A 144,179-nucleotide genomic window follows, 5' to 3' on the forward strand; every position below is an offset into this window, starting at 1 on the left:
TGAGGAGCGCTGTACTGTCAGAGGGTCAGAATTGAGGATCGCTGCATTGTCGGAGGGTCAGTACTGAGAGAGTGCTGCAGTGTTGGAGCGGGGATCAGTACAGAGGGAGTACTGCCTCTTAGAGGGTTAGCACCGAAGGCAAGATGTACTGACGGTGTGCTGCACTGTTAGGGGTGGGGAGGTTGAGTACTGAGGCAGCGCCGCCCTGTCGGAGGGTCAGTACTGAGGGAGTGCTGCACTGTCGGAGGATCAATGCTGAGAGAGTGCTGCACTGTTGGACGGTCAGTACTGAGGGAGTGCTGCACTGTCAGAGGGTGAGTACTGAAGGAATGCTAGACTGTTGGAGGGTCAGTACTGAGGGAGTGCTGCCCTGTCGGAGGGTCAGTACTGAGGGAGCGATGACTGGTCAAAGGGTCAGTACTGAGGGAGCGCTGCACTGACGGAGGGTCAGTACTGAGGGAGTGCTGCACAGTGAGAGGATGAGTACTGAGGGAATGCTGCACTGTCGGAGGGTCAGTATTGAGGGAGCGCAGTACTGTTGGAGGGTCAGTACTGAGCGAGTGCAGCACTGTCAGAGGGTAAGTACAGAGGGAGCGCTGCACTGTTGGAGGGTCAGTACTGAGGGAGCGCTGCCCTGTCGGAGGGTCAGTACTGAGGGAGTGCTGCCCTGTCGGAGGGTCAGTACTGAGGGAGTGCTGCCCTGTCGGAGAGTCAGTACTGAGGGAGTGCTGCCCTGTCGGAGGGTCAGTACTGAGGGGGTGCTGCCCTGTCGGAGGGTCAGTACTGAGGGAGTGCTGCCCTGCCGGAGGGTCAGTACTGAGGGAGTGCTGCCCTGTCGGAGGGTCAGTACTGAGGGAGCGATGCCCGGTCAGAGGGTCAGTACTGAGGGAGCGCTGCACTGACGGAGAGTCAGTATTGAGGGAGTGCTGCACTGTCAGAGGATGAGTCCTGAGGGAATGCTGCACTGTCGGAGGGATGACATTCGGATGACACATTAAACTGAGGCCCTGTCTTCTCCAGTTGGCATTTAGCAGCTAATTCTCTTCAACTGAATTGCTTGTTACCTTTGATGTGCTCCATGCAACACACCTTCCTGTGGAACTAAGAAATTATTGGGATGATCAATGATTACTGGCCATCTTCTAGTTGTCTCTATCAATGTATGACATTTCATACCCCCATCCTCTAGACATGCTTACACAGGGCTAGGAATTGGTATGGTTAAAATTAAAAACTTTTTTTTAAAACTTAAAGATAGTTTGTCCTGTTGTAAAATTGTTTTTTCATTCTTTCATTTATTGCCCATTCCTAATTGCCCCTTGAGAAGGTGGTGGTGAGCTGCCTTCTTGAACAGCTGCAGTCCCTGTGTTGTAGGTACACCCACAGTGCTGTTAGGGAGGGAGTTCCAGCCATAGTGAAGGAATGGCGATATACTTCCAAGTCAGGATAGTATGTGACGTGGAGGAGAACTTCCAGGTGGTGGTGTTCCCATTTATCTGCTGCCCTTGTCCTTCATGGCGATGTAGGTTGCAGGTTTTGGACGTACTGTCAAAGGATCCTTGGTGAGTTGCTGCAGTGTATCTTGTAGATGGGGCACACTGCTGCCATTGTGCGTCGGTGGTGGAGGGAGTGAATGTTTGTGGATGTGGTGCCAATTAAGCGGGCTGCTTTGTACTGGATTGTGTCGAGCTTCTTGTGTGTTGTGGGAGCTACACTCATATAGGCAAGTGAAGAGTATTCCATCACACTCCTGACTTGTGCCTTGTAGATGGTGGACAGGCTTTGGGAAGTCAGGAGGTGAGTTACTCACCTCAGAATTCCCAGTCTGTAGCTCTTGTAGCGATAGTATTTTATATGGCTCGTCCAGTTCAGTTTCTGGCCAATGGTATCCTCCCAGGGTGTTGACAGTGGGGGTTTCAGTGATGGTAATGTCATTGAACATCAAGGGGAGATGTTTAGATTCTCTCTTGTTGGCAATTGTCATTGCCGGGCACTTAATGATTCACGAATGTTACTTAAGGAAATGGTTCAAATTGTTCATCCCCCAAGATGCTCCTGAGTTTAGTGTGTCACTGTACAATTTAGCTGAGTGCACTGCTAAGGTTATACTGAATGGCGAAGTTTAATCAGTCAGACAATAGATTATTAGGCAAGAAGGGGCCATCATGGAGCAGAAGGGCCTGCTCCGCCATTCAATAAGATCGTAGCTGATCTTCTACCTCACTCCACTTCCTCGCCTGACATATCCCCATATCCCTTAATATCCAAAAACATATCAATCTCAGTCTTGAATATACTCAACGTCTGAGCATCCACAATTTTTTAAGGCAGGGAATTCCAAAGGTTCACAATGCTCTGAGCGAAGAAGTTTCTCCTCATCTCAGTCCAAAATTGCCAACCCTTTATCCTGAGGCTGCGCCGGCCCGCCCACCCACCACCCCACCACCCTACCACCCACCCACCACCCACCACCCACCACCCCCCCCCCCCCGCCCCCGCCCCCGTTCTGCCTCTCCAGCCAAGGTGGAAATCCGGACTTGGAAATATATCGCCGTTCCTTCACTGTCGCTGGGTCAAAATCCTGGAACTCCCTCCCTAACAGCACCGTGGGTGTACCTACACCACATGGACTGCAGCGGTTCAAGAAGGCAGCTCAACACCACCTTCTCAAGGGGCGATTAGGGATGGACAATAAATGCTGGCCCAGCCAACGAAGCCCACATCCTGTGAACGGTTTTTTTTTAAAACAGTGATCGCTTATTGCCTCAAATTCTAACTTGATGGTGGACAGATTGGCATATGGCATTTTTTTCAGGCACCATCTCGTTTCTGGGACAGCTTTGCTGAATCATCTAGCACAGTGTGCCTGACTAGAGATCTATAAAGATTTGAGCTTTCCATCACAATCTGTAAAGTGAGACAAGGACAGAGGTCACATCTCTACCCAAACGGGAATCAGGATAATTGCGTATATTTCTCAGTATATTCACTGCTTCGAGGCATTATGTCTGTCAAAGAGTGGATTAAGGAGAAGAAAAGGCTTGTGTTGCCATTAAATTAGAGCACAGAAGATGGCCATTTGGCCCATTGTGACTGTGCTGGCTCTCTGAAAGGACAGTCATGCAAGTTCTGGTACAATCACATTGCTTTTATATTCTGTGCCTCCATTTCTAAACTCAAGGAACCCATATGCTTTTATTAGCACCTTATCAACTCTATTGCGTTGAACAGTAGCCTTGTGGTCATGTTACTGGACTAATAATCAGGAGACGTGAGCTCAAATCCCACCGTGGCCGGAAGGAATTTAAATTAGGTTCATTAAATAAATTTGGAATTAAAAGTGAGTAACAGTGATCATGATTCTTGTTGTAAAAACCCATCTGGTTCACTAATGCCCTTTAGGGAAGGAAATCTGCCATCCTTACCCGGTCTGGCCTGCATGTGATTCCAGAACCACAGCAATGTGGTTGACTCCTAGCTGCCCTCGGCAATGGCCCAGCAAGCCACTCAGTGGTATTCAAGAAGGCAAATCTGCATCGTCTTCTCAAGGGGAAATGAGGGAAGGGCAATAAATGCCAGCCATGAATGAACGGAAAATAAGGGACCTGCCACCTTTAGGATTGGCCTAATGCCTCTCTGCTCATCTCCACATGACCCATACGTTACATTTCGTGGTGGCACAATGATCAAGGGTTGCATTAAATTCAGAGGATATTAGCTTGGGTGCCAGGAAGTGGGAACTTCAGTAAGGAACGCAACAACTAAACTCAGAGCAGGTGGCGATGGAAGGTGTTTAGGTGTAGAGAGACTGTATGTAAACTACATAAAATTGTGGTGTGAGCACTCATCCTTTTATTGTCGTGTTCAGAAGGTGCCAGTGTGTGGTACACTCATGTTCCTCCATCTTTGGCAGGTAGGGATCATTCTGGCTTCCTGTTATGGTGTGGTGAAGACAGCAGAGACAATGTGTTTATAGTCTGGGATCCTTAAAAGCCTGTGTCTCTCGTGTGGAGACATCAGTTGCAAGTTTCATGGTCTGGTCCGCTTGGCTCTCAGTTGCCAGCGACTGTGCTTCATTCCCTGTTCCAGGGTCAGTCCCTGTTCCAGAGTCAGCAATGCAAGGTCTTCATGAAGGCTTTGCGGAACACCATGTTGAAGGTCGTGTAGATGATGGGGTTGATGACGTAACCCAGCCAGGCGCAGGCGCTGTAGAGCGCCGGTGGGATGTAGCACCTCTGGCAGTGGACGTTCAGGATGTGAGTGATGAAAAATAGCAGCCAGAAGATGATGAAGACGCCTGCTAATCCGACAGAGAGCGAGAGAGAGGAAAAGAGTCGTCAATGCATGTGTGGGCCATTTGTCATCGCAACGCAGTGACTCGCGAAAGGGTTCCTACCCCACTCAGCTCCTCAACCATATGGCAACAGGGCTCCATTAATTACTTGCAGTTACTACTTCTTTGATAAAATTCACATTACATTCCTGGCACACATCATCAGTATAGAATACAATCCGAGAACATAACAATTCCATACAACTTAGCCTATTGGTCCGGATCATTGTAACACTATAGGACTCAGACTAATCTACTGGGAGTATGATAACACCATACACAGCCAATTAGTCTAGATAATTACATTTCCGTGCAGCTTGGCCTATTGCTCTAGAACGTTGTGGTCTGGTGGAATGCAGCCTATTGTTCTAGATCACAGCAAAACCCATAGAACTTGGACTGATGATCTAAATCATTGTGCTACAATGCAACTTAACCTATGGTTCTAGATCATTGTGCCACAAGGCAACTTTGCCTATTTTCTAGATCATTTCAAGACTATTGAAGTTAGTCCACAGTTATAGAGCTTGTAATTTAGCCTACAGTCCAAGATCCATGGAATCTATCCTGTTCTTCTAAATCAATGAGACACAGTGGAACCTCGTCTATTGTTCTAGATAGTTGTAATTACATAGAAATCGGTCTGTTGTTCTAGATCATTGTAAGAACCGGTAGACGTTTGCCTATTCTCGATCATTGTGGCACAACAGCACCTAACCAATTGTTCTAGACCACTGAGACTGTGGATCTTGGGCTATTGTTCTAGATCATTGTGACTCAGTGAAACATAACCTATTGTTCTAGTTTGTTCTCGACTCACCTCAGACAACCGCCAACATTTGTTGCTTTCTTCTCCTTCTGGTGGGACAGATTTCTTTCCCTGCTGATTTGGCCACTGGCACCCTCCGCACCTCAAAAGCGGTCTGCTTGAAGAACCTTGCTTGGCCATCGCACTCGGGGTCCGCGGATACCTCGATGGAGGAAGGGGCCTTCCATTTACCAGCCATCAGGCAGGATCCGGAAGTGGCCCCGAGTTGGAAAGCCTGCGGAGTTCCTGTTGGCCTTGACCTCTCGGGAGGCCCCACAAAGCGGGCTCCCTCAGATTCTTCAGAGTAAGGGATTGCTTCTCGTACCAGTGTCTAGGATGCCAAAAAGAAGAGAAAATGGGTGTTACCAACAGCCAACAGCACAGACCAGAGCACACTCAAATCACAGGAGAGGACAAGGAAGGGAATGACAAAGGGCCCTTGTCTCCAAGTCACCATTTTGTACATGGGGTGTGGGCAGTTAACTTGTTCACAGATCATACTGCACAGGAGAAGGCCATTAAGCCCATCGAGCCTCTGCTGGCTCTTTGAAAGAGCTTTTTAATTAGTCCCACACTTCTGCCCTCTCTTTGCCCAACAGCCCAGCAAATCTTTCCCCTTCAACTAATTACCCAATTCCCCTTTTGAAAGTTCCTGCTGAATCTGCTTCCACCGCCCTTTCAGGCAGCACCTTCCAGATCACAGCAACTCACTGTGTAAAAAAGAAAAAAAAACTCCTCATCTATCCCCGTCTTTCTTTTACTGATTCTCTTCAATCTGTGTCCCTCTGGTTACTGACCCTCCTGATACAGGAAACAGTTTCTCCTTATTTACTCTATCCGAACCCCTCATGATTTCACCCACCTCGATTAAATCTCTCACTGAACCTTCTCTGCTCTCAGGAGAACAATCCCAATCTCTCCATGGAAGTGAAAGGAATCAGGGTTCTGTGCGATGGGAATGGATTGATCTACTGACATTCTGTGCAATAGGAGTGAAGGAGAAGGGGCTTGTTCCATTGGGATTGTGTACAATGGGAGTGAGTGGGAAGAGGTTTGGGTCCATTGAGATTCTGTGCAATGGCAGCGAATGGGAAGAGAGTTGATCAATGACCTTTGGAATGATTGGTGACCTTAGTGACAAGTGGAAATTTCGGCCACTCAAATTCAACTGGAAATTTGTCAATCAGCTCCGAGGATTCTGATGTCTCCAGATGAGGCCTCACCAATTTCTTTTTACTCACACTGGTGCTCCCGTTTGATTGGACCATTAAAGTGCAAAGTTTGACATCTTCCGGGTGTGTGCACTTATACTGAAATTAAATAAAACAAAAAATGGAATTATCGACCCTGGCAACAGTGTAGGCACGAACATGGATACAAATACTTCATATTGGCCATAAAGAAAATCCACTGTTTACAATTGGAATTCAGAGATTGTCCATTAAATAGGGCAAAAATCCTTTCAAAATTACTGACTTAAGTATTACATTTTTAAAAAAAATATTCGTTCATGGGATGTGGGCTTCGCCGGCTGGGCCAGCATTTGTTGCCCATCCCTAATTGCCCCTTAAGAAAGTGGGGGTGAGCTGCCTTCTTGAACTATTGCAGTCCACGTGGTGTAGGTACACCCACATTGCTGTTAGGGAGGGAGCTCCAGGATTTTGACCCAGCGACAGTGAAGGAACAGCCAATGTATTTCCAAGTCAGGATAGGAGTGACTTGGTGAGGAACTTCCAGGTGGTGGTGTTCCCACTTATCTGCTACCCTTGTCCTTCTAGATGGTCATGGTCATGGGTTTGGGAGGTGCTATCTAAGGAGGCTTGGTGAGTTGCTGCAGTGCGTCTTGTAGATGGTACACTCTGCTGCCACTGTGCATCAGTGGTGGAGGGAGTGAATGTTTCAGGTGGAATATGATTATGTGATACGCACAGTAATATTGCACAAGGAAATTTCACCCTGAAAAGCATTTTTTTATATAATAAACCATGATACTGTTCCTTCCAAACACTCCCAGGACAGGTACAGCACGGTGTTAGATACAGAGTAAAGCTCCCTCTACACTGTCCCCACCAAACACTCCCAGGACAGGTACAGCACGGAGTTAGATAAAGAGTAAAGCTGCTTCTACACTATCCCCATCAAACACTCTCAGGGCAGGTACACCATGGTGTTAGATACAGAGTAAAGCTCCCTCTACACTGTCCCCATCAAACACTCCCAGGACAGGTACAACATGGGGTTAGATGTACATTTCCCTCTATGCCTGCCAATCTGCAGCCTCCTACAAATGACCAACATCCTATACTTGTGGTGACACCACTTCCTCAGTCATCCTGTATCCTCCCTTAAATGGCAGGTTGAAAGCAACTCTGCATCATGGCAGCGTGTCTGATACAAAATGGATCGAAGCCACTCTAACCCATGTCGAATTGAACCCGTGCAGCCTCTACACAAAGCGAACTTGGGCAGGATTTAATTGCGGCGTCTAGAGTTTAAAGCTCAGTCATTTACACCATGCTCACTACGCACATCCCTTCATTTTAATATTTGAGCTTGTTATTTACTCTTTCGACCTTTATGGGCGGTTGGGTTTCATGCTCCATGGCAACGCTGATCCTCTTAGCTGCCACGTGCTTCCTTCTCCGTCTCAGCATGGCATATATCGGGACACAAACTAACAGCGTCACGATGAAGGGAACGTAGAAGGAGACAATAGAAGAATATAAGATGAAAGAAGGGTTCATGATGGCACAGATGGCTTGGTCCCTTTTATCTGGAAGAGGACAGAGCATATTCCTGGTCTCCATAATTGCAAAAACTGTCATTGAGTCACTGGGGAAGATGTAACTAAAGGTTCACAAAGATGGCACTCGAATTACGAACTTATTACTACCAGGCAAGACTGAACAGGCTGGGACTCTTTCCTCTAGAAAAGAGAAGGTTGAGGGGTGACCTGATAGAAGCCTTTAAAACTATGAAAGAGTTTTGACAGGATGAACCTAGAGAAGTTGTTTCCACTTTTGGGGTGGGGGAGGGTAAGGCTGATGGGAGACCAGAACTAGACGGCCATCAATATAAGATAGTCACTAGTGTTGTATGTGCCTGCATGCCACTGTAATGTAAAGGTGCACGGCAGAGTAAGGGTTAGAGAGGGACTGGAGAATAGCAGCACCCACGGTATGATGTATAAAGTCACATGGTAACAGGCTGAGAGAACAGTCCAGAGAGAACACTTTGGAACCAGCCTGCATGGAGGTAGCAGCGCCATGCATGACAGTAACCTGAGATCTGTAAATAGATAAAGAGTTCATGTTTAAATCTACAAGTCTCAAGGTCACATCGTTGAGACACCACCGTGCACCATAATACAACATGGTTGGCAGTGGTGGGATACCAGCACTATCAGCATAGTGCAACAACTAATAAATCCAATGGGGAATTCAGGAGAAACTTCTTCACCCAGAGAGTGGGGAGAATGTGGAACTCACTCCCACAGGAAGTGGTTGAGGTGAATATTATCGATGTATTTAATGGGGAAGCTGGATAAACACATGAGGGAGAAAGGAATAGAAGGAAATGGTGATGGGGGAGATAAAGAGGGGGTGGGAGTGGGCTCGTGTGGAGTATAAATTCTCCTCCTCCCCCCCTCTTTTTCTTTTCCCGATTCTCTTCAATCTGTGGTCCGCTGGTTACCGGCCCTCCTGCCACTGGAAACACTTTCTCCTTATTTACTCTGTCAAAACCTCTCATGATTTTACATGCCTCAATTAAATCTCCCCCTGAACCTTCTCTGCTCTAAGGAGAACAATCCCAGCTGATCCGGTCTCTCCATATAACTGAAGTCCCCAATCCATGGGATTGCTGTGAGAATTCTCATGCCCCTCACTTACCATAAAAGGAGACAATAGAGGAATAAAAGATGAAAGAAGGGTTCTTGATGGGCACAGTTTACCAGGGTTTTTTTTAGCCCGAAGATCAGCGGGCATGAGATGGCGAAGGACAGCATTCAGACCATGGTTATCATCAACGACTCTCTGCTTGGGGTTGCAGCGGGTATTGTATAGCATTGGCATGGCAACCGCAGTGTATCTGCAAGGGGTGGACAAGAAACAGGTTAGAGCTGTTGATGAACTGGACGGTCTTTAAAAAGCTCCAAAATAGGTGGTGAGTGAAGCAGGGAAGTAAGTTCAAAAGGCCAAATGGCCGATTCCTGTAGGCATGGCAACCAAGGGAGGTTGAGGATGAGGATCCATTGATCAAATCGGAAAAAGGTACACAGTATTCCCAAGATCTAGCAAACAACCAGACAAATAGGAGCAGGAGGAGGCCATTCGGCCTCTCGAGCCTGCCCCACCCATTCATTAAGATCATGGCTGATGTTCTACTTCAACTCCACTTTCCCACCTTCAGTGCCCAAAAATCTATCAATCTGAGTCTTGAGTATACCCAATGATGGAACATCCATTGCTCTCTGGAGTAGACAATTCCAAAGATTCACAACCCTCTGAGTGAAGAAATTTCTCCTCATCTCAGTCCAAAATGGCTGATCTCTTATCCTAAAACTGTGACCCCCACCATTGTTCCAGACTCCCCAGCCAGGGGAGGGGGTGGGGTTAACAGCCTCCCAGAATCGACTCTGTTAAACCCCCGAAGAATTTTGTATATTTCAATTAGATCACCTCTCATTCTTCTAAACTCCAGAGAATATGGGGCCATTCTACTCAATCTCCCCTCATAGGACATCCCTCTCATCCCAGGAATCAGTTTAGTTAGAGTTATGGATAGGGTTATGGAGTTAGGGTTATGAGTAGGGAGTTAAGGATGGGGTTAGTGTTAGGGGTAGTGAGTTAGGGGTGGGGTTTGAGGGGTTAGGGATGAGGTAGGGAGTTGGGGATGGGGTTATGGCTGGAGTTGGGAGTTAGGGATGGGGTTGGAGAGTTAGGGACGGGGTTAGGGAGTTAGGATTAGGGATAGGGAGTTAGGGATGGGGTTAGGGATTTAGGGTTGGGTTTGAAGTTAGGGGTAGGGTTAGGGATCCAGAACTGTGCACAATATTCGGGTGTAGTCTCACCAAAGATCTATATAATTATTTTAAGATTTCTTTACTTTTATATGCCAATCCATTTGCAATAAAAGCGAACATGCCATTTACCTTTCGAGTTCCTTGCTGTACCTACATGCTGACTTTCTGTGATTCGTGTACAAGGACACCCAGGTCACTCTGCACACCAATATTTCCCAGTTTCCCACCATTTCCAACCAGGATCACAAGCGGGACAGCCGCTCCCATGGGAGGGTCCCATTCTCTATCGAGCTGCAGGGAGGAGGGGGCGAACCTTGTCAATGCACATCTGGAGAACCTGGAGTCATGAAAGGGCCTCTCGCTGGCCGTTGGGTCTCGCTGGCCCCACTCCTCCCAAAACTAGGGAGCCCAGGGAAAGTAATGGAGGAAGGAGGGAGGGTGGTGGGTAAAGGCCTGAGGAGGGAGGTGGGGGCGGGGGGCGGTGAAGAGAGGGAGGAAGAGTCTAACTACACTTGTACAGCCCAGAGGGCACTCCACTGACAATGGCACACGTGTGTCATGTACCCCACTGGAGCCCTGATGTGTATGAATTCAGATGGACACATCACAAATTATGAATAAGGAGCACGAGTAGGCCACTCGGCCCCTTGAGCCTGTTCTGCCATTCAATAAGATCTTGGCTGACCTGATTGTAACCTCAACCCCACATTCCTGCCTACCCCCGATAACCTTTCAACCCCTTGTTAACGAAGAACCTATCGAGATCTGCCTTAGAAATATTCAAAGACTCTGCATCTACATCCTTTTGAGGAAGAGAGTTCCAAAGACTCACGACCCTCTGAGAGAAAATAGTTCTCCTCATCTCTGCCTTAAATGAGCGACCCCTTATTTTTAAACAGTGACCCCACGTTCTAGATTCTCCCACAAGAGGAAACATCCTCTCCACATCCACCCTGTCAAGACCTCTCGGGATCTTAAATGTTTCAATCAAGTCACCTCTTACTCATCTAAATTCCAGTGGATACGAGCCTAACCTGTCCAGCCTTTCCTCATAAGACAACCCACCCATTCCTGGTATTAGCCTGGTAAACATCCTCTGAACTGCTTCTAACGCATTGACACCTTTCCTTAAATAAGGTGACCAATACTGTACACAGTACTCCAGATACGGTCTCACCAGTGCCCCACAGAACTGAAGCATAACCTCCCTACAATCAACCCCCCTTGCAATAAACGATAACATTCTATTAGCCTTCCTAATTACTTGATGTACCTGCTATTAGCCTTTTGTGATTCATGCACTAGGACACCAAGATCCCTCTGCATCTCAGAGCTCTGCAATCTCTCACCATTTAGATAATATGACTCTTTTTTATTCTTCCTGTCACAGCCCCGCTACCCAGTGCCAAAAGGGCTGGAGAAGCAAGTTTCCCGCTACCATTTTAAGTCTGTTGCTGTGCAGTTTCCGCCAGGTGGAGTGAAATTAAACCCCTTTTCCCGATCTTCTCAGGACTTCAGAGCACCGAAGGAGGCTATTCTTCATTTATTCTGCATTTCCTACACTGCCAAAATCCGAGAGGTTATAACTCTCAGGAAAGACTGAACAGGCTGGGCCCTTTTCTCTAGAAATGAGGAGGCTGAGGGGTGACCTGATTAAGACAATGAAAGGGGTTTTTCGATAGGGTAGAGAAAGTCTTGCTATTTGTGTGGGGTGAGACCAGAACTACGGGGTATCAATATACGATTGTCACTAAAAGGTGAGATGGTGGCATCGCATTAATGTCTGGACTACTAATCCAGAGGCCTCGGTTAATGATCTGAGGGACATGGGTTCAATTCCCACCACAGTGGCAGGTGGAATTTAAATTCAGTTAATAAATCTGGAATTGAAAGCTAGTCTCAGTAATGGTGACCATCAATTGTCATAAAAACCCTGTTTGTTTCAATGATGTACTTTCGGGAAGGAAAGTGTGATAGAGTTGATTTTCTAGGCAGCTTTGCTTGGTGGAAACGTTGAACTTTATTTACAAGACGGCAGCAGCAGTTACATGTATACATCTAACTCTATAACGAAAGAAGAATTCTCTCCTCGAGGGTCCCCGTGCTTCTAACGCATTGGTTTATACAGTTCATGTGATCTTACAACACAGGCATACTCTTAAAGCTGCAGTCCTACGTTTATCAGAACTATAATTACTGCAGCCCCCACCCCCCCCCCCCCCCACCCTTAAACGTTTCTTTACCTTTTGTATTTAGGAGGAGATTTATCTCATTACATCACAATATTTACACAGGTCATCAAATTACAAGTTCAGTCTTTAAGATGGTTTCCCGATCCCTGTGGAACATCGCAGCTCCACGACTTCCGATTATTTTGCAGGAACCACATGCTCTGGAACCACATTAACATCAGGTACCTCATTAGGCACAGGCAGTTCAGTGTCTTCCACTCCAACAGAGACACCAGGCATGTCTGTCCTTGGTTGAGCAACTTCAACAGGAACCATAGGTTTAACAATGGTTACAGGTGGAATATCATATTGTTGGGAAATCTCTCTTCCTCAATGATCCACATGCTTATAGGTGGTCCGGCCCTCCATTTCCATGTGGTATGACAATGGTTCGGTCACAGAGCTTACTTTACCAGCTAGCCACTTCAGTCTTCCACCGACATTCCTTACACACACTGTTTCTCCAAGTAAATTGTTGCTCATGACTATACAAATCAGGAGTCGATTTTTGGTTCCCATGACTTTTTTCCACCTTCCCCTCCAAATTGGGATTGTTCTGTAGTAAAATAGGAAACGAGCAAGTTTAGTTTCCGATCATTCACCTGTTAACTTTTTCATTCCTGCCTTTTATTGTCTTTTCAGGATCTTCCTCCTTTTTGTCTTCTGCTTTCTACCACAGAGTTTATTTTTGGCCTTCATCTTGACTTCACTGTCGGCCAGACTTCTCTCAGGTGGTTTCTCAACTTGTCTTAGTTCAGTAATTGAGTTCCCCATGACTTCATTATCTACTTGCATCTTGGAAAGCTCTACGACCTTTCCTTTCAAGGTCTCTTTAGCTTCATTCAGCTGATTCTTCAGCTCTTCCGTCTCCTTCATGTATCTGTTGGCTTCCTTCTGGAACCTTGAACATTGCTGCGTCTTCTGTGCCAACTGGTTCTTCAGTTTGTTCAGAGTGACGTTAAATTCTTCCTGCTTCTCTTCATAATTTTCCAGAGGTACAAATTTTGACCTGAGGGATCCTTGTGGTGTGTGAGGGTCTTTCAACGGGGTTTTTCTTTTCTTTGCGAAACTCACTCGCTTCAACTTGAACTCTGTAATTCAGCAGAGTCGCCTTGAGTTTCTTCTGCTGTTCTTCCATGTCGTTGTTTAAAACAGTCTTCATTTCTTCAGGTTGCTGAATAGCTACACATTCCATTTGCATCCAGATGCGGTCCTTGGACTCTCTAGGCTCTTTCTGAAGGACCCTTACCTTGTTCCTTTTCCAACTCAGGAACTCTTCCTGCTTCCTTTTGAAATCTCACTGGCCAATCAAGGTTAGTTTCCCTCAACCAATTTCGACGTAGAAGGCTTGGTCCTGTACCTTCTAATACCATCATTGGTAGTTGTGCTGTTTGGTGTCTATAATAAGCAGGTACTCTGGTGATACCTTATACCTGGATTTCTTCGACTGTGTACGTTTTCAACTTGGTAGACGTTTGTTCCAAATTTAATTGTTGAGCACCTTTATTTAAATATTTGAAATTGTGTTCTCCTACTACAGTGGTAGAAGCACCTGTGCCTACTTCCATTATTAAGAGTTTCCCATTCACCTGTAAAGTGACAGTGACTGGCTCTGTCTTCCCAACTCTCATGTTGAATAAGGATTAAATGTCAGAATTGGTTGTTTCTGGCTCTTCCACACTATATACTTCATTGGGCTTTGTTTGTTGCCCGGAAGCCTGTTTTAATGTTGTGTTGCAATGTTTCAATATGTGTCCTTTTTTGTGACAAAAATAACACTCCACCTTTTAAATTGCCACTCGTTAGGAGTGTGATTGTTTCCACGTCGATAAAACTTAGTTTTCGAATTTGCTAATAAACTGGTTCCTCAATTTTCGGTTAGCGGGGGCTGTTTCCCGCTTCACGGTGGAGTCCTGGATTTTCGCGCCACTTTCAGTTGACCGTTCCCGCCCAACTAGGAAAATGGCGCCATTTTGTGCACCTTGAATCGCTTGTGAATCCCTTCCAGCGCTTTCCATCGCACGTACTATTTCTAATGCTTTCTTAAAATCAAGATCCACTTCAGTCAGCAATCTTCACTGAATAGCATCCTCTTGCACGCCAGAGACAAAAATGATCTCTGAGCATATCATTCAGGCTTTCACCAAAATCGCAATATTCCATGAGTTGTTTTAATTTCGCCACATAGATAGCAATGGTCTCTCTTGGGGCTGTATTCAGTGAATTGAACGTGAACCTCTTCATTGTGACTGAGGGTTTGGGTTGAAAATATTCCTTATTGTTACTAATTTACTGAGGGTCTTCAAGTCAGGGGCACTGGGGGTCGTCAAGCTTCAAATTAAACTTTAGGTTTTGCCCCCATAAATACTCAGGAGAATCGCTCTCCTCTTTTCCTCCCCTGTGGTTAAAGGTACAGTCCTATGTTTATCAGAACTATAATTACTACAGAAAACCCTTTTATAGACCCACAGAGATGTGGTTGACTCTAACCCTAACACTGACGGGTCATTCAGTTGAAGGGTGATATTGACCTTGCCAGCGGATGCCCACATTCCTAAAAATAAATCCAATGGTGAATTCAGGAGATACTTCTTTACCAAAGATTGGGGAGGATGTGGAACTCGCATCCAGGGAATGGTTGAGGTGAATAGCATCGATGAATTTAAGGGGGAAGCAGGATAAACACACGAGGGAGAAAGAAATAGAAGGATATGGTGAATGGGGTGAGGTGAAGAGGGAGTGGAAAGGGGCTCGTGTGGAGGAGAAAAACCGGCACGGAGCAAGATGGGCCGAATGGCCTGTTTCCGCACTGGCGAATGCCACTGAAAGCCCTCCGGTTACCGTGCTGATGGCACACAGGCTGAGGATGCTGGCTGTGCACATCATCACGTCCAGTGTCACAAAGATGTCACAGTGAACCCAGCTGAAACGCCACTCGCCAACCACCTTTAACCAGAGCAAAGTACAAACAGCATCAGCAACAGTTCACAACCAGGGTAGCATCCCTTCAAACAAACCCTTCCACAAGATCACAGAACACCTCCAGCCATCTGGACGTCTGTTCACTGACTGGAACTCTATATCCAGCCTTAAATCCAGATAAAAGATCTGCATTCCTACAGTGTCTTGCCCTTTGGTTCTGACCTGAAACGTTAACTCTTTTCCTCTCCGCAGATGCTGTCAGACCTGCTGAATTTTTCCAGGTATTTTTATTTTTATTTTTGTTTTGGATTTCCAGCATCCGCAGTTTTTTTGCTTTTACATTAATTCTGTTTCTCTCTCCACAGATGCTGCTTGTTTCCAGCATTTTCTGTTCTTATTTCGGATTTCCTGCGCCTTCAGTATTTTGTTCTTCTACGGCCTTTGGGCACAAGACACCTAAGAGCAGTGCTTCTAAAATACTTCCGTTAGTAGACCACTTTTGCAGGCGGTGTGGGAGGGGCGGGGAGGGGGAGGGGGTTGCTGCAGGGAACAGAGCCCAAGGGCCACCAACCGATCCTACCCCACTCACTTTCAATTGTCTCCCCCAAATAAGCTCATCAGAATTAACGGGAAGAATGGCTCCAAGTAATATGTTTATGGAAACTTAAGCTCATCCAAACTCAATTTTAGAATTCTCATCCCTGTTTTCAAATCTTTCCTTGTGCCCCATCCCTATCTCTGTAACTTCCTCCAGTCCCTACAACCCTCCCTATCTCTGTAACCTCCTCTAGTCCCTACAACCATCCCCATCTCTGTAACCCCCCTCCAGTCCCTACAACCCTCCGTATCTCTGTAACCTCCTCCAGTCCCTACAATCATCCCCATCTCTGTAACTCACTCCAGTCTCTACAACCCTCCCTATCTCTGGAACCTCCTCCAGCCCCTATCTCTCTCTTTCTTTCTATCTCTCTCTCTCTCTGGCTTTAAGACGTTCCTTAAAACCTCACTCTGTGACTGAGCTTTTGGTCACCGGTCCCTCGTATCTCCTGATGTGGCTCAGGGTCAAATATTGTTTGATAATCACTCCTGTGAGGCACCTTGGAGACACTTCATTAAATTGAAGGTGCTGTAGAATCATAAGTTGTTGTTGAAAGTATAAACTTTCTGCTGCTGTTTTGCTGTTGACAGTTTTGCACTTATTGACATTTTTATTAAATAACACATCAATTATTCAACCATGCCAGAGAAAAAGCATAGACATTTTCATATTCTAATCATAAATATGCCAAGAGAACGTGTTGATTTAAATCATTTGAATATGTGTTATAGCATCATCTTAACAATCTTCTGTTGAGAAACTAACACTTATTCTGCACCTACATTAATCAAACTTGGAGAACATTGGCTTAACACTTGGGTCATTTTATGCATTTGTCACTGATGTGGTGTCTTTCATGAACGGACCACAGGAGACTCAGGTACAGGTTACGATCGTTTATTCGAGCAATTGCAAGGAGGGCACCATCTCAATACAGCTTGAGACAGTACTCTGCTAAGCTACAAGTGTTCACCATATTTATACATTATTGGTCACATACAAGAACACCCTCCAGATTCCAATATTCTCAACATATAGGTTTACATTAAACAGACAAGTCTCCGGTACAAAGGTACATGCATCATCTGACCCTACTTTCACCCAGGCAGAGACCTGCCTTCCTATCTAAGCTGGGACCATCTGTCCTTCCTTTATCTGTTGAAGAGCACACTTAATATATGTTCTTGCCATCCTCTGACTCCAGTCTAACTCCCAGGACCTTGCTGGTGATTGCAAACCCTGAGGGTGTACAAAGTTTGAGAGTGTAAAAGGTTCATCTGGTTTAACTGTTTAATTGTTGATTTACTGATTTGCGCTGGCCTGCCTATAGATTCTAATTTAAGTAATTCATTCCCTTATCATGAATTCTCCCTTACCATAAATTCTCATTTACTTTCTTCCCCCTAAAAGTCACTGAGGTCCTTAGAGATATTACATCTCCATTGAAAAGAATATAAAAGGCGAAAATAGTAATTCGGGTAATTTCAAGATGAAGAATGTTCCAAGAGATTAAACGCTTGTGGACAATCTAGATAGTACGAAGTATAAATTAGTTTGACAAGCGCTGCAGCAAAGAATATTACAGTAATTCTTATTTCCTATAAAACTAATTTTGCTCCAGATTTAATTGTGTGAGAATAGTGCGATTAGATATCCAGCGGAGACATTATACAAAATGAATTATCTAGTAGTTGGATGATAATGAATGAATATTTTATCATTTGTGCACTGAATAGTTTCATTGCGCCGGCTGATCTTATGTTTGCTTTTTCTTTATTTGAAGTGGTAATGAAAGCGATTGAGAGATGGGATTGCGAGATTCGCTCTTTGGAGGATCACAACACTCAGAAGCGTGCCCGACGGCTGCAATACTAACCCCCATCCATGACGATCGTTCAGCGGGCGAGGGTTGGCCGCGACAACGGTTTTTGCTAAGGCGGATAAGCCTTCGGTGCAAGTGAGCGTCACCAGCAGGGGGCGAGGTGAGGAAGAGCGACTTTTAATCACACAGCGAGTTGTTCTGATCTGGAAGGCGCTGCCTGAAAGGGCGGTGGAAGCAGATTCAATAGGAACTTTCAAAAGGGAGGAATCGGATAAATACTGGAAGGGGAGAAATTTTCAGGGCGACGGGGGAAAAAGCAGCGGGGGGTGGGGACTAATTGGATTGATCTTTCAAAAAACTGCAGCAGACTCAATTTTCTTTTTATCTTTTTCATGGGATGTGGGCGTCGCTGGCAAGGCCAGCATTTGTTGCCCATCCCTAATTGCCCCTGAACTGAGTGGCTTGCTCGGCCATTTCAGAGGGCAATTAAAAGTCAACCACATTGCTGTGGGCCTGGAGTGACATGTAGGCCAGACCGGGTAAGGACGGCAGATTTCCTTCCCTAAAGGCCATTTTTAACCAAATGGGTTTTTACGACAATTGATGATAGTTTCATGGTCACCATGACTGAGACTGGCTTTCAGTTCCTGATTTATTAATTGAATTTAAATTCTACCAGCTGCCTTGTAGGGATTTGAACACATGTCTCCAGAGTGTTAGACTGGGCCTTCAGATTACTAGTCCAGTGACATTGCTATTACGCCACTGTCTCTCCATTTGATGGGCCAAATGGTCTCCTTCTGTGCTGGACCATTCCAATGATGACCCAATCGAATGGTGAAACAGGCTCGATGGACTGAATGGCCTGCTCCTGTCCCTATTGTGCACAGTTTTGGTCTCCTTACCTAAGAAAGGGTATAGTTGCCATAGAGGAAGTGCAATAAAGGTTCGCTAGGCTGATTCCTGGGGTGACAGGATTGTCATATGAGGAGAGATTGGGCCGGCTAGGCCTGTATTCACTGGAGTTTAGAAGAATGAGAGGGGATCTCATTGAAACGTATAAAATTCTGACAGGGCTGGACAGACTGGATGCAGGGATGACGTTTCCTCTGGCTGCTGGGGTGGTCTAGAACAAGGAGTCATAGTCTCAGGAAATGGGGTAGGCCATTTAGGGCTGAGATGAGGAGAAACGTCTTCACTCAGAGGGTGGTGAACCTGTGGAATTCTTCACCACAGAGGCTGTGGAGGCCAAGTCACTGAGTATATTTAAGAAGGTAATAGATGGATTTCTAGCCTCTAAAGGCATCAAGGGGTATGGGGAGAGCACGGGAGTGTGGCGTTGAGATAGAGGATCAGCAATGACCATATTGAATGGCGGAACAGACTCGAAGGGCCGAATGACCTACTCCTGCTCCTATTTTCTATAGCCAGGATTTTATGGCCCCACCGCGGCGTGTCTCTCCCCCAGCGGACGCGGCGAGCCATTTAAATCTCCATTTAGTTCGGCAGACCGTAATATTCCGCCGGGCAGGAGGGATCATAAAATCCTGGCCTACGTTTCTATATGGTCAAGTTCAGTCTTGTGTTGTTCACCAATCGCCTGGTATCTAAATTGATGACCAGAAGAGAGACCTTGTTCTGGCCGTGACTGATGCGCAAGTGACTGGCTCCAGGAAGGGAAGTGGGAAAAGGACTTAGGACCTCTTTGGCGTGGGGTCGCTGAGGAGTGATGTCGGTAGCTGCGAGGCCCAACGCCCTTCGGGGCCCCTCCCGCCTATCGATAAGCGGGACCAAACTAACGGTTTTACCTCCAGATAGACGACCCAGGGCATCACCAGCGTGGCCACCAGTAGGTCTGCCGCAGCCAGGCTGACGATGAGGTAGTTGGTGGTGGTCTGCAGTGCCCTCTCCCTGGACACTGCCATGCACATCAACACATTGCCAAACACCACCACGATGATCAGGATGCTGAGCAATGCCACGTAGTAATTGCAGCGATGCCTCCATTGCTCACCGGCCGAGTTGCTCCAGGGCCCCAGCTCCCTCATCTGCGAGTCATTCAGGGCGGCCATGTTTGGAGCAGCCATTGGCCGCGACCTCTGAACTCCAACCTCCTCAGTAGCCTGCAGAGGAAAGAAGGCAAAAAATTTAACTCCAACCAAGTGGGAAAATGGTGCAACAATACCGGCGATCCAGGCACCAAGGGTAAAAAGGAAGCAATAGCGGCAACAACAACTTATATTTATCTAGCGCCTTTAGCAAGGCAAAGCGTCCCAAGGTGCTTCATAGGAGCATTATTACATTTGACACCGAGCCACATAAGGAGATATTGTGGCCAATAATTCGGTCAAAGAGGTCAGTTTATAAGGGGTATCTTAAAGGAGGAGAGAGAGAGAGAGAGAGTCAGAGAGGTTTAGCGAAGGAATTCCAGAGCTTAGGGCCCCTGGCAGCTAAAGACACGGCTGCCAATGGTGGAGCAATGGGAATCGGAGGATGCTCAAGAGGGCAGGATTGAGGAACGCAAGGAGGATTAAATCAGATGATCTGGTCATTAGCCGCCTTGAAGTTGGCGGGATCTTGCTGTGTTCAATTTGGCACTCGCCTTTGATACTTCCGTCATTTGTTCAAAAAGGCTTTGGGACATGGGCAGGTCCAAAATGCGAACAATAGTTCTCTAAAATGTTCACATAAACACCCCTTAAACGGTGCCTCTTAATCCAATCTAGTTGGCTTTGACCAACAGTAAAGATTATGGTCGGCGAAGGTGTCATCTCCGGATGTTCAACTGTAACTTAATCTGATTCCATTAAAACTGCCTTATCAAAACATTTATTAAATCAATAAAACCTCTTGTATGTCAAGCATTGTGCACAGACCATTTATAAGCACTAATCAGTTCACATAAGGGATGTGTGTTCACAATACCTTGAGAAGATAATTATATGAAATCTATCAGCAGCCATGATATGAACTACACAATTGTGGTCCCCAAACTATTGCTAACTCATTCATTGTATGTCGACTGGTCTACACACAAAATTAAATTACTCAATAGATAATGATCTGCAGTGGTATGATTATACTCAGGGACAAAAACCCACCAGTCTGCTATGCCCCCTCCCCTCTCTCTCTCTAGATTCTTTCCCTACATAAATCCGCCTCGTCCTCTCTACTTACCTCTTTGAAGACTGCCCAATCCTCTCCTCTCTTCCTGCTAAGTGGACCTCCAATCCCAATGTAAACCACATGGGCCAATCTCACCGGATATCAACCAGCCAATCCTGTCCCTCAGGCCAACCCTCGGGTACCCTCCTCTCTCTTCCGAGGTTAAAAGCAGGTGAGAGAGGAAATGCGTGAGGAAGGAATGATGGAGAATGGAAGGGAAGGAAGGATGGAGGAATGGAAGGAATAAATTGGGGAAATTAGTTGTATGGGAGGAAGGAAGGAAGGGAGGGTGGGAGGAAAAAATATGAGGGAAGGAAATAATAAACCACTGGATTCCATCCGACCCTTTCTCCCTTGTATAACTCACTGGATTCCACCCTGACTCTCTCTCCTTTGTAAAAACAACTGGATATCATCCTGACCCTTTCTCCTCTGGAAAAACCACTGGGTTCCACCCTGACCCTCTCTCCTCTGTAAAAAATCACTGGATCCCATCCTGACCCTCTCTCCTCTCTATAACCCACTGGATTCCACCCTGACCCTCTCTCCTCTCTAATAACACACTGGATTTCATCCTGACACTCTCTCGTCTGTATAAACAGGGAGAGGGAGAGAAGGACTGGGAGACCAGGGGAACGGGAGAGATGGAGAGAGACTGGGAGAAATGGGAGATTGGGAGAGAAAGAAACAGAGTTGGGATTCAAACCTTCAATTTTCTAAAGGCGGGTGTGGAAGAGAGCGCAAAGGGAGAGAGCGGGTGGAAGGGGGGTGGGGTGAAGAGAGAGGTTGCGGTAGGGAGGAAGAACAGATTTGAGGAAAAGGAGGGAGAGAGAGAGAGCGAGAAAGGGAGATGATGAATGGGGATGGAAGAAAGGGAAAGGGAGAGAGACAGAGCGGGAGACGGGGGTAGTGGGAGAGGGAGAGAAGGAGAGGGGGACCAGGGGAAATGAGAGAGCAGGAGAGACGGAGAGGGAGACCGGGGGAGTGGGAGATTAGGAGAGAGAGAGACCTTGGGGAATGAGACAGCAGGAGAGAAGGAGAGAGAGACTTTTTAAAAAATTCATTCATGGGATTTGGGCTTCGCTGGCTGGACCAGCATTTATTGCCCATCCCTAATTGCCCTTGAGAAGGTGGTGGTGAGCTGCCTTCTTGAACAGCTGCAGTCCACATGGTGTAGGTACACCCAAAGTGCTGTTAGCGAGGGGGTTCCAGAATTTTGACCCAGTGACAGTGAAGGAACGGCCGATATATTTCCAAGTCAGGATGGTGAGTGACTTGGAGGGGAACTTCCAAGTGTTGGTGTTCCCATCTATCTGCTGCCCTTGTCCTTCTAGATGCTAGTGGTCGTGGGTTTGGAAGGTGCTGTCAAAGGAGTCTTGGTGAATTCCTGCTGTGTATCTTGTAGATGGTACACACTGCTGCTGCTGTGCGTCAGTAGTGGAGGGAGTGAATGTTTGTGGATGTGGTGCCAATCAAGAGGGGTTGCTTTGTCCTGGATGGTGTCCAGCTCCTTGAGTGTTGAGGGAGCTGCACTCATCCAGACAAGCGGGGATTATTCCATCACACTCCTGACTTGTGCCTTGTAGATGGTAGACATGCTTTGGGGAGTCAGGAGATGAGTTACTCGTCGCAGGATTCCTAGCCTTTGACCTGCTCTTGTAGCCACAGTATTTAAATGGCTCCTCCAACTGTTGGTAAGGAGGACTTAGGGTCTACGGGGCTGAGATTGCTGTTGTCGTTTCCGGTGCCTATGTCAATGCCAGATGGCCCATCCTGTTTCGTTCCTTTTTCGAGACTTTGTAGCGGTTTTGATACAACTGAGTGCCAGCTCGGCCATTTCAGAGGGCATTTAGGAGTCAACCACATTGCTGTGGGTCTGGGGTCACATGTAGGCCAGACCAGGTAAGGATGACCTTCCTAAATGGGCATTAGTGAACCAGATGGGTTTTTACAACAATCGACAATGGTTTCATGGTTATCGTATGACTTTTAATTCCAGATTTTTACTGAATTCAAATTCCACCATCTGAACCCACCACCGTTCGAACTCAGGCCCCCAGAGCATTACCCTGGGTCTCTGGACTACTAGTCCAGCGACAATACCACTACGCCATCGCCTCCCCTAACTGGGAAGTGGGAGAGCGGAAGAGAAGGAGAGAGAGAGACTGGAGAGAACGGGAGAGCAGGAGAGAAGGAGAGAGAAACCGGAGAGAATGGCAGAGCAGGAGAGAAGGAGAGAGACACCTGGGAGAATGGAAGGGTGGGAGAGAGACTGGGGGGAGTGGGAGAGGTGAAGAGAAGGAGAGAGAGACCGGAGAGAATGGGAGAGTGGTAGAAAGAGACCAGAGAGAACGGGAGAGCAGGAGAGAGAGATTGGAGAGAATGGGAGAGCGGGAGAGGAGAGAGAGACCATGGGGAGTGGGAGAGTGGGATAGAAGGAGAGACTGGGATGAGGGAGGGAAGGAGAGAGCGGGGAGAATGGGAGAGCGAGAGAGAGAGACCAGGGAAAATGGGAGAGCGGGAGAGAAGGAGACCCCGGGGGTATGGGAGACCCGGAAGACAGCGGAAGAGAAGGAGAGGGAGACTGGTGGAGTGGGACACTAGGAGGGAAGGAGAGGGAGACTAGGAGGGAAGGAGACAGAGACTAGGAGGAGTGGGAGAGAAGGCGACAGAGACTGGGGAGAGTGGGAGAGCGGGAGAGAAGGAGACAGAGACTGGGAGGAGTGGGAGAGCAGGCGAGGAGAGGAAGATCAGGGGGTGTGGGAGAGCAGGAAGGAAGGGGAGGGAGACCAGGGAGTGGGAGAGTGGGAGAGAACAAGAGAGAGAGACCGGTGAGAATGGGAGAGCGGGTGGGAAGGAGAGGGAAACCAGGAGGAGTGGGAGAGTGGGAGGGAAGGAGAGGGAGACCGGGGGAACTGGGAGAGCGGGACAGAAGGAGAGGGAGAGTGGGGAGAATTGGAGAGTCGGAGGGAAGGAGAGAGAGCCCGGGGAGAGTGGGAGAGCAGGAGAGGAGGAGAGGGAAAACGGAAGAGGGAGAGGAAGGCGGACATGACAGAGAACCAGAATAAAACAATGACAAAAACAAGCAAATGTGCTAGTTAGTGACTGTGGAGGGTGCATAATCCAGTGTGTGGGCAGAAAGAAATGAATCATAAAATCTTACAACACAGGAAGAGGCCATTCAGCCCATTGTGCTTGTGACGGCTCTCTGAAAGATCTATCCAATTAGTCCCACTTCCCCCACGTTGCTCTTTCCCCCAAAGCCCTGAAAACATTTCCCCTTCAAGTATTTATTCAATTCCCCTTTTGAAAGTTCCCGTTGAATCTGCTTCCACCACCCTTTCAGGCAGCGCCTCCCAGATGACAACAGATTACTCGCTGTGTAAAACAAAAATCCCCCTCATCTCCCCCTCTGGTTCTTTTCCCGATTCTCTTCAATCTGTGTCCCTCTGTTCACCGACCCTCCTGCCACTGGAAACAGTTTCTCCTTGTTTACCCCAGCGAAAACCCTGATGGTCGTAGGGAAGGTGTCACGATATCAATGCCCAATCATTTACAGCTCAAATAGCTGACTGTGAAGGTGCCAGGCTTTACCAGGTGTGGCAGGAGGGCACCAGCAGCCTTTTCCTGGCTCCGTACTGATTTCCCTGGAGCTGTGCCGAACCCATAAGACCATCAGACCACAAGACAGAGGAGCAGAAATTAGGCCATTCGGCCCATCGAGTCTGCTCCGCCATTCAATCATGGCTGATAAGTTTCTCAACCCCATTCTCCCGCCTTCGCCCCGTAACCTTTGATCCCCTTACCAATCAAGAACCTCTCTATCTCGGTCTTAAATACACTCAATGACCTGGCCTCCACAGCATTCTGTGGCAATGAATTCCATAGATTCACCAATCTCTGGCTAAAGAAGTTTCTCCTCATCTCTGTTCTGAAAGGCCTTCTCTTTACTCTGAGGCTGTGCCCTCGGGTCCTAGTCTCTCTTACTTATGGAAACATCTTCCCCACGTTCACTCTATCCAGGCCTTTCAGTATTCTGTAAGTTTCAATTAAATCCCCCCTCATCCTTCTAAACTCCATCGAGTATAAACCCAGAGTCCTCAAACGTTCCTCATATGTTAAGCCTTTCATTCCTTGGATCGTTCTCGTGTACATCCTCTGGACCCTCTCCAGGGCCAGAACATCCTACCTGAGGTTCGGGGCCCGAAATTGCTCACAATATTCTAAATGTGGTCTGACCAGAGCCTTATAAAGCCTCAGCAGCACATCCCTGCTTTTATATTCTAGTCCTCTCGAAATAAATGCCAACATTGCATTTGCCTTCCTAACTACCGATTCAACCTGCAAGTTAACCTTAAGAGAATCTTGGACTAGGACTCCCAAGTCCCATTGCACTCCGGATTGCTGAATTCGCTCCCCATTTAGAAAATAGTCTATGCCTCTATTCTTCCTACCAAAGTGCATGACCTCACATTTCCCCACGTTGTATTCCATCTGCCACTTATTCGCCCATTCTCCTAACCTGTCCAAATCCTTCTGCAGCCTCCCCGCCTCCTCAATACTACCTGTGCCTCCACCTATCTTTGTATCATCTGCAAACTTAGCCAGAATGCCCTCAATTCCTTCATCTCGATCATTAATGTATAAAGTGAAAAGTTGTGGTCCCAATACTGACCCCTGCAGAACTCCACTAATCACCAGCCGCCATTCTGAGAAGGACCCCCTTATCCCCACTCTCTGCCTCCTGCCAGACAGCCAATCTTCTATCCATGCTAGTACCTTGCCTCTAACACCATGGGCTCTTATCTTACTGAGCAGCCTCCTGTGCGGCACCTTGTCAAAGGCCTTCTGGAAGTCCAAGTAGATAACATCAATTGGCTCTCCTTTGTTTAACCTACTCGTTACCTCCTTAAAGAATTCTAACAGATTTGTCAGGCATGACCTCCCCTTGATGAAACCATGCTGACTTTGCCCTATTTTACCATGCACTTCCAAGTATTCTGAAATCTCATCCTTAATAATGGACTCTAAAATCTTACCAGCGACCGAGGTTGTTGAACCCACTGCCTGAGAAACAAACTTCCTGTGCTCCGGAGCTGTCCCCCATTCTCCGCGAGGGAGGCAGTGCAGCACCTTCGAGAGGGAGTGGGTTACCACAGGGCGGTACAAATATGTGTTGACAGGACTGAACCCAACCAGTTTGGATATAGAAAGAAAACTTGGCAGAAATTTTGCTCCCATTCACCAAATTTGTGCAGCACTGAAGGAGACCATCGAGCCTATTGAGTCCGTGCCAGCACTTCTGACGAGCGATCGGGTTAGTCTCACTACCACCACCACCACCCTAACTCTTTCCCTTAAATGCTATTCACCTCGACCACTCCCTATGGGAGCGAGTTCCACATTCTCCCCACTCTCTGGGTAAATTCTCCTGAATTCTCCATTGGATTTATTAATGACTATCTGATATTGATAACACTAACCACCCCTACCCCCACCGCCCAGTTCTGGTCTCCTCCACATCTTCTCTACGTCTACCCGCTCGGAACCCTTTCAACATTTTAAGGACCTCGATCAGGTCAACCTCTCAGCCTTCTCTTTTCTGGAGAAAAGAGCCCCAGCCTGTTCAGTCTTTCCTGATGGTTATAACCTCTCAGATCTGGAATCGTCCTTGTAAATCTTTTTTTGTTTTGCATCTTCTCCGGTGCCTCTATATCCTTTTTTATAATACGGAGGCCAGAACCGTGCACAGTGCTCCCATCGCTCGAGATAGGGTAGAACAAAACTTCTGTTTTTCAACGCTCACCCTCTAGAAATGAAACCAATTGCTTATTGCTCTTTTAAATGTCTCTATCATCCTTCATCACCAACTTTTCGCCACTGGCGTTACATTCCTGTTTGCTCCCCTTGATAATTTGGTGTTGAAAATTTGGTAGCACACTCACTTCTGCTCCGTCCCGAGACTCCTTGCGAGTCTCCTTCCGCTCTTCCTTCCCTGCAGCAACCACATATCGGAGAGTCTCACTCCGGCAGAGAGAGATGTTCTCGATCATTCAGGGCTGCACCGGTGCTGCCTGTACCGAACTCTCAGCACAACCTGTCTCTCCCTTACATACACATACACACACACACACGCACCATCAGAAACCTGCTCTCCTCAACATCATCCCTCTCCCTGACAGCTTGATGTTCTCTCACAATAAGCCAGACACCAAATCGGATTACAACTCAACATGCCAGAAATTAATTCCCCCAACTATATTCATTCTGACAGTTGGAGTTTGTTTCTGCTGATGTTAATAATTGAACCGAAGTTTAGTATTCTGGTTATATAGCAAATAAATCAGCATTGTTTTAAACACATTGTCGAAGATTTCTTTCTTTCCCACCTGAGTGTTTAACATCACTTGGCTGGAGCTCAGAAAGGACAATCTTGGGGAGGATCATACGGCAGGAACAGAACTTCAGCCTGGACACAGTCCAGGAGCATGATGACCATCCACATCTTGTCCCTGTTGGATAAAATCAAACACAGCGTTTATTCTCCATCTGGTTATCTGACATTTTCATTATATACAGTTCACACGGATCTTCATGATAACACAAATATTGCATTTCCATCCTTCATTTCCATTTCGCTAATATAAGATTTGTTTCCCACAAGTCTATCTAGAACATCATATGGACCTTCCCAATTAGCAACCCGACCCGACCCCTTTTCACAAGGTTTTTAACCTGACTTCATCTCCCATTGAACAGTTAATGTAACGGGTAGGGTTGTACTCTCAGGAGGTGTTGAGATGGGCAGCACCATCTTCTCCACTGCCTGTAGTCCCACTGAGGGAGGATGCTGAGGTTTGTTGGAGGTTCTGGAGAAACAGATCTTGAGTCTGTCGAGTAGCAATGGGGAGTGGGATCCCAGGGCGATGCACAATCTGCATTTTCTGCCCTGTCATGAGCTGAATTGGGCTGCAATTGGAGCAGTGCACAGGATGGGAGTGAATGGTCATTAACACACCAGGCAAGGCAGTTGACCTTGACCAGATCATCAGCTCCCTTCATGACAGCTTTTCTCAGTACTGTTTTTATAGAGAAGTAAAGCCCTCGACTATCCCTCTAAGTGCTCGGTGGTAGCTGATGTGGAAATGTTGTTCCACAACCCCAAGATGACGGAACTGCTGCATTAATTCAGCTGTGAAATGAGAAACAACATCACTCTCTATCCTTTTCAGAAAGTCCCATCTGATAAAGATCTGTTCCCACAAGATTTTAGCTGTAGTGGCTGCATCATTTTTTACAGGCAGGGAAAGATTCAATCCACCAGGTAAGCATAACTATAACTACCAGGATATACCGGTCCCTTCCTGTTACTGTGGGTAGTGGGCCTGTATAATCAATCTGCAATGTTTCCCACGGAACGTCATTCAGATGAGACATGTCCGTTCACGAGTCCGGGTTAATTTGGTCACAGGTTCAGGTAGTGATGGACATCCTGGTGCATCCTGTGTTGTCAATAGTAATTATGCAACATATCGAGGACTGGAAAAAGAGAAACATGTCCCAAATTTGATCCATGAACAAAAATAATTCTTTTCTGAGGCATCAAAGTGTGACCCAAGTCAAATTAGAGCCACCCTTGTTGGATGAATGAGTCCTTGCTGAGAAAGGATGAGGGAAAGTCTTTGCTATGGTGTACGGCCTCTTTGGCCACAGTCACATCAGGGTCATGGTCCTGACAAGTTTTTAAATCACGTTTAACTGGAGTCTGTCGTACCAGTGCCAGTGTTCTGGGTGGATCCCATGGAATTCCCTCTGGAGTAACTTTCCTGGTGAGTCAGTCTGCCTGGTTATTACCATCACCCTCTTCACTAACTCTTGCTGCTGATGTACATTCACATTACAAATAGAAAATTGTTCCCGTCACTTACCAGCAATATACCAAATCATTCGGCATTTGGAGTGGTGGGTGAGTGGTTTCCTTTCTGTTGTGGAGAAGTTGTGTTTTTTTTTTGCCAGAGAGGAAGGTTTTCCCTGAGGGAGTTACAACCAATGGATAGTTTCTGAATAGTTGGAGTTTCCATCAGTGGCAGTTTGAAGGGCTGTGATCACAATAAGCTCAGATTTCTGGGTTAAATATTATGTTGCGTATTTAATAAGGATATTACAGCTGTCATGAGGGACATAAGATGCAGCACCAGTCGGATACAGTCCTTGTTCATAAAGTTGAGATCCATCCACATGAACACCAGTGAAATTGGACCGTGGTGTGGCCCTAATATGTCCAATGGACACGGCCTCTTTCATTGGACAATTATGTGGGGTTCTTTCAAACTGCAACATCCCAGCTAATTGGCATTTGTGAGGTTACAGCATATTAATATCCTTGATTCGTAACTCTATAATTCATCTACTCTATCACATCAGGGATATTCCCTTCACTTGGCCCTTTATTAATAATGTCACTGTGGTATGTGGGGTGTGCAGAATTATCGAATTAAACTCGACCAAGTACTCTGTACTTAACTAACCAGTGAACCCTTAAATAAAAGCAATATACTGCGGATGCTGGAGATCTGAAAAAAAATCGGAAGGTGTTGGAAAAATTCAGCAGGTCTAACAGCATCTGTGGAAAGAGAAGCAGATTTAATGTTTCGACTGCAATGTGACTCTTCTTCAGAACTGAAGAGATGGAGAAATAGGCTGGGTTTTCTGGCATTGAAAAGTGGGGAGGGTCAGGTACAACAAAAGAGAAGGTCAGGAGGACGGGAGAGATTAAACAAGGATGTGATTGAACAAAAGGCAAAGGGAGTGGTCATGTTTGTAGTATAAAATAAAAAGCACGGTAAGTTTTAAAGTCAGAATACAGCAAAAATGGCTGTCCATTTCAGTTTCGAAGGAGGGGAGTAGACGGCAGAGCGGTAATTGCTAAACTAGTAATCCAGAGACCCAGGGCAATGCGCTGGATAATACCACCACAGTGTGAATAAAAATCTGGAATTAAAAGTCGAATGATGACTACCCATCTGGTTCACAAATGTCATTTAGTGAAATGGTAACTACATGTGACAGCAATGTGGTTAACTCTAAATGCCCTCTGAGCTAGGGCAACTGGGGAAAGGGCACCTACATCCCATGATTGAATAAAATAAAGAATCATATTGGAATCAAAACACTAACACTGTTCCTCTCTCCAGAGGAGTTGCCAGACCTGCTGAGTTTTTGTGGCACTTGCGGTTTTATTTCAGCTCAGAACACTGGTCAATCAATATTCCCAGAGTCTGGGAGATCCTTTCCCATTCACCTCCTGCATTACTACAGCAGATATGCATCATTTTGACTGTACCAGCCGGGCTGTGGAATTACTTGGATAGATCGTCCAAAAAGTCAGCACAGGCATGATGGGCTGAATAGTTTCCACCTGTGCTGTATCATTATATCAAAGAGTGAATATTCAGTAACATAAGATAGAGAGAGAAAGAGAGGAACCAGTGACTGTGGGATTGAACCCAGCCAGGGTCAGCACCTGCATGGGAGGAGAGAGAGGGGAACCATTGGAAAAAGCTTTAAAAACTCAGTGTATTCCGAATGGAGCAAAGATTTAAATCACGTTGGGAGATGGAACCTAGCAGCACACAAATTCACAAACATTTACGTGTCTTTATTTAAAATTAATTTATCCCAATTGGTTAACAGAAAGATTTTCTATTTTGTATTTCGAGTGTCAATGGCGCTGCTGTTACCCAACATTCCGTGCGGATGTGAATGTGCTCTAGTCACTGTACAGGAGCCCATTGCGCAGGCGCCGTGCTGATCAGTTGGGAGCATGCGCAATGTCACTTTGATCGGAGCCCAGAGAGTGCGGGAGAGGCTTTTGGAAATGGGTGAGGGAGGAATTTAGCCGGGAGGTGAGGGGAGGGAAAGGAGGCTTCATAAACACCCGATGTAGGCCGCAAGCCCAGAATCAGACTGTGCAGGAATGGGAATGGCGTTTGCAGCTCTGGGGAACAGTCCCTGGTTAAAAACAAAAAAACGGCGGATGCTGGAAATGCAAAACCGAAACAGAAACAGAAACACCTGCAAAAACTCAGCAGGTCCGGCAGCATCGGCGGAGAAGAGGATGTTCTGTTGAAGGGTCATGAGGACTCGAAACGTCAACTTTGTTCTTCTCCGCCGATGCTGCCAGACCTGCTGAGTTTTTCCAGGTGTTTCTATTTCTGTTAACAGACCCTGGTTAACGGCCGCCATCTTCCGAAGGGGCAATTTGCTGCAGGGCGCATGCGCGGTCTTCCCAAGCGCCGGAATAAGATCAGGAGACCATTCAGCCCATCGAGCCTGTTCTGCCATTCAATAAGGTCATAGCTGGTCTGCTTGTGGCCTTAACTCTACTCTCCTGTCTGCGCCCCCTCCCTCCCCCCCTCCCCCCACCCCCACCACCCCCAACATAACGCTTGTGTCCCTTGTAGATCAAAAATCTGCTTAACTCAACCTTGAATATATTCAATGACCCAGACTCCACTGCTCTCTGGATAAATGAATTCCACAGACTCATGACCCTCTGAGATAAGAAATTTCCCCTCCTCTGTGTAAAATGAGGGACCCCCTTATTTGTAAACTGTGCCTTCTACCCTTGTTCTAGATTCCCCCATGAGAGGAAACACCCTCTCAGAATCTGTCAAGAGCCCTCAGAATCTAACATGTTTCAATAAGATCACATCTCATTCTTATAAATTCCAATGAGTATAGTCCCAACTTGCTCAACCTTTCCTCATAAGACAACCCCCCTCACTCCAGGAATTGGCCTAGTAAACCTTCTCTGACCTGCTTCCAATGGAAATTGTCACTGCTTAAGTAATCCTAGGTCAGGAGGAGGGAATGTTGTGAATTTCTATCCTGGACAAACAGTGATGAATTTTGGAAACTCCTTTTACAGAGGGTTAGAAGGGGAGGATCAACACACAGGAAACTCGAACCAAGATAAACGTTTGTCTCTTCTGAATTTCAAACCTGGACTTTTGTAATATCCTTTTACAGGTGCTTTCACTGCTTGTAATATCTTTCCAGCTGCAGGCTCTGGCAGAAGATTTTAAATTTGAAAACAGTGAAATTGTTTCAGAGGTGAGTATTATTGAACATTCATCTACAATTTAGAGCTTTTAGTGCTGTGCTCTGGTTTCCATAGCTTTGGGGCTGGTGTGGCTTCTTTACTGTGGATCTGAATCTATGTCCATCCATTGCTCTGTTTCACCTCTGCCTCCCTGATCACCTCTCTTCCATTGTTTAACTTCCTCTCCCTCGAACAATGGGTGTATTTTAAACATGTTTGGTATTTCCCTGTTATTTCTGCCAGCTGTGTCTAAATGAGGTGTCCCCTGCTGCCCGTCTCCCGTCTTTCCACTGCTGATTTACCAGCTTTACCTTCCCGTGGTCAGGAATTGTTTTTCCTGCACTAGAGATCATTCTCTTCTGCTTCTGAGCTTATATTGACCATAAAATTCTGCTGAATTTTTATTCCCTGTAATTGATTCTGCACATCCTGAAATGTTAACTCTCTTTTTCTACAGTTACTGTCTGACCTGGAGCATTTCCAGCATTTGCTCTTTTTCTTTCAGATTTACAGCAAACACAGTATTTTGTATTTGTTTTATTGCAGCTGTTGCTCACAGAACTGAGTCTAGAAACAGAGATGGACCATTTAACAACTGATTTGTAATGGGCTGCGTGTTGGTTGCAGAAGTTGGTCCCTGGCCTCCGGTGTAGGTCCTTTTTCATTGAATCTGAGGATCATTGAGTGATTGCAATTCAGAAGGTGCCATTTCGCCGTCATGCTCGTGCTGGCTCTCCAGAACAGCAAATCAGCTTGTCCCACTCCCCTGCCCTTTCCTCATAGCCCAGCAATTTATCCAATTCCCTTTTGGAAGCCTTTGTTGCATCAGTTTGAGCTGGAGTGGAGATGGAGGAGAAGCTGCTGGGATTAACCCTGAGGACTTTGGAACCCAGTCGGGCCCAGCAATTTCCAATGTGAAATTGTCAAGGGAGGTAGATTCTAGGGGAGATCAGGTTGCTAAACGGACACTGTCCAGACAATGTAAAAGAATATTGTTTAAAGAACAATTATTTTTGTAGGTGTTTTTAATCTATTTTACATATCCATATTTACATACAAGTTTTTAAAATTTATTCTTGGGATTTGGGTGTCATTAACAAGACCTGCAGCATATATTGCCAATCCCCAGTGGAGAAGATGATGTTTGACCTTCTTGAACAGCTACAGTCCATGTGGTGAAGGTGCTCCCACAATGCTGTTAGTTAAGGAATTACACGATTTTCACCCAGTGATGATGTCGGAACAGTGATATATGTCCAAGTCAATGACACTTAATTTGTTTTTATATAACACCTTAATGTAATAAAACGTTCCAAAGCATTTCTGAGGAATGTTACAAAACAACATTTGACAACAAGCCACATAAGGAAATATTAGTGCAGGTGACCAAAAACTTGGGCAAAGGCGTAGCTTTTAAGGAGTATCTTGAAGAGGAAAGTGAGGTAGAGAGGCAGAGAGCTTCAGGGATGAAATTCCACATTCCAATTTAACATCCTGCAGCAAGAGCTGGTCGAAGGAGTTGACAATTTTCGAGTGCAGGCAAGTCAATGAAGCCGGTAGATGGGGAGGATTGGAGGCGGTGGAGTGGGCAGTGAGATGTTATAAAGGTCCACTGGAGGCTTCGACACCCGAGTAAATTGCAGTGGCCCCGCGGTCGCAGCGAACGGTCCTGGGAGCAGCTGCGGGCCGCGGTTCTCAGTAAAATGGCGGAGTCAACGGCCGCCATCTTGAGCGGGGTCAATGTGCAGCAGTACGCATGCGCAGACATCCCTGTCCCTGTCAGCAGGAGGAGAGAATATTGTGCATTTCTATAAAAACAAAAAACTGCAGATGCTGAAAATCCAATACAAAAACAGAAACACCTGGAAAAACTCAGCTGGTCCGGCAGCATCAATGGAGAGAAAGGCGGAGTTTACGTTTCGAGTCCGTATGACTTCTTCAGAACTCGAGAGTCATATGGACTCGAAACGTTAACTCTGTCTTTCTCTCCACAGATGCTGTCAGACCTGCTGAGTTTTTTTCCAGCAATTTTTGTTTTTGTTTCAGATTTCCAGCATCCGCAGTATTTTGCTTTTATCTAGGTCTTTAAAATCCTCATTAGGATGGGCAGGTCGATGCGGACAGAATGTTTCCACTTGTTGGTCTGTCCAATGCTGGAGGTCTTGTGTACACAATAGTTACAAATAAATCCAACAGGAAAACTGGAGATATTTCTTTCCTCAGGCAGTAATTAAAATGTGGAACTCGCTACTACAGTAAGTGGCTGAGAAAAATACCTGAGACTCTTTCAAAAAGAAATTAAATGAGAACATGAGAGAAAAGGGATTAGAAAGATTAGCTGAAAGGCTGAGATTAGGTTGGCAGAATGGGAGGAGATTTGTGTGGAGTAGAAACTCCAGTACAGACTAGATAAACCGAATGGCCTGTTTGTGTAATGTACACAGTGTAATTCTTTGTAAACTTATTTTACAGGGTAATAGAAGAGGAGGATCTGCAGACAGGAATATCAAATCAAACCTCACGTCTGACAGAGTCAGCTGGGTCATTGGGATCTGAAGATTTGTACATCTGAAGGGATTTAATCGACCGCCTCAGCTGGAAACTGGTGAGAGGCTGTTCACCTGCTCCTCCTGTGTGAAGGGATTGATACAGCTGGTAAACATGCTGACACGACAGCGAGCTCAAAATAGTGAGAGGCTGTTCACCTGCTCTGCGTGTGGGAAGAAATTCATGTGCTCATCCAACCTGCTGGCACACCAACTCGATCACTTTGATGAGAAGCCTCTTCAATGCTCTCACTCTGGGAAAAGTTTTGAAACCTCTGAGGAACTGGTCCAGCAGCAGCGAGTTCACACTGATGAGAGACCGTTCAGCTGCTCCCACTGCGGGAAGAGGTTCAGGCTGTCCTCCTGCCTCGCGGAGCACCAGCTCCTTCACACACACGAGAGGCCGTTCAGCTGCTCTCTCTGTGGGGAGTCGTTCAGTGAGTCAGGGCATCTCACTGAGCACCAGCGAGTTCACACCAAGGACAGGCCATTCTGCTGCTCCCAGTGTGGGAAGGCATTCACTCAGTTTTCAAGCTACACTAAGCACCAACTGGTTCACTCCGATGAGAGACCTTTTAAATGCTCCGAATGTGAGAAAACCTTTAAAAGAAGCATTGATCTGCTGAGGCACCAGTGCATTCACACTGGGGAGAGGCCGTTCCCCTGCTCTGTGTGTGGAAAAAGATTCATTCATTCTTTCCACCTTCTGACACATAAGCGTGGTCACACTGGGGAGAGACCATTCATCTGCTCCGTGTGTGGGAAGGGTTTCATTCGGTCATCCAGCCTTCTTATGCACCAACGGATTCACACCGGGGAGAGACCATTCACCTGCTCCATATGTGGCAAGGGATTCACTCGTTCAAACCAAGTTCTGATACACAAGCGAGTTCATACTGGAGAGAGACCTTTCACCTGCTCCGTGTGTGGGAAGAGATTCACTCAGTCAGCCAACTTGCGGACACATCAGTGGGTTCACACTGGGGAGAGGCCATTCATCTGCTCCGTATGTGGCAAGAGTTTCTCTCGTTTGTCCTACCTTGAGGTACATGAGCGATTTCACACCGGTGTGAGGCCGTTCACCTGCTCCACGTGTGGGAAGAGATTCGCTCATTCTTCCCATCTGGTGAGACACCAGCGCAGTCACACTGGAGAGAGGCCGTTCACCTGCACAGTGTGTGGGAAGGGATTCACTTGTTCATCTTATCTGGTGAGACATCAGCGCATTCACACTAGGGAGAAGCTGTTCACCTGCTCCTTGTGTGGGAAGGGATTCACTGGTTCAACCCACCTGCTGAGACACCACCGCATTCATATGGGGTTGAGGCCGTTCTCCTGTTCTGTGTGTGAGAAGGGATTCACTAATTCATCCAACCTGCTGAGACACCAACGAATTCACACTGGGGAGAGGCCGTTCACCTGCTCCATGTGTGAGAAGAGATTTACTCGGTCATCCGACCTGCTGAGACATAAGCGAGTTCATATGTTACCAGAAAAGTTGGATTCAGTTGTTGATGCTGAGAATCACATCCAGAACTGAACCTTTTCTCCTTTCTAACTCTAGATTATTTCAGTTTTCATACCTTCAGTTACTCTCATGGACAAGTCCCAGCTCCCCGTACCTCCCAGAGTGTCTCAACTTTTTACGATTTACATCAATGACTGAGATGAGGGGAGTGAAGACATGGTGGCTAAATTTGCAGAGGACACAAAGATAGATAGGAAAGTATGTTGTGAAGAGGGCATGAGGAGGTTGCAGATGGATATAGGTAGGTTGAGTGAGTGGACAAAGACCTGGCAAATGGAGTTTAATGTGGGAAAATGTGAAGTTCACTTTGGCAGGGAGAATGAAAAAGCAGAGTATTACTTAAATGGAGAACGGCTGCATAATTCTGAGGTGCAGAGGGATTTAGGTATTCTAGTACATGAGTCACAAAAAGTTATTAAGCAGGAACAGCAAGTAATTAAGAAGGCTAATGGAATGCAATCCTTTATTATGAGAGGGATTGAACATAAATGTAAGGATTTCACGCTTGAGTTATACAGGACATTGGTGAGATCGCACCTCGAATACTGTATACAGTTTTAGTCTCCTTATTTAAGGAAGGATAGAAATACATTGGAGGCGGTTCAAAGGAGGTTTACTAGATTGATACCTGGAATGAGTGGGTTGTCTTATGAGGAAAGGTTGGACAGACTGGTCTTGTTTCCACTGGAGTTTAGAAGAGTGACGGGTGATTTGATTGAAGTTTACAAGATCCTGAACGGCCTTGACAAGGTGGATGTCGAAAGGATGTTTCCTCTTGTGGGTGAGTCTAGGGGGCACTGTTTTAAAATCAGGGTCGCCCTTTTAGGACAGAAATGAAAATTTTATCTCTCTCAGAGCATTGTGCAACTTTGGAACTCTGCCTCAGAAGGCGGTGGAGGCGGGGTCACTGAATATTTTTAAGGCACAGGTAAATAGATTCTTGTTAGGTGAGGGAATCAAAGGTTATCAGGATTGAAACATAAGATCAGCCATGATCTTATTGAATGGTGGAGCAGGCTCAAGGGGCCGAATGGTCTACTCCAGTTCCTATTTCTTAAGTTATTATGTCTCTCCTAGCCTTGGCATCCAGGGAAGGATAACACACCCAGGATCATTATTGGTAAAATTTTGCTGAACATTTCTGAAAAAAGAGACATGCTGTTGAAGTTTTTCATCCTGCACTCATCAGGACAGATTTGTAAGAATACCAATTGTAAATGGAACAATGATTTATACTACATGAGAGGAGGGGCTGATTGGTTGGCAAGAGGACTCTGATTGGTAGAGGTGTTACCATGGAAAATGCACCAGGCAGTAGTTAACTGCCAAGCTTTTGTTTAAATTCAAACCAGGTAGGTCGACTCTGATTGGTCATGGGAAATGAACCAGGGAATGACTGTCCCTAAGCTTTTGTTTTTTTGAGAAAGCGCAGTGTGTGGACATGCTCTTTCTGTTTGCAAAGGACGGGACCCTGTGTGTGAATACATGAGTTTCTAGCATGTGTAAGTGAGCTATACCGTGAGCATGACTGATAATTTTAAATTGTTTGTCAGTGTCATTCTTAGCACAATCAGATTTGTTTAGTAAGCGCTGTCCAATTGCAGAGTCGCTTATCATGTTGGACACTTAGTTCTGAGATTTGCAAGCATGGGCTGGTTTATTATGGTCAGCACTTTGCCTGTTGTGAACAGCCGAAGGGACGCGCTGTTTGACAAGAATGATACCAGAAATGTTTGTGTTGACATATGAGGAAAGGATTGACAGGCTGGGTCTCTTCTCTCTTGGATAAAGGAGACTGAGAGGTGACCTAATCGAGGCCTTTAAATTGATGAAAGGTTTTGATAGAGAGGATACAGAGAGAATGCTTCCTCTTGTGGGGAAGAGAGACCATCAATATAAGATAGTCACCAAGAATCCAATAGGGAATTCAGAAGAAACTTCCTAACCCAGAGAGTGGTGAGAATGTGGAACTCACTATCACAGGGAGTGGGTGAAGTGTATAGTATGGATGTATTTAAGGGGAAACGAGATAAGCACAAGAGGGAGAAGGGAGTAGAGGGTTACAGTGATAGATTTAGATGAGGAAAGATGGGAGGAGGCTCGAGTGGATCATAAACACCAGCATGGACTGGTTAGGCTGAATGGCCTATTTCTGTGCCTTATATCCTCTGTAATCCTATGTAATCGAGCTCTGAATCCACTGTATTATTTCTGTTTGTGTCTGGAAGCAGCATGGCATTAACCTGAAGACTAAACTCAGACTCTCCCAGGCCATTGTCCTTACCACCCTGCTGTATGGAGCAGAATCCTGGGTCTGCTATCAGAGCCACGTCAAAGCTCTGGAACGCTTCCACCAAAGGCACCTGAGGTCCATCACGAGGATTCGATGGCAGGACAAAATCACAAAACAACGAGGTCTCCATCGTGCTGGACTCAACAGCACAGAGACCACCCTCCAGAAAATTCCACTTGGATGGCCAGGCCATATCCCCCACATGGACGATGACAGAATCCCCAAGCAGATCGTCAATGGGGAACTGTCTCAGGGTAAACAACATCAAGGTGGTCAGTACAAAGAGTACAAGGACACCCTCAAAAAAGAGCCTTACAAACTTGTGCATTGCAGACCACCTCTCTGGGGAAAACATTGCAGCCGACCGGCCCATGTGGAGGCAAACACTGAAATTTGGTTCAGCATGTTTCAAGGACCATCTACTCCAGACTCACAACATCCGATGTGCCCAGAGGAAGACCAGTGGTGGAGCAGCTGCAGAAGTTCCCCCGGTACCAACAACGACAACATGAACTGCCAGTCCATGGCAATCCCACATCAGACTCTTCAGTCATGAGAGGAGCCACAGAAAACGATGCAATCATTGACAGCTTGGACATACTCGAACAACGAGGCATCTACCCCAACATTACCCGTGTTCCCCGGATCAGGGAACGATACTCTGTCTGTATGATTGCAGTGTTGTTAATAAAGTCAGGAAAAGACAATCTATTGTTGTGAGTTTGATTATCACAAGAAATCACAAGATTCAACAGTTAGAGTCAACAAGATGAACAAGGAAACACATCACGGCCCAATATTCCAGCTCGATATTCCCAGGAGAACGTCTTATCTAACACCTCAAGTGGACAGAACAGAGAAAGATCCCATCTGTAAGAAACCCTTGAATCATTTGTAAATATCTTTCAAATGTTGACAGGTTCCAACTGTCAGTTTCTATTACATTGAAGTCAACGGAAGGTGAGAGCGTAGTTATTCTAGAACCATAAAGAACACTAGTTCGACCACAGCTAGAGTACTGAGTACAGGTCACCACATTACAGGAAGGATGTGATTGCACTGGAGAGGGTACAGAAGAGATTTATCTGGATGTTGCCCAGATTGGGGAACTTTAACTGTGAGGAAAGATCTGATAGACTGGGATTGTTTTCTGTGGAACAGAGGTGGCTGAGGGGAGATTTAATTGAGATATATAAAATTATGAGGGGCCCAGATAGAGCGGACAGGACCTATTTCATTAACAGAGAGATCAATAACCAAGGGGCAAATATTTAAACTAATTGATGGAGGATTAGAGAGGAGTTGAGTAATGTTTTCACCCAGAGGGTGGTTGGGGATCTGGAACTCACTGTCTGAAAGGGTGGTAGAGGCAGAAACTCTCATCACATTTAAGAAACACTCCAATATACAGCTGGAGGTGCTGTAACCTCCAGGGCTACAAGAGCTGGAAAGTGGGATTAGACTGGATAACTAATTTTCGGCCAGCACATGCATGATGGGCTCAATGGCCTCCTCTGTGCTGTAAATTTCTGTGATGACAAGTGGTCCTCGTGTTTTTATCCGAGACAGGCCTCAGCCCAGTCATTTGCTCCAAGTGTTGATGTGATGGTTGAAGCTAAGAGGTGTCAGATGTTGGGAGCAGCAGGAGCAGTAAATAAATGGAAATGTCAGAAAATACTGATGTAGTTTATCTGTATATAGTTCCATTTTAATAACTTCTGCTGAATGTGACCCTCACCCAGTGCCAGGATATCAGATCAGAGCCACCATGGAAAATGAGTTTGACACTCCTGAGACTCTGTAACTTCCTCCAGCTCCACAACCCTCTGTGTAAATACAAGGTGTTGTTGTTGGATTACACCCAGAGATAGACAATGTCAACCTGATTCTCCTCATCCACAAACACAACAACTTCTCCACAAAACACAAACAGGTTTGTAAATTGCGACCTCATTTTCCAGAAGCCGTGTTGAGGATCTCTAATGGCTCCTTCTCTTCCCCAGTGATCAGAAACAGCATCTCTTAGGATCCCTTCAAGCATCTTCCCTGTGATCGACATCACACTGATGGGCCTGGCTCTGCTTTGTCTCCAATTCAGAAAGTGGGAACTAAGTGAGCTGCCTTCCAATCTCAGGGAACAATCCCCAACTCTGTTGAGCTGTTGAAGATTCGGCCAAGGGGCTCAAAGAGCAGCCATCCCATCTCTTTAAGCTGCCTTGGGTGGGTATCATCTGGACCTGGAGCACCATCTAGTTTGAGATTTCCTATTTTATCCAGGATGACAATCACTTTCTACTTTAATATTGATGATGTTACTGTCAACAGCACATCCCACAGCTGGAATCTGAACATCATCCACAGGAGTGCAGACTGATGTGAAATAGTCATTTAACAGCTCTGTTATATCCTGGCAATCTGTTTCAATCTGTCCTGAGCTGACTTTCAAAACCATCTTTAACTATCTTCTCACTCCTGATGGAGCTGGAAAAGTTGTCACTATTATTCCTATATTGGTTCACCACCTTCCTTTCCAAAGATTGCTTCACTTCTCCAACAGCTGCTTGTGTCTCCCTCAATTGTGGGTGATATTTGTCCCTATTCTCCTGGACACTGAATCCATCTTGTTCTAAACTGGGTTCAATGTCAGACAGTTCAGGGAGTCGGGAATCATTCACCCCTAGACCTACACTGACAGGTAAAACCCCAGACAGCTCCTCAGTAAGGATTCCTTGGTTTTTCACCATGTATTAGTCAGGATACTGAAACCCACCTTTCTGACAGTCCAATCCTGGAGGCCCCACTCCCCGAGCCTACAACCTTCAGCAGGGTCAGTGGTGGAGTTCCACAGCGGGAGTGATCCCAGAGTAACTGTTGGGATTGCACCACCATGGATATCCTGAGTTGTCTATTTATAGTTATCCTGGTGTCTAACACACGCACATCAATAAAACAGGGAATTCCTGGAAACACGGTGCAGATCCTTCTTTATCTGGAGATCAAATGTCTGTGGTATAATTGTCCCAGCAGTTAACAGGCTCCTGTGAACTCCACTATCTGCTCTTTCAATGCAGATTTTAACAAATGTCTTTCAAATAAATTAACATTGTCCTGAAATGGTAGCTGTCGTATAATTACCACAGTCATTTTCAGGCTGGAAACTTAAACCTGCCATTTCTCTTTCAAGACAAGAACACATCACAGTTTTACACCAATCTCTGATTTGACAGCACATTTCCAGCATTCACTGTTGAAAAACAGAAATTGCTGCAAAATCTCAGCAGGTCTGGCAGCATCTGCAGAGAGAAAAACAGAGTTAACGTTTTAAGCCCAATATGGCTCTTCTTCGGTTCCAAAACATTAACTCTGTTTCTGTCTCCACAGATGCTGCCAGACCTGCTGAGATTTTCCAGCATTTTCTGTTTTTATTTTAGACATCCACAGTATTTTGCTTTATTTCACTGTTGTTCTTCCTGATTCTAAACACAATTGTAAAGGAGCCTTTTATCCCATCTGAACCATGGAAAAAAGCAGCTGACACACATTTCTTCCACACTTCAGGATTAACCCACACAAAATCTCTTCAGTGTCAGTGAAGAGATGAGAAAGACAAAAGTGCCATTTGTCCCTATCAGTGTGACCCTGAAGGACTGTGTCCAGGCTGAAGTTCTGTTCCTGCCGTATGACCCTCCCCCAGATTGTCCTTTCTGAGCTCCAGCCAGGTGATGTTAAACACTCAGGTGGGAAAGACAAAAATCTACAACAATATGTTCAAAACAAAGCTGATTTATTTGACATTTATCCAAATGTTAAACTCCAGCCCAGTTAGAGGGATAATGAACATCATCAGAAGCAAACTCCAGCTCTCAGGATGAACATGGTCCAGTCCTGGATGTGATTAACAGCTGCAAGAACAGCAGAATCCAACCCCTGCAGTCACTTGTAAACTGACTGGTGTCAGTAGGTGAGATGACCGAGTGAATCTCTTCCCACGCATGGAGCAGGTGAACCGCCTGTCACCAGTGTGAATGTGTTTGTGTGTCAGCAGGTCCATTTTGCTATTAAATCTCTGTTCACACAATTTAGAAAAGGTTTCTTATCAGTGTGAACAAGTTTATGTGTTTTAAGGTGGGATGACTGAGTGAATCTCTTCCCACACATGGAATAGGTGAACGGTGTCGCCCCAGTGCGAGTGCGCTGCTGGACACTTGAGTTCACATGATCAACAGTACCCGGTCCCAGTGAGAGCACCTGAATGATCTTGTCAGTGTGAACACGTTGTTGGTACGTGAGCTCCACAGGATTTCCATAGCACTTCCTACAATCCAGAGATTGAAAAGATCGTCCCAGTGTGAACTCACTGGTTTGTCAACAGGTTGAATGAATGAGGGAATCCTTCCCCACATGGAGCAGGTGAATGACCTCTTCCTGGTGTGAACTCGCTGGTGTTGCTGCAGGATGGACAATCGCCTGAACCTCTTCCCGTAGTGAGAGCAGATGAATGGAGCCGAACCAGAGTGAATGTTCTGGAGCATCATCAGTGAATGTAGGTTTTTAAACCTTGATCTAAGCATTTAAAGCCTCTCTCTGGGGTATGAACTTGCTGGTGTGTATGGAGGCTGGATGGAGAAAGAGGCGGACAAGGAGGAAATCCCAGTGGGGTAGTGGAAGAGAGGGAAGCAGCAGAGGCAGCTGATCGGATTGTCTCAATCTTAGTGACAAAGAAGCTCCATGAGATGCTCACACTTGTTGTTGGGGGTGAGGATGGAGGAGACAGGGGAGAGGGAGAGCACTTCAAAAGGAACTAACTTGTGTTAGAGATATTAAAAAGGCTTGACATACTGTAGGTTTAACACAAAGCTGATTTATTTGACTTTTATCCACAATATTAACCACAATAACTGGACTGGAGTTTATTAACATCAGCAGAAAAATACCCCATTGAACATGGTTCAGTCCTGGATGTGATTAACAGCAAAATCCATCACTGTAGTTATTCATGAACTCGCTGGTGTCTCACCAGGTGAGATGAGCGAGCAAATCTCTTATTACACACAAAGCAGGTGAAATGGCTTCTCCTCAGTGTGAACTCTCTGGTGTATCAGCAGGTGGGATGAGATAGTGAATCCCTGCCCGCACTCAGCAGGTGAATGGCCTCGACCCAGTGTGAACTCGCTGGTGTGTCAGCAGGTTGGTTAAGGTAGTGAATCCCTTCCCACACACAGAACAGGTGAATGGCCTCTCCCCAGTGTGAGTGCGCTGATGTATCAGCAGTTTGGATGACTGAATGAATCCTTTCCCACACTCAGTGCAGGTGAATGGCCTCTCTCCAGTGTGAATGCGCTGATGTATCAGCAGGTTGGATGAGGTAGTGAAACCCTTCCCACACTCGGGGCAGGTGAATGGTCTCTCTCCAGTGTGAACTCGCTCGTGTATCAGGAGGTTGGTTAACCGAGTGAATACCTTCCCACATTCAGTGCAAGTAAATGGCCTCTCCCCAGTGTGAATCCGCTGGTGTACAGTGAGCTGAGATGATTGTCTGAACCCCGTCTCGCAATGAGAGCACCTGAACGGTCTCTCGTCAGTGTGAACACGTTGATGGAGCATCAGTTCACTGGAACTTTTAAAGCATTTCCCACACTCTGGACAATTAAAAGGTTTCTCCCCAGTGTGAATTCGCTGGTGTCTCAGGAGGTGGGATGACCAACGGAATCCTTTGGCACACACGGAGCAGGTGAATGGCTTCTCCCCAGTGTGACTGTGTTGATGAGTTTCCAGCTCAGACGGGAATCTGAATCCCTCCTCACACTCCCCACGTTTCCACGGTTTCTCCCCAGTGTGGCTGCACTTGTGTTTCAACAGGTCAAATGATCGACTGAAGCCTCGTCCACAGACAGAACACGTGTACGGTTTCTCTCCACTGTGAACGGTGCTTTTTCCTTCCATGATCAAAATCCGATGGTATTCAGGTTATGATAAATTAGGCAACTTCATCAGATCCTGGTGTGATGATTGAGTTTCCCGACAGTGAATCCTCCCCTTCTAATACCCTGTGAAATTGATTTAAAACAGAAAAAAGGGAGTGAGAGAGAACCCACAAAAACACAAAGGCAGGTTGTGAAATTGAGCTGAATGAATCTGTTAATTTGTGAGGCCAGGACTAGGAAAAAGTGAATGTGAAAGCTGCTGGACTGTCATAAAAACCCAACTGGTTCACTCATGTCCTTCAGGGAAGGGAACCTTTCTGGGCCTACACAACAATCTGTTCTCTATGGGAGGGGACAGAGAGAGGTGGGGATGTGGGAGAAGTGGGGGGGATGAGGCAAGGAAGAGGGATTTTATATATCTTCAACTCAACCAGAACTTTGACATAATCTCCCAAATCCTGACACTCTACCACCGAGAAGGATCAGGATAGCAGGTCTCTGGGAACAGTATCACCTCCAAGTCACACACTGTCCTGACTTGTCTGACATCCAGAACTGGATGAGCACAAATTTCCTTCATTTAAATATTGAGAAGACTGAAGCCATTGTCTTCAGTCCCACAACAAACTCCACTCCCTGGCCACCGACTCCATCCCTCTCCCTGGCAACTGGGTGAGGTTGGAGCAGACTCTTCACAACGTCAGAATAATATTTGACTCCAAGAAGAGTTTATGGCCAGATATCCCCATCATCACCAAGATCGCCTACTTCCACCTCAGTAACATCACCCGACTCTGCTCATCTGCTGCTGAAACCCTCATTATTCCTTTGTTACCTCTAGACTTAACAATCCTAACACACTCCCAGCCGGCCTCCCATATTAAACCACCTCCCTCCATCCGGAGGTCATCCAAAACTCTGCTGCCCGTGTGCTTACTCACACCAAGTCTTGTTCACCCATCACCCCTGTGCTCGCTGACATACAAAGGTTTCTGTTCAAGAAGCATCTAAATTTTAAACTTCCCATCCTTATTTTCAATTATATCCATGGCCCCGCCCTACCTCTGTAATCTCCTCCAGCCTCACAACCCTCTGAGATCTTTGTGCTCATCTAATTCCTCAGCATTCCTGATTTTAACTGTTCCACTATTAATTGGCTGCACCTTCAGTTTCCCAAGGCCATAAACTGTGGAATATCATCCCTGAAGCTCTCTACCTCACTTTCCTCCTCAAGATATTCCTTAAAACCTACGCCTTTGCCCAACCTTTTGGTCACCTGCCCTAATATCTCCTTATGTGGCTCATTGTCAAATGTTGTTTTGTAACATTCCTCAGAAATGCTTTGGAACGTTTTATTACATTAAGGCGTTATATAAAAACAAATTAAGTGTCATTGACTTGGACATATATCACTGTTCTGACATCATCACTGGGTGAAAATCCTGTAATTCCTTATCTAACAGCATTGTGGGAGCACCTTCACCACATGGACTGCAGCTGTTCAAGAAGGTCAAACATCATCTTCTCCACAGGTAACTGGGGATTGGCAATATATGCTACAGGTCTTGTTAATGACACCCAAATCCCAAGAATAAATTTTAAAAACTTGTATGTAAATATGGATATGTAAAATACATTAAAAACACCTACAAAAATAATTGTTCTTGAAACAATATTCTTTTACATTGTCTGGACAGTGTCCGTTTAGCAACCTGATCCCCCCTAGAATCTACCTCCCTTGACAATTTCACATTGGAAATTTCTGGGCCTGACTGGGTTCCATAGTCCTCAGGGTTAAACCCAGCAGCTTCTCCTCCATCTCCACTCCAGCTCAAACTGATGCAACAAAGGCTTCCAAAAGGGAATTGGATAAATTGCTGGGCTATGAGGAAAGGACAGGGGAGTGGGACCAGCTGATTTGCTGTTCTGGAGAGCCAGCACGAGCATGACGGTGAAATGTCACCTTCTGAATTGCAATCACTCAATGATCCTCAGATTCAATGAAAAAGGACCAACACTGGAGGCCAGGGACCAACTTCTGCAACCAACACGCAGCCCATTACAAATCAGTTATTAAATGGTCCATCTCTGTTTCTAGACTCAGTTCTGTGAGCAACAGCTGCAATAAAACAAATGCAAAATACTGCGTTTGCTGTAAATCTGAAAGAAAAAGAGCAAATGCTGGAAATGCTCCAGGTCAGACAGTAACTGTAGAAAAAGAATGAGAGTTAACATTTCAGGATGTGCAGAATCAATTACAGGGAATAAAAATTCAGCAGAATTTTATGGTCAATCTAAGCTCAGAAGCAGAAGAGAATGATCTCTAGTGCAGGAAAAACAATTCCTGATCACGGGAAGATAAAGCTGGTAAATCAGCGGTGTATAGACGGGAGACAGGCAGCAGGGGACACCTCATTTAGACACAGCTGGCAGAAATAACAGGGAAATACCAAACATGGTTAAAATACACCCATTGTTCGACAATCCGGTTAGACAATGGAAGAGAGGTGATCAGGGAGGCAGAGGTGAAACAGAGCAATGGATGGACATAGATTCAGATCCACAGTAAAGAAGCCACACCAGCCCCAAAGCTATGGAAACCAGAGCACAGCACTAAAAGCTCTAAATTGTAGATGAATGTTCAATAATACTCACCTCTGAAACAATTTCACTGTTTTCAAATTTAAAATCTCCTGCTAGAGCCTGCAGCTGGAAAGATATTACAAGTAGTGAAAGCACCTGTAAAAGGATATTACAAAAGTCATATGTGTCAGTCCAGGTTTGAAATTCAGAAGAGACAAACATTTATCTTGGTTTGAGTTTCCTGTGTGTTGATCCTCCCCTTCTAACCCTCTGTAAAAGGAGTTTCCAAAATCCATCACTGTTTGTCCAGGATAGAAATTCACAACATTCCCTCCTCCTGACCTAGGATTACTTGAGCAGTGAGAACTTCCATTGGAAGCAGGTCAGAGAAGGTTTACTAGGCCAATTCCTGGAATGAGGGGGGTTGTCTTATGAGGAAAGGTTGAGCAGGTTGGGACTATACTCATTGGAATTTATAAGAATGAGATGTGATCTTATTGAAACATGTTAGATTCTGAGGGCTCTTGACGGATGCTGAGAGGGTGTTTCCTCTCATGGGGGAATCTAGAACGGGGGGGGGCACAGTTTACAAATAAGGGGGTCTCTCATTTTACACAGAGGAGGGGAAATTTCTTATCTCAGAGGGTCATGAGTCTGTGGAACTCATTTCTCCAGAGAGCAGTGGAGTCTGGGTCATTGAATATATTCAAGGTTGAGTTTAGCAGATTTTTGATCTACAAGGGACACAAGCGTTATGTTGGGGATGGTGGGGGGGGGGGGGGGGGCGCAGACAGGAGAGTAGAGTTAAGGCCACAAGCAGACCAGCTATGACCTTATTGAATGGCAGAACAGGCTCGATGGGCTGAATGGTCTCCTGATGTTCCTATTCTGGTGCTTGGGAAGGCCGCGCATGCGCCCTGCAGCAAATTGCCCCTCGGAAGATGGCGGCCGTTAACCAGGGTCTGTTAACAAAAACAGAAACAGAAACACCTGGAAAAACTCAGCAGGTCCGGCAGCATCGGCGGAGAAGAACAAAGTTGACGTTTCGAGTCCTCATGACCCTTCAACAGAACATCCTCTTCTCCGCCGATGCTGCTGGACCTGCTGAGTTTTTGCAGGTGTTTCTGTTTCTGTTTCGGTTTTGCATTTCCAGCATCCGCAGTTTTTTTGTTTTTAACCAGGGTCTGTTCCCCGGAGCTGCAAACGCCATTCCCATTCCTGCACAGTCTGATTCTGGGCTTGCGGCCTACATCGGGTGTTTATGAAGCCTCCTTTCCCTCCCCACCCTCACCTCCCGGCTCCATTCCTCCCTCCGCCCCGCCCGCTCTCACCCATTTCCAAAAGCCTGTCCCGCACTCTCAGGGCTCCGATCAAAGTGACGCTGCGCATGCTCCAAACAGATCAGCACGGCGCCTGCGCACTGGGCTCCTGTACAGTGACTAGAGCACATTCACGTCCGCACGGAATGTTGGGTAACAGCAGCGCCATTGACACCCGAATAACAAAATAGAAAATCGTTCTGTTAACCAATTGGGATAAACTAATTTAAAAAAAAGACACGTAAATGTTTGTGAATTTGTGTGCTGCTAGGTTCCATCTCCCAACGTGATTTAAATCTTTGCTCCATTCGGAATACACTGAGTTTTTAAAGCTTTTTCCAATGGTTCCCCTCTCTCTCCTCCTATGCAGGTGCTGATCCTGGCTGGGTTCAATCCCACAGTCACTGGTTCCTCTCTTTCTCTCTCTATCTTATGTTACTGAATATTCACTCTTTGATATAATGATACAGCACAGATGGAAACTATTCAGCCCATCATGCCTGTGCTGACTTTTTGGACGATCTATCCAAGTCATTCCACAGCCCGGCTGGTACTGTCAAAACGATGCATATCTGCTGTAGTAATGCAGCAGGTGAATGGGAAATGATCTCCCAGACTCTGGGAAGATTGATTGACCAGTGTTTTGAGCTGAAATAAAACCGCAAGTACCACAAAAACTCAGCAGGTCTGGCAACTCCTCTGGAGAGAGGAACAGTGTTAGTGTTTTGATTCCAATATGATTCTTTATTTTATTCAATCATGGGATGTAGGTGTCCTATCCCCAGTTGCCCTAGCTCAGAGGGCATTTAGAGTTAACCACATTGCTGTCACATGTAGTTACCATTTCACTAAAGGACATTTGTGAACCAGATGGGTAGTCATCATTCGACTTTTAATTCCAGATTTTTATTCGCAATGTGGTGGTATTATCCAGCGCATTGCCCTGGGTCTCTGGATTACTAGTTTAGCAACAATACCACTCTGCCGTCTACTCCCCTTCTTCGAAACTGAAATGGACAGCCATTTTTCCTGTACTCTGACATTAAAACTTACCGTGCTTTGTTTTTTTTATACTACAAACATGACCACTCCCTTTGCCTTTTGTTCAATCACATCTTTGTTTAATCTCTCCCGTCCTCCTGACCTTCTCTTTGTTGTACCTGACCTTCCCCACTTTTCAATGCCAGAAAACCCATCCTATTTCTCCATCTCTTCAGTTCTGAAGAAGAGTCACATTGCAGTCGAAACATTAAATCTGCTTCTCTCTCCACAGATGCTGTTAGACCTGCTGAGTTTTTCCAACACCTTCCGATTTTTATTTCAGATCTCCAGCATCCGCAGTATATCGCTTTTATTTAAGGGTTCACTGGTTAGTTAAGTACAGAGTACTTGGTCGAGTTTAATTCGATAATTCTGCACACCCCACATACCACAGTGACATTATTCATAAAGGGCCAAGTGAAGGGAACATCCCTGATGTGATAGAGTAGATGAATTATGGAGTTACGAATCAAGGATATTAATATGTTGTAACCTCACAAATGCCAATTAGCTGGGATGTTGCAGTTTGAAAGAACCCCACATACTTGTCCAGTGAAAGAGGCCGTGTCCATTGGACATATTAGGGCCACACCACTGTCCAATTTCACTGGTGTTCATGTAGATGGATCTCAACTTTATGAACAAGGACTGTATCAGACTGGTGCTGCATCTTATGTCCCTCATGACAGCTGTAATATCCTTATTAAATACTCAACATAATATTTAACCCAGAAATCTGAGCTTATTGTGATCACAGCCCTTCAAACTGTCACTGATGGAAACTCCAACTATTCAAAAACTATCCATTGGTTGTAACTCCCTCAGGGAAAACCTACCTCTCTGGCAAAAAAAAACACAACTTCTCCACAACAGAAAGGAAACCACTCACCCTCCACTCCAAATGCCGAATGATTTGGTATATTGCTGGTAAGTGACGGGAACAATTTTCTATTTGTAATGTGAATGTACATCAGCAGCAAGAGTTAGTGAAGAGGGTGATGTAATAACCAGGCAGACTGACTCACCAGGAAAGTTACTCCAGAGGGAATTCCATGGGATCCACCCAGAACACTGGTACTGGTACGACAGACTCCAGTTAAACGTGATTTAAAAACTTGTCAGGACCATGACCCTGATGTGACTGTGGCCAAAGAGGCCGTACACCATAGCAAAGACTTTCCCTCATCCTTTCTCAGCAAGAACTCACTCATCCAACAAGTGTGACTCTAATTTGACTTGGGTCACACTTTGATGCCTCAGAAAAGAATTATTTTTGTTCATGGATCAAATTTGGGACATGTTCCTCTTTTTCCAGTCCTCGATATGTTGCATAATTACTATTGACAACACAGGATGCACCAGGATGTCCATCACTACCTGAATCTGTGACCAAATTAACCCGGACTTGTGAACGGACATGTCACATCTGAATGACGTTCCATGGGAAACATTGCAGATTGATTATACAGGCTCACTACCCACAGTAACAGGAAGGGACCGGTATATCCTGGTAGTTATAGTTATGCTTACCTGGTGGATTGAATCTTTCCCTGCCTGTAAAAAATGATGCAGCCACTACAGCTAAAATCTTGTGGGAACAGATCTTTATCAGATGGGACTTTCTGAAAAGGATAGAGAGTGATATTGGTTCTCATTTCACAGCTGAATTAATGCAGCAGTTCCGTCATCTTGTGGGTGTGGAACAACATTTCCACATCACCTACCACCGAGCACTTAGCAGGATAGTCGAGGGCTTCACTTTTCTATAAAAACAGCACTGAGAAAAGCTGTCATGAAGGGAGCTGATGATCTGGTCAAGGTCAACTGCCTTGCCTGGTGTGTTAATGACCATTCACTCCCCTCCTGTTCACTCCTCCAATTGCAGCCCATTTCAGCTCATGACAGGGCAGAAAATGCAGATTATGCATCGTCTTGGGATCCCACTCCCCATTGCTACTCGACAGACTCAGGACCTGTTTCTCCAGAACCTCCAACAAACCTCAGCATCCTCCCTCAGTGGGACTACAGGCAGTGGAGAAGATGGCACTGCCCATCTCAACACCTCCAGGGAGAACAACCCTACCCGTTACATTAACTGTTCAATGGGAGATGAAGTCAGGTTAAGAACCTTGTGAAAAGGGGTCGGGTCGGGATGTTAATTGGGAAGGTCCATATGATGTTCTAGATAGACTTGTGGGAAACAAATCTTATATTAGCGAAATGGAAATGAAGGATGGAAATGCAATATTTGTGTTATCATGAAGATCAGTGTGAACTGTATATAATGAAAATGTCAGATAACCAGATTGAGAATAAACGCTGTGTTTGATTTCATCCAACAGGGACAAGATGTGGATGGTCATCGTGCTCCTGGACTGTGTCCAGGCTGAATGTTCTGGTCCTGCCGTATGATCCTCCCCAAGATTGTCCTTTCTGAGCTCCAGCCAGGTGATGTTAAACACCCAGGTGGGAAAGACAAAAATCTACAACAATATGTTTAAAACAAAGCAGATTTATTTGCTATATAACCAGAATACTAAACTTCGGTTCAATTAGTAACATCAGCAGAAACAAACTCCAACTGTCAGAATGAACATAGTTGGGGGAATTAATTTCTGGCATGTTGAGTTGTAATCCGATTGGGTGTCTGGCTTATTGTGAGAGAACATCAAGCTGTCAGGGAGAGGGATGATGTTGAGGAGAGCAGGTTTCTGATGGTGCGTGTGTGTGTGTGTGTATGTGTATGTAAGGGAGAGACAGGCTGTGCTGAGAGTTCGGTACAGGCAGCACCAGTGCAGCCCTGAATGATCGAGAACATCTCTCTCTGCCGGAGTGAGACTCTCCGCTATGTGCATGCTGCAGGGAAGGAAGAGCGGAAGGAGACTCGCAAGGAGTCTCGGGACGGAGCAGAAGTGAGTGTGCTACCAAATTTTCAACACCAAATTATCAAGGGGAGCAAACAGGAATGAAACGCCAGTGGCGAAAAGTTGGTGATGCAGGTTGATAGAGACATTTAAAAGAGCAATAAGCAATTGGTTTCATTTCTAGGGGGTGAGCGTTGAAAAATTTTGTTCTACCCTATATCGAGCAATGGGAGCATTGTGCACGGTTCTGGCCTCCGTATTATAAAAAAGGATATAGAGGCACCGGAGAAGATGCAAAACAAAAAAAGATTTACAAGGACGATTCCAGATCTGAGAGGTTATAACCATCAGGAAAGACTGAACAGGCTGGGGCTCTTTTCTCCAGAAAAGAGAAGGCTGAGGGGGTGACCTGATCGAGGTCCTCAAAATGATGGAAGGGTTTCGAGCGGGTAGACGTAGAGAAGATGTGGAGGAGACCAGAACTGGGCGGTGGGGGTAGGGGTGGTTAGTAGTTATCAATATCAGATAGTCATTAATAAATCCAATGGGGAATTCAGGAGAATTTACCCAGAGAGTGGGGAGAATGTGGAACTCGCTCCCATAGGGAGTGGTCGAGGTGAATAGCATTTAAGGGAAAGAGTTAGGGTGGGGGTTGTGGTAGTGAGACTAACCCGATCACTCGTCAGAAGTGCTGGCACGGACTCAATGGGCTCAATGGTCTCCTTCAGTGCTGCACAAATTTGGTGAATGGGAGCAACATTTCTGCCAAGTTTTCTTTCTATATCCAAACTGGTTGGGATCAGTCCTGTCAACACATATTTGTACCGCCCTGTGGTAACCCACTCCCTCTCGAAGGTGCCGCACTGCCTCACTCGTGGGGAATGGGGGACAGCTCTGGAGCACCGGAAGTTTGTTTCTCAGGCAGTGGGTTCAACAACCTCGGTCGTTGGTAAGGTTTTAGAGTCCATTATTAAGGATGAGATTTCAGAATACTAGAAAGTGCATGATAAAATAGGGCAAAGTCAGCATGGTTTCATCAAGGGGAGGTCATGCCTGACAAATCTGTTAGAATTCTTTAAGGAGGTAACGAGTAGGTTAGACAAAGGAGAGCCAATTGATGTTATCTACTTGGACTTCCAGAAGGCCTTAGACCAGGTGCCGCACAGGAAGCTGCTCAGTAAGATAAGAGCCCATGGTGTTAGAGGCAAGGTACTAGCATGGATAGAAGATTGGCTATCTGGCAGGAGGCAGAGAGTGGGGATAAGGGAGTCTTTCTCAGAATGGCGGCCGGTGATTAGTGGAGTTCTGCAGGGGTCAGTATTTGGACCACAACTTTTCACTTTATACATTAATGATCGAGATGAAGGAACTGAGGGCATTCTGGCTAAGTTTGCAGATGATACAAAGATAGGTGGAGGGACACGTAGTATTGAGGAGGCGGGGAGGCTGCAGAAGGAGTTGGACAGGTTAGGAGAATGGGCGAATAAGTGGCAGATGGAATACAACGTGGGGAAATGTGAGGTCATGCACTTTGGTAGGAAGAATAGAGGCATAGACTATTTTCTAAATGGGGAGAGAATTCAGCAATCTGGAGTGCAAAGGGATTTGGGAGTTCTAGTCCAGGATTCTCTTAAGGTTAACTTGCAGGTTGAATCGGTAGTTAGGAAGTCAAATGCAATGTTGGCATTTATTTCGAGAGGACTAGAATATAAAAGCAGGGATGTGCTGCTGAGGCTTTACAAGGCTCTGGTCAGACCACATTTAGAATATTGTGAGCAATTTCGGGCCCCATACCTCAGGAAGAATGTTCTGGCCCTGGAGAGGTTCCAGAGGATGTTCACGAGAACGATCCAAGGAATGAAAGGCTTAACATATGAGGAACGTTTGAGGACTCTGGGTCTATACTCGATGGAGTTTAGAAGGATGAGGGGGGATTTAATTGAAACTTGCAGAATACTGAAAGGCCTGGATAGAGTGAACATGGGGAAGATGTTTCCATTAGTAAGAGAGACTAGGACCCGAGGGCACAGCCTCAGAGTAAAGGGAAGACCTTTTAGAACAGAGATGAGGAGAAACTTCTTTAGCCAGAGATTGGTGAATCTATGGAATTCATTGCCACAGAAGGCTGTGGAGGCCAGGTCATTGAGTGTATTTAAGACCGAGATAGATAAGTTCTTGATTGGTAAGGGGATCAAAGGTTACGGGGCAAAGGCGGGAGATTGGGGTTGAGAAACTTATCAGCCATGATTTAATGGCAGAGGAGACTCGATGGGCCGAATGGCCTAATTTCTGCTCCTATGTCTTATGGTCTTATGGTCTTATGGGTTCGGCACAGCTCCGGGGAAATCAGTACGGAGCCAGGAAAAGGCTGCTGGTGCACTCCTGCCACACCTGGTAAAGCCTGGCACCTTCACAGTCAGCTATTTGAGCTGTAAATGATTGGGCATTGATATCGTGACACCTTCCCTACGACCATCAGGGTTTTCGCTGGAGTAAACAAGGAGAAATTGTTTCCAGTGGCAGGAGGGTCGGTGAACAGAGGGACACAGATTGAAGAGAATCGGGAAAAGAACCAGAGGGGGAGATAAGGGGGATTTCTTTTTTTTACACAGCGAGTTGTTGTGATATGGGAGGTGCTGCCTGAAAGGGTGGTGGAAGCAGATTCAACAGGAACTTTCAAAAGGGGAATTGAATAGATACTTGAAGGGGAAATGTTTTCAGGGCTATGGGGGAAAGAGCAACGTGGGGGAAGTGGGACTAATTGGATAGATCTTTCAGAGAGCTGGCACAGGCACAATGGGCTGAATGGCCTCTTCCTGTGTTGTAAGATTTTATGATTCATTTCTTTCTGCCCACACACTGGATTGTGCACTCTCCACAGTCACTAACACGTTTGCTTGTTTTTGTCACTGTTTTATTCTGGTTCTCTGTCATGTCCGCCTTCCTCTCCTTCTTCTGTTTTCCCTCTCCTCCTCTCCCGCTCTCCCACTCTCCCCAGTGTCTCTCTCTCCTTCCCTCAGACTCTCCCATTCTCCCCACTCTCCCTCTCGTTCTCTCCCGCTCTCCCACTTCCCCTGGTCTTCCTCTCCTTCTCTCCCACTCCTCCTGGTCTCCCTCTCCTTCCCACCCGCTCTCCCATTCTCACCAGTCTCTCCTTCTCTTCCGCTCTCCCACTCCCCAGTCTCTATCTCTCTCTTTCTCTCCCACTCCCTGGTCTCCCTCCCTTTCCTTCCTGCTCTCCCACTCCCCCTGGTCTCCCTCCCTTTCTTTCCTGCTCTCCCACTCCCCCTGGTCTTCCTCTCCTCGCCTGCTCTCCCGCTCCTCCCAGTCTCTGTCTCCTTCTCTCCCGTTCTCCCACTCTCCTCAGTCTCTGTCTCCTTCTCTCCCACTCCTCCTAGTCTCTGTCTCCTTCCCTCCTAGTCTCCCTCTCCTTCCCTCCTACTGTCCCACTCCACCAGTCTCCCTCTCCTTTTTTCCCGCTCTACCACTCTCCCTGTTCTCTCTCTCCTTCTCTCCCACACCCCCGGTGTCTCCTTCTCTCCCGCTCTCCCATTTTCCCTGGTCTCTCTCTCTCGCTTTCCCGTTCTCCCCGGTCTCTCCTTCCCTCCCACTCTCCCACACCCCGGTCTCTCCTTCTATCCCACTCTCCCACTCCCCATGGTCTCTCTCTCCTCCCCCGCTCTCCCATTCTCTCCAGTCTCTCTCTCCCGCTCTCCCGTTCTCTCCGGTCTCTCTCTACCACTCTCCCATTCTCTAGGGTCTCTCTCTCCTTCTCTCCAGCTCTCCCACTCCCCCCAGTCTCTCTCCCACCCTTCCATTCTCCCAGGTCTCTCTCTCCTTCTCTCCTGCTCTGCCATTCTCTCCAGTTTCTCTCTCCTTCTCTCCCACTCTCCCATTCTCCCCGGTCTCTCTCTCTCCTTCTCTTCCGCTCTCCCACTTCCCAGTTAGGGGAGGCGATGGCGTAGTGGTATTGTCGCTGGACTAGTAGTCCAGAGACCCAGGGTAATGCTCTGGGGGCCTGGGTTCGAACGGTGGTGGGTTCAGATGGTGGAATTTGAATTCAGTAAAAACCTGGAATGAAAAGTCTTACGATAACCATGAAACCGTTGTTGATTGTTGTGAAAACCCATCTGGTTCACTAATGCCCCTTTAAGGAGGTCATCCTTACCTGGTCTGGCCTACATGTGACCCCAGACCCACAGCAATGTGGTTGACTCCTAAATGCCCTCTGAAATGGCCGAGCTGGCACTCAGTTGTATCAAAACCGCTACAAAGTCTCGAAAAAGGAACTAAACAGGATGGGCCATCTGGCATTGACATAGGCACCGGAAACAACAACAGCAATCTCAGCCCCGTCGACCCTAAGTCCTCCTTACCAACATCTGGAGGAGCCATTTAAATACTGTGGCTACAAGAGCAGGTCAAAGGCTAGGAATCCTGCGACGAGTAACCCACCTCCTGACTCCCCAAAGCATGTCCACCATCTACAAGGCACAAGTCAGGAGTGTGATGGAATAATCCCCGCTTGTCTGGATGAGTGCAGCTCCCTCAACACTCAAGGAGCTGGACACCATCCAGGACAAAGCAGCCCCGCTTGATTGGCACCACATCCACAAACATTCACTCCCTCCACTACTGACGCACAGTAGCAGCAGTGTGTACCATCTACAAGATACACAGCAGGAATTCACCAAGACTCCTTTGACAGCATCTTCCAAACCCACGACCACTACCATCTAGAAGGACAAGGGCAGCAGATAGATGGGAACACCATCACTTGGAAGTTCCCCTCCAAGTCACTCACCATCCTGACTTGGAAATATATCGGCCGTTCCTTCACTGTCACTGGGTCAAAATTCTGGAACGCCCTCCCTAACAGCACTTTTGGTGTACCTACACCACGTGGACTGCAGCGGTTCAAGAAGGCAGCTCACCACCATCTTCTCAAGGGCAATTAGGGATGGGCAATAAATGCTGGTCCAGCCAGCGAAGCCCAAATCCCATGAATGAATTTTTAAAAAAGTCTCTCTCTCCTTCTCTCCTGCTCTCTCATTCCCCAAGGTCTCTCTCTCTCCTACTCTCCCACTCCCCCGGTCTCCCTCTCCGTCTCTCCTGCTCTCTCATTTCCCCTGGTCCCCCTCTCCTTCTCTCCCTCTCCCACTACACCCGTCTCCCGCTCTGTCTCTCTCCCTTTCCCTTTCTTCCATCCCCATTCATCATCTCCCTTTCTCGCTCTCTCTCTCTCCCTCCTTTTCCTCTAATCTGTTCTTCCTCCCTACCTCAACCTCTCTCTTCACTCCTCACCCCCCCCCCACCTTCCACCCGCTCTCTCCCTTCGCTCTCTTCCACACCCGCCTTTGGAAAATTGAAGGTTTGAATCCCAACTCTGTTTCTTTCTCTCCCAATCTCCCATTTCTCCCAGTCTCTCTCCATCTCTCCCGTTCCCCTGGTCTCCCAGTCCTTCTCTCCCTCTCCCTGTTTATACAGACGAGAGAGTGTCAGGATGAAATCCAGTGTGTTATTAGAGAGGAGAGAGGGTCAGGGTGGAATCCAGTGGGTTATACAGGGGAGAAAGGGTCGGATGGAATCCAGTGGTTTATTATTTCCTTCCCTCATATTTTTTCCTCCCACCATCCCTTCCTTCCTTCCTCCCGTACAACCAATTTCCCCAATTTATTCCGTCCATTCCTCCATCCTTCCTTCCCTGCCATTCTCCCTCGTTCCTTCCTCACGCATTTCCTCTCTCACCTGCTTTTAACCTCGGAAGAGAGAGGAGGGTACCCGAGGGTTGGCCTGAGGGACAGGATTGGCTGGTTGATATCCGGTGAGATTGGCCCATGTGGTTTACATTGGGATTGGAGGTCCACTTAGCAGGAAGAGAGGAGAGGATTATGCAGTCTTCAAAGAAGTAAGTAGAGAGGACGAGGCGGATTTATGTAGGGAAAGAATCTAGAGAGAGAGAGGGGAGGGGGCATAGCAGACCGGTGGGTTTTTGTCCCTGAGTATAATCATACCACTGCAGATCATTATCTATTGAGTAATTTAATTTTGTGTGTAGACCAGTCGACATACAATGAATGAGTTAGCAATAGTTTGGGGACCACAATTGTGCAGTTCATATCATGGCTGCTGATAGATTTCATATAATTATCTTCTCAAAGTATTGTGAACACACATCCGTCATGTGAACTGATTAGTGCTTATAAATGGTCTGTGCACAATGCTTGACATACAAGAGGTTTTATTGATTTAATAAATGTTTTGATAAGGCAGTTTTAATGGAATCAGATTAAGTTACAGTTGAACATCCGGAGATGACACCTTCGCCGACCATAATCTTTACTGTTGGTCAAAGCCAACTAGATTGGATTAAGAGGCACCGTTTAAGGGGTGTTTATGTGAACATTTTAGAGAACTATTGTTCGCATTTTGGACCTGCCCATGTCCCAAAGCCTTTTTGAACAAATGACGGAAGTATCAAAGGCGAGTGCCAAATTGAACACAGCAAGATCCCGCCAACTTCAAGGCGGCTAATGACCAGATCATCTGATTTAATCCTCCTTGCGTTCCTCAATCCTGCCCTCTTGAGCATCCTCCGATTCCCATTGCTCCACCATTGGCAGCCGTGTCTTTAGCTGCCAGGGGCCCTAAGCTCTGGATTTCCTTCGCTAAACCTCTCTGACTCTCTCTCTCTCTCTCTCCTCCTTTAAGATACCCCTTATAAACTGACTTCTTTGACCGAATTATTGGCCGCAATATCTCCTTATGTGGCTCGGTGTCAAATGTAATAATGCTCCTATGAAGCACCTTGGGACGCTTTGCCATGCTAAAAGCGCTAGATAAATATAAGTTGTTGTTGCCACAATTGCTTCCTTTTTACCCTTGGTGCCTGGATCGCCGGTATTGTTGCACCATTTTCCCACTTGGTTGGGGTTAAATCTTTGCCTTCTTTCCTCTGCAGGCTACTGAGGAGGCTGGAGTTCGGAGGTTGCTGCCAATGGCTGCTCCAAACATGGCCGCCCTGAATGACTCGCAGATGAGGGAGCTGGGGCCCTGGAGCAACGGGGCCGGTGAGCAATGGAGGCATCGCTACAATTTCTACGCGGCATTGCTCAGCCTCCTGATCTTCGTGGTGGTGTTTGGCAATGTGTTGATATGCATGGCAGTGTCCAGGGAGAGGGCACTGTAGACCACCACCAACTACCTCATCGTCAGCCTGGCTGTGGCAGATCTACTGGTGGCCACGCTGGTGATACCCTGGGTTGTCTATCTGGAGGTTAAAGCGTTAGTTCGGTCCCGCTTATCGAAAGGCGGGAGGGCCCCGAAGGGCGTTGGGCCTCGCAGCTACCGACATCACGCCTCAGCGATCCCACCCCCCGTCAATGAGGTCCTAAGTCCTTTTCCCACTTCCCTTCCTGGAGACAGTCACTTGCGCATCAGTCACGGCCAGAACAAGGTCTCTCTTCTGGTCATCCATTTAGATACCAGGCGATTGGTGAACAACACAAGACTGAACTTGACCGTATAGAAACGTAGGCCAGGATTTTATGGCCCCTCTTGCCCGGCGGGATATTACGGTCCGGCCGAACTAAATGGAGATTTAAATGGCTCGCCGCGTCCGCTGGGGGAGAGACACGCCGCGGTGGGGCCATAAAATCCTGGCTACAGAAAATAGGAGCAGGAGTAGGTCATTCGGCTCTTGGAGTCTGTTCCGCCATTCAATATGGTCATTGCTGACCCTCTATCTCAACGCCACACTCCCGTACTCTCCCCATACCCCTTGATGCCTTTGGAGTCTAGAAATCCATCTATTTCCTTCTTAAATATACTCAGTGACTTCTCTGTGGTACAGAATTCCACAGGTTCACCACCTTCTGAGTGAAGAAGTTTCTCCTCATCTCAGCCCTAAATGGCCTACCCCATTTCCTGAGACTATGACCCCTTGTTCTAGACCGCCCCACCAGCCAGAGGAAACATCATCCCTGTATGCAGGCTGTCCAGCCCTGTCAGAATTTTATACGTTTCAATGAGATCCCCTCTCATTCTTCTAAACTCCAGTGAATGCAGGCCTAGTCAGCCCAATCTCTCCTCATATGACAATCCTGCCACCCCAGGAATCAGCCTAGTGAACCTTCATTGCACTTCCTCTATGGCAAGATCTTAGGTAAGGAGACCAAAACTGTGCACAATAGGGACAGGAGCAGGCCATTCAGTCCATCGAGCCTCTTTCACCATTCGATTGGGTCATCATTGGAATGGTCCAGCACAGAAAGAGACCATTTGGCCCATCAAATGGAGAGACAGTGGCGTAATAGCAATGTCACTGGACTAGTAATCTGAAGGCCCAGTCTAACACTCTGGGGACATGGGTTCAAATCCCTACAAGGCAGCTGGTAGAATTTAAATTCAATTAATAAATCAGGAACTGAAAGCCAGTCTCAGTCATGGTGACCATGAAACTATCATCAATTGTCGTAAAAACCCATCTGGTTCATTAATGCCCTTTAGGGAAGGAAATCTGCCGTCCTTACCCGGTCTGGCCTACATGTCACTCCAGGCCCACAGCAATGTGGTTGACTTTTAATTGTCCTCTGAAATGGCCGAGCAAGCCACTCAGTTCAGGGGCAGTTAGGGATGGGCAACAAATGCTGGCCTTGCCAGCGACTCCCACATCCCATGAAAAAGATAAAAAGAAAATTGAGTCTGCTGCAGTTTTTTGAAAGATCAATCCAATTAGGCCCCACTCTCCCCCAGCCCCCGCTGTTCTTTCCCCCGTCGCCCTGAAAATTTCTCCCCTTCCAGTATTTATCCGATTCCTCCCTTTTGAAAGTTCCTATTGAATCTGCTTCCACCGCCCTTTCAGGCAGCGCCTTCCAGATCACAACAACTTGCTGTGTGATTAAAAGTCGCTCTTCCTCACCTCGCCCCCTGCTGGTGACGCTCACTTGCACCGAAGGCTTATCCACCTTAGCAAAAGCCGTTCCCACATTGTCGTGGCCAACCCTCGGCAGCTGAACGATCGTCATGGATGGGGGTTAGTATTACAGCCGTCGGGCACTCTTCTGAGTGTTGTAATCCTCCAAAGAGCGAATCTCGCAATCCCATCTCTCAATCGCTTTCATTACCACTTCAAATAAAGAAAAAGCAAACATAAGATCAGCCGGCGCAATGAAACTATTGTGATGAAACTATGAAACAATGAAACTACAGTGCACAGATAATAAAATATTCATTCATTATCATCCAACTGCTAGATAATTAATTTTGTATAATGTCTCCGCTGGATATCTAATCGCACTATTCTCACAAAATTAAATCTGGAGCAAAATTAGTTTTATAGGAAATGAGAATTACTGTAAATATTATTTGCTGCAGTGCTTGTCAAACTCATTTATACTTTGTACTATCTAGATTGTCCACAAGCGTTTAATCTCTTGGAACATTCTTCATCTTGAAATTACCCGAATTACTATTTTCGCCTTTTATATTCTTTTCAATGGAGATGTAGTATCTCTATGGACCTCAGTGACTTTTAGGGGGAAGAAAGTAAATGCAAATTTATGGGAAGGGAGAATTCATTATAAGGGAATGAATTACTTAAATTAGAATCTATAGGCAGGCCAGCGCAAATCAGTAAATCAACAATTAAACAGTTAAACCAAATGAACCTTTTGCACTCTCAAACTTTGTACACCAGCAAGTTTGCAATCACCAGCAAGGTCCTGGGAGTTAGATTGGAGTCAGAGGATGGCAAGAACATATATTAAGTGTGCTCTTCAACAGATAGGGGAAGGACAGATGGTCCCAGTTTAGATAGGAAGGCGGGTCTCTGCCTGGGTGAAAATAGAGTCAGATGATGCATGTACCTTTGTACCAGAGACTTGTCTGTTTAATGTAAAGCTATATGTTGACAAGATCGGAATCTGGAGGATGTTCTTGTATGTGACAAATAATGTATAAATATGGTGAACACTTGTAGCTTAGCAGAATACTGTCTCAAGCTGAATTGAGATGGTGCCCTCCTTGCAATTGCTCGAATAAACGATCGTAACCTGTACCTGAGTCTCCTGTGGTCTGTTCATCAAAGACACCACATCAGTGACAAATGCATAAAACGACCCAAGTGTTAAGCTAATGTTCTCCAAGTTTGATTAATGTAGGTGCAGAATAAGTGTTAGTTTCTCAACAGAAGATTGTTAAGATGATGTTAGAGCACATATTCAAATGATTAAAATCAACACGTTCTCTTGGCATATTCATGTATAGAATATGAAAATGTCTAGGCTTTTTCTCTGGCATGAGTTAATAATTTATGTATTATTTAATGAGAATGTCAGTGAGTGCAAATCTGTCAACAGCAAAACAGCAGCAGAAAGTTTATAATTTCAACAACAACTTATGATTCTACAGCACCTTCAATTTAATGAAGTGTCTCCAAGGTGCCTCACAGGAGTGATTATCAAACAATATTTGACCTCGAGCCACATCAGGAGATATGAGGGACCGGTGACCAAAAGCTCATTCACAGAGTGAGGTTTTAAGTAACTTCTTAAAGCCAGAGAGAGAGAGAGAGATAGAAAGAAAGAGAGAGAGAGAGAGATATAAAGAAAGAGAGAGATAGGGGCTGGAGGAGGTTCCAGAGATAGGGAGGGTTGTAGGGACTGGAGTGAGTTACAGAGGTGGGGATGATTGTAGGGACTGGAGGAGGTTACAGAGATAGGGAGGGTTATAGGGACTGTAGGGGGGGTTACAGAGATGGGGTTGGTTGTAGGGACTAGAGGAGGTTACAGAGATAGGGAGGGTTGTAGGGACTGGAGGAGGTTACAGAGATAGGGATGGGGCACAAGGAAAGATTTGAAAACAGGGATGAGAATTCTAAAATTGAGTTTGGATGAGCTTCAGTTTCCATAAACATATTCCTTGGAGCCATTCTTCCCGTTAATTCTGATGAGCTTATTTGGGGAAGACAATTGAAAGTGGGTGGGGTAGGATCGGTTGGTGGCCCTTGGGCTCTGTTCCCTGCAGCCGCCCCCCCCCAACCCCCCCCGCCCCTCCCACGCCACCTGCAAAAGTGGTCGACTAACGGAAGTATTTTAGAAGCACTGCTCTTAGGTGTCTTGTGCCCAAAGGCAGTAGAAGAACAAAATACTGAGGGCGCTGGAAATCCGAAATAAGAACAGAAAATGCTGGAAACAACCAGCACCTGTGGAGAGAGAAACAGAATTAATGTAAAAGCAAAAAACTGCGGATGCTGGAAATCCAAAACAAAAATAAAAATACCTGGAAAAATTCAGCAGGTCTGACAGCATCTGCGGAGAGGAAAAGAGTTAACGTTTCAGGTCAGAACCAAAGGGCAAGGCATTGTAGGAATGCAGATCTTTTATCTGGATTTAAGGCTGGATATAGAGCTCCAGTCAGTGAACAGACGTCCGGATGGCTGGAGGTGTTCTGTGATCTTGTGGAAGGGTTTGCTTGAAGGGATGCTACCCTGGCTGTGAACTGTTGCTGATGCTGTTTGTACTTTGCTCTGGTTAAAGGTGGTTGGTGAGTGGCGTTTCAGCTGGGTTCACTGTGACATCTTTGTGACACTGGACGTGATGCTGTGCACAGCCAGCATCCTCAGCCTGTGTGCCATCAGCATCGACAGGTAACCGGAGGGCTTTCAGTGGCGTTCGCCAGTGCGGAAACAGGCCATTCGGCCCATCTGCTCTGTGCCGGTGTTTCTCCTCCACACAAGCCCCCTCCCACCCCCTCTTCACCTCACCCCGTTCACCATATCCTTCTATTTCTTTCTCCCTCGTGTGTTTATCTTGCTTCCCCCTTAAGTTCATTGATGCTATTCACCTCAACCATTCCCTGGATGCGAGTTCCACATTCTCCCCAATCTTTGGGTAAAGAAGTATCTCCTGAATTCACCATTGGATTTATTTTTAGGAATGTGGGCATCCGCTGGCAAGGTCAATATCACCGTTCAACTGAATGACCCGTCAGTGTTAGGGTTAGAGTCAACCACATCTCTGTGGGTCTATAAAAGGGTTTTCTGTAGTAATTATAGTTCTGATAAACATAGGACTGTACCTTTAACCACAGGGGAGGAAAAGAGGAGAGCGATTCTCCTGAGTATTTGTGGGCGCAAAACCTACAGTTTAATTCGAAGCTTGACGGCCCCCAGTGCCCCTGACTTGAAGACTCTCAGCAAATTAGTAACAATAAGGAACATTCTCAACACAAACCCTCAGTCACAATGCAGACGTTCAGGTTCAATTCATTGAATACAGCCCCAAGAGAGACCATTGCTACCTATGTGGCGAAATTAAAACAACTCATAGAATATTGTGATTTTGGTGAAAGCCTGAATGAAATGCTCAGAGATTATTTTGGTCTCTGGCGTGCAAGAGGATGCTATTCAGCGAAGATTGCTGACTGAAGTGGATCTTGATTTTAAGAAAGCGTTAGAAATAGTACGTGCGATGGAAAGCGCTGGAAGGGATTCACAAGCGATTCAAGGTGCACAAAATGGCGCCATTTTCCTAGTTGGGCGGGAACGGTCAACTGAAAGTGGCGCGAAAATCCAGGACTCCGCCGTGAAGCGGGAAACAGCCCCCGCTAACCGAAAATTGAGGAACCAGTTTATTAGCAAATTCGAAAACTAAGTTTTATCGACGTGGAAACAATCACACTCCTAACGATTGGCAATTTAAAAAGGTGAAGTGTTATTTTTGTCGCAAAAGAGGACACATATTGAAACATTGCAACACAACATTAAAACAGGCTTCCGGGCAACAAACAAAGCCCAATGAAGTATATAGTGTGGAAGAGCCAGAAACAACCAATTCTGACATTTAATCCTTATTCAACATGAGAGTTGGGAAGACAGAGCCAGTCACTGTCACTTTACAGGTGAATGGGAAACTCTTAATAATGGAAGTGGGCACTGGTGCTTCTACCACTGTAGTAGGAGAACACAATTTCAAATATTTAAATAAAGGTGCTCAACAATTAAATTTGGAACAAACGTCTACCAAGTTGAAAACGTACACAGTCGAAGAAATCCAGGTATAAGGTATCACCAGAGTACCTGCTTATTAGAGACACCAAACAGCACAACTACCAATGATGGTATTAGAAGGTACAGGACCAAGCCTTCTACGTCGAAATTGGTTGAGATAAACTAACCTTGATTGGCCAATAAGATTTCAAAAGGAAGCAGGAAGAGTTCCTGAGTTGGAAAAGGAACAAGGTAAGGTCCTTCAGAAAGAGCCTGGAGAGTCCAAGGACCGCACCTGGATGCAAATGGAATGTGTAGCTATTCAGCAACCTGAATAAATGAAGACTGTCTTAAACAACAACATGGAAGAACAGCAGAAGAAACTCAAGGCGACTCTGCTGAATTACGGAGTTCAAGTTGAAGCGAGTGAGTTTCGCAAAGAAAAGAAAAACCCTGTTGAAATATCCTCACACACTACAAGGATCCTACAGGTCAAAATTACGAAGAGAAGCAGAAAGAATTTAACATCACTCTGAGCAAACTGAAGAACGAATTGGCACAGAAGACGCAGCAATGTTCAAGGTTCCGGGAGGAAGTCAACAGATGCACGAAGGAGACAGAAGAGCTGAAGAATCAGCTGAATGAAGCGAAAGAGACCTTGAAAGGAAAGGTCGTAGAACATTCCAAGATGCGAGTAGATAATGAAGTCATGGGTAACTCAAATACTGAATTAAGACAAGTTGAGAAATCACCTGAGAGAAGTCTGGCCGACAGTGAAGTCAAGATGAAGGCCAAGACTATACTCTGTGGTAGAAAGCAGAAGACAAAAAGGATGAAGGTCCTGAAAAGACAATAAAAGGCGAGAATGAAAAAGTTAACAGGTGATCATCGGAAACTAAACTTGCTCGTTTCCTACTTCACTACAGACACAATCCAAATTTGGAGGATAAGATGGAGAAACGTCAAGGGAACCAAAAAGCGACTCCTGATTTGCATAGTCATCAGCAACAATTTACTGTTGGAGAAACAGTGTATGTAAGGACTGAAGTGGTTAGCTGGTAAAGTAAGCTCTGTGGCCGGACCATTGTCGTACCGTATGGAAGTGGAGGGCCGGATCACCCGTAAGCATGTGGATCATTGAGGAAGAGAGATATCCCAAGAAAATGATGTTCCACCTGTAACCATTGCTGAACCTATGGTTCCTGTTGAAGTTGCTCAACCAAGGACAGACATGCCCGATGTCTCTGTCAGAGTGGAAGACACTGAACTGCCTGTGCCTAATGAGGTAACTGATGTCAATGCGGTTCCAGAGAATATGGTTCCTGCAAAAGAATCGGAAGTCGTGGAGCTTCGATGTTCCACACAGATCAGGAAACCATCTTAAAAACTGAATTTGTAATTTAATGGCCTGTGTAAATATTGTGATGGCATGAGATAAATACAAAAGATAGAAAAGTTTAAGGTTGTGGTGGGGGGGGTGGGTGGTGGCTACAGTAATTATAGTTCTGATAAACGTAGGACTGTAGCTTTAAGAATACCCCTGTGTTGTAAGATCACATGATCTGTACGGACCAATGAGTTAGCAGCACGGGGACCCTCGAGGAGAGAATTCATCTTTAATTATAGAGTTAGATGCACACATGTAACTGCTGCTGCCGTCTTGTAAATAAAGTTCAACGTTTCCACCAAGCAAAGCTGCCTAGAAAATCAACTCTATCACACTTTCTTCCCGAAAGTATATCAGTGAAACAAACAGGGTTTTTATGACAATTGATGGTCACCATTACTGAGACTAGCTTTCAATTCCAGATTTATTCATTGAATTTAAATTCCAACTTCCACTGTGGTGGGAATTGAACCCATGGCCCCCAGAGCATTAGCTAGGCCTCTGGATTAGTAGTCCAGACATTAATGCTATGCCACTATCCCATCTTTTAGTGACAATCGTATATTGATAGCCCTTAGTTCTGGTCTCACTCCACACAAATAGAAAGACTTTCTCTATCCTATCGAAAAACCCCTTTCATCGTCTTAATCAGGTCACCCCTCAGCCTTCTCATTTCTAGAGAAAAGAGCCCCAGCCTGTTCAATCTTTCCTGAGAGCTATAACCTCTCGGATTTTGGTAGTGTAGGAAATGCAGAATAGATGAAGAATAGCCTCCTTCGGTGCTTTCAAGTCCTGAGAAGATCGGGAAAAGGGGTTTAATTTCACTCCACCTAGCGGAAACTGCACAGCAACAGACTTAAAATGGTAGCGGGCAACTTGCTTCTCCAGCCCTTTTGGCACCGGGTGGCGGGGCTGTGACAGGAAGAATAAAAAAGAGGCATATTATCTAAATGGTGAGAGATTGCAGAGCTCTGAGATGAAGAGGGATCTTGGTGTCCTAGTGCATGAATCACAAAAGGCTAATAGCTTTTACATCAAGTAATTAGGAAGGCTAATAGAATGTTATCGTTTATTGCGAGGGGGGTTGTTTGTAGGGAGGTTATGCTTCAGTTCTGTGGGGCACTGGTGAGACCGTATCTGGAGTACTGTGTACAGTATTGGTCACCTTATTTAAGGAAAGATGTCAATGCGTTAGAAGCAGTTCAGAGGATGTTTACCAGGCTAATATCAAGAATATGTGGGTTGTCTTATGAGGAAAGGTTGGACAGGTTAGGCTCGTATCCACTGGAATTTGGATGAGTAAGAGGTGACTTGATTGAAACATTTAAGATCCTGAGGGGTCTTGACAGGGTGGATGTGGAGAGGATGTTTCCTCTTGTGGGAGAATCTAGAACGAGGGGTCACTGTTTTAAAAATAAGGGGTCGCTCATTTAAGGCAGAGATGGGGAGAATTTTTTTCTCTCAGAGGGTCGTGAGTCTGTGGAACTCTCTTCCTCAAAAGGCGGTAGATGCAGAGTCTTTGAATATTTCTAAGGCAGAGCTAGATAGATTCTTGGTTAACAAGAGGTTGAAAGGTTATCGGGGGTAGGCAGGAATGTGGGGTTGAGGTGACAATCAGGTCAGCCATGATCTTATTGAATGGCAGAACAGGCTCAAGTGGCCGAGTGGCCGACTCCTGCTCCTAATTCATAATTTGCAATGTGTCCATCTGAATTCATACACATCAGGGTTCCAGTGGGGTACATGACACACGTTTGCCATTGTTAGTGGAGTGCCCTCTGGGCTGCACAAGGGTAGCTAGACTCTTCCTCCCACTCTTCACTGCCGCACCCCCCACCCCACCTACCTCCTCAGGCCTTTACACACCACCCTCCCTCCTTCCTCTATTACTTTCCCTGGGCCCCCTAGTTTTGGGATGAGTGGGGCCAGCGAGACCCAACGGCCAGCGAGAGGTCCTTTCATGGCTCCAGGTTCTCCAGATGTGCATTGACAAGGTTCCCCCCCTCCTCCCTGAAGCTCGATAGAGAATGGGACCCTCCCATGAGAGAGGCTGTCCCGCTTGTGATCCTGGTTGGAAATGATGGGAAACTGGGAAATATTGGGATGCAGAGGGACCTGGGTGTCCTTCTACACGAATTACAGAAATTACAGCATATAGGTACAGCAAGGAAATCGAAAGGTAAATGGCATGTTCTCTTTTATTGCAAACGGATTGGCATATAAAAGTAAAGAAGTCTTAAAATAATTATATAGATCTTTGGTGAGACTACACCCGAATATTGTGCACAATTCTGGATCCCTAACCCTACCCCTAATCTTAAACCCAACCCTAACTCCCTAATCCCATCCCTAACTCCCTATCCCTAATCTTAACTCCCTAACCCCATCCCTAACTCTTCAACCCCATCCCTAACTCCCAACTCCAGCCATAACCCCATCCCCAACTTCCTACCTCATCCCTAACTCCCCAAACCCCACCCCTAGCTCACTACCCCTAACCCTAACCCCATCCTTAACTCCCTACTCCTAACCCTAGCTCCCTAACCCTATCCTTAACTCCCTAACCCCATCCATAACTCTAACTAAACTGATTCCTGGGATGAGAGGGATGTCCTATGAGGGGAGATTGAGTAGAATGGCCCCATATTCTCTGGAGTTTAGAAGAATGAGAGGTGATCTAATTGAAATATATAAAATTCTTCGGGGGTTTAACAGGGTCGATTCTGGGAGGCTGTTAACCACCCCCCCCCCCAACTCCCCCCGCACCCCCCCCCCCCCCCCGCCCCGCACCCCCACCCCCTCCCCTGGCTGGGGAGTCTGGAACAATGGTGGGGGTCACAGTCTTAGGATAAGAGATCAGCCATTTTGGACTGAGATGAGGAGAAATTTCTTCACTCAGAGGGTTGGGAATCTTTGGAATTATCTACCCCAGAGAGCAATGGATGTTCCATCATTGGGTATACTCAAGACTCAGATTGATAGATTTTTGGGCACTGAAGGTGGGAAAGTGGAGTTGAAGTAGAACATCATCCATGATCTTAATGAATGGGTGGGGCAGGCTCGAGAGGCCGAATGGCCTCCTCCTGCTCCTATTTGTCTTGTTGTTTGCTAGATCTTGGGAATAATGTGTATCTTTTTCCGATTTGATCAATGGATCCTCATCCTCAACCTCCCTTGGTTGCCATGGCTACAGGAGTAGGCCATTTGGCCTTTTGAACTTACTTCCCTGCTTCACTCACCACCTATTTTGGAGCTTTTTAAAGACCATCCGGTTCATCAACAGCTCTAACCTGTTTCTTGTCCACCCCTTGCAGGTATACAGCGGTTGCCATGCCAATGCTATACAATACCCGTTGCAGCTCCAAGCAGAGAGTCACGTTGATGATAACCATGGTCTGGATGCTGTCCTTCGCCATCTCATGCCCGCTGCTCTTCGAGCTAAAAAAACACCCTGGTAAACTGTGCCCATCAAGAACCCTTCTTTCATCTTTTATTCCTCTATTGTCTCCTTTTATGGTAAGGGAGGGGCATGAGAATTCTCACAGCAATCCCAAGGATTGGGGACTTCAGTTATATGGAGAGACCGGATCAGCTGGGATTGTTCTCCTTAGAGCAGAGAAGGTTCGTGGGGAGATTTAATTGAGGCATGCAAAATCATGAGAGGTTTTGACAGAGTAAATAAGGAGAAAGTGTTTCCAGTGGCAGGAGGGCCGGTAACCAGAGGACCACAGATGGAAGAGAATCGGGAAAAGAAGCAGAGGGGGGGAGGAGGAGAATTTATACTCCACACGAGCCCACTCCCACCACCTCTTTATCTCCCCCATCACCATTTCCTTCTATTCCTTTCTCCCTCATGTGTTTATCCAGCTTCCCCATTAAATACATCGATAATATTCACCTCAACCACTCCCTGTGGGAATGAGTTCCACATTCTCCCCACTCTCTGGATGAAGAAGTTTCTCCTGAATTCCCCATTGGATTTACTAGTTGTTGCACTATGCTGATAGTGCTGGTATCCCACCACTGCCAACCATGTTGTATTATGGTGCGCGGTGGTGTCTCAACAATGCGACCTTGAGACTTGTAGATTTAAACATGAACTCTTTATCTATTTACAGATCTCAGGTTACTGTCATGCATGGCGCTGCTACCTCCATACAGGCTGGTTCCAAAGCGTTCTATCTAGACTGTTCTCTCAGTCTGTTACCATGTGACCTTATACATCATACCGTGGGTGGTGCTATTCTCCAGTCCCTCTCTAACCCTTACTCTGCCGTGCACCTTTACATTACAGTGGCATGCAGGCACATACAACACTAGTGATTATCTTATATTGATGGCCGTCTAGTTCTGGTCTCCCACCAGCCCTACCCTCCCCCACCCCACCCCACCCCAAAAGTGGAAACAGCTTCTCTATGTTCACCCTGTCAAAACTCTTTTATAGTTTTAAAGGCTTCTATCAGGTCACCCATCAGCCTTCTTTTCTAGAGGAAAGAGCCCCAGCCTGTTCTGTCTTGCCTGGTAGTTATAAGCTCGTAATTCGAGTGCCATCTTTGTGAACCTTTAGTTACATCTTCCCCAGTGACTCAATGACAGTTTTTGCAATTATGGAGACCAGGAATGTGCTCTGTCCTCTTCCAGATAAAAGGGACGAGACCATCTGTGCCATCATGAACACTTCTTTCATCTTATATTCCTCTATTGTCTCCTTCTACATTCCCTTCATCGTGACGCTGTTAGTTTACGTCCAGATCTATGCCATGCTGAGACGGAGGAGGAAGCGCGTGGCAGCTAAGAGGATCAGCGTTGCCATGGAGCATGAAACCCAACCACCCATAAAGGTCGGAAGAGTAAATAACAAGCTCAAGTATTAAAATGAGGGAATGTGCGTAGTGGGCGTGGTGTAAGTGACTGACCTTTAACCTCTAAACTCCGTGATTAAATCCTGCCCAAGTTCGCTTTGTGTAGAGGCTGCACGGGTTCAAGTCGACATGGGTTAGAGTGGCTTCGATCCATTTTGTATCAGACATGCTGCCATGATGCAGAGTTGCTTTCAACCTGCCATTTAATGGAGGATACAGGATGACTGGGGAAGTGATGTCACCACAAGTATAGGATGTTGGTCATTTATAAGAGGCTGCAGATTGGCAGGCATAGAGGGAAATGTACATCTAACCCCATGTTGTACCTGCCCTGGGAGATTTTGATGGGGACAGTGTAGAGGGAGATTTACTTTGCATCTAACCCCGTGCTGCACCTGTCCTGGGAGTGTTTGAAGGGGACAGTATCTTGCTTTATTATTTAAAAAACATGCTTTTTAGAGTGAAATTTCCTTGTGCAATATTACTGTACGTTTCACACAATCATATTTCAGCTGAAACATTCACTCCCTCCACCTCCGACGCACAGTGGCAGCAGAGTGTACCATCTAGAAGATGCACTGCAGCAACTCACCAAGCTTCCTTAGACCGTACCTCCCAAACCCACGACCATGACCATCTAGAAGGACAAGTGTAGCAAATAGATGGAAACACCACCACCTGGAATTTCCCCTTCTAGTCAAGCACCATCCTGACTTGGAAATATATCGGCCATTCCTTCACTGTCACTGGGTCAAAATCCTGGAACACCCTCCCTAACAGCAATGTGGGTGCACCTACACCGCATGGACTGCAGCGGTTCAAGAAGGCAGGTCAGCCCTACCTTCTCAAGGGGCAATTAGGGATGGGCAAGAAATGCTGGCTCAGCTGGTGAAGCCAACATCCCATGAACGAATAATTTTTTTTTAAAATGCAATACTTAAGTCAGTAATTTTGAAAGGATTTTTGCCCTATTTAATGGACAATCTCTCAATTCAAATTGTAAACAATGGGTTTTCTTTATGGCCGATATGAAGTATTTATATCCATGTTCGTGCCTACACTGTTGCCAGGGTCGATAATTCCATTTTTTGTTTTATTTAGTTTCAGAATAAGTGCACACACCCGGAAGATGTCAAACTTTGCACTTTAATGGTCCAATCAAACGGGAGCACCAGCGTGAGTAAAAAGAAATTGGTAAGGCCTCATCTGGAGACATCAGAATCCTCGGAGCTGATTGACAAATTCCCAGTTCAATTTGAGTGGCCGAAATTCCCACTTGTCACTAGGGTCATCAATCATTCCAAAGGTCATTGATCAACTCTCTTCCCATTCACTGCCATCGCACGAAATCTCAATGGACCCAAACCTCTTCCCACTCAATCCCATTGTACACAATCCCAATGGAACAAGCCCCTTGTCCTTCACTCCTATTGCGCAGAATGTCAGTAGATCGATCCACTTCCATCGCACAGAACCCTAATTCCTTTCCCTTCCATGGAGAGATTGGAGAAGTTGGGATTGTTCTCCTTAGTACAGAGAAGGTTAAGAGAAAGATTTAATCGAGGTAGGCAAAATCATGAGGGGTTCGGATAGAGTAAATAAAGAGAAACAGTTTCCTGTGTCAGGAGGGTCGGTAACCAGAGGGACACAGATTGAAGAGAATCAATAAAAGAAAGAGGAGGAGATGAGGAGATTTTTTTTTAATTTTTACACAGTGATTTGCTGTGATCTGGAAGGCGCTGCCTGAAAGGGCGGTGGAAGCAGATTCAGTAGGAACTTTCAAAAGGGGAATTGGATAAATAGTTGAAGGGGAAAGATTTGTCAGGCTGTTGGGCGAAGAGCGGGCGGAAGTGTGGGACTAATTAGAAAGCTCTTTCAAAGAGCCAGCAGAGGCTTGATGGGCTTAATGGGCTTCTGTGCAGTATGATACTGTGAACAAGTTAACTGCCCACACTCCATGTACAAAATGGTGACTTGGAACCAACGGCCTTTTGTCATTCCCTTCCTTGTCCTCTCCTGTGATTTGTGTGTGCTCTGGTCTGTGCTGTTGGCTGTTGGTAACACCCATTTTCTCTTCTTTTTGGCATCCTAGACACTGGTACGAGAAGCAATCCCTTGCTCTGAAGAATCTGAGGGAGCCCGCTTTGTGGGGCCTCCCGAGAGGTCAAGGCCAACAGGAACTTTGCTGGCTTTCCAGCTCTGGACCACTTCCAGATCCTGCCTGATGGCTGGTGAATGGAAGGCCCCTTCCTCCATCGAGGCATCCGGGGACCCCGAGTGCGATGGCCAAGCAAGGTTCTTCAGGCGGAGCGCTTTTGAAGTGCAGAGGGTGTCGGACGAGAAACAGGTGCCAGTGGCCAAATCAGCAGTGAAAGCAAACTGTCCCACCAGAAGGAGAAGAAAGCAACACGGTTGGCGGTTGTCTTAGGTGATTCTAGAACAAACCAGAACAATAGACTATGTTCCACCGAGACACAATGATTTAGAACAATAGCCCAAGATCCACAGCCTCGGTGGTCTCGAACAATGTTTTAGGTGCCATCATGTCAACATGATTTAGAATAGGCAAAGTCTATCGGTTCTTACAATGATCTAGAACAGCAGACCGAGTTCTATGTAGTTACAACCATCTAGAACAATAGACGAGATTCCATTGTGTCTCAATGATTTATAAGAACAGGATAGATCCATGGATCCTGAAATGATCTAGGGCTGTAGGAGAAATTACATGCTCTATAACTGTGGACTAACTTCCATAGTCTGGAAATGATCTAGCAAAATAGTCAAAGTTTCGTTGTGGCACAATGATCTAGAGCCATAGGTTAAGTTGCATTGTAGCACAATGACTTAGATCAACAGTCCAAGTTCATGGGTTTTGCTGTGATCTAGAACAATAGGCTGCATTCCACTAGACCGCAAAGCTCTAGAGCAATAGGCCAAGCTGCACGGAAATGTAATGATCTAGACTAATTGGCTGCGTATAGTGTTACCATACTCCCAGTAGATTAGTCAGAGTCCTATAGTGTTACAATGATCTAGAATAATAGGCTAAGTTGTATGAAATCGCTATGTTCTAGGATTGGATTCTATACCGATGATACCAAATTTGTAAGCTTGTGTGCCAGAGATGTAATGTGAATTTTAGCAAAGAACTAGCAACTATAAGTAATTAATGGATGCCCTGTTGCCATATGGTTGAGGAGCTGAGTGGAGTAGGAACCCTTTTGCGAGTCACTGTGTTGCGATGACAAATGGCCCACACTCTTTTCCTCTCTCTCTCTCTGTCGGATTGGCAGGCATCTTCATCATCTGCTCGCTGCCGTTTTTCATTATTCACATCCTGAACGTCCACTGCCAGACGTGCTACATCCCGCCAGGGCTCTACAGCGCCTGCGCCTGGCTGGGTTACGTCATCAACCCCATCATCTACACGACCTTCAACGTGGAGTTCCGCAAAGCCATCATGAAGATCTTGCATTGCTAAAGCTGGAACAGGGACTGACTCTGGAACAGGGACTGAGAGCCAAGCGAACCAGTCCATGAAACTTGCAACTGACGTCTGCACACGAAAGACACGGGCTTTTAAGGATCCCAGACTATAAACACCTTGTCTCTGCTGTCTTCACCACACCATAACAGGAAGCCAGAATGATCCCTTCCTGCCAAAGATGGAGGAACATGAGTGTACTACACACTGGCACCTTCTGAACACGACAATAAAAGGATGAGTGCTCACACCACAATGTTATGTAGTTTAAATACAATCTCTCTACACCTAAACACCTTCCATCGCCACCTACTCTGCGTTTAGTTGTTGCGTTCCTTACTGAAGTTCCCACTTACTGGCACCCAAGCTAGTATCCTCAGAATTAAACGCAACCCTTGATCATTGTGCCACCAGGAAATGTAACGTATGGGTCATGTGGAGATGAGCAGAGAGGCATTTGGCCAAACCTAAAGGTGGCAGGTCCCTTATTTTGTTCATTCATGGCTGGAATTTATTGCCCCTCCCTCATTTCCCCTTGAGAAGATGATGGGGATTTGCCTTCTTGAATTCCACTGAGTGGCTTGCTGGGCCATTGCAAAGGGCAGCTAGGAGTCAACCACATTGCTGGATGACAGATTTCCTTACCTATAGGACATTAATGAACCAGATGGTGTTTTACAACAATAATTATGGTATCATGATCACTGTTACTCACTTTTAATTCCAGATTCATTTAATGAACCTAATTTAAATTCCTTCCGGCCATGGTGGGATTTGAACTCACGTTTCGAGATTATTAGTCCAGTAACATGACCACAAGGCTACTGTTCAACTCAACAGAGTTGATAAGGTGGTAATAAAAGCAAATGGGTTCCTTGAGTTTATAAATGGAGGCACAGAATATAAAAGCAATGTGATTGTACCAGAACTTGCATGACTGTTCTTTCAGAGAGCCAGCAGTCACAATGGGCCAAATAGCCATCTTCTGTGCTGTAACTTAATGGCAACGCAAGCCTTTTCTTCTCCTTAATCCACTCTTGGACAGAGATAATGCCTCGAAGCAGTGAATATACTGAGAAATATACGCAATTATCCTGATTCCCGTTTGGGCAGAGATGTGACCTCTGTCCTTGTCTCACTTTACAGATTGTGATGGAAAGCTAAAATCTTTATCGATCTCTAGTCATGCACACTGTGCTAGATGATTCAGCAAAGCTGACCCAGAAACGAGATGGTGCCTGAAAAAAATACCGTATGCCAATCTGTCCACCATCAAGTTAGAATTTGAGACAATAAAAGATCACTTTTTAAAAAAAACCGTTCATAGGATGTGAGCTTCGTTGGCTGGGCCAGCATTTATTGTCCATCCCTAATCGCCCCTTCAGAAGGTGGTGTTGAGCTGGCTTCTTGAACCCCTGCAGTCCATGTGGTGTCGGTACACCCACGGTGCTGTTAGGGAGGGAGTTCCAGGATTGTGACCCAGCGACAGTGAAGGAACGGCGATAAATTTCCAAGTCTGGATTTCCACCCTGGCTGGAGAGGCAGAACGGGGGCGGGGGCGGGGGCGGGGGCGGGGGGGTGGCGGGGTGGCGGGTGGGCGGGCCGGCGCAGCCTCAGGATAAAGGGTTGGCAATTTTGTACTGAGATGAGGAGAAACTTCTTCGCTCAGAGCATTGTGAACCATTGGAATTCCCTGCCCTAAAAAATTGTGGATGCTCAGTCGTTGAGTATATTCAAGACTGAGATTGATACGTTTTTGGATATTAAGGGATATGGGGATATGTCGGGTGAGGAAGTGGAGTAAGGTAGAAGATCAGCTACGATCTTATTGAATGGCGGAGCAGGCCCGAGGGGCTGAATATTCTCCTTCTGCTCCATGCTGGCCCCTTCTTGCCTAATAATCTATTGTCTGACTGATTAAACTTCGCCATTCAATAAAACCTTAGCAGTGCACTCAGCTGAATTGTACAGTGTCACACTAAACTCAGGAGCATCTCGGGGGATGAACAATTTGAACCATTTCTTTAAGTAACATTCGTGAATTGTTAAGTGCCAGGCAATGACAATTGCCAACAAGAGAGAATCTAACCATCTCCACTTGATGTTCAATGAAATTACCATCACTGAAACTCCCACTATCAACACCTGGGAGGTTACCATTGGCCAGAAACTGAACCGGACGAGCCATATAAAATACTATAGCTACAAGAGCTACAGACTGGGAATTCTGAGGTGAGTAACCCACCTCCTGACTTCCCAAAGCCATCTACAAGGCACAAGTCAGGAGTGCGATGAAATACTCTTCACTTGCCTGTATGAGTGTAGCTCCCACAACACACAAGAAGCTCGACACAATCCAGGACAAAGCAGCCCGCTTGATTGGCACCACATCCACAAACATTCACTCCCTCCACCACCGACGCACAGTGGCAGCAGTGTGCCCCATCTACAAGATGCACTGCAGCAGCTCACCATGGATCCTTTGACAGTACGTCCCAAACCTGCAACCTGCACCGCCACGAAGGACAAGGGCAGCAGATAAATGGGAACACCACCACCTGGAAGTTCTCCTCCACGTCACAAACTATCCTGACTTGGAAGTATATCGCCGTTCCTTCACTATCGCTGGAACTCCCTCCCTAACAGCACTGTGGGTGTACCTACGCCACAGGGACTGCAGCTGTTCAAACTCTTTCGAGTTATCAACAGTCACAGATTGCAACCCTTTCGAGTACAATCACAGTTCTGGGTTTTTCCGGGAGTGGGACATGAACCCACAACCCTCTGATTCAAAGGCGAGGGTGCTATGAACTGAGCCACAGCTGACACCAGAAGACAGCTCACCGCCACCTTCTCAAGGCGCGAATAGGAATGGGCAATAAATGAAAGAATGAACAAACAATTTTACAACAGGACAAACTATCTTTAAGTTTTAAAAAAAAGTTTTAAATTTTAACCATACCAATTCCTAGCCCTGTGTAAGCATGTTTAGAGCATGGGGGTATTAAATGTCATACATTGATAGAGACAACTAGAAGATGGCCAGTAATCATTGATCCATCCCAAAAATTTCTTAGTTCCACAGGAAGGTGGGTTGCATGGAGCACATCAAAGTTAACAAGCAATTCAGTCGAAGAGAATTAGCTGTTAAATGCCAATTGGAGAAGACTGGGCCTCAGTTTAATGTGTCATCCGAATGTCATCCCTCCGACAGGGCGGCGCTCCCTCAGTCCCGACCCTCCGACAGGGCGGCGCTCCCTCAGTCCCGACCCTCCGACAGGGCGGCGCTCCCTCAGTCCCGACCCTCCGACAGGGCGGCGCTCCCTCAGTCCCGACCCTCCGACAGGGCGGCGCTCCCTCAGTCCCGACCCTCCGACAGGGCGGCGCTCCCTCAGTCCCGACCCTCCGACAGGGCGGCGCTCCCTCAGTCCCGACCCTCCGACAGGGCGGCGCTCCCTCAGTCCCGACCCTCCGACAGGGCGGCGCTCCCTCAGTCCCGACCCTCCGACAGGGCGGCGCTCCCTCAGTCCCGACCCTCCGACAGGGCGGCGCTCCCTCAGTCCCGACCCTCCCTCAGTCCCGACCCTCCCTCAGTCCCGACCCTCCCTCAGTCCCGACCCTCCGACAGGGCGGCGCTCCCTCAGTCCCGACCCTCCGACAGGGCGGCGCTCCCTCAGTCCCGACCCTCCGACAGGGCGGCGCTGCCTCAGTCCCGACCCTCCGACAGGGCGGCGCTGCCTCAGTCCCGACCCTCCGACAGGGCGGCGCTGCCTCAGTACTCACCCTCCCCACCCCTAACAGTGCAACACACCGTCAGTAATTCTTGCCTTCATTGCTGACCCTCTAAGAGGCAGCACTCCCTCTGTACTGACCTCCACTCCAAAACTGCAGCACTCTCTCAGTACTGACCCTCCAACAATGCAGCGCTCCTCATTTCTGCCCCTCTGACAGTGCAGCGCTCCTCAGTACTGAACCTCTGACAGTGCATATCATCCTCAGTGCTGACTCTCTGACAGTGCAGATCATCCTCAGTACTGACCCTCTGACAGAGCAGCACTCTCTCAGTACTGGCCCTCTGACAGGGCAGCCCACCCTCAATACTGCCACTGAGGAGTGTGAGACTTGATGTTGTGCTCATGTCTTTGGAATGGGACTACAAATCTACAACTTTTTGATTCGGGGGCGAGATTACTACCCCTTGCACCCTGACCACTATTTAACTGTCGTGTCCCAAGGGGGTGGCCATTTTACTTGACCATTATCATGTCTAAGTGGATGCAACATTTCACAGCTGGTTTCTGAGTCAAGTTAGTCACTTTGGATGCCACTTTGCTTCCATTAACCAATAATTGGCTCAATGAGATGGTGGACATGTTACATAATAAATATTTTGAGAGGCGACAATGAGTCAATGGAAACTGGGCTGCACCTTTTACACATTGACATAGGTGCTTCAGTTAAGTAGTCAGAAGAGATCAATTAGCATTATATAAAAGCTGTGGGAGCATTTGGCAGAGTTGTATGATTGGGTGGTTAGTGAATGATGAACCTTCAGTTGAAGACAAACAGGAAATGTTGGGAGCAATCAGCTGGCTGGGCACTATCTTTGGTGAGAAACGAGAAAAGCAAGTTCTTTTATCAGAACTGAGTAAAGATAGAAATGGAATAGATTTTCAGCAAGTGGAGATGATTGTTTTCAAAATTGAAATGTAAGTGATTGAAGGATGAGCGGTTTTATGGTGTGGTGTCAAGGCAATTAGTTTTGGGATAAGTAAAGAAACAAAATGTGTCTATAGGTGTGAATGGCAGAATTTTTAAGAGCAGCTGTTGTCTGAGTGCTTAAAAAAAAAGTAAAAGTGAAACTGGCAAAGGAAACAAAATGGGGGCAGAGATTAGTCTGAAATTTTTGAACTTTAAAGGCTGTAGGCAGTGTCTGATTTGACAGATGAAGTGCTGTTCCTTGGGCTTCACTGGAAAAGTGGAGCAGGCTGAGGAAAGGTTGGAGTGAGAACAAGGTAGAGAGTTAAAATGGCTGGTAACAGTTTTTGTGAACTAGTGAGGGGAACAATAGGTTTTTTCCTCATCTCTTGGTCATAGCACTGTTTTTCGCATGCTTGTTACTTCTGTGGTGAAGGAGGAACCCAAAGCTCTTGAAGCAACGTTCCCTTTGCGTTTTTGGAAATTTGAATTGCTGAGCAGCTCCTTGTCTGTCCTTCCACTAAACAAATTAGGGAGGCTTTGATTGTTTCCAGTGAGCTCAGCCATACTTGTCCAAAACCATTAAAGTTTCTTAGTGAATGATCCATGGAATAACATGTCCGAGAGGAAGACGGCTATTTGTGTTGGTTTATTTGAAAGTGCTACCTTTTTTGTCCTGTAATTGTGACTGGTAGCGCAGAGCCGATCCTCCTTTTAATATGGCTAATGTTCGTTGGAGCTGTTGGCCTCCAGCGTAAACCAGAAAAACTGATTTGAAATTGAGATAGAAATGGTTATTGGGAGAGGGAAAGTGAATGTTTGGTGTCTGTAATTAATTTCCAGTCCCTTTTTAGCACGATGTAATCTCTCAGTTGAATGATGCTGTCTTGGTGGAGATATATGTTAAATCTAAATGTGCTAAGCACTGCAGTGATAGATTTAATCAGGCCATTGAGCAGCTTTGCACAATTAATTTGATTTGAAATGCTATTGATTTTCCTGACAAATAATGATGCTCATTAATTTGAGTTTCTAGTCTAGAGTTCTGACTGAGTTGTAATGTTACATTATTTTACAACGAAAAATCTGACTTTGTTCTAAATTGGATATTCCGGCTTGTTTTTGACAATCACCCAATCATGTTCCCTAGTACTTAGCTTTTAGATGCTGACTGGGATCTTTAAACATATGAATGTGATTATAATAGGTTTCCACTTGTGGGGGAGACCAGATTTAGGGATCATCAATATAAGATTGTCACTAATAAATCCAGTGGGGAATTCATGAGGAACTTCTTCTCCCAGAGAGTGCGGGAGAATGTGGAACTCACTCCCACAGGGAGTGGTTGAGGTGAATAGTGTAGATGTATTTATCCATCTTCCCCCTTTAAATACATTAGGGAAATGGGAATAGAGAGGTATACTGAGTTAGGAGGAGGCTTGACTGGAGCATTACCACTGGCGTGGGCAGGAGGGGTTGTATTAGGTTTCCCTATTTTCCAAAGTAAATATTGATTGATATATTTTCTCTAGATTCTCAATGATAACTGGGATGAAGAGCTGTAGCTATAAGGATAAGCTGGGACTCTCTTGGAGAAAATAAGGCTGAGAAGAGACTAGATAAGAGAGATTCAAGATCCTGAGGGCTGTGGACAGGGTAAATAGTGAGAAACTGTTCCCACTCAAGAGAACATCAAGAACGAGAGGGCACAGATTCAAAATTTTTGTGGGAAAAGCAGTAAATGTGATTTGAGGAAAACTTTTTCACCCAGAGGGTGGTTGGAGTCAGGAACGAACTTCCTGAAGGGGTGGTGGAGGCAGGTTCAACCGAGCTATTCAAAGGGAAATTGGATTGCTCCCTGAAAAGTGTGCGAGGTTACAGGGAGAAGGCAGAGGAGTGGGGCTACGCAGAATGCTCTTTCAGAGAGCCAGTGCAGACACAACGGGCCAAGTGTTGTCCTCTTGCACTGTAAAGATACTTTTGGCATTCAATCATAGTATTTCTTGGATTGATGTGCAAATCAAAAGGTTGAATTTGAGTGTTTTGTTTATTCTACGCTGTCAGAATTGACTTCCCCTGGTCAGTGACCCTGATAGCCTGCTTGAGATCTTTTGAAGAAATGATTTACCCGCACACTAACATAGACAACTGGTCATAGAGGGCCCTGTGCCTTGAGATTGTCCTCTCTACATCCGAGTAGAAATGGGTTTGGTTGACTTCTTCCATATGGGACTTGCCTCCATTAGATGTAATTAATCCTGCATTTATTTACACTGCCATCCAGCTGAATGCTAGACCATCACGGTTGACCATCTGCAGGCTAAACAGTTTCTGCATTTGTACCGCACGGGGAGGCCATTCTTCCCACCCTGCATGTACTGACTCTTATCTGATTAGTTCCGCTCTTGCGGTGTTCCCTGTAGCCTTAAAGTTCCACAAATAGGAATATTCATTTTAGAATCTGCTGCTGCCATCATTTCACAACGGTTTTTTAAAAAAAAAACTTTCTCGTGTTGCTACGGTTTTTTCAGCAGCCCCCGTTTAAAATCAAACTCTGCTGCCACTGAACGGTTTGTGATTTTTTTTGAGAACCTCATTGTCCGCTTAAGATCCTCCATTCTAAGAACAATCCCAGCTTCTCCACGTTTTACCTGTACGAGGAAAAGCTGATGATACCATGGACTAGGAACACAGATTTTAGTTAAGAGACGGGGTGTGGGGCGGGGAGAGGGTGGAGGAGAAGTGTGAAGAACATTTTTATTTTTTAACACTGCGCGCGTGATGCCCGCGAGGGGTGGTGGAAGTAGGGGGATGAATGATTTCAAAAGTAGTGGCATTTTTTTCCCCAAGCCTCAGTTTTGATGTGATCCAATTTTTATTAACCACTCCACAGCAAACTCGAGGGTAGAATCGGAGGAGTAGTTTATTTTACACATACAAAGAAAACACGTACCACACCTGCCACCCACTTTTACGTTCATACAAAAGAGGGATAAAGGAACAAGGACAGGGCAAAGACCACAGAAAATAAAAATTATTTCACTGGAATCCAGAATCAAAGGTCCAATGATGTATTCCTTTCAGAGTCAGCAGCTTGAAGACTAATCCTGGATAATTCACTTCTCCAGTGCGCAGAACTTCTATGATGAGATGAATTAGTCCTGTAGGCGCTGGTGCAGTAAGTTCTGGTAGAAACAGTGCAGATGGGGGCTAGGGCCATTTAAACTTGGACAGAATCCTGGCTCTGCTGCCACTTGCTCTATGGAAGATCGCAATCTGCTTCGCAGCTCCACAAGGCAGGGTAACTGGTTCTCCCAGCTAGGATGGTGGGGAAATCGTGTGATATGACTCCCACTTCTCCACTTTGGTTCGGACAAAGGATTTATTTATATTCCTTAGTCTGGATTCTTGCTGGTTAATGTTTCAATCATTAATCATTTCCAAGAGGTTTTGGGGTCCTTTGAACTATCAGACTGGTCGTCTCTGTTGGCCAAGCCTTGGCCTTAGAAGTGTAATTGGTCTTTGTACAATTTCCTTGGATTTGATCTTTGCAGAATATGCAGGACTACAGGGGAATGGCACTAGCTGAATTGCTCAGTTGACAGATCGAATGGCCTCCTTGTGTGACAAATCTTGTTGTGTTTAGCAGACTAGCACGCAATAGATTAAAATCAGGCATCCATCTATACAAAGTGACCTGTCTGTTTCCTCAAGGCCTGAGAAAAAGGTGACTTCCCTCAGTTGGCCTTGAGTTAAATTTTTTAATTCATTCATGGGGCGTGGGTGTCAGAATTAACCGCATGTAGGCCAGACCAGGTAAGGACAACGGCAGATTTCCTTCCCGGAAGGGCATTAGTGAACCACTTGGGTTCGTGGCCGTCACTAGATTTTTAGTTCCAGATTTTTATGGCATTCTAATTCCACCATTTGCCATGACAGGATTTGAACCCGGGCCCTGTGATTTGAAGCATTGCCCTGTGTCTCCGGATTACTAGTGCCATCCATTATGTGGCACCTCCACTCCCTCTCTCCTCCCACGTGTTGTTTGTGGTTCTTAGAAACGGAAGGAGGACTCTTGGAGCTCATCGGTGTGTTCATTCTTTGTTCTACGCTGTAGATTAGATTCTAACTATGTTTCATTTTTCTCTCAGCTTACGAGCATGGATTTTGAAATTGCATGGATAATAGGAAGATTTTCAGATGCCATGAGCCGTGGCGGGATATCCGAAGTGGCATCTTTGGTGAAAGCTGAGAGGAGCAGATTGGAAAGCGTGACGGTTCATGTGGCGGTCACCGGGACCCCGAGAGTGGGGAAGTCTGCTTTCATTAATTCAGTCATGGGTTTCAAGGATGGCGAAGATGGCGCGGCACCCACCGGCCCCGCCCAACAGGTGACAAAGCCGGCGCCTTACAGCCGGCCGGGAAACCCCAGCTCCGTGTTCTGGGAGCTGCCTAGCGTTCCGGGACCCGGCCTCTCGTCGGGCAACTACCTGAAGACGGTGGACGTCGACAAGTACGTCGGCTTCTTCATCCTGTCATCGACGTGGTTCACGTGGGAGGTCGCAACCCTTGCCAGCGAGCTCAGGCGGCTTGGCAAGCAGTTCTACCTCATCCGCACCAAGATTGACTTGGGCCCTCCTGGCTACAGGGACAAGGAGTTCGTTGATGACGTCCTGAATGTTTTCACCGCCGACCACTTTGCAAACCTGAACATTGAATACGCGATTGCTCACTTCTTCTGTGTCTCCTGCCACCAGGTTGATAGGTTCGACTTTCTGGAATGCGTCCAGGCTCTGCAGAGAAATTCCTCTCCTCCACTCCAGAAACATGCCCTGCTGCTCTCCCTGCACTACCTGGCCAACAAGATGGAGCTGAAGGACTCTCTGAGGGAGTTCATTCCGGTGTCGGCGGTCTACAGCTGCCTCATCGACCCCATCCCGGTCGAGCAGCTACCTTACCAGGCCAATGTCCACTTTCTGTACAACGAGATCCGGCTTTACCGCGTCCTGTTGGGGCTGGACTACCCGGCCTTGAGCAAAAGGGCCAAGCTGATTCGCCAGCCGACCTTTGTCCTCTCGGATGAGATCCACACCACGATGGCGAAGATGCTGACGGAGAAGGGCGTCTCGGAGGAGCTGCTGAAGTGGACGAAGATAAACGTGTCGGTCCCCCACAGCTACGTGAAGTGGATTCCCTTCCTCGAGACCCTGCCTGGAGGGAAGCTGTCTGGGGCTTCCACCATCTGCTTGTTGGATACCATGCTGCAGAAGTTTACGGACGATGCCTGCCGTGTTCAGAGGAAAATGGAGGATGTACTGAAGGGTGAATAACATTGTTTGAGGCCCAACAATCTAATGGTGTTTGGTACACATGAAGGGAGAGGAAAGCTCAACTTCAGTATCAAAGGCCAACATTGGCATCCTCTGGTGGGTGAAGTGGCTTAATTCCCTATTTTCCTCCATAGTCTGCAATGTAATCTTGTTGCAGAGGCATTCCATGCTCTGCCAGTCCAAGATTGTTAATGCACAATGCATTCTCTTCAAGTACAAAACATAGCCATTTCATCCCAAGACCTTCCACAACTAACTAAACGAGATTGGCTTGCAGATGAAATTCTACTTGGCAGTCCACATGGGCATGGGCCAAAATTGAAGGCTAGGCATTACAAGACTCGTATTTCACTGCAGCTGGTAGCTACCATGCTAGCTGGGTGTGAGGTTTCGCCTAAGCATATTACTGCAACTCCAGCTGATGTCAATGCAACATATTGACTGACCCTCTTTGTCTGAATGAGCAACATAACCCAGATGTGTTTTCTTTTGTAAGTTTAACCTGTATTGTGCATCCAAGTGTTGACGCAATATTGGGGATCATTTCTTCTATCCTTCCCATGTTAAAAGTAGCAATAGCTCTTGTAGATGTTGTAATAGTAAACACCATCATTAAACAGCCAATGACCGTCTTTGGAAGCCCGAGTGTAGATTGAATTGCTGACTCTCCACTTTTAAAGGTGATGGGCGTGATATTTTTGACTTCAACCTGAGTCCAGTGTGGTTGTCGAGCAACACTTCAATTTTTAAAAAAAATTTAACCTTTGTTTCAAGCACATCAACACTAATTGAGCCCAATATTTTGGCAGAATGGCTGACTATTGACGGCACAGCTTTGTTTTCCTCTCCTCCCAACAGGAGGAGATTTTAGAGAATTGTCACTGCAGGGGGAATTGATGGGTGAAAGGCCAGGATTCAAAGGAAATGCCAAGTGTGTGCAAAAGAAATGAAAGATGTGATTTCTGAGCAATGCAAGTAAACTCACTTTTTTTGCTGAAAATGTAAACAAAGCTGTTTCTTGTACAGATTACTGCTGAGTGAGTCTCATTTTATTTCACGAAAGGAATGCCAATGGGAGTGTCAAAATTCGCACAACTTAACGTTTCAGTCTATTTCCAATTGATAACTGAACTCACTACGGTTATTTGAGAAACTTCAGAATTTAAATAAAATTATTAATGTGCACAGTGACTGTTATCTGACTTTTCAAAGTAGCTTTAGTGAAGGGTTTAACTGCAGTTGACTTAAAAAAATTTTTTTTTAAAAACTTCAACATTTTGTTAACTGCTGCATGTAACCTGTTTGTCATCCACTTTTTCATTTTCCAGTTCTGTTCAAAAATTTCCTGTAAATACTGTTTTCATAAATGCATGTTTGTATGTGGGTCATCAAAGACTTTTGTATTGGAGCTGTCTGTCACCCGTGAGGAATTGATTTATTAAAATGAATAACTTATGCAATTTATCCTGGAGTCAGCTACCTTGGAATTTGTTTCTCTATGCTAACTGTGTAGTTCTGTTTCTGTAAAACTGGATTAGGTATACACACATTCCCAAACCCTGGATAACTTTAAAAGCAATTTTTGTTTTGATTTGCAGCATAGTGAAGCTATTTGGCCCATGTCTGTGCCAACTGGGATTGGTCCCTAGCCGTGTGGGTTACAGCATGACACGCAGATTTCCAAGTGCACTTTTTGGAGAAGTGGTGCCGTAGTGGTATTGTCACCAGGCTGGTATTCCAGAGACCCAGGATAATGCTCTGGGGCCCTAAGTTCAAATCCAAATGGTGAAATTTGAAGTCAATTTATAAAATAAAATAGACCCCATGTCTGACCATTTTTCTTGTTGTAAAATCCCATCCGGTTCACTGACCTTCAGATGTCCTTATCTGGCCTACATGTGACTCCAGATGCACAGCAACGTGGTTGACTCTTAATGTCTGAACAAGGTCAGTTAGGGATGGGCGATAAATGCTGACAAGGCCAGCGATGTCCACATCCAATAAATGTGTATAAGGTTGCTGCCTGTACCCCATCACATGAATTTCTAAAAATTCATTCATGGGATGTGGGCTATGCGGGCTGGGCCAGCATTTATTACCCATCCCTAGTCGCCCTTGAGGGTGGTAGTGAGCTGCCTCAAACAGCTGCAGTACATGTGGTACAGATACACTCACAGCGCTGTTAGGGAGGGAGTTCCAGGAGTTTTACCCAATGACAGTGAAGGAATGGCTGATATATTTCCAACTCGGGATGGTGAGTGACAATGATGGGCACTTCCAGGTGGTAGTATTCCCATGTGTCTGCTGCCCTTGTCCTTCTAGGTGGTGGTGGTTGTGGGTTTGGAAGGTGCTTTGAAGGGGAATTGGTGAATTCCTGCAGTGCGTCTTGTAGATGGTACATATTGCTGCTACTGTCAGTGGTGGAGGGAGTGAATGTTTGTGGATGGGGTGCCAATCAAGCGGGGCTGCTTTGTCCTGGATGGTGTCGAGCTTCTTGAGTGTTGTGGGAGCTGCACTCATCCAGACAAGTGGAGTATTCCATCACACTCCTGACTTGTGCTTTGCAGATGGTGGACAAGCTTTGGAGTCAGGATATGAGTTACTTGTCACATGGTTCCTGGCCTCTGACCTCTCGTAGCCACAATATTTATATGGATAGTTCCGTTTCTATGCCCATCTAATCCTTCTGCCAATGACATTATATTTGTCTCCTGGTTGTTGAAGGACACCAACATTCCCCTTGGTGAGGTCAATCTGTGGGCAATGGTGGGCAGGTAGCAAATGATCCATTCAGAGGGGTGTCTTCACTTGGTGTACCTTTCTCTTTGAAGGCCAAGTGACAGGTTCTGTCTCAGGCATTGCACCATGAAGCTGCCAAGTGACATTGGGGATTGTTGCCACTGGCCATTTGTGGCATAGCATGCCAACCTAAAAGAATTGACTTCCAGGTGCAATTGTCGATGGTTAGGGCCTTCGTGTCATGGCTACAATTATCCCTGAACCATTGCTTTTGTTGTCCACTAGTAATTTGGGTCCATGTACCTTGCTACATGGAAGGTCCTTGGGAGTGTGGCCATCTTCCATTGTTATAACCACAGCCGGTGTTAATTGCTGAGCAAACCAAATCTCAGGGAAACTTGTCTTATGGACTATACCCTTTGTTTTGTATTCTGAAAACAAGGCGATGTACCGATCTTAGTAAGAAGTCCAGTAATGCTTTTACTTTTATTTCTTAAAATCCCAAAAGTTTTATTAGCAACAATAAAAGGAAACGTAAACACACACGATTAGTTACACCATTAATGTTAGTTTTTAAAAAACATGCCCCAAAAAAAGGAAAATTCTACTTGGTCAATCCTACATGTAAACACCTCCCAGGCAACACCTCCCGGGCAACAGTCCCTTTATAGATGGTTAACTATAAAATCCAGTAATATTACACAAGGTGAAGTGTTGTAGCTTTAATAAAGGCATAGCACATGACCTCTAACCTCTTCCACTCTACGTTGGAATCCACTTCAGAATAAAACTGCTTGTTGCAGCCCAGGACTTACTAATGGCCGGTTCAAATGGCAAGCTCTCCGGGCCCAGAGCTCCAGCTATCTCTAATCCTAAACTCTTTCCCCTTCCATCCCAGTTCCACTGTTCTCACACCTTTGAAACTCAAATCCTTCCACATATAAAATCTTTTTCTGTTTCTGTCTTGTCTTTGCTTTTTGGGTCAATAAAATATCGTCACCCCACTACTCTACCTATGGAACTCCCTGCGAAATGTAAAGATGTTTTTTGGTACCTCTGACTCCCCTTTGATATTCAAACAAACTCTCAACTTCTCTAAAAATGCAAATTTTAGATCTAACCTAGTTACTTGTACCTCAAGCTTAACACCCCTATCCTTTACATCTTTCAAAACCTAAAGACAACCTGACTCCAATTAATCTCCTGCACGCGCACGTATCAACACAATTAGGCAGTCCTCTCAAATACAGAGCTCCTTGAGGAAATGGGTACTTCATATCCACTCTGCATCATGGCCCTCTCCATTATAGATAAAATGCCTAACTTTGTACACCACTTACATTCTATTCCTTGGTCTCCTCTGTTCCAAAGAAAGCGAAATTGGCAACATTTCCTTCGGGGAAGCCCCTTTGGCAGGGCCAGATTTAAGGTGAGATCGCAGCCAATAAATTGTGTTCCGTTTTAGAAGGGAAGCCTGCGAGTTTGAAGTGGGCCTGGAGGATTCTGACGACTAAACCTCAAATTTTTGCATATTGGCGAACAAAGAATATCATTACCAAGTTGATGAGTCCCTCTGGGTCGCGTCTATGCTAGCAGAATGATTTAATATGCTACAGCATCAGCACATTTGGCATCTTGACTTCCCAAAGTATGGTGTGTTTGGGGGGAAAAAATCTGAAAAATGAGTCTCCAATGTCCAACCACCTCTATGCAGAATCCCTCAAAAGCATAATTATGTGTAATCATTCCTGCCGTTTATTTTTTAAACTAGAAAAGCCATCCAACACCAGCTTCCTCTTCCCAAGCCAATATGCCCAGTGGTGAGGCGCAAATCACTCCAAACCCACTCTGGTGCGCAGGACAGTTCTTTCATATGCCTGATACCAGACTCTGGAAGCAACTGCTGTACTCAGAACTCAGTGGAGGCAGGAGACGCTTCAGTGACGCTTCTCCTCACCGCCCCCCTCCCCCGCATCCCCCGCCCCAAGTAACACCGACTCATGGGAGTCCCTGGCTTGTGACCGACCAAAATGGATGGAGGAGTTTCTTTTGTGAAGGTGAAGCCCAGGCGTCCGAAAGAGCGCGCAAACCCGCAGAGGAGCCATCTGCCCCACCCTTCAATCTCCAGCTGCCGCTGCATGTGGAACAGTCTGAGATCGTACGCTGGGCTTCTCAGCCACCATAGAACCCACTGGACTGGAGTGGAAGTAAGTCATTCTCGACCCTGAAGGGCTGCCCAAGTAGGAGATGTTAAATCACTGCACAAATAATCACCTTTCAAAATATTAAACAGGAATTTTATCCAAATAAACTTATTAAAATGTTCCCCTCCAGCATTTCATTTAAATAGTTTTGAAAAGTAATGCACACACTGATAAGGGTTGAAACTCTTTCGAGTCTGATAAGGGTTGAACCAGAACATTCAGTGACTCGTCTATCTCAGTGCCATTATATTCCAGCTACCAAGGAGCCTTTGATATATATTTAGACAGTGAAAATACAGCTGTAAGTGTATGGATATTGAGTCTTAAACTCAAAGTGCTGGAAGAGGTTGAGACCTTTTGAATGGAAACTCCGATGGGGAATTCGGGAGAAACTTCATTTCCCAGCGAGTGGTGAGAATGTGGAAATCGCTACCACAGGGAGGGGTTGAGGTGGATAGCATAGATATGTTTAAAGGGAAGTTGGAGCGACATTAGAGAGAAAGGAACAGAAGGATGTGGTAAGGGGGTGGGAGAAGGCTCATGTGGATCAGAAATACTGGCATGCAGCAGATGGGCCGAATGGTCTGTTTCTGTGCTGCTGTCGTGTAGAAAAGTCAGCCCTTTCAAATAAAAACCCTATGGATAAATTTAATCATGTGAAATGCGTAATGTTTTTAAAGCCTCAATTTGTATGCTAGAAGTTTTAATGAGTTGAAAAAGCAAATGGAAATTTGTGTAGAAAGTTTTTGGATATATGTAGGAAAAGAGACTTTAACATTTTGTTCAATAGTAGGGTATAAGGCCACAGATGATGGTCAATGAGCCATTACCACTTAGAAGGGAGGCCATTTGGCCCATTGGGTCCATGCTGGTCCTCTGTAGAGCAATCCAGTCAGTCCCATTCCCTCCACTCTATCCCCGTACCCCTGCAAGTTTATTTCCATCAGGTTTCCACCCAATTTCCTTTTGAAATCATTCATCATCTCTGCTTCCACCACCCTCGTGGGCAGCGAGTTCATTACCACTCGCTATGTAAAAAAGTTCTTCCTCTCATCTCCCTCGCATCCCCTGTGCAAAACCTCAAATCTGTGTCTCCTGTACCTCGCTAATGGGAACAGCTTTACTTTGTCTACTTTATCTAAACCTGCCCTAATCTTATTCACCTCTAACAGTGGAGATGTTAACATTTTCCCCCATAGGAAATATTGACATGATTGGAACATTAGAACATAAGAAATAGGAACAGGAGTTGACCGTTCAGCCCCTCGAGCCTGCTCCGCCATTCAATAAGATCATGACTGATCCTCTTGTGTTTCGATTTCCACATCCCCATCTAACCCCGGCAACCTTTGATTCCCTTGCCTCACAAGAATCTGTCCACCTCCTCCTTAAAAATATTCAATTACTCCGGCTCCACCATCTTCTGAGGAAGAGAATTCGAAAGTCGCACTACCCTCTGAGAGAGAAAAAATTCTCCTCATCTCTGTCCTAAAAGGGCGACCTCTAATTTTAAAACAGTGCCCCCTAGTTCTGGACTCACCCATAAGAGGAAACATCCTTTCGACATTCACCTTGTCAAGGCCGTTCGGGATCTTCTATACACTTCAATCAAATCACCCTGATTTTTGAATACAAAGCCTGACTGTATACCCAGCATGGCTTGTTGGCTAGCAGCCTGGCCGCAGGGTCAGAGGTTGTGGATTCAAGGCCCAGTCCAGTGACTCGAGCCAACAAGCAGAGCTGACACTCCTGATGCAGTACTGAGGGAATGTTGAACTGTCGCATGAGGCTTTCAACTGAGGGCCCCCCATCTGCCCTCTCGGGTGGATGTAAAGGATCGCAAGGGTACTATTCCGAAGAAGTGCAGGGGAATTCTCCTTACTGTGCCATGAGCATTTATCTCTTGTTCAATGACATTCAAAAAAGCAAGCAATCGCGTTGGTAACCCTACAATGCCACAGTGCTTACACTTCAAAAGTACTTCAATGACTTGTAAAGTACTTTGGCATGTCATGAAAGGTGCTTTATAAAGGCATCATATCTACCAAATTGTTTAGAATAGATGAGTTGTTTATTGCTGAGGAGACATGCTGCGAATATTTTTGTCTTGCACTTAGCAGATTGGTCAAGGTGTTACTTTGGACAATGCACCAAGGGAACTGTTTCGCCCCCAGGCTTTTGTTTAATTCAAAAAAAGGCGCAATGCCTGGACATGTTCCTTTTGCCTACAGAGGACAGGTTCCTGTTTCTGAATATATGTTGCTTCTGCTAAATCTTCTTGATCGGAACTCGTGTCCCCTGAGCATTAGCCTGGACCGCTGGATTACTAGCCCAGTGACAGTACCACTACACCGTCATCTCCCCTGAAACTCTTTGGGCTACATTTAAGTTTTTAGTGGGTGGTTGCACTTCAAGAAAGTTTAGTGACTCTTGATGGCCTGTGTTGACAACTCTTGTTTGGACATGGAGGTAATTATTTGGCCTTGATCAACCATTCTGGCGTTGACCGTTGATTAACTTGCCTTCGATATTTCCTCCCAATTTTTCAGCAATTAGATGAGGTTATGTTCTTTTTTAGCCATCTTAATGCCTTTTAAGGAAATATGTCCTCTTTTTCAATCCTCTTAATGCTTCTTAAGAAGATATTTTCCCTTTTTCCGTATCTTAATGCCTTTTAAAGAAGATATTTTCCTTTGTTCAATTATCTTAATGCCTTTTGAGAAATGCTCTCTTTTTCAGTCATCTTAATGCCTTATAATATGCCGCCTCCATGCATTTGAGGAGATATTTGATCATCTTAATGCCTTTTAAGAAGCTTTTCAAAATTCTCCAGATTTTGGGAAGGTTCCATTAGATAGGCATATAGCAAATGTGATTCCTTTATTCAAAAAGGGAGGGAGACAGGAAACAGGAAACTACAGGCTCGTTAGCTTAACATCTGTCATAGGGAAAATGTTAGAAGCTATTATTAAAGATGTTATAGCAAGGCATTTAGAAAAACTCAAAGCAATCAGGCAGAGTCAACATGGTGTTTTGAAAGGGGAATCATGTTTAACCAATTTATTGGCGTTCTTTGAAGGAGCCACATGTGCTATGGATAAAGGGGAACCAGTAGATGTACTGTACTTAGATTTTCAGATGGCATTTGATAAAGTGCCACACAAACGCTATTGTGGAAAATAAAAGCTCATAGGTGTAGGGATGTATTGGCATGGATAGAAGATTGGCTGGCTAACAGGAAACAGAGGGTAGCCATAAATGGATCTTTCTCTGGTTGGCAGGATGTGACGAGTGGTGTACCGCAAGGATCAATGCTGGGACCTCAACTATTTACAATTTATGTAAATGACTTGGATGAAGGGGCAGATGGTTTGGTGGCTATATTTGCTGCCGACACAAAGATAGGTAGGAAAGTAAGCTGTGAAGAGGACATAAAGAGGTAGACATAGATAGGTTAAGTGAGTGGACAAAGACCAGGCAAATGGAGTACAATGTGGGCAAATGTGAAATTGTCCATTTTGGCAGGAAGAATAAAAAAGAAGCATATTATCTAAATGGTGAGAGATTGAAGAGATCTAAGATTCTGGATGATCTGGGTGTCCTAGTGCATGAATCACAAAAGGTTAGTATGCAGTAATTAGGAAAGCTAATAGAATGTAATAGTTTATGCGAGGTGAATTGAATACAAAAGTAGGGAGGTTATGCTTCAGTTGTACAAGGCACTGGTGAGACCACACCTGGAGAACTGTGTACAGTATTGGTCACCTTATTTAGGGAAGGTTGTAAGTGCGTTGGAAGCAGCTCAGTGAAGGTTTACTAGACTAATACCAGGAATGGGTGGGTGTCTTATGAGGAAACATTGGATAGGTTAGGTTTGTATCCGCTGGAGTTTAGAAGAGTAATAGGTGACTTGATCGAAACATTTATGATCCTGAGGGGTCAGTGGATGTGGAGAGGCTGTTTTCTCTTGTGGGAGAATCTAGACTAGGGGTCACTATTTAAAAATAAGGGGTCACTCATTTAAGACAGAGATGAGGAGAAAATTTTTCTCTCGCAGGGTGGTGGGTCATGAAACTCTCTTATTTGAAAGGCGGTGGAAGCAAGGTCTTTTAATCTTTTTAAGGCAGAGCTACATAGATTCTTGATTGACAAGGGGGTGACAGGTTATCAGGGGTAGGAGGAGGTTGCAATCAGATCAGCCATGATTTTATTGAATGGCGGAGCAGACTCGAAGGGTCTTTTGGCCTACTCCTTCTCCTAGTTCATATGTTTGTTTATGTCCTCATTTTGGTTATCTTAATGCATTTAAGAAGTTATGTTCTCTTTTTCAGTCATCTTAATGCCTTCTGAGAAGACATGTTCTGTATCTTAATGCATTTTAGAACATTTGTCCTCTTTTCCAGTCATTTGGGAAGATGTGTTCTATTTATCAATCATCTTAATGCCGTTTGAGAAAATATGTCCTTTTTAGTCATCTCATGGCCTTTTAAGAAGATGTGCTCTCCTTTTGCGAATGCCTTTTAAGATGTTCTCTTTTTCAGTCATCTTAATGTCTTCATCTTCATGTCTTTTGAGAAGATAGGTCCCCATATCCTTCAACATGTTAATGCCTTTTTGCGACGCATTTTTGGGGAAAGGGGCTTGTAATGGCTGGAGGGGCCGAATAACCACCCCAACCACGTGTTCCTCATTTTGAATTCCGACCGTTGGCGGGAAAGCTCGAGCCGCCCGCCGCCCGGGCGGGGTCTGGAGGTGGTGGGGAGCTGATTGGACGGCGGGCCGCCGCCGCGCGATGGGCGATGCAGAAGCGCCCGCCGTGATTGGACGCGGGGGCGTGGCGATGGCTGTCCCTGCCCCCTCCCTGCGGCCGCCCCGATATTTAAGCCGTTGGATGGAGGGGGAAGCGACACCATTTGAGGATGTGAGGTGGAGGGGCTGGTCATGGAATAAAGTAGAAATAAAACATTATAAGAGGGAACACTGTTTTTGAAATAAGGTTACTCTAAACAGGAGAGGCTCCCCTTTGTTTTAAAAAGTGAAATAAAAGGCAGCCAGGACCTCATTGGGATGCCAGTTTAGGCAGGGTCAAAGGTCGCCCAAACATTGGCCAACTAATGTGGCTCTGACTGCATGTCAGAACTGTTGGACTTAAATGAAAAGTTTCCCTCTTAAGAGGGAAGATAGGCTTTAAGAGATAGGAGAGGTTGCGACATAGTCCTAGAGCAAGTCAGTGAAGCGTATCAGGTTGGAGGTAGGCAAGTGACCAGTGGCAGGCTGAAGAGTTGAAATAAGGCAGTAAAGGGTCTCAGAGCACCAAAGGTCCAGGTAAGACGAAATGGCAGGAATTACGTGCACACACACACCATCATTATCATCATCACACCATCATCATTGCATGTGGGCAAAAGGGAGAACGGCGCCAATTTCACTTGGGATTCGCCGAGTGCCCCTCGCTCAAACGGAGCCAGGGCGACGCCCCGGAGCGAATTGCTTTGGCGTTGCACCCTTCAGCCACCTTGCCGAGCCCTGGCCAATGTTGACGCGTGGGAGGATTTGGGTGCCCCACACCCGAAACGCTGCAAGCTGCCCCGCTGGCGGCAGCAAGCAATAAAGGGCGGCGAATGGCATGTCGGCTCTCCCCTTGCGAGGGAGGTGCTGTTTTAAGAGTAAGGAAGTTTTGCCCCCATTATACAAGGCCTTGGCGAGACCACGCCTGGAGCACATGTGCACAAGTTTCAGTCTCCTTAGCTAAGGAGACTTGCCTTTGGTGGGGATGCAGTGAGGGTTCAAGAGACTGATCCCTGGGATGCTGGCATGGGGGTGAAGCGCAGAATGGCCTCCTTACTCATTCCGTGAATCCCTACGAGAGGGCGGACCTACGAGGTGAGATTGAAGTAGGGGAGCCTGTTACCGCTGGAGTTTGGAAGAATGGGAGGTGATCTGATTGAAACTTTGAACATTCTTCGAGGGTTTGACGGGGTCGGTGCCGACAGACTGTTTCCCTCCTGCGGCTGTAAAGTCTAGAATGGGGGGCGGCGGGAGCGTCACATTCTCAGGGTGAGGGGTCGTCGATTTTGGACTGAGATGAGGGGAAATTCCTTCACTCGGAGGGTTGTGAATCTTTGGAATTCTAACCACCCCCCCACCCCTCCCCGAGAGCTGTGGATGCTCCGTCACTAAGTCTATTCAAGTCTGAGACTGATAGGATTTTGGGCGCGAAGGGATAGGGCAGGAAGGTGGAGTCGAGGCAGAAGATCAGCCGCCATCCTAATGAATGGGGAATGGGGGAGGGGGGCAGGCCCGAGGAGCTGAATGGCCTCTCCCTGTGCTGCCGAATGGCCTGTTTCTGTGCCCTATATCCTGTGTGGTTTCCGACAAGTGCCCCAGTTCCTTCTGCTAACACCCCTCATGCGAAAAACCGACAGATTTGTAATAGCAGGCAGACCTTTAAACAGTGAATAAAAACGGGGCTCATGAAATAATTCATTATTTAGGAAGTAAATAGGAAGGGAATCCCCCGTTTAAAAATCGTACCATTGTAACTTATATTGACTTTCATCATTCTCTCAACCAAAATACAGCCGCTGACTCCCTCCCAAACCGGAGCTCAAATTCAGTGGTATTGTGGTCACCCTTTGCAATGCAGTCATTGACCGTTGGATGATTAACAAACCCCCCCCCCCCCCCCCCCCCACCCACGCCTCGGTTGTCCCTCCTCTCTAACTCTCGCCTGGCCTGTTCCCGAGCCAGTTTGAAAATATACTGTTCTAGAAAAACTGTCCTGGCTGTGTTCTAGAAATTTGAGACCGCGAGTAGAGTGCTGGTGTAGTGTTGTGGGTTTAAACTGCCCACCCGTGTACGTGACGATGATGAGGAAAGCTCGCAGGTGGCTCCTGAATTATTTCATGAGCCCCATTTTTATTCACTACTGTTTAAATCTCTGCCTACTCTTACAAATGTGTTGGCTTTTGGCATGAAGGATGTTAGCAGAAGGAACTGAGACACTGATCGGAAACTTCACAGGATTATACAGCACAGAAACAGACCAGTCGGCCCAACCAGCCCATGCTGCTGTTTATGCTCGACTCGAACCTCCTCCGATATTCCTCATCCAAATCTCTCATTGTAACCCCTCTATTCCTTTCTCCCTCATGTGTTCATCCAGCTTCCCCCTTAAATACATCTACACTATTCACCTCAACCACTCCCTGTGGGAATGAGTTCCACATTCTCTCCCACTCTCTGGGTAAAGGAGTTTCTCCTGAATTTCCCATTGGATTTCTTGGTGACTGTCTTATATTGACAGCCTCTGGTTCTGCACTTCCCCACAAGAGGAAACGTTCTCTCTGTATCCACTCTTATCGAAACCTTTCATCATTTTAAAGACTTCTACTAGGTCACCCCTCAGCCTTCCAATTTTTCCAAAAGAGACCCAGCCTGCCAACCCCTGCCTGATATATATACCCACGCATTTCTGTGATCACCCTTGTAAATCTTCCCTGCGCCCTCTCCAGTGCCCCTGTATCCTTTTTATAATATGGTGAACAGTTCTGCACACAGTACCGTAAGTCTGGTCTAATCTCGGTTTGGTGCTGGTTCAGCAGAACTTCCCTACTTTTCAATTCTAGCCCTCTAGAGATAAAGCCTGGTGTTTGTTTGCTTATTTCTACGGCCTCGCTAACCTGTGGCACGGTTTTCAATGATTGACGTATTCGTAACCGAGACCCCTTTGTTCCTCTACTACACCTAGACTACCATCTTCCAAGTAATTCGTGACCTCTCTGTTCTTCCCACTGAAATGAATTACCTCACATTTATCTGTGCTGAACTTTATTTGCCAATTATTTTCCCATCCTGCAAGTTTGTTGCTGTCCTCCTGTAATTTGTTGCAGACCTCCTCACTCTTTCCCCCAGCACCCCCTGCCAATTTGGCGTCAGAGGCAAATTTAGAGAATGCATTGTGAAACTATTCCGATACTCCCGAGACTGATACAGTGCCGGATATAGCAGAATATATATATTTCTGCTATTCCCTAAGACCTGCCCCAGTTTCAGTAGTATAATGCAGTCTTCCCTAGTTGAATATCTGATGAGAGATTGATCGCCTCCAAGCTTTTATTCTCATTCACGGGACTTGGGCACCGCTGGCAAAGTTAGGATTTAATGCCCTTCCCTAAATTGCTCCTTGAGAAAGTGGTGGCGAGCTGCTGCCTTGAGTATAACTGAGAGGCTTGCTAGGCCATTTCAGAGGGCAGTTAGGAGTCAACCATATTGTTGGGGCCTGGAGTCACACGTGGGCCAGACCAGGTAAGGTTGGCAGATTTCCTTCCCTAAAGGACATTAGTGACCCAGACGGGTTTTTACAACAATCAGATAGTCTCATGGTCACTGTCACTGAGACTAGCTTTCAATTCCAGATTTATTTAATGAACTGAATTTAAATTCCCTCCTGCCAGGTTAGGATCCAAACACACATCCAGGCCTCTGGATTGCTAGCCTAATAACATAACCGCCCAGGCAATCCAGTTTTATAAAAGTCTGAAGGAGTTCTTCCAAATGACCCTTGTGACACCAGATGTTGAACCACACATTCAACATTTTGATCTTGTCTACTCTATGCCAATTTACTGATGTATGAGAGAGTAATCTAGAGGTTATTACTTTTGTTTTTGCTTTTTAATTTAGGCCCTAGCTGCTCATGCTCCCTGAGCAGAACCTCTTACACGATAATACCTATGTAGCTGGTACCTACATGAACCACGATAACTGGGCCCTCTTCCTCCCTCTCCACGTTATTCTCCAGCCCAAGGTGATGTCCTTAAATCCATTACTGAGCAGGCTGCACAGCTTTCGGGACTCACACACTTGGCTACTGTCCCCGACTATTCCTACATTTTGTTCTCCCCGCCACCCCCCACCCCCAACTTGAATGGTCCCCTGTAACTCGGTACCATGGTCACTTTGCTCATACATCAAGCTGCTGTCCTCATGGCTCCAAGAACTTTGGATTTATTGGACAAGTGCAAAGGCTAATGCGCTTCCTTTGCTACCTTCTTGATACCCATACCTGTATCACCAGTAGTCAAACCCTCCCACGCCTGACCACAGACTAAATCTGATATTATGTAACTTAAGGCGAGTGGCTGCTTGCTGAATCAAATTGTCCAGGCAACTTTCTCCCCATTGTCCAAAGTTCAGGCTCCAGCTTAACAACTCTGAACTGAAGTTCCATGAACTGCACTTACTGCAGCTGTGGTTGCTGTCGATCACATTCGTGCCTACCAACTTCCAAATGCTACGGCTGCAACACATCATATCAAGTCAATTCTGATCTGGAAGTTGCTCAATATCAGAGTATTTCCAATATTTTCTATTTTTATTGCATATTTTCAGCATCCACAGTATTTTTGCTTTTCTTTGACCAGGGGAATGTAAGAATATGGAAATCGTTATATTAAGAGTTTGCGAAGCATGTCTGAGCTGGGAACTCATCGGTATAATCACACCACAAAAACACCGTCCACCAGCTGTATGTAGACAGGTATTCACTTGGTCATCCCATTTACTGACACAAGAACACAGTCACGTCAGAGGGAGACCATTCAGATACTTTATATGCGCAGAGGGATCTATTCAGTATTTCCACTAGTTAACACTTCAGCTTTAAAAGTTCAAAGCAATTGATATACAATCAATTTGTGATGAGGAGCTGTTTAAATGTTCTGTTTGCGAGAAAAGACACATTCGTTCACACCGCCTGCTAAGAATCCAGTGAGTTCACATTTGACATTGAGGGTTTTTTCCTGCTGTTAATCAAATCCAGGATAGAACCATAGATGCTGTGTCAACTGACTTAACCATTTTATATCCAGGGTTCAAATCGTAATCGGACCGCAAAAGATGATGTTGTATTCGATGAAACAGGTTGTCGATGGCGGAGGTGGTTACCCAGCATTCACCGAGAGGCAGAATGTGCCCTATCTGTACAACAGGCGATTGTTCCGCAGGCGCAGTGCCGCTCTGACTGGAGCATGTGCAGTGCGGGTGTTGGGTCAGGTCGGCCGGGCTGGTGTCGGAGCCACAGGGAGACAGAAACTGACTGGAGGCGGCGGGTGAGTGAGGCCGAATGGAGCCGGCGGGTCGGGGAAGAGGCTTCAGAAACACCCGGTGTAGGCCGCAATCCCGGATCATAGCCTCCATGTCCCGTGTTTCCAGCCCCGGGGCTTCTTCCCGGTGACAGAGCCGAGTTCAGGGGAAGAGGATCCGGAGCGGGAGATTCAGAAACTGCGGGGAGACCGCGGGCCTCCCGGGGGCTCAGAAACTGGGGGTCGGACTCAGGGTCCGGGTAAGACCCACACGGGAGGGTCCCCCCTCCTGTGTCCCGCCCGACGGCAGCTGGGGTCCCGCCTGAGACCCTGAATCAGAGACACAGGAGCTGGAGAACTGAACCCAGGCAGAGGAGAGGGAGGGAGAAAATTGGGAGTGGAGGAAAGAGATGGTGAGATGGGTTTGGATTTCAGCCCAGAGAGGAGGGAGAGTGTGTGGGATGGGGATTTACAGCTTTGGGGGAACATGAGAAAAAAAGATGTTCCATTGAAACTAGAATTGTCTGTTCAGAATTTCTGTCCTGGATTTGAAGTGATGACTTTTGTAAACTCGTTTTACAGGGTATTAAACGGGGATGACTGGCAGACAGAAAACGCAAAGCGAACATCACATCAAGATCTGTCAAAGGCACTGAGTTCATCAGGACCTGAATATCATCAACTTTTGAATGTGGAAGGAGAAATATTTGTCTATTCTGTCTTTGGGAAAGGATTTCAAACATCGCTGTGACTGGAAAAGCCTCAACACACACACACACCCGATTGAGAGTATTCCAGTGAACTGACTTTGGAAAAAACTTTAAGCAGTTACACAGTCTGCAAAAATATCACACGATTCACAGTGGGGAGAAACTGTACATGTGTTGTGTGTGGACAAGGCTTCAACTAATCGTCCAACCTGGAGAGAGACAAGGACCCCCACACCATGGAGAAACCATGGAAATGTATGGACTGTGGGAAGGGATTCAATTTCCCATCCCAACTAGAAGTTCATCGGCGCAGTCATACTGGGGAGAGACCGTTCACCTGCTCCATCTGTGGGAAGGGATTCACCCATTTGTACAACCTTCGGACACACCAGCGAGTTCACACTGAGGAGAGGCCATTCACCTGCCCTGTGTGTGGGAAGGACTTCACTCGGTCATCCCACATTGTGACATACCAACTTGTTCACACTGATAAGAGACCGTTTACATGTTCTAACTGTGAGAAGAGTTTTAAATGCAGAAAAGATCTGCTGATACATCAACGTATTCACACTGGGGAGAGGCCATTCACCGGCTCCGTGTGTGGAAAGGGATTCATTCAGTCATCCCACCTTCTGACACATCAATTTGTTCGCTCTGATAAATTTTTTAATTGTTCTGACTGTGACAAGAGCTTTAAAAGCAAAAAGAATCTGCTAACACATCAATATACTCACACTGGAGAGAGGCCGTTCACCTGTACCAACTGTGGGAAGGGATTCAGCAGTCCGTCTGCCCTACTGAATCACCAGCGAATTCACACTGGGGAGAGGCCGTTCACCTGCTCTGACTGTGGGAAGGGATTCATTAATTCAACCAACCTTCTGATACACCAACAACTTCACACGGGGCATAGACCGTTCACCTGCTCTGACTGTAGGAAGGGATTCACCCGTTCATCTAACCTTCTGACACACCAACAGGTTCACACTGAGGAAAGACCATTCACTTGCTCCGTGTGTGGGAAGGGATTCACTCGGTCATCCAACCTATTGAATCACCAGCAAGTACACACTGGAGAGAGGCCATTTACCTGCTCTGTGTGTGGGAAGAGATTTTCTCATTCATCCTATCTGCTGAAACACCAGCAAGTTCACAGTGGGGAGAGGCCGTTCACCTGTAATGCCTGCGGAAAGGCATTCACTCAGTCATCACACCTACGAACACACCAGTGGGTTCACAAGCGATTGCAAAGTTTGGATTCTACTCCTGTTGATGCTGTTAATCATACCAGGACTGAACCATGTTCATTCTGACTGTCCTGACCTGTTGATGAGGTTCAATATTCTGAATAAATGTGAAATAAATCAGCTTTGTTTGTATATTTTTGTTTTTCCTCACCTGAGTGTTTAACATCACCTGGCTGGAGTCAGAAAGGACAATCTGGGGGAGGATCTTACGGTAGGAACAGAACTTCAGCCTGGACACAGTCCATCAGGGTCACACTGAGGGACCCCCAAACAACACTTTGGTCTTTCTCATCTTTCTTCACTGATGGCACAATCCCAATGTGGGTGAATCCTGAGGTGTGTAAGAAATGTGCCTCAGCTGCTCTCTTCCATGGTTCAGAGCTCCTAGACACAGAACAGAAGGCACTTTTACAACTGGTTTTAGAGTCAGGAAGAACAATGGTGAATGCTGGAAACGTGCTGCCAAATCAAAGGTTGGTATAAAATTGTGATCTGTTCCTGACTGAAAGTGAAACAGCAGGTTTAAGTTTCCAGACGGAAAATGGTTCTTAATAAGTCTAAAAAGGTTTAACGTGTTTGTGTGTCAGTCCCGAGTCACTGAATCGAAATATGCTGAAATTTATTGGGTTAAAATCTGCATTAAACTAGAAGCTGGATGAGTTCACAGGAGGCTGTTAACTGCTGGGACAATAATACAACAGTTTGATTCCCAGAAAAAGAACAACCTGCAGCGTATGTCCAAGAATTCCCAGTTTTATTGATGTGTGCTTCCCACACACTGTCCTTTTAAATATACTTCACTCCTACCAGCCTTTAATGATCAAAAACATAACAGGGTTAATAGCTGCTGATAGCTGTCAATGAGATTAAACTTATGCTTGAAATGATTAAATCTTCACATGCAAAATATATTTTGTTTTATTCTTTGATGGGATGTGGGAAGCACACATCAATTTCTAATGACTCCAGTGTTATGTGGGTAATATTTGTGTCGAAAGGATGGGGTGAATCTAGTAACAATCTCCCAGAGATTGGGATAGAGGGGCAAGACTAAAGGTGAGCATTAGTGCACTGTACTTTACACTACTTAGTGACAAACCCTGTTGTGTTAAAGTTTACTAATTCACACTGGTGTAGTATTGAGTCAATTGCTCAGATTGATTTTTAATGTTAAGAATTATTTTTCCTGCAGGATTTTCTATTTAGCTTCCACCTGACCCACTGATGGTGTCAGACAGAATCTAGAACTGTCTCCTCAGTCGAATGGACTGCTGCAGGATCCTAATGGTATCCAATTAAAAATCTATCAACTGGTTAACAGGCACAACTGAAACCAGCTCAACACAAAATGGTGTGTGTGAGTGTGTGCGCGCACACATTCAAGGGTAGCAGTGGAAGGGTGCTTTTCTGAATGGAGAGCTGTGACTAGTGGTGTTCCAAAGTGTATCACCTCACACTTTTCAGGGTTAAATTTCATCTGCCACTTATCTGCCCATTTGACCATCCCGTCTATTTCTACCTGTAGCCCAAGACATTCAACCTCACTGTTAACCACCCGGCCAATCTTTGTGTCATCCGCAAACTTACTAATCCCATCCCCTACATAGTCATCTATGTCATTTATATAAATGACGAATAATAGGGGACCAAGCACAGATCCCTGTGGTACGCCACTGGACACTGGCTTCCAGTCAATAAAGCACCCTCTGCCTCCTTCAAGCCAAAACCTTGTCAAAGGCTTTGCTGAAATCCATATAAACTACATAAACTGCATAAACCCTCATCTGCACACCTGGTCACCTCTTCAAAAAATTCAATCAAATTTGTTAGGTATGACCTCCCTCTGACAAAGCTATGCTGACTATCCCTGATCAAACCTTGCCTCTCCAAGTGGCGAAAGATTCTCTCCTTCAGAATTTTCTCCAATAGTTTCAATATAACGATATAATTTGTTTCCTAAGTTTATTATTTGATCCTCCGGCCCCAGTCTCCGTACCACACCAGGAAAACAAATCGCGATACAATAATTTGTACTTTCAATGGCGAGGCCTTCACCCATCATCCCCCGCGGTGGGGAATATCCCCTGTCCACATCACAGGAAAGCAGTACGCTGGCGCAGTGGTGAAAAACATTGGAGCATGCGCATAGCGAGTAATGGCGATGGAGAGACGGTTATTTGCCGGATCTGGATCGGTAAGGGGAAAAGTAGGGGGACGGAGGAAGCGATGGATCCGGTGGGTAGGCGGAAAGGTTTTGTAAACATGTTGCGTAATCCGCAAAACCCCGAAAAAGACCTTAGCGTTCCCACTTTTGCACGGAGCCAGGACGGCAGTTTTGTTCCGATTGCAGCCCCGTGGTAACGGCCGCCATCTTTATTGTGGGCAATGCGCAGCAGGGCGCGTGCGCGGCCGCCATCTTTGTTGTGGGCATTTTTTGAAAGGTTCCCAAGGACAAACTGAGGACAATTGTCCATCAAGCTGCTTCACACTTTGAGTTACAATGTGTAATTGATGAGGCAAATCAACGATATATGTCCAAGGCAGTGACAATAATTATGCTTTTAGCATAATAAAATTTTCCAAGGCATTTCACAGAAATATTACAAAGTAACGTTTGACACTGAGCCACATGAGCCATGTTAGGGCAGGAGACCAAAAGCTTTGTCAAAGAGGTAGGTTTTAAGGAGTATTTTAAAGAAGAAGAGTGGGGCGTAAAGCTGTGGCCTAGGTAACTGAAGGAACAGTCACTGATGGTGGAGCGATTAAAATCGGGAATGCTCAAGTGGCTGGAATTAGATCAGTGTAGAGATCCTGGCGAGGGGGCGGTGAGGGCTGTGGCTGGAGGAGAATACAGAGATCGGGATCATCACAACCATGGAGGAAAGCATGAGAATTTTAAAGTTTTGGTGCTTTTTAAATGAGAGCCTTTGTCGGCCAGTGAGCACAGGGGTGATGTGTGAACAAGACTGAGTGTGAGTAAGCACATGGATAGCAGAGTTTTGGATGACCTCAAGATTCTGGGGGTGGGAGGATGGAGTTGAATGTTGGAGGCCGGTTGGGTATGCATTAGGATAATTTAGACTACAGGTAACAAATGAATGGATGACGCTTTCAACAGCAGATAAACTGAGACTAGGGCGGAGTCGGGTGATGTTACTGAGGCAGAAATAGGCGGTCTTGGTGTTGATGCGGGTATGTGGCTGTAAGCTCATCTCGCGATTGTGAACAGTGTGATTCAGCCTCAAGCAGTTGCCAAGGAGAGGGAGAGAGTCAGTGGTTAGGGAGTGGAATTTGTAGTATGCACTGAAGGTAATAATGTGAGCATTGGTGGCTCAGCCAGCATTTATTGCCCATCCCTAATTGCCCTTGAGAAGGTGGTGGTGAGCTGCCTTCTTGAACCACTGCAGTCCATGTGGTGTAGGTAGACCCACAGTGCTGTTAGGAAGGGAGTTCCAGGATTTTGACCCAGTGGCAGGGAAGGAATATTTAAATGGAGGAGATTTCTGCTCATCCAGTGCTGGATGTCAGACAAATCTGCATGGTGTGTGACTTGGACTTTTTAAAATTCATTTATGGAAGTTGCAGGCTGGGCCAGCATTTATTGCCCATCCCTAATTGCCCTTGAGAAAGTGGGAGTGAGCCACCTTCTTGAACCGCTGCAGTCCATGGAGGGAAGCTTGGAGGTGATGGTGTTCACATACACCTGCTCCCCTCATCCTTTTAGTTAGTGGAGGTTGAGGATTTGGGAGATTCTGTCAAAGTTCTAGTCGAGCTGTAGATATATAAAATCCCTCTCTTTCGCTCTCTGCCTCCCCTTTGTCTCGGTGGCAGGTTTCCTTCCCTGAAGGACATTAGTGAACCAGTTGGGTTCCAGCAGCTTTCATGGTCACTTTTGCTAGTGTCAGCTCCACAAATTACCAGATTCATTCATCTCAATTTCAGAACTTGCCTTTGTGTTTTTGTGGGTTCTCTCTCACTCCCTTTTTTTCTGTTTTAAATCAACTTCGCAGAGTATTAGTGGGGGAGGATTTGCAGTTGGGAAACTCAAAGCAAATATCACATCAGGATCTGATGGAGTCGCTCAATTTATCGTAACCTGAATGTCATCAGATTTTGAACATGGAAGGAAAAAGCACCGTTTACAGTGGGGAGAAAGGGTGGAAATGTGGGGAACGTGAGGAGAGGTTTAGTTACCTGTCTGAGCTGGAAGCTCATCGACGCATTCGCACTGGGGAGAGGCCGTTCACCTGCTTCGAATGTGGAAAGGGATTCACTCGGCTATCCGACCTGCTGACACACCAGCGAATTCACACTGGGGAGAGACCTTTCAAATGTCCAGACTGTCGAAAATACTACAGAGGTTCTGGGGACCTGATGTACCATCAATGTGTTCACACAGATGAGAGACCGTTCAGGTGCTCTCACTATGGGACTGGGTTCAGGGGATCATTTCAACTCACTGTACATCAGCGAATTCAGTGGTGAGAGACTGTTCACCTGCTATGTGTGTGGGAGGGGATTCACTCAATTGTCTCATGTGCTGAGACATGAGAGAGTTCATACTGGGGAGAGACCTTTTAAATGTCCAGACTGTGAGAAGTGCTATAAAAGCTCTGGGGAACTGATGTCCCATCAACGTGTTCACACTGATGAGAGACCATTCAGGTGCTCTCACTGCGGGACTGGGTTCATTCGATTGTCTGAACTAACCGCACACCAGCGAATTCACACTGGTGAGAGGCCGTTCAGGTGCTCCTACTGTGGGACTGGATTGAAGCACTCATCTCAACTCACTTTATCTACCTCATGTAAACCTGTCATAAACTTGTACCTCTCTATAAATCTCCCCTCAATCTCGTTTGCTCCAAGGAGAACAACCCCAGTTTCTCCAACCTAACCTTGCAACTAAAATTCCTCATCCCTGGAACCATCCTAGTAAATCTCCTCTGCACCCTCTCCAGGACCCTCACATCCTTCATAATGTGTAATGATCACTGGTTTGCACAGACCCAGATGTTCTGTGTTCGTGTCTATGACATCACACACCGACAATTGCTCAGTGACATCACCCCGCTCCCTGAGTATTTCCTCAACTGGGAGATTTTTTTCTGACTTCAGTGCTTCTGATATATTTCCACCTGCAGGCTCCAGCAGGAGATTTTAAAATTGAAAACCGAAATTGTTTCACTTGTCGGCTTAGTTAACCATTCATCTAGAATTTAGAGCTTTTAGTGCTATGCTGTGTTGTCTGTAAGGGTTTCCATGGCTCTTGGACTGGTGGATCTAATCCATGTCCTTCCACTGCCCTGTTTCACCTCTGCCCTCCCTGATCACCTCTTTGCTGTCGTCTAACTTCCTCTGTCTCTGGGTGTGTTTGAGCTGTGTTTAGTATTTTACTGTTACTTCTGCAACCGTGTCTAAATGAGGTTTCCACTATTGTTCATCCCTCGACCTTGTGCTGCGACTTACCAGTTTTATCTTCCTGCAGCATCTTACAGTCAGGAATTGTTTTTCCGGTGCGATTGTACATTTCTCTCATGTTTCAGAACTTATATTAACCATCAAATTCTGCATCATCGTAATTCCGTGTAATTTATTTTGCACAACCTGAAATGTTAACCTTGTTTCTCTCTTCATACATTCCAGCAGATATTACCAATCCCCAGTTACCTGTGGAGATGATGAAGTTTGACCTTCTTGAATTGCTGCAGTCCGTGTGGTGAAGGTGCTCCCACAGTGCTCTTAGGTAAGGAGTTACAGGTTATTCACCAGTGATGATGAAGGAATGGTGATATATGTCCAAGTCAATGACAAAAGTGAGATATAAATACAAATTAATGTCATAAAATATTCCAAGACATTTCACAGAAATGTTACACAGCAAAATTTGACACAGCCTCATGAGCAGACATGAGTTCAGGTGACCAAAAGTTTGTTCAGAGGTAGGTTTTAAGGAGCACCTTAAAGGAGGAAACTGAGATAGGGAGACGGAGAGGTTTAAGGAGGAATTTAAAACCCTTGTGGTCTTGGCAACTGAAAGAGCGGCCACCAGTGGTGGGGTGATTAATATCAGGAATATTAAAGAGGCTGATGGTAGATGAACAAATGTTTCATGGGGGTTCTGTGGGTAGAGGAGATTACAGAGATAGGGATGACCACAGCCAGGGAGGAAATCCATTGAGTGGAGGGTTGTGTGGGTATTATGACACAGCCAATGGCAAATGCTGAGATGTTCAAATCCCGGAAGGAAACTTGAAACAACTGTCATAATCCATTTTTGCATTTTGTATGTTTCGAGATGCAGGCTTTGAATTCAGTAGTAATAAGATCACTGAGTCTCAGGTTTTTTATAAAACTAAATTAGACATTTATTAATACAAGAAAGATTGTAAGCACATACATATGTCTACAAAATTACTGCTCTTAAAACTACAAAAATCCCCTAATTAACCTGACTCTCAGTTACACCTCAGTTAAGGCAACAGTAAAACACAGATTTAAACAGACCTTTAAACAGGCTTTTGATAAAGTCCCACATCAGAGACTGATAATGAAGATAAGAGCCCATGGGATCCAAGGCAATTTGGCAAATTGGATCCAGAATTGGCTGAGTGGCAGGAAGCAGAGGGTGATGGTCGAGGGGTGTTTTTGTGACTGGATGCCTTTGTCCATTGGGATTCCACAGGGATTGGTGTTGGGTCCCTTGCTGTTTGTGGCATATATAAACGATTTAGACTTGAATGTAGGAGGGTTGATCAGTAAGTTCGTAGTTGACATGAAAATTGATGGGGTGGTAAATAGTGAGGAGGATAGCCTTAGATTACAGGAGGATATAGACGGGCTGGTCAAATGGGCTGATCAGTGGCAAATGGAATTTAATCCGGATAAGTGTGAGGTGATGCACTTGGGCAGGAGAAACAAGGCACAGGAATACACAATGAATGACAGGACCTCGGGAAGTACCGAGGATCAGAGGCACCTTGGTGTGCATGTCCACCAATCCCTTAAGGTATCAGGACGGGTAGATAAGTGGGTTATAAAGGCATCTGGGATACTTGTTTTATTAGCCGAGGCATAGAATATAAGAGCAGGGAGGTTAGGCTGGAACTGTATAAAATGCTGGTTAGGCCACAGCTAGAGTATTGCGTGCAGTTCTGGAATCCGCGTTGTAGGAAGGATGTGATTGAACTAGAGAGAGAGCAGAGGAGATTTACCAGAATGTTGCCTGAGCTGAGAGTTTTAGTTATGAGGAGAGATGGATAGACTAGAGTTATTTTCCCTGGAGCAGAGGAGATTGAGGGGGGGGCATGATTCAGGTGTATAAAATTATGAGGGGCATAGATAGGGTAGACAGGAAGGAACTTTTCCCCTTGGTGGAGGGATCAATAACCAGGCGGCATAGATTTAAGGTAAGGGGCAGGAGCTTTATACGGGATGTGAGGAAGAATTTTTTTTCACCCAGAGGGTGGTGGAATCTGGAGCGCATTGCCTGAAAGGGTGGTAGAGGCAGAAACCCTCATAACATTTAAGAAGTATTTGGATGTGCACTTGTGATGCCATGGCATACAAGGCTATGGGCCAAGTGCTGGAAAATGGGATTAGAATAATTAGTACTTGTTTGATTGGCGCAGACTCAATGGGCTGAAGGGCCTTTTTCTGTGCTGTAGACCTCTATGACCCCTGGCAAAGCACTCCCTGGACAGTCACATTCAAAATGAGTTTCTTTCAGCACTGGGCCCTTGCATACGGACTTGATGGAGGCTTTAGATCTTAGAATCCCCCTCCTTTTACCAACAGCCTTCTCTTCCTTTATACATATTTCCCTCTTTAAATGCAAATTCTCATTGTCACTAGCTTTTTTACAATTTTAAATCTTCTGACAATAAGACCCTTTCATAATAGCCACTTTGCTAGTAAGCTTTGAAAAAATAAGCATATTGTTTCTGAGTTTCACCTGGTTAGGTGTAATATTTCACCCACTCTTTTGAATGGTCTATTTAAAAATGCAAATTGGCCCTTTTACAACTCACCTTCTATTTCCCTATGTTTATCTAATTACCATTTCAAATCTACTTCTCTCCTATACATCAAAGCCTCTAGACCAGCTGGTTTTAATTCAATTAAGACACACATATATAGATACAGACACCACTAAACTCTATTTTTAAAAATTTTCAATAACCTTACAGACATTATTATATCTTGACATCCCCCTCCTAATCAAAAATGAACTCCCATAATTCTAAAAGACAGCTTTTTTATTAACCCATCTTACACTGTCTCCTATACTTAACTATATACTTACACTATTACATTACCAGTTGCATTCATTAACATAACAATATATATGCAAATCCTTGGTATCAGCAGAAATCATTCCAGTTCAGTGTCCAGGTGTTAAAATGTCCAATATTCCCTTTATGTTTCAAACACTTGATAACGCATCTGCAATCAGATTCTCTCACCCAGTGACATGTATTATCTGTAGATTAAATGGTTACGTTAATAAACTCCACCTGAATAGCCTTGCACTTTTGTCTTGAAATTTGTCCCGAAACTTGACTTTCACATCCTTTGGAGCCACATTACCATGTCCAATAGTATGGTCTAGATATGTACCTTGCGCTTTTGCAAATTCACTTCTAGTCAAGCTCATCACCAAATTAGCTTCTTGTAATTGAGTAAATAACTCTTCCAGATGCTGTAACTGCTCCTCCCATGTCTGACTGAAAACTATCAAGTCATCAATATAAACCGCACAATTGCTTAGACCTGCAATGACATTTTTTGTCAGTATTTGAAATGTCGCAGGTGCATTCTTCATGCCACTGGCATGACTTTAAACTGATATAGTCCATTTGGCGTCACAAAAGCCGATATCTCCTTTGCTCTCTCCGAAAGCGGTACTTGCCAATATCCTTTTAGCAAGTCAATCTTTGTGATAAATTTTGATTGTCCCACTTTCGCAATACAACCCTCTAACCTTAGGATATGAATCTGCTTTTGTCACCGTATTCTCCTTTCGATAGTCCACACACAGTCTCTGTGTTCCATCCAGTTTCGGTACCAGTACAATAGGCGAACTCCAGTTACTGCAACTAGACTCAATGATATCATTTTGAAGCATGAAGTCAATTTCTTTCTGTACTTGTAATAACTTTGTCAGATTTAATCTATAAGGATGTTGCCTCCTCGAAGATGAAACTTCTACAGAGACATCATATATAGCTAAATCTATCCTCCCCAACTTATTTCCACAAATAGCTTTTTATGACTGCAATAGCTTTTCCAAATCATTTTGACACTTGGCTGGAAGGGAACTCAATATTACGTTTAAGCTTTCAAGTTCCCCTCAATATCCAATTTGACTAGAGGAAAATCAATGTCAGTGTCCTGCATTCCTACCTCTTTCTCATCATTTACCACCACTAATACCTCTTTTTGTTTCTCTTCCCTGTCAAAGTACTTTTTAAGCATATTTACATGACTCACCATCTGCTTCTTTCTTCTATCTGGAGCATTTATTGAATAATTTACTTCACTCAATTTCTTTTCAATCCTGTAAGGCCCACTAAACCTTGCCTTTAACAAGTCACTCAGTACTTGTAACAGAACTAACACTTTGTCTCCAGCAATAAAATTCTGAGCTGTAGTCTTCCTGTGTGAATAACATTCTGGAATACATTTTGCCTCTGTTTCTGAGAAAGCTGTCTGATATAACTATTTTAATTGCAAATCTTTTGCTGCAACTCAATTAATTGCCTTGAGTTAAACACTTCAGTTGAACTGTGCTCTGCTGTGTCTTTACGAACAATGTTATCAAACACAGCGCCTGCTCATTGTATTTCAATACCTTCTTCATGCCTTTGAACTGCTTATCCTTTTTGTTTCTCTTGCTTCAACCTGTGTGCCTGTGAATTCGTTATCACACAACCTGGAAACAATCCAGGATGCTCCCTTTGTAACACCTCTATTGAAAACACTTCTGCAGGCTGCTGACCTACCATTGGCATCACCCACATTTGTGATCCAGCTCTATTATTACCCAGAATAAATTGAACCCCTGCAATGGGCAATTTTTCCACCACCCCAACAGTCACTGCGCCAGTTTTCCACTTACTCTTATCTTCCACAATGGAATAGGTTTAGCATCTCCATGAACCCCAATTATTATCACCTGTTCCTGCAATACTTCCTATGCACAACAACTATCACTATCCCACAACATTAAGGATTGACTAGCCCCGTGTCTCTTAAAATTTAACATCTTTACCTACTCCACCCTTTACACATGGAAAGACTTTCCCTTCACATACAAAATCTTTAAACATTTCTGCAACCTGCTCCTCAGAATTCTCTTGGGTAAGCTCAACACATTCCCACTTCTTTACCTATCACTGATTCTCCTTGTTTTACTTGTACACAAACCATTAGTTTCTCCTGTGCCTGAGCCTCAGAACACACAGTACTTTTACTTCCAAAACTTTCCTGCACCTGAATGATTCCAACAGATCTTCCCTGCGATTTCCAACATACTGACTTTGTGTGTCCTACTTTATTACAATGAAAACATCTCAACTTTCAAATGTCACTTCTACCCTCAACATCTTACTTTTTATTCTGAGAAAAAACTTCCTGGGAACTTACAGCTACTCCTTCTCCTCCCTGACTACCCACCTTCCTTTCACCTTCCCATTTTCTATCCTTTTCCAATTTGAAAGGGTGACAAAAAAAGCTTTAGCTCTATGAACTAACTCATAATTATCAGCTGTCTCTGCTGCTTGTCTTACCGTTTGAACCCTCTGTTCCTCCACATTTGTTCTCACTACCAAAGGGATTGAATCTTTAAATTCTTCCAAAAGAATTACTTCCCTAAGCGCTGCAAATGTTGTCTCTATTTTTAATGCCCGTATCAACTGTTCAAATTTACTTTGTTTTACTCTTTCAAACTTGATATAAGTTTTCCCACTCTGTTTTCTCCTATTCCTAAATTTCTGCCTGGATGCCTCAGGAACCAACTCATATGCACTCAAAATAGCCTTTTTTACCACAACATAATTCACCGACATTTTTGATAGTGAAGCATATACCTCATGTGTTCTACACACCAACCTGGATTGTAACAGCAATGTCCACTTCTCCTTGACCATTTCACCAGCTTAGCTATCTTCTCAAATGAAATAAAGAATGCTTCGATATCTTTTTCCTCAAACTTTGGAAGAACTTGTACAATTTAAACATCTCCCCACTGGGTTTTAGGTTACAGGTTTTTTCCTCATCAGAACTTTCCTCAGAATCTGAGGTCTCTTTTTTAACTTCCAGCCTTTTAAACCGATATTCTCTTTCTCTTTCCTTAGTTCACTCTTTCATTGCTAACTTTTCCCTCTGGAGATCAAGTTTTTGCATTTCTCTTTCTTTTTGAAATAATCTGTCTTTTTCCCTTTCTTTTTCTGCTGCCTCTAGTTCCAGTTTTTTTTTCATGTCCTTTGATTGTTCAAGTTCAAGGTTCTTCAGTTCAAACTGAAGTTGCACCACAAACTGAAGTTGACTGCCACCACTCTTCAAAAAATGCCCTCTTTGAAGAAGTATGGTTCTGTCCTCCGACAGGATTTCTGACTGTCTCTTCTGCCCTGCTCACCTTCATTGCTTTCCATTTCTCTCCTGGTGTTTGACAAGGTGTTTACTAAAACCCGCTTTCACAGCCATATCTCCTTTCTCAGTGACTGTCTCCGTCTCCGACTCACCCCACGTGGATTTCAACTGAAATTCCATCCCTCTTGTTTCGAACCCACCCAGGATTACAGGTATCTCCGGGACATAAAACGTTTCTTGGACTGCTGTTCCCGTCGCATTCTGAGATCCACACTCAGTGCCATGCGCCGCCATATGAACACACTCGACCTCTCCCTCCAGCAGCACCGCCGCACCCTTTTTCAAAGCTGCGCGTGCCCCCAGTTTCATTTTATTCTTCGCCTCATCCGTCGCCTCAACAAGAAACTTTTTCTCTTTCTCTCAAGTGCTAAGGAACGCAAGCTTCAACAACTCATCGACTCCAACACCCATCTGGGACCCTCCACCCCTGCTTGTCCCTCCGTCCTCACCCCATCTTCCAATCCCAGCCCCAGCCGCGTATTCACTATACCCCCTGACCTTCCCCTCTCCGATGCTGAACGTTCAGTGCTCAGCAAAGGACTTAGTTTCATACCCTTACGCCCTCATCTCAATGAATTTCGGGCTCGGCATTATGCTGAACTCTTCTTCCGCCGCCTTCGTCTCCGTGCTCACTTCTTTGGGCAGGAGTCCTCTCCCCGTTCAACGGATCCTCTTACCCACCTCCAATATTCTCCCTCCACTTGGACCCCTCCCTCTGGATTCTAACCTTCTCTTGATCTTTTCATTGAGAACTGTCGGCGTGACATTAGCCGTCTCAATTTCTCTGCTCCTCTCACCCATTCTAATCTGTCTCTCTCTGAACTCACTGCAATCCGTTCTCTCAGGTCCAACCCCAACATTGTCATCAAACCCGCTGACAAGGGTGGTACTGTTGTTGTCTGGCGCATTGACCTCTACCTCGCGGAGGCTGAGCGTCAACTCGCAGACGTTTCCTCCTACCTCTCCCTGGACCATGACCCCACCACAGAACATCAAGCCATTGTTTCCAGGACTGTCACTGACCTCATCTCCTCTGGAGATCTTCCTCCCACAGCTTCCAACTTGACAGTCGCCCAACCTCGGACGGCCCGCTTCTACCTCCTACCCAAAATCCACAAACAGAACTGTCCTGGCAGACCGATCGTGTCAGCCTGTTCCTGCCCCACGGAACTCATTTCTCGTTATCTTGACTCCCTTCTCTCTCCCCTTGTCCAGTCCCTTCCCACCTACATCCGTGATTCCTCTGGCACCTTACGTCACATCAACAATTTCCAGTTCCCTGGTCCCAACCGCTTCCTCTTCACCATGGATGTCCAATCCCTCTACACCTCCATCCCCCACCAGGATGGTCTGAGGGCCCTTAGCTTCTTCCTTGAACAGAGGCCCCAACAATCCCCATCCACCACTACTCTCCTCCGTCTGGCTGAACTTGTTCTCACACTGAACAATTTCTCCTTTAACTCCTCTCACTTCCTCCAAATAAAAGGTGTGGCTATGGGTACCCGCATGGGCCCCAGCTATGCCTGTCTCTTTATGGGGTATGTGGAACATTCCTTGTTCCAGTCCTACTCCGGCCCCCTCCCACAACTCTTTCTCCGGTACATCGATGATTACTTCGGTGCTGCTTCATGCTCTCGTCGGCACCTGGAAAAATTTATTAATTTTGCTTCCAATCTCCACCCCTCCATCATCTTCACATGGTCCATCTCTGACACTTCTCTTCCCTTCCTTGACCTCTCTGTCTCAATTTCTGATGATAGACTGTCCACCAATATCCATTACAAGCCTACCGACTCCCACAGCTACCTCGACTACAGCTCCTCACACCCCGCTTCCTGTAAAGACTCCATCCCATTCTCTCAGTTCCTTCGCCTCCGTCGCATCTGTTCTGATGACGCTACCTTAAAAAACAGCTCCTCTGACATGTCCTCCTTCTTCCTTAACCGAGGTTTTCCATCCACGGTCGTTGACAGGGCCCTCAACCGTGTCCGGCCCATATCCCGCGCATCCTCGCTCACACCTTCTCCTCCTTCCCAGAAACATGATAGGGTCCCCCTTGTCCTCACTTATCACCCCACCAGCCTCCGCATTCAAAGGATCATCCTCCGCCATTTCCGCCAACTCCAGCATGATGCCACCACCAAACACATCTTCCCTTCACCCCCCTTGACGGCATTCCGTAGGGATCGTTCCCTCCGGGACACCCTGGTCCACTCCTCCATCACCCCCTACTCCTCAACCCCCACTTATGGCACCTCCCCATGCCCACGCAGAAGATGCAACACCTGCCCCTTCACTTCCTCTCTCCTCACCGTCCAAGGGCCCAAACACTCCTTTCAAGTGAAGCAGCATTTCACTTGCATTTCCCCTAACTTAGTCTACTGCATTCGTTGCTCCCAATGCGATCTCCTCTACATTGGAGAGACCAAACGCAAACTGGGCGACCGTTTTGCGGAACACCTGCGGTCTGTCCGCAAGAAAGACCCAAACCTCCCTGTCGCTTGCCATTTTAACACTCCACCCTGTTCTCTTGCCAACATGTCTGTCCTTGGCTTGCTGCATTGTTCCAGTGAAGCCCAACGCAAACTGGAGGAACAGCACCTCATCTTCCGACTAGGCACTTTACAGCCCTCTGGGCTGAATATTGAATTCAACAACTTCAGATCTTAAACTCCCCCTCCCCCCATCCCCACCCCATTTCTTTTCCCCCCCCACCCGCTTTTTTTTTTCAATAATTTATATAGATTCTTCTTTCCCCACCTATTTCCATTATTTTTAAATCTAAAACTAAAACCTTTAGTCTTTCCACCCCACCCCCACTAGAGCTGTACTTTGAATATCCTGTTTTCCATTCTTAATTAGCACTTTTCTCAGACAAAGACCACCACCTTCAACACCTCTTTGACCCTTTTGTCTGTGATATCTTTGGATTATCTGCTCACACCACACCCTCAATGTGTCTCTTCACCCCCAACCCCCCCCCCCCCCCCCCCCACCCCCCACCCCACCTTAAACCAATTTATATTTCTCCCTTTTTGAAACTATGCTGCAGTTCTGCCGAAGGGCCATGGAGGCTCGAAACGTTAACTGATTTCTTCTCCGCCGATGCTGCCAGACTTGCTGAGTTTTTCCAGGTAATTCTGTTTTTGTTTTGTTTTGGATTACCAGAAACATGTCTGACTGAATCTCTCTCAGTGAATGTGAATTCAACGATCCAGAGATTGAGAAGTGGAGAAGGAACCCGGGCTCTGTTCAGCTCATTGTTCCACACACACTCTGCATGGGGCCAGGCCCATTGCGACGTCTCTCAACAAACCATCCCTATTGGCTTTGGTGTTCGTTTCACGAGACTTGGTGATGCCCTGGACGCCCTCTACTGGCGAATTCTGTTCGGTCCTGTTTAGAATGGGGCCAATGATATGTAGAATGCGGTCATTGATGGGATCTAGGGCTTATTGGTCTACATATTAAAGGGCGAATGTCAGACAGTCTCTCTCACAGGAATCGATTTTGTACCTGAGTAGTCGCCGTCCTTATTGTTTTTGATGTTACTGCCAGGAATTGATGCCAAATGTGGGGAGATGTTGGAGTGTTGGCAATATCACGAGACTAGTAATCCAGGATCCAGGCCAACGCTTTGGGGAACACGGGTTCAAATCCCACCACGACAGCTGGTGGAACTTAAATTCAATTAATAAATCTAGAATATAAAACTAATCTGGGTAATGGTGATAATTAAGTGGTGACATCGATTGACATAAAAACCCACGTAGTTCACCAATGCCTTTTGGGAAGGAAATTTGGCATCCATGTCTTGTCTGACCAACACGTGACTGAAGTCCCACTATAGACTGATATTTCAAAGCAAACATGATTTGTTCTTTTGCCCTGGGTTCTTTCCATAACAACGGCACATGGATATACCTGGTTCCAGGCGGCCTGCAGGGGTATGTATTCTCAATGGGAGTTGTGAGTTTCCAGAGAGCCCCAATCAAACAACAACCAATTTTGACCTCACACAATTAATACACTAATCAGACTGAATGAGTATTCGATGTGAATGATTTTAGATGGTGTTTATGTGGATTGTGCTCGGGGTCTGCGCGCACAGAATGGATTCACGTGTCTGTGTCTGATCCGTTGTTTTCAACAGCCCTCAGCAGACAGCAGCTGTGACCCAGAAAGCTGCAGCAGTTATTGTCCGAGTGCTTCGCTCGGTTCCAGCACTGTGCGACTCTGTGCACAGTTATAGACCGCGGTGTCAGACAGCCGCAGCTCAGAGATAGTCAATCAATACGACTTGTCTGACTGCTGGACTGTATCAGAAAACCGACTCTGAGTGAAATCCGCCTTCAATTCAGAACTACCGCCCTTGTACCTCCGGAATGCAAACTCGGGCTTTCTGCCTGGCTCCTGCCAGTACCAGAATAAGTAATCAGCATCGTCGTTATAGGTGCAGGTTAAAGTGACATCTTTTCCCTCTGCCTGTGTGAGTGAGGATTCCCCCTGAGTAACAGAATCTCCATCGCTCATATCTGGAAGACACGGTTAAAGAAAGCAGAAACCATTGGTTAAAAGTTCAACTAAACAGAACTGACAGTGAAAATTCACAGTAAGTGTGACATAAAATTATTTACAATTTATAGCTCAAAAGCTCATTCGGCCCAACTGCCCTCTGTCGGTGTTTCCAATCTCCATGAGCACCCTCCCTCCCTCTTCATCTCATTTCATCAGCAAATCTCTCCGTCACTTCTTCCACCATCTGCTTATCTAACTTCCCCTTAATGTATTTGTGTATTTTGCTCATCCGCTCCTTGTGGCAGTGAGTTCCATATTCTAAAGGGGAAAGAAATTTCTCCTGAATTCCTCTTTGGATCTTTTTGTGACTCTTATTTATGACCCATAGTTTTGGAATCCTCCTCAAGTGTATACATCTTCCCCATATCTCCCCAATGAACCACTTCATCATGTTAAAGAGCTCTATCCGGTTACCAATCAGTCTTCTCTTTACCAGAGGAATGAGCCCCAGTCTATGTAATGTTTTTCGATAGTTATTATCTCTCAATTCTGACATCGTCATTATAATTAGTTCTTACATTGCGTTTTGTGTCTCTTTATAGTTTTTACAGGAAGATACCAAATCTGCCCACAATAACTCAAGTGCGCTCTAACGCAGACCCGGCACTTGATTAACATGAATTCCCTGTTCTTTTTCTTCAAATTTATCCCTCCGGAAACTGAAGCCTTATTAAAAAATATTTTAAATTTCTTACGGGCAGCGAATGTCACCTAGATCACAGCGAGAACGGAGATTCGCATTTCAGTTGCTCCGGGGTTCATGGGACTCTTCGTGTGTCAGAAACACGCAGAGTATCACACAAGAAAAAACTGAGAGCACTGGCTGCTGCTGGTCTGATGTCACACCCTGCTGATCATGTCAGAGGAAGAGCTGAGATCACTGGACCTGATTGGTCTGATGTCACTTCCGTAACCAGAAATCTGTTGTTTTCAGAGAACTGAGACATTAACGGCGTATTTTGCTGATCGGAGAGGCAGGCCAGTAAATATAGACAGCTTGAGCTCTAATTGATCTGAGAGATTGTTTGATATCTAATTGACCATCGTCTCAAAAAATGTATGTGTTGAAGATGGATGAAGATATTCACGCCCCCGTCCAACGAAATAATATAAATATTTTCCCCCAGTAAAAATCCATCCCCCGCGCGCCTGTTTTAACCAAGATGCCTTTCCAAAAAATGACGTCTGAAGGGGGAAATCATTTCACACCTAGTCGTATCTTGAAGACGAACGATTCTCGCCCTTTCGTGAACTGGTACAGCCAGCAACAAGGCCTGTCTCCACAATACATAATTCATCTTATCTTATGGGGGAATGTAAACATGAACCTGCACGTCATTCACTGATCTATTCCGTTCTATGTTAACGAAATTACCAATAATACCGAGTTAAAGATCAGCCACACTCTGATCTCTCACGCTGTCCTGGATTTCCATGCCATTGCGCCCAAACTGATGGAGCGATATCACGTATCCTGGAGAGAGTCCCACGCTGAGAGTCCCAATTGGCGCTCACCAGAGGGCGCTCTCACACCAATAACTGGAAACAGTAATCCAGCCTCCACTGAGATTCACAGGGATTTTCTTAATATTGCAACGAAGCAGAGCACTCAATAACAAGAGGTGAGGCCCACTCGTGAAATTATATTAGATTGTAATTTAAATTGCGTTTACAATCGGCCAAAGCTAGTCATAACAAAGTTTAAAGGCAGCAGTTATATTAAAATCTCAGAGCGCATTGGAAAGACAAGAATCATGAAGTACATCTACATTTCCTATACCTGACACATGAATTAACAATGAAAATCTACAACGCAGTGACATTAGACCATGAAATGTAATGATTTATAGGCCTCCATCTTTAAGTCTGTTGTGTAATTCACCTATCAATTCTTGCCCTATATACACTATTGTTTGCAGTAACGTGTCACAGCGCCAAAATATTTCCTGTAATCCCCAGCTGTCACCTGTCAGAGCGGTGAACTGACGGCTTGTTAAGTTTTCTCCAAAGGCAAGGTCCTGGAGCGCCATCTAGTGGAATATTGTCGGTAAAACAACGACTCTCAATTTATTCTCAAACATTGCTGCATGATAATTCTGCATGATTATTCTGCCACGTTATTATAGTTCTTACAGCTTTAGTTTTACTATTACTGTAACTTTTACCTTTTCATTGTTTTGCTTATGCTACCTTTACTATTTAATATTCATTCCTCGATTATTTGCCTCAGCTTTCTGACGTGCCCACGTCATTAAGGCAGTACCTGTTCATTTGCATAAAAAGATGAGACTCTTGTTCATAAATTCATAAACACGCAACTGATGGGATTGTGATTGTTCATTTCGGAAGAATGTAAGGCTTGCGAGCACCCTAATCATCAAAGGACGATGTCAATCAAATCAAATATATACGAACATAGGAAATAGGAGCTGTAGTAGGCCTGCCGACCCTTCGAGCTTGCTCCGCCATTCTATAAGGTCATGGCTGATCTTACTGTGACCTCCCATCTACCCCCGGTTATCTTCCAGTCACTTGTTTATCAAAAATCGATCTCCCTCTGCCTTGAGAACATTCAAGGACCCTGCTTCCCCTGACCTTTGAGGAAGGGGGTTCCAAAGACCCCCGACTTTCTGAGAGAAAAATTCTTATCATCTCTTTTAAATAGGAGACCGCTTATTTTTGTACAATGTCCCCTAGTTCTAGATTCGCCTACAAGAGGAAAGATCCTTTCAATGTTTGCTTGATTTTTGCACAGAGGATTAATCTGCATGTTTTTATGTTATTATAAATAATAAAGATATTTTCATTCCATTAAATTATTCGGATGACGAACTGCTTTTTTGTTTGTAGAATTGACTGGTAGCACTCTCGCTTCTAAAGCCCATGTCCTGATTGCCTCCCCAGTCCCCATGTCGAATGAGTTCTATTACAGTCTCCTGACCTCTTTGCCTCCCCGTATTTCACCGCACTGCACTACTGCATCTGAGAACTGAACCAAGTGAACGGTGAGAGTGGTAGAGCCTTTCTCACGGTCCACAGATACTCTAAATCATCCCTCTACTCATTCATCACTCAATATGGGGACGGGGGCTCAGGAGCTCGATTGCAGAAATGCCGGCTCAAGAATATAAGTTCATTTGCAGCAAAATTAGCGTTATGGTGAAGCGAAATGATCCTCCCTGCGTTCCCGATAATCCAATATCTGATTCTTTCCCCAGTGACAAGGAGTAGCTTCCAAAACAAGAATGAAATTAACATAATGATATAGAAAAGGGAAATTAAATCAAGTGCTTGTGAAAATAGGTAGAATAAACTGATCAATCCACCCATCCACCAATTCACCCTGGGTCCACCTGAGTTATCGGTCTTGTAAGAACAGCCCATAATTATCAGCTATAGGGACTCCACTTCTGAGAGATTTCTTTACCTCTGTTGGCAAATCGATGTCACGGTGTCGCAGCTATTTACCCTATAAATGGCGGCATGGAGATAGTTTTGCATATTTCCCAAAACTGTCCCTCTGTGGATTTGGACAAGGACAAATAGAGCAATAAAACTGCGGTACATAGACCTGCCTGTTTTACATCTCTGGAACCCTGGAGCAAAAACCGCTGAGGTTTCTGTACGGGTTTCTCGCTGCGATCTGACGCTGTGCCTCACTGCACAGTAATACAGCGCGCCGTCCTCCACACTCAGTTCGCTTATGTTGAGGTAACCGTTCTTTTGAGACATGTCAGCAGCCGCCAGATATCGTCCTGAAATTACATCTTCCTCCAGTGCTAAGATATTGGCGATAATCCATCTTGGTGGCTGTGCCGTTTGCTGCCGGTACCATGGCATGGAATAGATATTCTTTTCTGCGTATTGACAGTTTAATTGCACCAAATCGCCTTCTGAAACCGTTATTGCAGCCGGGGACTGAGTTACTGGATCTCCGCATATTCCACCTGTGAGGTAGAGGAATGAAATATCAAGCAGTTAAACAGTGTTGATCAATATTTGTTTGTAGCTGTGTGAGTTTGTAGAACCTCCTATCTACCCAGCTGTCGATGGTATGGATATTTCGGATCGTTAATTGTATTAATTACCAACGCAATCTCTCTACATTAGTATACTGATCTGCCGTGATGTACTTAATCCAGTACTTACTATCCAGCAGCGCCGCCAGTATTATCAGAAACATGTCTGACTGAATCTCTGTCAGTGAATATGAATGGAATGAGCCAGAGATTGAGAAGGAGAGAGGGAACCCGGGCTCTGTTCAGTTTATTGTTCCACCCACACACTTCAGGGGGCCAGGCCCATTGTGACCTCACTCAGGGAATCATCCCTTTTGGCGTTTCCACCACGTGACTTAGTGACGCCCATGCTTGAACTTGGCGCCCTCCGCTGGTAAACCCGGTTCAATCCGTGTTCGGATGCGGCCATTGAGTGCATTTAGGGTTCATTGAAATGCTTATCAAGACACAAATGTTCCCCAAAAGCCTAAATTGGAGCTGTTTAGACACAGTCTTTGTTGCTGCTGATGTTTATGTCAGAGAGTGTTGTTAAATCTGTAGAAATCATCGCTGGAGTTCTCTGTCCAAATCCTGGGCGCGACGAAGTAGAAGTAATGCCAAGATTTTGGAGAAAGTGCGGACGCTGTACACCAGAATGGCAACAGAGATGAGGAACGTTTACGGGAATAGTCTAGAGAAACTTGGATTCTTGCCCTCGTAACAAAGAAAGTAAAAGAGAGACTCAATTGATGTGCTAAAATTTATGCCCATTTGAGAGACTAGGTCGCACTTAATTCCACTATCAGAAGATTCAATAACCAAATCATTTCGATTTCATGAAAACACAAAGAGGGAAAGATTTGTTTTATTTATTACACTGTACGTGTTAACATCTGGAATAGGTGCCTGAAATAATGGGGGAAGAGGATCCAATCGTAAATTTCAATATGGAATTGTTACAAGTTGAGAAAAGAAAACAACGTGGAAAATGTGCGGTGTGAAAGACGATTGTGATGGGTCTTTCAAATAGACACAGATACGGTAAGCGGAGTCCTCATTCCGACAGGTGTCTTTTTATAATTCTGGTCCCTTCCTGCCCCTCCCTTACTAATTTCCCTCAGCCACTTGACGTTTGAACAGGTGCAGGATGCTCACAAACTTCTGGAGTTTCAACCGTCGCTATTTCCGCTCCATTAGTTTCGGCTGCAGCTGATCACCGCCGCGCACTTTTATCAGTTTTCAATCTGCGGCATCGCCGGCCACAGCTTCCGTTTGTTCTTCTCCTCTGGCCCGATTTTGTTCTTAGAGGTATTGCTTCCGTTGGTTTGTTCTTGCCGTTGGATAGATCAGCAGTACAGTGAACCAGGGACCTGATTTCAAACAGAGATGAGGCGATTTTTTTTCACTCAGGGGATCGAGAGCCTTTGGAACTCTTTTCCTGAATAGGCGGTGGAAGCAGAGACCTTGAATATTTTAAGGAAGATGTGGATAGATTCTTGGTAAGGGAGGTGGTGACAGGATAGCTGGGGTAGGTGGGGTGAACAATTCAGGTTACTATCAGATCATCCATGATTTTCTTAAATGGCGGAGCAGGCTCGAGGGACTGAATGGCCTACCCCTGTTCCTTGTTCGTATGCTTGTACCCGAGGGAGAATAAAGTTTTACTTGGAAGGAAATACTTAATGAGAACTGCTATAATAAGGAGCGGTACAGTATGGTTCCACATGATGGTTCTTCTTTCTGTAACTCTGCAGCCCTGGAAATCCTCTGTCAGAGCAGAAATACCGAGCCCCGCCCGGCTGAACTGCTGATCCAAACAATACCAGGCAGGGAAAAGCGGCAGCAATCTGCCCAATCACACAGGGCAGGCAAGGCGGATCAGAGAGAAGGCAGCAAACGGAAGCTGTGGGCGGGGCTGCAGCAGGAAGAGTTGTCACACATCGAATCCATTTGTAAGGAGCTTAATTCAATATTTATGTCCCCTTCTAAAATGATATAACTCTGCCTCTTGATAACAGATGCTGTACCTTCATATTTATTCCAAATTGGGGGCGAGCAGGGTGAACACGGGCGTGTCAGGATTAGTAAATAATTAAATAATAAATTACGTTTTCTTTGGCTAAATCGGTTAAAACTGGGCCAGAGCCTATGGCCGGCTGAGTGAGCATAGTTCTGAGTTAATGTTCAAAGAAGTATCAAAGATTTGAAACCTTTAAACCAAAGACCGAAGAAGGAGATGTCTGCAAATATGGGTAACGCGTGGAGACAGGGCGTGAGAAGGGTCAAGTCGGCAGGAAAGGCATCCAAAGAGAAAGAAGTGACGTAAGGCACCACAAATTGGTCCGTAATGTTAATGTTATCAGATATGTAAGTTGAAATCGCAAATGAATGTTACTGTAGAAATTGTCATTTTCTATTATTGCAGAAGGCTGTGGATTTTTGCAACTTTTCTCACTGTGGAGTCGGGATTCTTGCGTCTGTTTATCAGTTTGAGAGCGCCCTCTGTTGAGCAATAACGGGAACTCTCAGTGAGGGTTTTTGAACGGGATTCGCCATATCTCTGCAGCATTGTGGGGTCCAAGGCACAGAAATATGCGCGCTGTCAGAGATCAGGATGTTACAGATCATGAGTTCGGTAATCTTGGCAGTTTTATTGAACGTTGTTGAAAACCGATCACTGATATCCTTATGTCTGAATGGCGTCCCTCCCAAAATATGAAGCATGTACTGTGGAGGTTGCTCGGGGCGCTGACTGTTCCAGTACACATAAGGGTTATGAGTACTTTTTTTCAATATGCAAAGCACTGTGATATTACTTTTCTCGTAAAAAGTTATTGCAGTAACCAACTGTTCCACTGTGTCTTGGTGGCTCCATTCTAAAATAAAACAATAGCAATAACAACAATCAGTATCAGCCTCACATTGATCAACAGAATCATCATCATCACAATCACTATTGCTTTGTCAACAACAACACCTGTGTCATAGTAATTAGAGGAAAATGGATTATTCACTGGGAATGAAGTACTTACTGAGAAGTGACATAATGATGAGGAAAAAAGCGAAACGGTTCCCCATGACACTTGCTGATTTTGTAACCCTGTAGTGCGAGAAAGCCTCTGTCGGAGCAGAAATACAGATCCCCGCCCCACTGCACTGCTGATCCAACCAATGACAGGAATGGACCAGCGGCAATAATCTTCCCAATAACAAACTCGAGTCAGAGCGAGAGCAGCAAACGGAAGCTGTGGGCGGGGATACCGTAGACTCAATATTGAGTGAAGTGTGCGGTGACTCTCAGCTGCACTCGGAAATGATGAAGCGGAAATAGTAACGGTTGAACCTTCAAGGTCAACGACTATCCCGCACCTGCTGGCTGTTCAGGTGACTGACAACAAATAGAGTGGGAGGGACATGAAGGAACTAGAATCATCGAATCTTGAAGAGCAAGGAATTGAGGCAATTCGGCCTATCATGTCTATGCCTCATTGGAAGAGTTATCCAATTCATCTTTCAACCCCACATTTCCCACGAAGGCCGGCAGTTTTTTTTCACCTAAGTTGCGTGTAAAATTTTCTTCGAAGTGACACATAATTTTCTTCTGAAAGTTTCTGATAAATATTCTGCCATCCCTTTGGACAGTACAATCCAGATTTGAGCACATGGCAGTGTAATAAGTGAATATAACCTTTCCCTGTCTCTTTTCTCTTAAACTTGGGTACTTGGATTATCGAATTTTCTGCCAGTGGAAACAACAGTACACGATCTAAAACAAAAACAGAATTACCTGGAAAAACTCAGCAGGTCTGGCAGCATTGGCGGAGAAGAAAAGAGTTGACGTTTCGAGTTCTCATGACCCTTCGGCAGAACTGAGTAAAGTTAGGAGAGGGGTGAAATATAAGCTGGTTTAAGGTTGGTGGGGTGGGGAGGGGGGGGGGGGGGGGTGGGGGGAGAGAAGTTGGTCGGGGGGTGGTGGTTGTAGGGACAAGCAAACAGTGATAGGAGCAGATAATCAAAAGATGTCACAGACAAAAGGAACAAAGGGGTGTTAAAGGTGGTGATATTATCTAAGAAAATGTGCTAATTAAGAATGGATGGCAGGACACTCAAGGTACAGCTCTAGTGCGGGTGGGGTGGAAAGACTGACGACAGGGTATTACAGTTATAGATTTAAAAATAATGGAAATAGGTGGGAAAAGAAAAAACTATATAAATTATTGGAAAAAACAAGAGGGAGAGGGAAGAAACGGGAAGGGGGTGGGGTTGGGGGAGGGAGTTTAAGATCTAAAGTTGTTGAATTCAATATTCAGGCCGGAAGGCTGTAAAGTGCCCAGTCGGAAGATGAGGTGCTGTTCCTCCAGTTTGCGTTGGGCTTCACTGGAACAATGCAGCAAGCCAAGGACAGACATGTGGGCAAGAGAGCAGGGTGGAGTGTTAAAATGGCAAGCGACAGGGAGGTTTGGGTCTTTCTTGCGGACAGACCGCAGGTGTTCTGCAAAGCGGTCGCCCAGTTTGCGTTTGGTCTCTCCAATGTAGAGGAGACCGCATTGGGAGCAACGAATGCAGTAGACTAAGTTAGGGGAAATGCAAGTGAAATGCTGCTTCACTTGAAAGGAGTGTTTGGGCCCTTGGACGGTGAGGAGAGAGGAAGTGAAGGGGCAGGTGTTGCATCTTCTGCGTGGGCATGGGGAGGTGCCATAGGTGGGGGTTGAGGAGTAGGGGGTGATGGAGGAGTGGACCAGGGTGTCCCAGAGGGAATGATCCCTACGGAATGCCGCCGGAGGTGGGGGGGGGAGTGGGGGGTGAAGGGAAGATGTGTTTGGTGGTGTCATCATGCTGGATCTAGTTCGCGATCTAGTTCATCAAACCTCTTATAATTTTGAGTACTTCAGTTAACTACCTCCTTTAATTCTTTGACATAAGAAAAGTATTACCAATTTCCTTCATCCATTCACATTGGAGACCGTCACCCCTGGTACCATTCTGGTGTACTACCTCCAATATCTTGACATTCTTTGTAAATGGTGGCTCCCTGATCCCGAAACAGCGAGTTATAAACTTTTAATATTATTTAAATATTACATAAACATCAACGAAAAAAAAAAGATTGCTTCTGATCAGCTTCAATTTAGACTTCTGGAAGAAAAATAACATTCGTGTTTTGATATGTAAATCGATAAACACCAAATCCAATCAATGGCCCCCTTAACCAGATGAAAACAGAATCCATCAGCAGAGGGCGCCAAGCCCAAGTATGCTAATTAGAAAGTCGCGTGTGGCCAACGTCAAAGCCAATAGAGATGGTCTCCTGAGTGAGATCACAACGGGCCTATCCCCCTGCAGATCGTGGGTGGAACAATGAGCTGAACAAAGCCCGGATTCCCTCTCCCCTTTTCAATCTCTGGCTCATTCCATTCACATTCACTGAGAGAGATTCAGTCAGACATGTTTCTGATTATACTGGCGGCTGTCTGGGGCAGTAAGTACTGGATTATGTTCATCAAAACAGGTCAGCAGATTGAGGCAAAGGGCTTGCACTAGCAATTAATAGGATTAACGATCAGATGTTTACATATTATGAACAGCTTGGTTCATGGGAATTTGCGCACAGTCATTTAGATAGACACATGTTTAGATGGATCCTCTTTAACCGTACGCTCTTCTGTTCCTCTACTTTCACAGGCGGGCTGTGTGCCGATCCAGTAACTCAGACCCCAGTGACGTTAAGCGTGTCAGAAGGGGGTTCGGTGCAGTTAGATTGCGAATATACAGACAAGGCTATCTACAGTATGCAATGGTATCGGCATAAATCGGCACAGCCTCCAAGCTGGATAATTACCAAAGTAGTAGGACTGAGAAAAGATGAAATCTCAGGACGATATCTGGCGGCTGCTGACAAGTCTAAACAGTCCGGTTATCTCAATATAAGTGGCCTGAGTGTGGAGGACGGGGCGGTCTATTACTGTGCAGTGAGGCACAGCCTCACGTAAAAGCCAGAAGCCCGTACAAAAACCTCAGCGAGTTAGGCTAAGTGTTCTTGGTGGCTCAGACTGAGACGTTAGTTTGTTTCCGGGTTCGTAGAGAACAGAAACTGACAGCTTTACGTGTGAAACATTAGAATTGCTGTATTCACCTATGGCCAAATCAGCAGAGATCTGGTTTGGGAAATGTTGAGGCTTATTCCCATGCCCCGAGTTATATTGCCTCAGTAAATATCTCGGAGCTTACCCGGAATATTGATGTACCAACAGAGGCAGAGAAAGCTCACAGATATGGAGTAACTATAGCTGATCATTACGGTCTGTTCTTCCAGACAGTAAACTCAGAGGGATCCAGGGGCAGTGAGTCTGCGCCACTGCACCGCTCGTTGCTGTAACAAACACAGAATGTGTCAAAGTCTGGAATTGAAATAAACACATGAAATAGACAATGACCCTTTACACATCGGCTCACCGCACAGCACGGCCATTATCAGAAAGGACAATCGGGAAAACATGGTGTCTGGTTCAGGCTTCGACAGAAAATAACTGAATTTTAAACGGATGTTGAACATTCTCATCTGAAATTAAAGAGGAAACTCCGATCAGGGACTTATTGGGCGACTGGCGGACGTTTCCTTACCCGAAAGCTATGAAGCTCCCAGCTCTCTGCACCGACTACAAACCGTGAGGGTCGCCCTGGCAGGTTTTTGTACGGTCCTTCCTGATCTTTGCTGCACTGTGCCTCAACCGCGCAGAAATAGGTGGCGGTGTCTATCACTCGAGCGTCACTAACATTCAGAGCACTGCTCCTCTCTGCTGAAATGAACCGAGCCGTGATCCTGTCCCGATCGCTGGTACCAGTCGCCAGGTGCTGCACGGTGCGGTCCGGGTATTGTCTGTACCACTGTAGCATCCGTCCTGCTGCTGTGGTGGAACAGGTCAACGATGCAGTGTCTCCCTCGGTAACACCCAGTGACTCAGGAGACTGTGATACTTCTTCACTGCCAGTTGCATCTGAACATAATATGCAGATATAGAGAAATATCATAAAAGCAATAATATCTAGTACAATAAAATATAGCAGAGCACAATAGAGCACAACGTAACATACTACATGATATGCAATAAAGCAAAGTACAAAGTAACACAGCAAAGCCGATGTGTAAAATTATGTGTAAATTATTCCTGTCTGAAATAGCAATCACACTCACATGGAGGGAAGAGTAAGAAATCCAGGGAGATAATCACTGAAGTGAAGCTCAGCTTCATGTCGGATTCTATCGACTTGCGTAGAGTAAATCTAAAAAGATTCTGGCGAAGGGAGGCTGTCGGAGGAGGCAGCCCTGCGGCAAATCAAACTGAGCCCAACACCAGTTACACTGTGTCCTCTAGACCCTGGTCTCTGGGACTTGATGGGATGTCGGGGGTGGGGTTGGGGGGGGCGGTGTGGGTGTGCGCATACGTCGGGATATCCGCCTGTGTGACCTCGCCCTGTAATATTTGTGACGCCACCCTGCAGTCTGTGTGACGTCAGCCAGTCAGGTTTGAGGATCAGAAACATCCTTCCCGGAGTTGATCTGAATATCAAGCCCTGAGTTTAAGGGAATTAATAGCTGACCAGAAACAGGAAGAACGGTTTAACCTGTAGATTGATTTGACGATGGATGTGTTCGGTAGAAATAGATTCTGCTGTTTGTTTCTCTCGGCCCGCGCTGGAAACAGATGGGTGACAGTTTGATCCGAGGTGAATGTGGTTTCCTTTCTCTTTGTGTTTGAGCGGCTGACAGCGCCGCTGAACCTTGTAGCTGCACCTGCCCGAGATTCGATACAAACTCAACAGACAGGAGCTCCCAGACATAGCTCAAAGTGCGGGGGTGAGACTGCTTCCCATCATTAACTCCGGCTGAGAGATCTGCTTCTAATCAACTTTCTCCGCTCAGAGAGAGAGGTTTGACTCCCAGAACTGTGCATTTGCTGTTGTCTGTCTCACCGGCTGCCTGCAGACATGAGTAAGACTGTCCCTGTAAATACAGCCCGATCGGGACCAGCCGGTACCAGAATAAAACACAGTCACTCCATGTAATATCATAGGTGAAATTTAAAGCAGCTACTTATCCTTCTGTCTGAATTGTTGAGGACAGTACCTGAGTGACAGGGCCTTCATGACTCAGATCTGAAACACAAAGTCAAACAGGAAATATTCATACCGGAGAGTGTTTAAAATTCAGATTGAAACCATGTTTTGAAAATGAGATGAAATGTGTTTATTTCACAGTTCCCTGTCAGAAATATACCGGCCACGCCCTATACAACCCCGTTGCTGCCTGACGGCATTGTCGCTGTCGGCTCTGTAAAAGGGAAATTGAGATTAGAAGAAACTCACTCTAATCTGCAACATCAATAATCGGTTGTCATTCTCATGATCCTCTCATCTCACTTCCTTGTGCCTCAGTTGACCTGTAAGTGGGGGAGTGGCTGTCAGTGACTGGAAACAGTCCGAGCGGGTCGAGAGTCAGTGTACGTATAACATAGATGGTTACATTGTTAGGGACAGGGGTGGGGATGGTTCCCCTTGTCTGGTTATCGAAAAACAAAAACACTGGGTTGTGAATTATGTCAGAAAACATGAAACAGACACTCGAAAGGACAATGAACATTGAGGGAACTCTGTACTTGGGGCTTGTTTAAAAGAGCGCAATCATTACCTTGTGAAATGTGCTCATTTTCCATATACCTTCCCTGAACCAGAAAAGTACTCTGATCAAATAGACAACATGTGCCGGCTTTGACCAAAGAGACCTCGATAAGGACAGTGGGGATGGAGAAAGGGCTCAACAATAATTCAGACAGGCAAGGGAAGATCATCAAAATGCAAAATGTGACTTAACGCACCACAAATTAATTTGTGAAATTCATTTTTAGTATAGATACCATGGCAAGAACCCAACTTACAGAATTGCTCAATTGCTATTCACCTGTTCTTGTTCAGTGTTATGTTTGGGTTTGATATTTTATTAATGACTCTGTGACACGTACAGGCTGAATTGTTTCTTTTTAATCGGTGTGAGACCGCTCTCTGCTGAGCGCTGACTGGAACTCCCAGTGGGGTTTTTGTACGGGATCCGCTATATCTCTGCAGCAGTGTGGGGTCCATGGCACAGAAATACACGGCGCTGTCGGAGAGAACAGCCCCGGCGATATTCAAATGAACCGTTTTGTTTTCTTTGTGGAAAGCACCAGTGAACCTGTCTGGGAAATCTGGAGACTTGTCTGCATTCCCTGAGCTATATATCTTCATTAAATATATCGGAGCTTCCCCGGAATATTGGGTGTACCAGAACAGAGCTGGAACAGCTGCCGGGTAATTACAGTCCAGTTTTATGCTCTGTCCTTCCAGAACCGTTAATTCAGGGGGATCCTGGGACACTGAATCTTGGCCATTTGTTCCTATAACAAAACACATAATGTATCAAATATCTGGAATTGAAGATAGCAGGTGGAACAGTCATTGACCATTTAAACATTGACTCACCAGGCAGCAAGACTATTATTATCATGAAGGAACACAAGGAGCACATGGTGTCAAGGTTAGAGGTCGGAAGAAATCAGGTAATATTTGAAATACGTTGACATTCTGTTCTGATATAAAGAGGAAATTCGGATCAGGGGCAGGCCTCACTTATTGAGAAGCTGAGGGGCGTTTCCCAGCGGTATGATTGGCTGGTCTCTCAGAACTGATGAGAGTTCGACACCCATTAGTTCTGGACCGATTATTTCCCCTGACTTTCTCTTTCTCCCTGTTTTTCTCAGTATCTCGGGTACTCTCTTCATCTGAGGATCCGTGTTTCTCGCACTGTTGTTGATGTAATTAGTCAGGGGCTGAATGGCTCTGGCGGAACCCAAGCTGGGCGTCAGTGAGCAGCTTATTGCTAAGCAAGTGCTGCTTGGTAGCGCTGTTGATGATCCCTTCCATCACTTTACTGATTATCGAGAGTAGTCTGATCGGGCGGTTGGATTTGTCCTGTTTCTTGAGCACAGGACACACCTGGGCAATTACCCACATTGCTTGGCATTCCCCAGTGACTCTCAGGTAGTATCCCTGAGAGATATACATGCACACTCGTATTTATCGGTCTATTCTGGAGGATTTAGAATGACCGGCGTCCTTCAGTCTTCCTCCCCCAGTAATCTACTTACACATTCCCGATATCTGCTCAAACATCCCTCGCTCTCCAGCAACACCCCCTACCCCCGCCCGCCCCGCCCCCGCCCGCACATTTTACTCTCTGATGCCCATTCCCTATTCTCCCAACCCTGCTGTCTAATCCCCCATTCTTTCTCTCTAATGTCCTATTTCCACTCCTCATCCCCTATCGCCACTGACGAATTTCTGATTCCCACTCTTTACACTCCAAATCCCATTCTTTTTCCCACCATTTCAGATCTCTACTGACCCATCCCCGTTCTTTATCCTTGACCGCTGCATTTTCTGCGCCGAATCTAGCCCTGTTCATACAACTGCTGAAAGTGCCGCTCACTTTCCACTCTCTCCCAATGTCTATGTTTTGGACTGAAGTAATTGTAAACTGATCCAGTATCAGTGAATGTCGACGTGGACTCACAACGTCATGTGTTATTATTTTTGAGAGTCGATTTTAGTAGCAGAGCAAGAGAAAAGTGATAGGTTTTCAGACAACCCTTCACCCAACTTCCAACAGACACAAGCAGCTGGGAGGATTGGCGGCTTTTTATAGTTCCCAGGCAGCAGTTGATCTAATAACGCCACTCGCCCATGTCAAAGGAAACTCAGGCTCCTCCCATCTATGCTTATTGGATTGGACTCCTCATGCGTGACTCGTTGTATTGCCAGGATTGGTGAGAATCGTGGTATATTCTCCACTAATTTCTGGGATCGGGGTTAATTTAAGACCCAGACAGAGGAGATGCAGATCGATCTCACCTCGGGAACGGATTTGAGCATCAGATCAGGCAATGACATTGCAACTCTGAGGATCCAGGGTTAACTGCAGCCTCAGTCAGTCGGGATGGATGTTTCCACTCTCTTCTCGGGGATTGATTCTGGCAGCGCGACAGACATGGACGTTTTGCTCCCGGCCCTGGAGCAATCTTAGAACAGGAGGTGAAATGTTCTCTCTGCAATGGTTAAATTGGTTATTTAATACGATGAAACGATTATATATGTTGTGTGTCAGTGTGCAGTGAATTCTCCATCCTCAGACCACCAAGCCCCTGGTATATTAGTACACACACTGCTACCCAGGCCACACCCATAATAGCTCAGATGGCCGTGCACACTGTGATTTTGGCTACAGACCCCCACCCCATTAATATTAGCTATCTCTCCATCCATCCTTGCATCCATCGACCCACCCACCCATCCATCTATCTATCTATCTATCTATCTATCTATCTATCTATCTATCTATCTATCTATCTATCTATCTATCTATCTATCTATCTATCTATCTATCTATCTATCTATCTATCTATCTATCTATCTATCTATCTATCTATCTATCTAGCTACGTACCTATCTCTCTCACTCTCCACCCACCAACACCACCCCCCACCAACCACCCCCCACCTCCCACCCCCACTCTCTCTCTCTCTCTCTCTCTATTAAATGCTTCAGGAAGGTTTGATGTGTCGTATTTCGAACTCCAATGGGCATCGCTGCTTAGAATCATAGAATTCAACAGCTTTGCTTGCTTCTTCCTTATTCACTGTCTCGGGACTCCTAAATCCTTTTGTTCCTTTAACTTGAAATGCATATTTGCTTCATATTTCCTTTCCTTACTCCTCTAGTTTATATTTACCATGCCACCCCTATGGTCTCTGGTCACTATGGTTTCATTGAAAGAGACAAGCAGAAACGACATTGTTTGATTGACTTTAAGTCTGATATCACAATTATATCTGAGATCCACATTAACGTTCACGCCTTCTGGTGGTGTTTTAGTGTAACTGCGTGTTTGCCGAATTTGTCAAACTCTGCATTCATACCCTGAATTATTTGCTTTCACCTCCATGCATTTTTACAGAAGCGAGGAAATTCATTTCGAGGAGAGATTGCCTCACCAGGGAGACAGAGGTCACGGCAAACAGACCGAGACTCCGAGAACATCGGAGTGAGATAAAGAACCAATCAGAAAAAACTCTGGTTTGCAGCTCTCATTGATTGTAGCGCAACTTTAATCAGTTCTGACAGCCAACGTTGTCCCTGGAAAACGCTCCTCAGTGTCTCAATAAGTGAAATCTGATTCTGTTCTGGGTTATATTTTAATATCATACTAGGAGTATTAATATGTTTAGAATATTATGTTACTTTCTGTCAAATTCTAAGCCGAACACTATATGTTCCCCATGTTCCTAATTGATAATAATGGTCTTGCTGCCTGGTGAATCTATGTTCAAATAGTCAGTGTGCCTCCAGGAGTTGTATTAAGTTCCTGACTTTTTAAACTGTGTGCAAATGGTGCAGGAATGAATGACGAGGTCTCAGGGTCCGTCTGAATTAGCGGTTCGGGAAAGGCAGAACATTATTCTGGACTGCCGTTACTCGGCATCCTGCCCTGCCACCAACTCTCTTCCAGTATCCCGGGGAAGTTCCAAGAAATTTACTGAAGGTGTATAGCTTGGGAAATGAAGAAAGGTCTTCAGGTTTACCAGGTAGATTCTCTGCTGAGGAAACAAAACTCTCCATTCAAATATCGCCTGGGATCTTCTCTCAAACACCACCGTGTATTTCTGTGCCATGAAGCCCACACTGCTGCAGAGAGATAGCCGATGCCAGACAAAAACCCCACTGGGCGTTCCTGTTAATTCCCAGCAGAGTGCGCTCTCACACCGATTAACAGAAACAACAATCCCACCTCCACAGCGAGAGACACAGCGACCTTCCAAAAAAATCATAACAAATAACAAAACTCAACATTAAGAGGTGAGAAACACTTGTGAAATTATATTAGTTAATTTCAAGTCGAATTTGTACGATAGCCGGCCGTCATAAAGCTATTTGATCATTTTAATTTCCCTTTTGCCTTTTAATGCAGTTTCAGTGCCTGTCTGCAATAGTGAGTTCCCCTTTCCCCATCTCCCCTGTCAGGTTCTTGGAGCCTTTGGCCGCGGCCTGTTCACAGGATTTATTTGATCAGAGTGTGTTGCTGGGCCAGACACGGTTTGTTCACAATGAGCAGAGTTCACCAGATCTTTAACACAAACCTCAGGTACAGAGTCCCCATCGAGTTTCAGAATGTTTCCTAAATGCTGGGATGTTTTCTGTCAACATTATTAATCCCGAGTTTGCTGGTGATAATTAACAGACCAGGGTTTCACTCCCCCCACTCCCGTCTCTAAAAGTGCAGCCATTCCTCCATCAGGCCATTGACTGTAGTCCGGCTCGGGGTTTCCATTCAATGTCAGACAGCTCACCACCAATAGATCTCACAGAACCAGAGAGGGACAAGGAAGTCAGGTGAGAACATTCCTAGACATGACAGCAAATTATTGAGCGTGGGGATTAGAACGGGTAGCTTCAAATCTGACTCTGTAATGGCCTTTTGGTTGGATCGGATTCTGCAGTTTGTTTTCCTGGCCGCTCCTGGAAACAGTTGGTGACAGTTTGATCCGAGCTGAATGTGTTTTCCTCTCGATGTGTGTTTGAGGGGCTGACAGCGCCTCTGTAGATTGGCGCTGCATCTTCCCGGGATTCAGTACAAACTCCATCACACAGGAGCTCCTGTCCACAGTATAAAGGCCGTTTTTGTACAGGGGCCAAACCGTTTTCCATCACTATGAGTCTGAGAGCGCAGTAAGACACGGCAGCGTCAGTCAACTGCAGAACCGCGATGGTTAAACTGGTGAATTTATTCGAGGTCTGGAGCTCGACTGAGAAACGGCTTTTAGCAAAACCTGCTTTACCTTCACTACCGCTCCAATGTTTCCATAATATAAACTCAACCTGTGTACCTTGGTGTTGCCGGTGCCAATATAAATGAGAGCTCCTCCGTGTAGTTTCATGGGTACAGCTTAAAGTCACCGCTTCTCCTTCTGCCTTAACATGTGAGGACAGCGGTTGAGCGCTAGAGTCTCCATGACCTGCATCTGAAAAACATGTTCAAACAGAAAAAATTCAGACCCACGACTGTTCAAAGTTAGAACAAAAACAAAAATACCTGGAAAAACAGCAGGTCTGACAGCATCTGCGGAGAGGAACACAGTTGAAGTTTCGAGTCCGAATAACTCTTCATCAGAACTGTTCAAAATTTACGTTTTTGTTAAATATTCAGGAGATACAGGATGTATACTGGGCCCGAATTTATTGCCCATCCCAGTTGCCCTTAGTGGTGACAAGTGAGGGCTTGCTAGGGCATTTCAGAGGGCATTTTTTGAAAGAGGCAACAACATTGCTGTGCGCCTGGAGTTACGCGGAGACAAGACCAGGTAAGGGCGGCAGATTTTCTTCCCCAAAGGACATCAGAGAACGTGATGGGTTTTTACAACCATCGATTAATCGTAATTATAATCCCAGGTTTCTAATGAAATCAAATTTCAAAATCTGCCATGGCAGGATCCGAACCTGGAACCCCAGAGCATTAACCTGAGTTTCTGGATTACACCGCGTCCCCTCATGGTTTAAAACTGAGAAAAGATGTGTGTGGTCCACAATTAATTGTCGGAAATGCCGCCCGCACAATCCCGATGCTGAGTAGCCTCATTGTCACTGTCACCTCTGTAAAAGGGGAGTTGGATATTCGAAGATACCCGTTCTAAGCCCCACCCTCAATAACCTGCTGTCGTGTCTCAGGATGTCCTCACCTCACTTCCTTGTCTCACCGGTGCTGCTGTGACAAGGGTAGATGGTGAGCTGGCTGCCAGTGATCAGGAACACCATGAGCTAGGATTCAGTCAGTGCCTTCATCGGGCGATTTTTTCAGTTTTGCACAAATGATGGTGGTAATTAAATCCATGTCTGGATATTGAATCTGTCAAACACAGGATTGTTCATGGGTTTGGTTTATTCCGGGTGAATTTGTTGTCTATAATTATTTTCGCCTCACTGTCAGGACACGAGCAACAGTGAGATTTCCCTCGTAAACCACTTAACGAGTAATCTGACTATGATTTTATATCTTGTCGGACTGATTTATGGACTTATCATATTAGAGCAACGATTTCTGTTGTTACTGCACAAACAAATGAACAGACTTAGGCGATGGCGCACTGGTATTGTCGGTGGAGTAGTAACCCAGAGACCCAGGGAAATGCCCTGGGGACCACGGTTTGCTACGGCAGATGTTGGAATTTGAATTAAATAAAAATCTGGAATTAAAAGTCTTACTGTCGATTGTTGTAAAAATCCATCTGGTTCACTAATGTCCCTTAAGGAAGTAAACCTGCTGTCCTTACCTGGTCTGGCCTCTCTGACATGGCCTATAAGGCCACTCGGTTGTATCAAAACACTACGAAATCTCAAAAAGGAACGGGTGGATCACACGGAATCGACCAAGACATCGGAAACGACAATGGCAAACTTAACCCTGTCGGCCCTGCAAACTCCTCCTTACTCGCATAGGCTTACAGGCGTTTACAGCACAGAAGGAGGCCACTCGGCCCACCTTGTCTGCGCCGGTCAACAAAGATCTGACCACACTAATCACATTTTCCAGTGCTTGGCCCATAGCCCTGGAGGCTATACCAACGCACGTGAATATCTAAATACTTCTGAAATGTTACAAGGGTTTCTGACTCACCACTCGTTCAGGCAGCGAGTTCCAGACTCCCACTACCCTCTGAGTGAAAGACAAACCTCCTCAACACGTCTCTTAGCCTTCTACCCCCTACCTTAAATCTATTCCCTCCACCCCCCCCACCTCCTGCCAGCATTCTCCGCCCCCACCCCCACCTCGGTTATTGATCCCTCTACTAACGGGAAAAATGCCTTCCTACACACCAAATCTATGCCCCTCATAACCTTATACACCTCTATCAGGTCCCCTCTCAACCTTCGCTACTCGAAGGAAAACAACCCCAGCCTATTAAATCCTTCCTCATAGCTCAGACCCTCCAGCCCAGGCAGCATCCTGGTAAATCTCCTTACAGCAGTAAGGAATCATGGCACAGCAACACACCAGGATCGGAGATCATGGCATTACTAATCGTTAACTCGGAGATTTTAGTAGTTTTACCAAACCTAGGCGAGAATCGGGCCACAAAGTAGAATTTCCAGTTTTCTATCCATCCATGGAGAGGGTGGACAGCGGAGGGTGCCTGAAGTGTTGACTACTCCACAGTACATAGGGCTTAGAATAGCTTGGTTTGAAGGTGAAGTTCAGGGTGATATTAATTCCCTCATCTGTCGTCATTTCAGCAGCCGACTATTCTACTGTGTGTTGATGGCTCAATTCTGACAAAATGTTGGGAATAGTCACCATCTCATCATCAGCAACATCATTACCAGTGCATATTTTTATTCATTTACGGGATGTGGGCTTCGCTGGCCGGGCCAGCATTTATTGCCCATCGCTAATTGTCGCTGAGAAGGTGGTGGCGAGCTGCCTTCTTGAACCGCTTCAATGCATGTGGTGCAGGTAAGTAAACACAGGGAATCGCCGGATTTAAAATGAAGTTGGAATTTGCTCCCGTGTATTTACTCGTCTGCATTACAATATATTGCAATAGTAATAATATGAACAGAAATAATACAACACAATCATACAACAACATCCATCAATAATTTGAGAATCCGGTGATTTTTCCAGGTAGTGTCCATTTACCCCAGGTCACCACCAGATGGAGCACCTACGTTGTGTTTGTTTGTTTCCTGCTGCAGGTACGGGCACAATAACATGGCGGTTATGATCTTGATCTAGTAATCCAGTCGGCCATGTAGTTCTCGGAAGTCAGCCTTTCCATATCATGTGCTGCATAATGTTATTTTTCTTTCCCTCCTAGGATTCCTGCTTCTAATTAGGGCACGTCTTTCTCACAATAACACACTTTCTCTCATTATGTATACCTCTGTTTACCTTGCTGTCTGTTCGTTTGTCTCTCTTTGTCTCTTCGTCTATAATGTCTTCATATTTCTACAAATTTTCCCTTCCCCGTATCTTCATCCATTTCCCTTCCTATCTCCGTCTCTCCCTCATTCTCTCACTCTCTCCCACTGTTTATCTCCCAGTCTCTCCTTCATTTCTATCGTTCCCGTCCCTTCTAGTTATCTCCCTGTATTTCCATCTGTTTCTCTCCCTCTCTCTGTCTCTGCCTCTATATTTATCACAGTCTCTCCCTCTGATTCACTCATTGTCTTTTCATTTGTTTCTCTTCGTTTCGTGGTTTAATGTGCCCGTACTGCTACATCTGTTTCTCCTTCTGTATTTGCATCTAAATCCTACCCTCTCTCTCTATCTCTCTCTGTGTCTCTCTCCCTCTCTCTCTCCCTCTCTTTCTCTCTCATTTCTACACTTTATCCCTCTCTCATTTCTCTCGTTGCTTCTCTCTCTGTTTATCTCCATGTTTCTCCTTCATTTTCTAGCATTGCCTTCCCTCTTGCTTATCGCCCTGTATCTCCATCTGTGTTTTGCTCACTGCCTCTCACTCAGACTTTCTCTCTATTTCTCAATCCGTGTTTCTACCTTTGTCACTCCCTGATTTTTTTCTGTCTGCCAGTCGATATGATTCCCCTCCCAGACTCTCCCTTATAGACAGGTTTAAAAAAAAAACAAGTAGTTAGATGAGTGGTGGTGTTCTAGTCCACTTTAAGCTCTCAATGCATTGAAAATATCCAAGTGTTCCTTGTACATTCCATTCCCTGGAGATTCATCAGCGTTAGATGCCACTTCCTGTTGTAGAAGGCGAGGTTAGTCAATAATGTGCAGCCACGGCAGGCAATACAATTCATGTGTCTCCGGGCCTGGGCACAACAACAGGCCTCAAATGCGCGTACATTAAAGGCATTCGTTTCCAAAACCAAATGCGGTAATTCATCAGTTTTGAGCTCTAATTAAATGCAGGGGAAATTGCAGCATTAAAACAACTGATGCACTCAGTCTGCATCAGACACAATAGATGTGTACCCTTGTATGAAAGCAAAATAATACGGGTGCTGGAGATTTGAAATTAAAGCAGAAAATGCTGGAAAGGTACAGCAGGTCTGGTAACACCTGCGGAGAGAGAAGCAGATTGAACGTTTCGTGTCCAATATTACTCTCCTTCCGAATTCCGGACTGGCCCCCTAGTACTTCCTGAGCTAAAGGAGATAGTGTGGCTTTTATTGAAAAGGATAAATGAGAAATCTGGCTCCAGAGGACATACCAGCGAGAGCAGCACATCAGCGAGAGCATCGCATCAGCGAGAGCATTGCATCAGCGAGAGCAGCGCTTCAGTGAGAGCATCGCATCAGCCAGAGAAGCGCATCATCTAGAGCAGCGCATCAGCGAGAGCAGCGCATCAGCGAGAGCAGCGCATCATCTAGAGCAGCGCATCAGCGAGAGCAGCGCATCATCTAGAGCAGCGCATCAGCGAGAGCAGCGCATCAGCGAGAGCAGCGCATCAGCGAGAGCAGCGCATCAGCGAGAGCATCGCATCAGCGAAAGCAGCGCATCAGCGAGAGCATCGTATCAGCGAGAGCATCGCATCAGCGAGAGCAGCGCATCAGCGAGAGCAGCGCTTCAGTGAGAGCATCGCATCAGCCAGAGCATCGTATCAGCGAGAGCTGCGCATCAGCGAGAGCATCGCATCAGCGAGAGCATCGCATCAGTGGGAGCAGCGCATCAGCGAGAGCATCGCATCAGCGAGAGCATCGCATCAGCGAGAGCATCGCATCAGTGGGAGCAGCGCATCAGCGAGAGCAGCGCATCAGCGAGAGCAGCGCATCAGCGAGAGCATCGCATCAGCGAGAGAATCGTATCAGCGAGAGCAGCGCATCAGCGAGAGAATCGTATCAGCGAGAGCAGCGCATCAGCGAGAGCATCGCATCAGCGAGAGCAGCGCATCAGCGAGAGCATCGCATCAGCGAGAGCAGCGCATCAGCGAGAGCATCGCATCAGCGAGAGCAGCGCATCTGCGAGAGCAGCGCATCAGCGTTGGATTGAACTCTTGCCCTCCGTGACGATATGAAAGGTATTTACCACGAAAATAATATTCTTGTTTGTAAATCCCAATAATTCCCAATGAAATCAAATATCCAGTAATATTCCTGATCCACCGAGCGCAGAAACCAGGAAACGCAATGAATGGAATTACAGCTTCATCCTTTTGATCTTTAGCGAGGACTGGCAACCTCCACACCCAACGTTGCTCTCCTCAATACGGTTGACTCCTTTGTGAACTATAGGTCCACAGACACCATTCGTTCAGCAGGGAAAGGGTTAACACAGTCGGCTGAAGCCTGTTACTGTTTTGCTGCTATCGTTTTCTCATGTTGCTAACCTTCAGCTCTTGGCCAGGTCTGTACCGGAAACAGTGTTTAGTTCAGTCAGGCGGAGATCAATGCACCATACAGCAGAGGACGAGTCCATTCGGCCCATTGTGCTTGTGCCAGCTCATGACCAATACAATTAATTCCACATCTCCACTCTTTCCCCAAACCCAAGACAATTCTTCATTCACATGTTGCAACATTAATCAATTAATTCATTTTAAAAAGGAAGTAACGAAAAATATTCGGGAATAGAGGTTATCATTTCAAATGAAAAGTCTGTTTCATTTTAAAACTTATGATGAACGTTTAAGTTATTAAGAATGTAAAGATGTTGTAAATATATTTCACTGAGTAGGTTTTGTCTGATCTCATCTGCTGCTTACCTCTCCCATTCTGTTTAACCCTGTCAGTCAATCCACATTTCATTCATGTAATAGGTGAAATTGGTCCATTTAACCGTGTCGCTTTATTCAAAGCTTTCAGAGCACCCTGGTCCTCTATAACCGCTTTTCTATTAGCCGTGAATTGCCCTAATCATCAGACAGCAGCTCCTTTAACGTGAGCTTTCGACACTGATAACAGCACAATATGATCTGTTTCTATTCATTCCACACACCTCGCAGCCTCAAACAGTTGAAGGGATATCATTGTGTTTAATTCCTGTCCTACTCTCTGTTCCATTCACTGTTGCCCGACCTGATGTCACGAATTGGAGAGTAAAGGAACTCTCAGCCGATTGGACGAATAACAGAATAAAGAACCTGATTGGATGCCATCTGCTGATTCTGTCAGGAATGAACCAATAGGCAGAGACGCCGGATGTTGAGCAATATTAACCAAACTCTCCACGAAAACAATTTCAGGTCCACGCCCTCTGCTCTGAAAACATCCCCAGCAGAAGGGGTGAAGATAAAGAGTGTGGGAGTCTGGTCCCGGTGCTGACGGTACAGTTGTATGAAATAGAAACCAGCAGTGGTCGCATAACTGAAATTAATGTTCACCGAGTCTCCTTCAAACTGTTTCACTGTCACCGGCTCCTGCGAGACAGAGTCTGCAGCATGAACACCTGCAGAAATTTAAAACTACAGAACTTAAACTTTTTATGAGAATTTTATTATAACCAATTGTTACCGATTGTTAAAGGAATATATACAAATACAGATAAAAGGCAGTTAAAGGGAAGATTACTATCTCAGCGTCACCATCAGGATAAAAATTGCGTAACTTGTGAATCTTACCAGTTAAGAGAGCTGCAGCTGCGAGGAATGAGTAAAACGTAACACCCGCCATGTTCGCGGAGCTGATGGTAGATTTGAACAAAATGAATTTCACCAGAATTGTTTTAGTTGTTGAGTATTAGCCGGACCTCGCAGCCGATTGGTTCATCCCTGAAAGAGTTAACAGGTGAATGTGTATAGAATGTGTCAAAATCTGTGAGTAAATATAACCCATGAACGGGTTATATGACACTGAGGATTTTAGCTCAGACTCACCGGGCAGCATGAGCATTATTATTTGTAAAGCACACAAGGAACACGTGGTTCCTGATTCGATAGTAAACAGCGCACTCTTTAAAATAGGTTGACGCTTGGAGTCTTATGCCAAAGGCAAGTTTCACTTCTTGGGAAACTGATGGGCGTTTCTCAGTCCTACGATTGGCTGGGCTCTCAGATATGAAGTCAGCTCTGCACCAAGCACTGTTGGTTCAGGGTAATGTACAGCTGACACTGACCAATCACCTTCCACCCCCGGCTGTGTCTGCCAGTCTTTCTCGCTCCCTTGCTCTGTCTCACATAATCAATCATTCTGTCTCTTTCTCGCTTTAACTCGCTTTCTATATAATTCAATGTCTCTATCTTTAGATAGATAGATCTTTCTCCCTCATTAGTTTATGTCTCTGTTTATATCACACAGTTTCCTAAATCAGTTAAAGCTGCAATGGGCCCTGTATCTGTTAATATATCACTAGTCCCTGTTTCTGTTAGTACTGCACTAGCACGTATCTCTGCTTACATTATACTACACCCAGTCTCTGTTATTACTGTTTTAGTCTATGCCCCTGTGAGATGGACAGATAATATTAGAAGTAAAGACGTTGTACTCGTAATTTGCCTGTGGCTTTGGCCTAAAACGGGCGGTACCGAAGTGGCCGTCCGTTCTGCGCAGCGCCTGATATTCAGTTTCAGTGCATCAATGGAATTACATTTCAGATATCGCCTGTTCTGTGTGTTTGTATAAAAACAAATCATTTTTCATGCTTCCACTGTCATTCCACAGAGATATAAGATTTATCTTCACCAGAATGTTTCAGTGTTTTATTTTCTCTTCTTCAAACTTTAACTGTAGATCTTTTAATACCGAAAATTTTTATTGATATCATTTTCTGTTATGCATTCTTGTTTAGAAATTCATGTCATATTGGCCATTCCATTGCATGACCGCGAGTTAAAGCGAGAAAGAGACAGAATGATTGATTAGTTTTCCTAAAGAGATTTATTAGAAAATAAGAGATTCAAAATAAAAAGGGGAATGTCTCAGAGAGAGAGAGAAAGGGGACGAGAAAGTGGTTCAGTGAATTAGCCGCTTTCTCTGAGAAAGCGGCTAATTCACTGAACCACTTTGTTCTCTCTCTCTCTCTCTCTCTTTCTCTTTCTCTCTCTCTCTCTCTCTCAATGCTCTCTTTCTCTT

The 144,179-nt window shown here is 45.6% G+C and overlaps 1 protein-coding gene and 2 pseudogenes across 1 annotated transcript; 2 read left to right on the forward strand and 1 right to left on the reverse strand.

Moving 5' to 3' along the window:
* Positions 1-4,109: 4,109 nt before the first annotated feature.
* Positions 4,110-26,955, reverse strand: LOC144673653 (D(2) dopamine receptor-like; annotated as a pseudogene).
* Positions 26,956-34,617: 7,662 nt separating this feature from the next.
* Positions 34,618-36,186, forward strand: LOC144673654 (uncharacterized). The gene has a single exon (XM_078535382.1). It carries the CDS (start codon positions 34,668-34,670, stop codon positions 36,090-36,092), a length of 1,425 nt encoding a protein of 474 aa, XP_078391508.1. The 5' UTR covers positions 34,618-34,667; the 3' UTR covers positions 36,093-36,186.
* Positions 36,187-52,044: 15,858 nt separating this feature from the next.
* On the forward strand, positions 52,045-74,825 carry LOC144673652 (D(2) dopamine receptor A-like; annotated as a pseudogene).
* The last annotated feature ends 69,354 nt before the right edge of the window (positions 74,826-144,179 follow it).

The sequence above is a fragment of the Cetorhinus maximus genome, unplaced genomic scaffold (assembly GCF_964194155.1).
Source record: "Cetorhinus maximus unplaced genomic scaffold, sCetMax3.hap1.1 HAP1_SCAFFOLD_419, whole genome shotgun sequence".
Classification (NCBI taxonomy): domain Eukaryota; kingdom Metazoa; phylum Chordata; class Chondrichthyes; order Lamniformes; family Cetorhinidae; genus Cetorhinus; species Cetorhinus maximus.

Bases quoted from the DNA above. Each gene is read 5' to 3' on its own strand.
- LOC144673654 (XM_078535382.1), top strand. From the start codon at position 34,668: ATGCTGACACGACAGCGAGCTCAAAATAGTGAGAGGCTGTTCACCTGC.